The sequence below is a fragment of the Anoplopoma fimbria genome, chromosome 2 (genome assembly GCF_027596085.1).
Source record: "Anoplopoma fimbria isolate UVic2021 breed Golden Eagle Sablefish chromosome 2, Afim_UVic_2022, whole genome shotgun sequence".
Taxonomy (NCBI): Eukaryota; Metazoa; Chordata; class Actinopteri; order Perciformes; family Anoplopomatidae; genus Anoplopoma; species Anoplopoma fimbria.
In genome coordinates this window covers 13,620,395-13,764,573 of record NC_072450.1, presented here as the reverse complement: position 1 = coordinate 13,764,573, position 144,179 = coordinate 13,620,395, and the positions used below count along the sequence as shown (strand labels likewise).

Here is a 144,179-nt window from a genome sequence, read left to right as displayed (position 1 = left end):
ACCAGCTTGTTGAGCTCTTAACCCAAATCTGTGATTAAGTGTAGATAAATTATAGTTAATCCTTAGAAAATTAATGAACATTGATACTTTAGATAATTGCAACAAAATGTGGCACATTACAGCACAGACTCCTGTAAGTATGAGTGTTATTGGTTGTGAATTGTTCCCTGCTTTGAATCACTTATATTCTTGCAGTGAAACAACTAAGACGAAGTGCCGAACTACTGACATATCAAAGTTTGTGTACGTGTCTCCACAAAGGCCTAGTAACATGGTGGTATGTGAAGCTATGTGTGTCCTGAACACACAAGTGCATACATTCAATCCGTGTATGTGTGTGTCCCTCTTTGTGCGTGTTTGAAACTGTATGTGTGTGTGCTAATGAGAGTGGGGGGAGCGGGCCGTCGCAGCAGTGCGTCCTCTGCTCTCCCGGCAGGTCACTAGCGACAGATGTTCTCAGCATATGTGGCGAATTAATTAGCCGCTAGTAAACAGAGGGGGCTGCCGCCATGAGCTGCCGGTCTGCGCCGCCGCCGTGCCGCAACGGGCCGCCTTTTGTCCAAATTTCTCTTTTCTCTCCACCCTCCTCTGGTAGATAGTTACGGGAAACATCATTCTTTTTGATCAGTGGACCCATAATGAGTAGGGGGCCACGTGTGTGTTTGAATTGTGTTGGTATGTGTGTGTGTGCGTGTGAGTGCTTGTGTTTCCACAGGGTCCATGTGTATGCAAACGTGTGTACCTGTATTATGTGGATCAGCATCTCTTTAGTTTGGAGCCAGACAAGGTTCACGGCTGTGTTTGTGTGTGTGCACATATGTGTGTGGGTGTGTGTGTGGGTGTTTGTGCGTCACCACCCCATCACTTGGACATGGCAGTGAGCCTGTTTTTGTGATGAGAGATCCCCTTGATGACCTAATTGGTTGATTGAGGTGCATCTCTGCATGTGTGTGTGTGTGTGTGTGTGTGTGTGTGTGTGTGTGTGTGTGTGTGTGTGTGTGTGTGTGTGCGTGTGCGCCAGGGCCTCGCATTCCCAGAACTGGGAATGTTTTCACAGCCTCAGAACAACTTGGCAGAGACTGGAAACACTTTGAGGGCTGTTGGGATAAACACAAACACACACAAAGGGATACCATGCGGATACACCTGGACAGTTTGTAGCTTCTTATCACCTAGGTATTTCGGTGTATACACACTGAAGGTACCACTAGTGGACATCAAACAGTCCTTGACAAAAAGATGCCACATTCACTGTGAATCACTGCCGACTGTAGGTGGGGTAAACTATGTATATGGGCATTCAAATCAAATGTTTAAATGTAAAATGCTTGTGAGATCATTTCAAAATAAAACTGAAATAAGATATGTCACGTGTAAAACTTTCCGACTGAACGGTATTTGTAAAGTAAAAAGTCTATAGTCAACGATCAACAGGGTTTGCGTAAGGGCATGTTTCGGTGTGTGTGTGTGTGTGTGTGTGTGTGTGTGTGGCTGCAGTAATGAAGTTGTTAGTTAAAGTGGCCCCCGCCCCTAGGGACTGGCTTAAGCTGTGTGTGATTGCTTAGGGATCGGGCAGATACACACACACTTATCATTATCCACACACTCGCATACACACACATACACTCAGAGTCATTACTCCATTACGCACATGGACTATTGATTTTCTGCCATCTTTCCATCAGGTGAGAGCTTGCCAGGGAATATGGGAATGAACGCCTGGCTAGGAAAATCAAACTGTCACTCCTCCTTTCCTCTCTTCCTCCCTTCTCTCCTTCATTACAGACAGATGACAGGTCAAAGCTGCTGCCGTTCACTCCGTTGTTTTTCCTCAATCCGTCATCACTCAATCACTTCTTGCTCTCTCACATCTTCATCCAACAAATCTCTGTGTCCGTTGATGTCTCTCTTCATCTCTCTGTCTACTCTATTTCACTCTATACCTCCAGCTCACTTCCTGTCTCGTTCTTTCCTCTCTTTCCTCTTTTTCTGATCCTCTCTCGCTCTCTTTTCTGTCTTTGCATGCCGATGCCTTCCTCTATGTTCCTCCCTCGAAGTGATGGATTCAGTCCTCTGTTTTTCTTTTCCCTCTCCCCCTCTCCTCATCCCTCTTTCCTCAAGTCACCAACACTCTGCACAATCAATCAGCATGCCCCCTCCTCCCTCCCTCCATCCATCCCTAAACCCCTTAGTCCCCTCTGTAGTCCCTCTTTCTCCTCCCCTACTCCTCTCTACCTTCACATCTCCTTCATTCTCTTCTAATCTGTAGCTTCCTGCACCTCCTCTCTATCATTCAACTCCATCTAATCACTTCCTTTCTTCCCTTTTCTCTTCTTCCTCTATCCTAATTTCTCCATCCCTTTCTTGGTCTTCTTTTCCTCTCATTTCTCTGGTGAAGTTCAACCTTTATCTGCCATAATCCTCTCCATGTACCTCATCTTCCTCTCTTTCCCTACCTGCCAACTCTTCTCTTCCTATTTTAACTCCTCATCATGCGCTTTCCTACTTCTCCTCCACCTCCTACATCCTCACTCTCTTTCCTCTCCCCTTCTTCTCTCCTCCTCCCATGCAATAAACATCCCTCACCCTCTTTTTCTATACCATCCTCGCTCTCTCTCTCTCCACCAGTTCACCTCCTGTCCTCCTACTCTCCCCTCCACACTTTATCTCCCCCCTTCCTTCACCTCCAGTGTCTCCTCCCTTCTCACCTCTCCTCCCTGAGAGGAGGATATGGGATGAGAGGATGTAATTCACTGACAAGGGTATCTATATTTAATATTAATGGGCGCATAGGACCCTTCACTCTTGCACTCACACACTCACATGGACACACACATGCTCAGTGCCAAATAAAGAGCGATCAGAGGCTGTGTAAGGTGCTGCGTTGTTGCCCCCAGGATACAAGCCTTGTGGACACACACGCAACACACACATACACCTACCCGCAGAGCGCTCGGCGCTCCAGGATGGATGTGGCATCATTAGGCAGAGGAGTGTGGCCGTTCTCAGCAGAAACGGCCACGCCGGCGGTACACATCAATCTAGCACCGCACGCTCCCTCCGATACTGTCTCTTTCTCACACGCTCACAAACAGAGAGACGGAGAGAGGGGAAGCAACACACGAGAGCAGGGAGTGTTTTTGTACGAACATATACACACACCTTGGGCCTTGTAATGTATCTGCCGCTATCTCCCTTGCTCTGTGTTCTTCTCTCACACACACAAAGACATACACACTTCCTTTGTCTAATTTATTTACTGTTGGAAAGTGCAACCAAGGAGAAAGGGACAGAGAAGGAGAAAAATAGTCTTCATCTTCTTTTCTGCAGTTGTCTATTCTTTGAAATTCTCTTTTTTTCAAGTGTCATCTTTTCTTCTCTTTTCTCTTTACTCTTCTACTTACTTTGAACTTCTTCTGCTGACTGTTAATAATTGATTGATTTTTTTGTAAAGTACGTGCAAAATTACAGTAAATGTTAAAATCCATATAACAGTTTCTGTACACTCCATGTTTGCTCAGGGCCAGTTAAAAAAGTTCAGTTTAGTACAAACCTTCATTGTGAGACAAGAGAAAACTACTGCAGAAAAACAGCTAAAGAAAAAACAATGAAAAGATACACAATAAAACAATAAGAAAAGTAAAGTAAAATAAAAGCGGTGGTATTATATATATAAATATATTTATATATATTCAAAATATGTTAAAATCACATAGATAAGGATGGCTTAGTGATGATTTGTGAATAGACATAAATCTGCCACTTTTTTGACTTGTTTGAACAATCTGTCAGTAATTTAACTTTGAACTTATTACACATCTTTGCAGGTATAACAGTAAAGCAAATTATTGGTATTTAAAAAAATCTAATTATGTCATTGATACAAACATCCTCTAATGTTACAAAGTCACTTAACGCTTGCCTTCTGCCAGTACCTAGTCCTTACTGACCGCGCTCTTTGAAAGGAGTATTGTACACTGATGTTAATGAGTTATCGTCATCCTTTCACCTTTTAGTAATTTGTTGGTATTTTATTTACATTGGAAATGTTTTTGTGTTGTTGTGAGAAATGCCACTAAAATGTAAGCAACATAATTCACAAGTTTGTGGACAAGGCAATATGTTTACTGCTGAACAACAATCATACAGTATTTGTCTCAGGGGGAACATTGTGGGGGATATTTTATCTTAGTATTTTTCTTTTTATATTTATGTTAAAAATGTACATTATGAGAAATAAATTCAGGTACTTCTTGTCTGTCATTTTATCTATTTTAAAGTGTTCCCTTACATCCAATAATCTCCATATCTGTTGTTTTTAGCTGCACCATATGTGTTCAATGATTTAACAGCAATATATAACAGAGACAAATCACACACATGGCTGCTTTAATATGGTGATTTCCAAAGTAAAAAGTTTTATCTTGTGTATCCGCTTCAGGTGTTTCAACGTATTTTAGTGTTTTCCTTGTGCTAATGATCTCCATATCAGAGTTGTTGAGAATAACAAGCGTCTACTGCAGATACCATCTGCCTGCGGGCTACACACAGTTTGTTGTCGGTGTGTGTGTGTGTGTGTGTGTCTGTGTGTGTGGTGTCTCCTTGGCTTCAATTGATCTGTATCAAGTAATAGAATGCGTTGGGACAGGGGCAATATTTAAATGAAAGGGGATAGTGTGCATATGCATGGACACAAATATCTACCTGTGTTTGTGTGTATGCATGCGCACTTCTGTGTGTGTGTGTGTGTATGCATGTGTGTGTGTTAAAAAATGGAGAGAGATCGTCGTGGGAAGAGTACAGAGCAGAGTTTCTCTCCGTTCCTCCATGCCGACAGACGAATAGACGGCCGTATTGGTAATCAATGGTAAAACTCAAGCCATTGAACAACTGTCCGCCTTTTCAATTGTGTCCCGTTTGAGAAACAATTTGACAATAACGTCAGCTTGAGAAAAAAGACACACAGTCAATATACAGGGAGAGCCGTGTGAAGGACAATTTAGTGAGCGTCGTCATCTATATGTGAGGTTGTGTGTGTATGTCTGTGTGTGTGTTCTTTGTCCCAGTGTTGTTTTGGACAGTACTGACAACAGAGCATTGTATACTCTTCACTGATAAACAGCTTCCAGAGTCATTAAAACAGAGTTAGTGTGTGTGCACACACACACACACACACACACACACACACACACACACACACACACACACACACAGACACACACACAGACTCTCAGACGCTGAGAGGTGAAACTACATGAGACCAAAGACAAATGCTCCAATAGAAATTTAATCGCAGCTTAATGTACGGCTGAAATTCAATTTTCTACATCAAGTTAAAATAAGTGATGGATTTATTCAGATTGTGGAATGATGAAGGAATTAAATGAATATTATTGATTTGCTTTAGATAAATAAATGAATATCAAAAACACAACAGGATCATTTGAGTATTCATGTTGGAAGAAATATGCTCATTGTTTGAGAAATGATGATTGGAAATGTTTTGCTCAACTTCTCCTTAAATATTAAATGCAGCAAGTAGAAAGCTGATGTCATAATATTGTATTAATGCAAACAACATATTGTAAATGGCAACGTTGATGACTGATTTAAACATGAACAAATACAAAATTAGCAGGGGCAACAAAATTAAAGATTTAGAATAATGTCTGACCATAAATAATAAACAAAGTATATTTCTCTTATTTTTCTTATTAATTACAATATTTCTAGCATTAACAAAAAAACCTATGATGCATAGTTTGTAAGATCTGAAACTTTTTGCACACTTTAATGCAAATGTTTTCATTACAATCTTACTGTTCTCTTGTGGCCCTACCTCATCTTCCTCTCTCTCTCTCTCTCGGATCTCAGACTTTCGTTTGCAAGCACGAGTGTGTAAAATTGTACGTTCTATTTCTGTGCATATATGGCTGCCGAAGGTTGTGTGTGTACCGAATGGTTTCATGCATTCTGTGTGTGCAAACCTTTTACATTCAACTGTGTTTGTGGTTTTTAAGAGCACCCACAAGCTTTCATGATCATTATTCAAAGTTTTTGATTCCAGACACACACAGGTAGACACATGCACACCGTACTGTCTTAAGTTGTTAGTGCTCAAATTGTTGAAATGTGTGTAAATACAGTATGGGTGTGTGTGTTTGTGTGTGTGTGTGTGTGTGTGTGTGTGTGTGTGTGTGTGTGTGTGTGTGTGTGTGTGTGTGTGTGTGGTTGATTAAGGCAGGGGTCCCCAGGGCTCTGCCCCCCTCCCATCCATCAGTTTGATAAGTCCCTGAACAGGCAACATATTGCCTGGGACGCAAAGACACAGCCAGGGATATCAATTTTAACTGTCTGCGTGTGCTGTCACACACACACTCACATATCTATATACTGTCAGATATACATAGGCAACCACACAGGGTGTAACACATACTGTAACTGACGGATTTCAGCACACACACTCAAACCCTAAACATCTGAGGGGAGAGCAGAGGTGAAGGGTAAAGGGGAGAGTACAGGTGTGTCTATAGGTGTGTGTGTGGGTGTGGGTGTGTGTGTGTGTGTGTGTGTGTGTGTGTGTGTTTGTGTGTGGGTGTGTTTGTGAGTGAGCAGGTAGGGTGAGCAGAGGAGGGACAGTAAAGACTGATGAAGTTAAATCAGTATAAATGTACCTTTTTTGTTCAGTCATTTTTCATTTTCAGTTATATCATTTTTTTAATATCCTCCTCACTTGTGTCTAGCCTTCGATTCCAGAAGTGTGAATCTCGTTCTTTACAAATAAAATCTTTGAAGCTGTGACCAAAAATGTAATAAATTCAATCTAGGCATTCCCTCGGGTATTGTAAGTTTATTTATAGGCCTCCAAACTGTAACCCATCCAGACCCAGACTGGCCCTGCTTGTCCCATTAGCCACACACTCACACACAGTGGCCAGGCCTCTGTGTGTGTGTGTGTGTGTGTGTGTGTGTGTGTGTGTGTGTGTGTGTGTGTGTGTGTGTGTGTGTGTGTGTGTGTGTGTGTGTGTGTGTGTGTGTGTGTGTGTGTGTGTGTGTGTGTGTGTGTGTGTGTGTGTGTTTGTGCGTGTGCGTGTGTGTGTGTGTGTGTGTGTGTGTGTACATGTGTACATGTGGATCAATAACCATCCTAGAGGTGTGGATAGTAAGGGGCAAGGTGAGGGTCAGGGTTAGCCACCCAGTGTTAGGGAAATAAGTGGATAACCAGATGAGAAAGAGAGCGAGAGAGATTGAAGTAAATGAATTAAAGGGGAGAAATTGAGAGAAAGAGAAACAAGGAGATATTGACTCAAACTTATTTATTGTCATATGAATTATGGGATGGTTACATGTTTTAAAGGTAAAATACTCCCTGAGAAACATATTTGACAATTTATACCTTTTTTTTATTCTTTGTGAATCTTGTACATTCATCAATTTTTTTAATATAACTACATAAATTCAGTTCTATTTTATTCATACTTATACTTTTATAAGTTTCCTGTTTTTGTTTGTGCATGTATTTTTATACAGTTTAAAACAGGTAATAAATCTTTCTCGGTTGTTTCACAAATTCATTTACAGCTTTTTCTCTCCAGCTCAAGAATGCAGAAAAAGGAATTTTTATAATTTTGTAATTTCTAAAAAATAAAATAAAAATAATTATTTAAGTGCTCTAATGACATATTACTGATCATTTAACTTTTGGAAAGGAAAATGAATCGATAAAACAATCCAAAGATTCACAGAAATAAATGTATTTAACACGGAGACATACTGCAGCGTTGATGCAAGGTGGAAAATACCTTTTTTTTTGTAGCAGTTACTTATCTTGCTTCACAGCTGACAAACTTCTTTTTCCAGTGATGGCTTCATCTATCAAACACACACACACACACACACCACACACTTTAGCACATACGGCGACTACTAGGTTTTGCTCTCTACGTAATTGAATCAAATCCTCCACCACCAAAAAAAAAAGGCTGGCGTCAGCATCTCGTTTCTTTTTGCATGGCCACTGATTGTCCTTCCTCCTCCACTCTGTAAACTATAATAGTACAAATTGAATAACTAAACCTTCAGTAATCACAGAGAGAGACGACAGGAAGTTGTTCTCTCTTGTTATCGTGGCGTCCATATCTTTCTTCCTCTCTTTACCTTTCTGCCCCTCTGATCATCGCTCTCATACTTGGATTTTCCACTTGGCATAACCATGTCAGATGGAGTCCACAGTCACACATACACACATACACACATACATACACATGCGTGCGCACACAGTCCTATTGTCATGATAATGGATTCTGTGTTGTTGGCTTTAGGGTCGGGAGGTCAACATAAGCTTCTTAATGGACTGTGAAATAACCCTAACTGCATTAACCTCCCAGATCTCACATCTCACACACACACTTACACACACACACATGCATGCATTCTCATACATATAAGTGTATACATGCAGACACACACACACACACATACACTTAAGTTGCTCCCCCACACATAAACACGCAGAAGCTCAGATGCGATTGGATTGGTCTTTAATTGGTGGGGCGATCACACCTTGAGGATGTAGAGAAAATCCTTCAATCACACGGAGTGATGGAGTGAGGGATGGAGAGGAGGGAGGACGGAAGTAATGGATGGATGAAAAACAAATGAGCGAGCCTAAAAAGATGACAATGTTGTGTCACACAGGACCGCAAAGCTCGTCCTGTGCTTGGACACACACACCGACACACACCCATTCTCAGGCTTGCATTAAGATAATGCGCTGTGCAAATACTGCTTTGCCTTTTAGAGTGTATTAGAAAGTGGATGATGTTCAAGTGCAAGCTCAGTTGGTATATACAGGGCCAATGAGAGGCTGCCTCGAGCTAAGTTTGACCTCAGCCCAGTGTCATTCTCCATATGCTCTCCTCTAATACAATTATTCCTCTGTGTCTTTTCCGTTATCAAATGGGGAGCAGAGTCTGTATGTCTATCTTGCTATCTATACAGATTTTTTTTTTGTTTCAGAACAAAATTTACTTTAAAAGTTTTTTAGGGCTTAGGGTCAAGAACTGCAAGCTCATTTTACTCTCATATCAAATTACATTTTTAACATGTAATATTGACAAACAAGCTCTCAGGACTAAATCAATTTCAAATTTCTCCTCCCCTCTTTTTTTCCTCTTCTCCTGTGCCAAATGGGTGTCTCCCTGAGAGGGGATCACAAAGGATTTTGGGGGGGATTTAGCTCCGTGTCTTAAATCAGTCTTAATTTTTGCTCTCTGCCATTAAAGAGACGCCATTAAGCTCCTCTCTTCTCGCCTCATTTCCCTCTTCCTCTTGTTTCACTTTTTCAATTTGTGTGAGAGGGGGAGTTCACTCCTCATAAAATTTCACTTTGGCCAGCCTATCATTTGCATCTGAGCCAATAAATAGCAATTAGCATTAACAATTAAACCAGCCAGTGGAACCGCGGGCAGCTCCCTGAGATGGCCTGATGGATGGGAAGGTGGATAGGAAGGAAGGGAGGGAAGGTTTAGTGTGTTTCATGTGTGTGTGTGTGTGTGTGTGTTTGTGTGTGGCTACTTACTACAAGAACTCTCACAGGGCGATCCAGTATATCTTGCACTTTCATTTTCTTCCCAAAGCTAATTTATCTACTGTCTCAGTGGCCTAATCACAATACACACACACACACACGCACATACGGACATGCAGTGTGGGCCGAAATAAACTGGCACGTCATTTGCTGCTCAGATATCGCACAAATTTTACTTGTTAATTGCACTCATTAAATAACAACTGTTTTCGGCGCTCCATCTTACTTTATGGTTCTGTTTTTCAGTCATCACAGTTTTTCAGATTCATTCAGAAAGATCTAATGTATTGAGGCCAGCCCTGGTCGGATAATGTCTGTTGTGTCAAATTGTGTCGCTCTTGATGCATCTTTAGTTAAGACAGATAGTATTTTTTTAACACAAGAGGTGTGATGTTCTGCTTATTGAACCGCAAAGGAAAGAGCTGTCATGTTGGTATGTGGTGTAAAAAGCAGCGTTTTCCAAGTCGATGTCTTGCTGCAGCTTGAAAATGATTACAACTCACAAAAATTACAAAAAAACTGACCAAAGCAAGTATAACAGGGTAAAACTACATCGCTCAATTCTGAACTTAAGGCTCACTGAACCAGAGTGAACGGGAAACAAAGTACATTACTTAACACATGTTTTAACACATGTTTAACAAAACAAAACTACTTTAGAATCTCATAATTGTGAAATCCTTAATCTCTATATTACAAGAACCAACATCTTGCACTTCCAAGAAAACTTAAACTAAACCAGATCTTTGCCTTGTCATCTATTTATATCAGTATCTCAGTTATGATATTTTTTCGAAATTAGAAGGTAAGAAAGTCCTATTTATGAGAGAAACTATATTTTTTTCCTTTAACGAATGGAATACACTTTTTTATTTTAGATTGTGTGTCTGATTGTGTCCAAATACAACAAGCATTTATGATTCAGTGCTGATGACACCCGTGTGCAGCCTGTCTTCATGTCCGCTACCCCCTGTGTGCACCTCCACTGTGCCCGCGGTGAGAATATTGTTGGTGGCTGGTGACGATCAGTCCATCTCCATACATTAATCACCACCAATAGAAAGCCCTGACACAGCAACTACAGCAGTGCCACTGCCCTGCCTAACAAAGCATAGAGCAAGGACACACAGCGCCAACAGCGGAAAGACAGAAAAGAGGAAGAGAGGGAACGAGTGTGTGTGTGTGTGTGTGAACGGAGGGTGCGGAGAAAGAAAGAGAGGGGGAGCTAGATGGGGAAATATGGAAATGTAGAAAGAAAACAATCATGCTTTATGTTTCCCCCTCTGTCCTAACCTCTCTCTTTTTGTCTCTCTTTCTCCGTCTCTCTTCTTTCCCTTGTTCTCCTGGTTTTTATTGTTATTACCACGGCAGCGCCATTAGAGAGCTCTACGTTCTTCTCCACTGGAGCAATAAATGAAGAGGGCCTCACTCCTTTTTCCTCCTCATCCTCTCCTCTCTCATCCCTTCTTCAGTACCCCGCTCGACTCCTGTCTCACCTCCGGTCGCCTTCTTCTCAGTTCTCTTTTTTAACTGCTGTTCTCCTTTCCCATTTCCAATCTTATTCTAATTTCTTCTCTTTTCTTTTTCCTTAGTCCTTTTCGCCTTATCTTTTCTTGTTGCTCTCCTCTCTTTCTCTAGTGTTTAATTATCTCCTTTCCATTTTCCTACTATATGTTCTTTTCTCCCTCATCTCCCCTCGTGGCAGACTATCGTGACCCATTCACATTCATAAACCTTATGACTGTATCCTACTTTGTAATTGACACACACGCACACAGAGAATGTAGAGCGCAGTAATACTTGTAAGGGACAGATGTTGCAGCCATGACAAATCACCCTCTGTGATGAAATGCAATGAAGTACAATGAAAACCCGTTGGACCATTAATTAATGGTCCAAATGCACAAACAAGGCAGTGTGAAGACTCCTGTGGTTGCTGTTATCTGATAGTCTATGATAAAAATGACACTACTTCTCACTTGATTTATGGTCTCAATCGCTATCTTCAAGTCTTCTTCAAATCATTATGAGGTTTATTTAGTAAATTATGCTCCGATTTAGAGTAAAATAAAGCACTTATGTCCCTTCTGGTGACAAAAAACAAGTTTGCAATTGTCAAAATGTCGAACTTGAGGCTTCAAAACCGCAAAACCTCTTGATTTTGGTCAATTTTTTTGGTGGGGTATCATCATACCCATGTTCTATCGAATTGAAATATGTTAGGTTATTGAAACAATGTCTACATTATCTGTCTCTGGGATTTAATCCATTTTTATAGTACTACTTAATGGTGCCTGCAGCCAATAGCAGACACGTCTGTAGTCTGTCGTTTGCAGACGAGGGCAAGTCTAAGAAAAGTTAACAGAGAGCATTAAAGAAGGATCCCATTCTAAGGGAGAAAAGGGCTAAAAGACACCAGGGGTCCCAACACTGAAACTGCTTCAATCAAACCTCAGCCAACAACACACAGAGATTCAGATGAGGACTTTGGAGTCAGCTGCCCTATCGAGTACACCACATGGTATGAGACGAGACACAGACACAGCATGCAGACAGAGATTTAAAAAAAGGGAGAAGGACAGAGATGTAAAGTGAGTACAAGACTATATGGAGTTGTAATGGGTGGGAGAAGGTAAGGAGACATGTGGAAGGTGGTTCAGAGAGCAGATGCCAAAACTGTATGACAGTGAGTGTCAAACAAGGAGAGAATGAGGGTGGAGGGAGCAGTGGGTGGCTGCAAGGAGAGGTGAGAGAGAGGAGACTGTGGGAAGTACGTAGTAAATTAAGAAAGAAGGGCATTGTGGTTGGGAAAATGACTTAGACACATGCTTTGTATTCATAATAGTGTAGGTGGTTCTGATATTACAGGATCAGCACAACCGCTGAATTTGCTTTTGTACCAGTCAAAAAAACCAACTTTTGGTTCACCTAATTTGTGTCTAGGTACCATTTCACATCTGTGTTTTTTTAATTTAGCATTTCTGATGAAACATCTGTGTCTCGATTTTTTTGGCCAACTTACATTACATTACATTACATTACATTACAGTCATTTAGCAGACGCTTTTATCCAAAGCGACTTACAATCAACTTCCTTTCAGTATATCACCCTAACTTGTGAGGATTTTCTAAATGCATTACTCCCGCAGGACAAATATTTCTAAATTCATATGTACATTTTATTATTGTGGAAAGCTGAAGTCATATTGTCATGTCCGGACTAGCCTCTGTTCTAGCAGCTTCTGTAGCTAACTGCAATCTCACTTTAATTAAGGGCCATTTATTAAGATGAGTAAATTGGAAAACTTCACAAAACTATCTAGCATTAAAAACAGAAAGACCTTGAATGGAGTTGGAAGGGAGAACGTGATGGCAGGCTGGAAGGGTGAGAAAGAGAAGATTGTGTGGCAATAGGGAGTCCAAAAAAAAAAGTTTTAAAAGTCCCTCCAGTAAAGTAACAGTTTGTGGAGACTGTGGAAGAATGGTCTGTATGTGTTGGCAACTGCCTTATGAAAACACATTAGCCTTCCAGACAAATCTAAATAGCAGATAGCAGTGGAGGGTGGATGGGGGCAGGATTAACAAGTCTATACCTGCTTTTGAAGACAACGACAACGTGTGAACATTTTACTGACACATCGGGCAGACAGAAAGAAGGGAGGGACGGATACCAAGGTCAAGGTCAACAAATCAATGAGAAAAAGTCAGGAAGACCCAACGAACACGTAATATGCATATGAATATATATATAACGTGCCTCTGTATTTACAATATTTTTTACATTCTGACATGGATTTAAATAAGCTCACCTATCTTTCACTCTACAGGTACACAGCCTCTCTGACTGTCTGTCTGTCTTCTCTCTTCCAAACACTCGACCACTTGGTTATTTTGGGTTCTCCATAGGAAGTGCTGCTTCTCACCTGACGTCCCTGAGACATGGATTCATTACTGAGCCCGACGCCATGCAGTGATGATGTGTGTGTGTGTGTGTGTGTGTGTGTGTGTGTGTGTGTGTGTGTGTGTGTGTGTGTGTGTGTGTGTGTGTGTGTGTGTGTGTGTGTGTGTGTGTGTGTGTGTGTGTGTGTGTTTCATGTAACTCATCTCAGGGCAATCAGTTGTTTAGGAAATTGCTGAGAGAGGTGTAATATACTCTCTTGCTCACTGTTCTTTTCCTTCTTTTCTTCTTTCATTTCTCAACTTTTTTGTTTGTATGTTGTATTATGTATTATTTTTATCTTTCACACAAATTGTAAAAAACATCAATCAGTATTATGCAGCTCGTTTTATGCTGAATTAGTTTTGGCTAGAGAGCAGTTTAAGCCTTTTGAATCCTCTGAAAGACGTTTACTGTGAAGGAGCTGCAGAATTGTAAGTAGTGGCCATGGTTAGCCGTGGTGGCTGATGTGTTGCTTCATAACAGACAGTGGACATTATTTATTCAGCAGTAATTAGACGGTGTTGAGTTTGGTGGAAAGTACTGTGCCAAAGAGAAATTATCATAAGCAACTTATGAACACAAACAGAAAAACACAAGCAATTGAAGAAAATTTGCAAGTGTTTTGTCGATTTGCTGCATTTCCCAAATCTTTGTTGCATTTGATTTTACACTGGTGATTTCTACAACATTGTACTGCCAATTTGGTGACATTTTTAAGTCAATTTTGTTGTTTTGTCAAGATGCAATGCAATGAGCTCCCCTTGCAAATGCAGGAATGAACTTCATTACAAAACCTTGACAAAATAAAGGAAACTGGATCATAAAACTGAGCTTTGTTTGAGATGTTTTGAGGCAAAACACGCAACCAAGGATACAACTAGATGTTGCAGTTTGAACTAACCATTTCATCACATTTGATCTGACTCTTCTCCCAGTGTTGCTCCTGGTTGAAACTGTGGCTACACTAAGTTTTCGTATTAACGTTCTTTTAAACCTACATGCGTTTCCCTTCCCAATCCCTACCATCTAACCTTTGTATCTTTCTACTAGCGTCCCTCTCTGTCTCCATTTCTTCCTCCCTCCCTTTACTCAGTCTCCAGCGTGTCCCTCAGTGCCCCCAGTGAGAGCAGCTAAAATTAAGTGGTGCCACTTCTCAATGACACTTTAATGATAGCACCACTGCTCCGCACACAGAGAGACGGGAGAGGTATGAGCATCTGCTAAAGATAGGCCCCTCAGACACAACCGCACAATACCCACACACACACACACTCACACGTCCAACCGAGTGAGCCTCCCTTTGTCTCGCCTGCCACAGGGACCATGGGGGACGGGTGGAGTCTAATTAAGAGCGTCCGTAGGGATACGTTTGTGTATGCTTGTGTGTGTGTGAGTGAGTGTCATTCCAGCTTGGCATCACCATCACCTGCCTGGCACTGCCATTACGGCTGGCATCTTAGAGAGAGAGAGAGAGAGAGACAGAGAGAGAACTGATAGCTGACCAAGACACAGTCTTTCATTTAGTTTGCTTCTACTTTTATCAATGATGTTTAGAACGTCTGATTAGAAGTTTTAAGTGTTATGGTCCAAATCACACCTTTCCTTATTTCAACCCATTTTATTTAGGCAACTTTGCTGTACAGCTAATCGTGGTAAAACCAGATCAAACACAGTTTTGCAATATTTTCATAAAAAAAGAAGAAAGGTTTCCTTAGAAAATACATTGCGAAAGGTATCAAAAAATGTCAGCCTGCCTTAAATATATTTCTGTGCTTATTTCTATGTGCATTTGCACATGCTGCTTGCTTTGTGTGTGTGTGTGTGTGTATGTTTGTGTGTTTGTGTGTGTTGCTGTTCAGAGCCTCCTGATAATGGAGTTCCAACATGTTCTTAATGCTGTCAGCATTAAGCAAGTGGTTAATCAATTAGCCCACTACTACCCTTACACCGTCAATACTCTGACTTTAAACCCTGTGTCAATAATGTAACATTAACCGCCAAAACACTGGTAATCACATAACACTGTCTGTTAACACCAAACTCCTCACTGTACGTTTATAGAGGTAACCCTCATAGACACCTGTCAGTGATATTAGATTAGTATGACAATGTATTTTTAGTCTGCAAGTTATTTACTATTATGTTATTTTATCTGCATTTACTCTGAAAAGGGAAAGCACACTTTATGTGTGTGTGTGTGTGTGTGTGTGTGTGTGTGTGTGTGTGTGTGTGTGTGTGTGTGTGTGTGTGTGTGTGTGTGTGTGTGTGTGTGTGTGTGTGTTGAGGTTACCATCAGGTCAGTGATGCAGCTGCAGGGGAAAGTGCCAAGTGACATTTTAAGACTCCATCCACCCACACTTTACACACACACACACACACACACACACACACACACACACACACACACACACACACACACACACACACACACACACACACATAAACAAACACACCCACTAGGTCTGACTGGAGTAGACAGGTCATCAGTGATGAGTGTGATGAAGGCCCTCACCCTGACTGGAACGCCGCTCACACACACACGCACTGACAAACACATGTCACTTTTGTGGCAAATGAGATCAGAGATGTTCTTTTCAGCAGACGTCACGTACGAAGCTGCATCTGACTACCAACACAAACGGACACACACAAAAACACACATACAAAGCATCACTACTCTTGCCACAATAAGTTGGCCCATTTTTATTATTTATTTGGTACATTTTAGTGGCTTTAGCACACATGCTCTATGGCAAATTACCGATCAAAAATTCTCAGCAGGGAATGATTTGTTCAACATTTGATTTAAAAAGTATTTTTTGTGGATCGAATTTGAAAATACATTTGAAAATAATCTGTAAAATTAAATTGTTGGTGAAAAATGTTTTTAATCTGCGATAGGTTTATTAGTGTAATGTTTCTTTTTATGTGATTGTTATCTTAGACACAGGTGTATTCACTTCTGGTCTCTGATTGGACCTTTTCTCAGGTCTACATTTGTGCAGAAATCTGCTGGTGTGGGTGATCACTTAAACATATTCTACAGAACTGCAGATAGTTGCAGGGATGTTCTGTTAATTCGTGACATTCATTGATTGACTAATTTGATCATGCAAAAATGTTGTTAATCTTTGTGGAAAAATTAAGTTGTGCAAATTTAATCAAACATTTTACTCCTTATAACTGCCAGGCTCTGTACAAGGGGAAAAAATGTTTTAAGAATTGCAAGTTATATTTTGTCTTAAATATCATCAAATATCAACTCCACATTGGTTTCACATTTTTTTAAAACCATGTTCACAGCCCATGAGTAAAAAGGAGCAGGACTTTTTCACAGAAGACGTTTAGACTTGTCATCGTGGGTAAATCACAGGTGTTACTAACATTATTACTAGTTAGCGTTGAATTGCTCTATTCAAGTCTCCCATTAAACCCCATGACATCGTGACAGTGAACCAGCATGCACAACACCAGAACCTGAAACTAAAGCAGCTAATTTATAATGAATAAATGAAATCAGCCATCATCAATTTCATTATTTGCACCTGTGTTTTTATGACTGTGACATGACAACATGTCTCTTGTTAAAAAAGCCCATTTATGAATGAAACCAAACGGATACATTACAGGCATGTGATGCAAAGAGAGAGTAGCAATCAAATCAGTAATGCTGTGATAAAAATGTTGTAATTAAATTGTTAGTTAAACATAATACAGATTAACCACAGGTGGCACTACTGGAAATTGAGCCCTCAGTCCAGCAGTGTTAGCGTCATGCTGCTCTTATTGTGCCATACACCGCCAACGGAAAAGCATCTGCTGCCACAATTCAGAATGAAGGTAGACACGATGTATGCCAGCGGCCACCTGCAGCAGCCAGGTGTGTGTGTGTGTGTGTGTGTGTGTGTGTGTGTGTGTGTGTGTGTGTGTGTGTGTGTGTGTGTGTGTGTGTGTGTGTGTGTGTGGTGACCTCGGGACAAGTAATGAGTGATCTATTCTCAGCGCTGCTTCCCAATGAATTGAGTTCCATTACATCTTCTCTGCTCCAGTCAGGTATACTGTAGGCATGCATGTGTGTGTGTGTGTGTGTGTGTGTGTGTGTGTGTGTGTGTGTGTGTGTGTGTGTGTGTGTGTGTGTGTGTGTGTGTGTGTGTGTGTGTGTGTGTGTGTGTGTGTGTGTGTGTGTGAGAAAGGAAGGCTTCAAGGTTGAAGCACATCAATACCTGAATGAGATGAGACCTTCCTTTTCTACAGACACACACACACACCCACATACACACACACCCACACACGCACACACACTCAGTATATTAAATAAATAATTAATTACACAGCAGACTGAAATATTGGCAGCCTGCTGTAGAGATAGACAGTTGATTTTCAACAGGAGAAAAAAATCTCTTAGGGATGGAGCGCACACAAATACACACACAAATACACACACACACACACACACACACACACACACACACACACACACACACAAACACACACCCACAGAAGCTTACAACGCATGCAACCATGTGGGGTTGATACACGCTCATACAAACAGTAATTACCCCCAACAGCTTAAAAAGACATTTGCGTTGCATTTATAATGCCTGCCAAATTACCAAAAGAATCCATTCAAACACACAAATACATATGCGTGTGTGTCGGCGCTGAAACAGATGTGCACACACATGCAAGTATAAACACACTCATTTAATGTTGTCTGCCCAGTAGAGTGCTATTTATGTCCAGTGTGAATAATTGCAGTTATTGATTTATCCTTTTAAATAATTAGTAGTAGTTGATGCCATTTAAGAAAGTATTTATTCATTGTCCTGTTGAGAACTGACCAGTTGGTCGGTTATCAGATACAAGCACACATGTGCACATACATACATTGATATATAAACAAAAGTAGAATTTACATCGGCAGACAGATAAGCAAATGCTTGCTGTAGTGCAAGATACATCAGCTTTTCTTTCAGATCCTCTACTACTCTCTATTTTAATCTATTTTAACTCTTCTTTTTTACCTCTCTTTACCTCCATTCCTTCTACTCTGCCCCTTCTTACCTCTCCTCACCCCTTCCTCTTCCATTCATTAATCTCAATCTCTCTGTCTTTGCTCCTTGAAGTGAGATGTCAACACAGAGCAAACATGCGCACATACAGAGCGATGTGCCATATCATCAGCTCCACTCGCAGTCAGTGTTGTGCGTTTGTCGTCACACGCCGGCTTGTAGACAGAATCAAATCACATTCATCTGTCCTGTCATATTCTCATCAAAGAGACTGGTGTGACTGTGTGTGTTTGTGTGCAGGCATGTAGTTTGTGCGTACGTGGCTTTGTATTTACAGGATGTGACTGTTTGCAAGCATGTGTCCATGAAACAATTATATTACCATGCAGTCAAGCAGTGCACAGCAGTGAAATGAGATAGGGACATATTACACTGCAGGCTCTTATTAACTCGACACTGATAAAGGGAAGTGGATGGAAAATCTGAATTACTGGCTTGCGAGTGTCAACAAAGAGTTACAGAGAGACAGAATGACAGAGGTGATAAGACTTTTCACTCAATTCTCCCTGTTAGGCTATTTTGTCTAAATTCCAGAGTTGGAAGTCAACCAGCTTAATTTAATTTAATTACATATAACGACAACGCATATTAGAGAACGTTTGAGTTTTAGTCCGTGCAATATTGTTAGTTTACCACAGTGTAAATGTTCCAATAACCCTATTAGAGCTGTTAAGAATGGGTTGAAATAAAGGTTAAGGTTGAAAGGATGGCCTTCCTGAAAGTGTGATTTTTTCACTGTGAAATGAAAATTTCTATTATTTCCAAGCAACATCCTCCAGGTGCTTGCTGAGATGGTTGCTGGTTCCATTTTATTTTTGATCAAAAAATGACGACCAAAGGCTTTTATCAAAGTAATTTATTTTGCTTAAGATGGGAGATTTCTTGGTGAATTTAAACTTTTCTGTAGCGCAGTTGGTTCAAACGACAAAGCAGATATGAAATTATCTGCGCAGACTCAGGACACAACAACAAACCAAATCAAACAAAAGTCATGTCATTCCATCATTCAAACATAATTTGAACTGACAGACAGGGTAGTTGGAGAGAGCACTGTTTGTACTTTCTAATTTATTGTAAAGTTTGTTTATACTGAAGACATGTTGCTCTTCATAGTGTCAGTAAAAGATCCTTGATAGAAAATATGAATAAGGGAAAAATTGTGTGGTGGTCAAGTTGCTTTCTTTCTGACTTTCCTTCTTTCTCTTTTCACTAATTCTTTTTCAATCTCTTTCTTTCTGTTTCTTTCTCTCCTGGCAGTTTCAGTGGAAGCCACATCTTCTCAAGGACAGGTCAAAGTTGTGCACAGACCGACACACACAACCACACACACGCACACACACGGGCACACACATGCACAGGCATTGACACACATGTATAGAGAAGGTAGCACTGTATGTATTGTGGCAGCTATGTGGGAAAAGCCTGTGGGTCTGGCCAGAGAAAAAAGGCAAAAATAGAATAGAGCCATCGAGTTGCTGTGACTCCACTGGGCCAATTCAAATCTCTCTCCCCACACACACACACACACACTCACACACACTCACACACGCACACGCACACACACACACACACACACACACACACACACACACACACACACACACACACACACACACACACACAGTATTCACATTTACTGCATATCTCAGTCTCTAATTTGGTTTTCTTTTCCCCTCATTTTCCCTCTGTTTCACTCTCTTTAACAGTAATCTTTGTTTGAACCAAGGGACATGTGGAAAAAAGTGCAGAATGTCACAGAAAAACCTGGAGGGGGGGGGGGGCATATGGCAGAAATGCACAGAGAAGAAGAAATGGAGTTATCAAACACTCAGCGTCCAATTTACTCCTGTTGTCTTTCATCAGGTCTGCTCTCCACTAACACACTGACAGAGAGATAACCTGTGTGCGTGTGTGTGTGTGTGTGCGTGTGTGTGTTTGTGTGTTTTGTGTGTGTGTGTGCGTGTGTGTTTTTCATAGTGAATGAAAATTAAAGTTTTGCAGGCAGATTTTTACAACTTTAAGCTCGCAAATCCTCAAACGCAGTCAGGCTCTAAACCAAAGCTTTGTGTCTGGAAAGTTGTGACATTGAGAGGTCTGGAACGTTTTACGCCTCCAGTGTTTCCATTTTTTTTCCTTCCTTCAACTACATTTTGATGGTTAAGACCATAAGTCAGAAACAGGATTTTGTTTTTTTGTTTCCTGGAAATTTTTGCTTGTCAGTAAGCTTTCAAGAAGCACTGGAGACGTATGCAGCCTTAAAGCTTTCAGCTGCAAAACTCTTAATACAGGAGTTGAATAGTTATTTGAAATACCTTTGCAACCTTTAAAAGTAAAACAGTGTGAAGGCAGTTCATTAAGGTTTTTCTAACATCACACAGCTTTAGCCAATCCAATACATGCAGGCGCATATTTCTGAATCTATTCTATTGTCTGATAAGCAGCTCTGATGGAATATACTGGTGACCTAAGAGGCCTGCATCACTTAATTTGCATATTAGCTGTACTGTTCCCTGTACATATACGCCCTCACGTTCCTGGAGTTTGGACTGGTTGGACTGTGAGAAAAGTCAGACTAAACCATGGTCATCAAACATTTATTTCATAACTTGTTTTTACTTACCTACTTCATAATATATTTACCTATTTTGAATATTCTTATCCATAGATTTAAGTATCAGTCATGACTTTTCTTTTTCAGTGACTAAGTCTTACTAAGAGAAAAATGTAGGTTGACCCAGCAAGTGTGTGTGTGTGTGTGTGTGTGTGTGTGTGTGTGTGTGTGTGTGTGTGTGTGTGTGTGTGTGTGTGTGTGTGTGTGTGTGTGTGTGTGTGTGTGTGTGTGTGTGCGTGCGCGTGTTTGTGTGTAATAGATACAGAGTGCCACACAAGGCAAGATTTGTGGGAGCAAATCGTGTGTGTGTGTGATATGTGTGTTTATGTGTGCGTGATAGAAGCAGGGGAGTTCATTCTGAAACAGGCCGTCTGTTCTGAAAGCAGAGCGTGTGTGCCTGTTGGTGCTTATGTGTGTGCTGCAGCAATGCGCTCTACTTTCTGAGAGCACAGGGCGGAGGGAGCGAAGCGGAGCGGGGCGTAATTAGGTCACGATTTGAACTCTCTTAGTTCCTCCCTTAGAGGGGGCACAGGTTCATGCCAACTATTATAAATCGAGCTGGGTTGTATATGTGTTCAGGTGAGTCTGTGTGTGTGTAATAATGTGTGTGTGTGAGAAGAGAGAGAGAGGTATCCCAGGCAAAAAGGAGGCAACTTCTGATTGGTTCAAAGTATACTGTTAAATATAGCTTCCTCAGGGCAGCCTGTTGTCCTACTGGTTTAAGGTGCATGACATGCTTGTGATATTCTGCACTCAACTCACAAATGTTGTGTCATGTCACACCACTCTCTCTCCTCAGTTTATTTGAACTGACTGCTGCAAATAAAATACAGTAACAGCAATGCCATGACTCAGAACGGTCCAACGAAATGTTTGTGATGATAAAGATTTATCTTTATACATATTCTTCAGTGGTTCACAAACTTTTTCAGTCTACAGCGAGCCAGCCGACCATCAATCTAACATACATATTTATTCACCAGTATTGTGGTACTTGAGATCTGTCTTGGTCTTGAGACTGGTTTAAAGACCACTTTTTTAAGGTCTTGTTATAATGCAAGACAAAATATCTTGTTATGTAAAATAATGGACTTGTGTCCATTTTTTTCTACTGTACAAAAAAAGAAAAACTACTTTTTGAATTATAATTTCTACTTAACCATCAGTTAGCTTAACTTTGCTAAGAACCATTCGCAAAGTGAAATACATTAGTATTGTTGCTATGGTTACTTGCCATCTATAGGTTAATACTCCCACTGCCTTTGGGCTGATTGGACCAGGCCTCTAACCAAGTAAAAACTGCACTCCTTGGCATTCATAATTAGTTGGTGTGGAAATAAAACTGACACGGTCCTATAAATTACTTTTTTTGTGTCCAACTTGATGATATCCCATTTAGGGGCCAATGATCAATTAAAGTCCCTCTGTAACCTCCCCTGCACCCACACACACAAACACACTAATGCCATTAATGAGTGGACGGCTAATTAAGACTCCAAAAAGCGGGGGAGTCTCTCCTTTTTGATTGATAGTACCTACCGTCTTCTCTTCCTGCTATTTTGCATTTTAATGTTCATTAATAAACTTTTATTGTTTTGTTAATTATAATACCACCCTCCCCCGTTGAGATAATAACTGAACAGAGCGATTTGTCCAGAAAGATTTTCTGCTACATGAAGGAGGACGTCGGATAAAGAGAGAGAAAGAGAAGAAAAGACGGGAAACAAAAGAGACAAAAATAAATGAACTGAGAAAATAGCACTAAGTGGAGGGTGATGGAGGGTTAAAATGGCCTTTTTTAATACTCAAACGAACTAAACAATACAACAGTGTAGAGATTAGTGTTTAGTTTTTATTAGCATGGTCTTTTAAGGAGCCAGTGTCCCAGACTAGCTGATTGAAATCTAGACCACCCCTTAACATTTTTGCCCTCTGCTGATGCAGTTTTTGCATCGGCTACGTGTGCTGTACTGAAAAGTATAAATCCACTGAACTTGTCAAAAACAATCTTGAAACTTTCTCTCAATGTTCTCTCTCATCTTACATAGAACCTAATAAGGTAATGTGAGAGGCCATGTATAGAGTGTTTCTAGTGTTTACTGTGTGTATGTGTGTCTGCAGGTGAGGAAAAAAGTGATTGCTAAAACATCTCATTGGTTTGTCCGGTGTTTTTAATGCTTAAGCACATCTGCTTGTGTAGGTGTGTATTTATGTGCATACAGTATATAAGAGTATGTGTGTGTGTTAGCTCATTTAAATGTGCGTGTGTGCATGTGCTGCGGCCCTAGAGGTCCGGGCCAGGGACGCGCATGATGGATCGTGGAGGCCAGTTGATAGCGCCATTACTCACTGACACGCACACACACACACATTCTCACCCACACCCTCATGCACACCTGCCTGACACCTGTCCCCCATGGGGGTCTGCCTGCCCCTGAGGCCATTGCCCCGGAGACGAGCAAAGCCCAAAATTATTCTGCATGACAGCAAATACAGGTAAAGTTGGAAAGAGGCAAGAACTTCAAAACTTTGTAGGACAAACTCTCTCTCTCCTGCTTCTGCTGCTGCATACCTTTTCCTTTTATATCCGTCTATTACAGTACAAGTTTGTCATTAACTTTGTGTTTTTAAGCTTGTATTCAAGTGGTCAATTCAAGTTTCCACAGCATAAAAAAGTAGTGAAGCATCCTTATGCTATGTTCATACTATCAGTGACAAAAGCGTGGTTAGCTGCTGCTCAACTTTGATTTGTAGCTCTTCATACCGGGTGTCAGTTTGTAGCTTCCATGGAAAATGACTTGTAGCCTCTCAAAACATTGAGCTGAAAGACATTAAAACACTCCAGAGAACTGAAGAGTGTGGCTACCCAAGACACACAGTGGCTACACCAAGCAACTCCTCTCACATTACACACAATCATTTGATCAATTGTTATTGGAATATAGAAAAAACATATTGGAGCTTTGAAGCATAGGCTGAAGTCTGCATGTGTTTAGATTTACCAGAACCTGCAGTACATGATACTTGTGTCTGTGCAACTTTGTATTTAAAGTGTTGAACGAAGGAAAGATCTTCGACTGATGTTATGGGTGAAAATTTAAACTCAAAAGAATAAATAACATGGCACAAATTGAGGTGCATTGGCAAATTTGCGTTAAATGTGGCACTTTATTGGCATAGAGGAAACCCTCATATATCACTTCATCTTCATTAGCAGGAACAACTGATGTGATGTGCTTGTGTGTGTGTACTTCAGAAGGAACAGTAATCATGCAGGTAGTGATAAAAACAATTTACCACCATTAAAGGTGTAATATACAGAATTCAGAAACAAAATATTTAAAGATAGAGTGTCGTAATGATATCGAGAATACGGTCACTCGTAATCTGTGTGTGTTGTAATCTAAGTTTCTCTGTGCTTTGTTGACATAGCCGGGCCGGCCCTCTTTGCTTTTAGTGCATGTGCGTGCATGTGAGCGTGCCCCACTGGCTAGCTCTCTGCCGCCGCTCTAAACTTTGCACGGAAGCGTAGCAGCCACCCTTTGGTTCCCGCTCAGGCGATCACTGTTAGCTCTGTCAGCATTTTTGCCTTATTTTTCCCTGTTAGCGTTGTTTACCTGTGTGAAACCGTGACAGTCCCGGACAAACCAGGATGTCTGGTCACCATAAAACTAGCCACACAGAAAGAAGGTTGAAGAAAAACATTTGTAAAGCTCATAGTTATGCATCTCCAACAGACAGACGGTCCAGAAATATCTGGACAGACAAACACACAGAAACAGGCAGCTAGCCTGGTAGACAGACAGGTAGCTAATGTGATATATAAGGACTCCCAGGGACTGTGCTATAGCACACAGCGGAGCACCTGGGGACACGGCAGCCATATGTTTAAGCTTTGTCTCGTCCTACAAAACTCAGTCTGCCCTTCACGTGATTTGTCAAAGGGCTGCGCACAGTGACAGGTACAGGGTACAGGAGGACCCGAGATACTGAGACACACAGCAACTAAAGGGGAGGTGGACGGAGGGAGAACGGCTGGGGGAGGTGGGGTGTGTTGGAGGGATGAAAAGAAAGCGAGAGGGAGGGTGACATGAAATACAGTAGGGCTTCAAGACGCACAGGAAACAGAAGGAGAAGGAGACCGGCCAGAGACTTGAGAGTTGAGGCGTGTTAGGTGACAAAACAGGCTCAAAAGAGTGTCTGGGGGGTGTTTGATGTAATTTAGGAAGAAAGGAAACGTGTAGGGAAAGAAAAGAAGGAAAGAATGAAAGACACAAACCAAGCAGGTGAAACACAACAGGACCGGAGATAGTTTAGTGATGAAAGGAGGGGGCGAAAGAGGTATAGGTTAAGAAGTAGAGTGCCTCCAGGCTTCTTTTCCTCTCCTCCTCCCAACTCCCTTTCTCCCTCCACCCACTCTTCTCCTGTCCTGTCTTTCAGTCCCCCGTACCTCCCACCAACCCACACCTCCACCACCCCGCTCTCTCTCTGTCCTTCTGTGCAGGGGGTTGAGGCGCTGAACAGATTATGGCGTAATTAAGGCGCTAAAGCAGCACATTATCCACCTGGTGGCTTATCCAGGGTGGCTAGCACCGTGGCTAGGCTAATCAGCCTATGTGTGTGTGTGTGTGTGTGTGTGTGTGTGTGTGTGTGTGTGTGTGTGTGTGTGTGTGTGTGTGTGTGTGTGTGTGTGTGTGCGTATATAGCCAGCAGCATTGGGGCCCATCTCACCTGATTAAGGCCTCTTATAGGGATGTGTTAAAAGCATTAGGTGAGGACAGGATTGTAATTCGTCATGTTTAAAGGCTGGAAATTAAATCAGGGATTAGGAGGCAGCCAAATGAGCACACATGCACATACTCAGCCGACTGGAGGGAAATCATATATCCTCGTCTCTCTCTTTCTGTTTATCTCTCCTTTGTCGTGTTTTCTCTTCATCAGTCCCTCTCCATTTTCTGTTATTCTCCATTTTCCTCTATTTGTTTAATTCCTCTTGTTCCCTCTCTCGTCCCACCTCAATCTCTCCCCGTTTCCTAGTTGACTCCGAGGTTACGTGCATCTAAAAGCAAGGAGAAACCACCTCTAACCCCCCCGACTCTCTCTCTCTCTCTCTCTCTCTCTCTCTCCTCTGTCCTCTAAGTGGTTAAATTGAAAATAATTGTGCAGACAGACACCAGAATGCAATCAAAGTGCGCGACAATGTACTTGGAAAAGAAGCTGGTATTATTAGGTTGGGGAGAGTACTAAGTGTATAGTGAAATACCTCAGAGAGTAATTTTATACCTTCAGACTTTATTAAAGCTAATAGGTTTATATATACCTCCCCGAGGCTGGTCAATTCATTAGTTGTAACCATTAGGAACTATTACGCACACAACAAAGTCAGAGCGTTGGGACAGAAAGGAAGAGAGGAAGAGCGTGTGCGGCTGCACGCCTGTATTCATGTGTTCCTGAGACGTGTCTTAAATATCAAGACCGTTATGTAGAAAATGTAAATTTTATTAATACTGGCAAATTAAGTTCTAAAATACTACTTGAAGCAAAAAAAACTACTCAGAACAGCACAGTTGATACAAATTAATGTATTGTAAAAATGGGATGCAAAAAGTCAAAACATTTAGTGCCATAATTTCAAGGATTATCAAGTGAAATAGTTTATTATCTTATGTATTATGATGTCATATTATGTCTTATTTTCTGTAGCTAATTTAAAATCTTAATCTTGAAACCCTTTGTATTTAACACTGCAATCTATTGTTGTGAATCATCAAGAAAACTTGTTTTTACTATTTGATACACACCCAATAATACCATCTAGACTGTATGTCTACCACTACTAATAATAATAATAATGAAAGTTTTTTGTAATTATGATGATAATGGAATTTGACTGTAAATTGGTGTTTGGAGTTGGAATTGGAGTTAATATTCAAAATATATTGAAAATAAATACAGGTCTTTCAATTTATAAAAAAAAAAGACAAAGAGTGAATTTATACATGTCCACATGTAAGGAAAGCTGGCTATGAACTGCCTCGTAGTTTTGCTAAAGCAGCGTTGAGCCAAGAATCTAATCAGAAAACTTGAAAGAAAAAAGAAAGCGGACTCGCAACACTGGAGAGTCTTTGTCAAGGGCGCTTTCTTTATTTTCATACACTGCTGAGTGGGACATGCTGAATAGTAAAATGGTGAGTGCTAAAGAGCCAATGGTGTGTTTGTGTGTGTGTGCGAGTGTGTGTGTGTGCGTGTGTGTGTGTGTGTGTCTATGTGTGTGTGTGTGTGTGTGTGTGTCTGTGTCTGTGTCTGTGTGCATGCGTCCTTATGAGAGACACCTTGAGGGGGTATGAAGGTGATGATGGTCAAGTCAAAGCCAGTTCTAACTATAAACAAGACGAGGGGAATAAAAAGAGAATGCAAATATGTTTTAGGTTCACATCCACACAAATGAAGTTATTTCAGAGGTGATAAATATGAAATCTAACACTTTTTTATTAAATGACATAAATATCCTTTTGACCGTTTCAATACACAGCAACAAAACTCAGTCTGGCGCAGAAAATCAAGCCGATTTCAGCACTTCAGTACATCTGTTATGGGAAAAAATGAATTTACCACAACATAATTATTAGAGAATTATCGGCATATGCAGCATTGCTTTTCAAAGATTTTGTTGTGTATGGTACAGCATTTTTCACATTTGTGTCACGGCAGTTGGTATTCATGTTTTAAGCAAGCAATTTCCCTGCTGTAGTGTCCTTGAGCAAGAGGCTGGACCCTCACAGGTTCCCATGGGTGCCATTTTATAGTTAACCTTTCCCTCTGACCTCCCTGGAGGCAGCAAATGAAATAAGTTACTCTACAAGAATGAAAGATAAAAAGGCTACATTTTCCGAATACCTTTCAAGAGTGTATGTAGTGGACACAACATGACAGGAATAACAGAAGCTGTGTGTTATATTAGAAATATTAAATAAAGTGTAATGCAAAATATTTTAAAAGTCTGATTCGTTTTTCTATAATTATTTGAAGCAGAATGTGAATATTGCTTTTGTTAGCACCGTATTTTAAATACTTTTAATCATACAATTTGTGAGAACATGGAAGGGAAAATAATACTGTTTCTGTGACTACTCACCTGCTTCTTCTTCTTCTAAACTGGTACAGCACAAAGAATACATCTCAGAAAGGTTCAATTAAATAAGTACAGAAAGGCTGAGTCATTGTCAAGGGCACCTTTTTGATATTCAATGCTGGGTAGGACATATGCAATCATGCATCTGCGGCTAGTATTAAATTATCACTGCACTGTCGGCAATAAGACAGCATATGGTCCAAAGTGTTTTGCAAATTTTAATCAGTGACAAAATTCTTAAAAGACAAAGTATCTAACATCTATAATTTCTGCATATGTATATTTTATTCAAACCAAATGTTGAGGAATTTTAAAAAGCCAGTTTGATTGAGATTCAGCCCAGCATTTGAATGTATTTCCTCACGATCTGCGCATGGATTATCAGCCAGACGTTTAATCATCTGATATAAATTCACTAAAGACAATGTCAGCTGAAAAATAAAAATGTAGTGATTAACTTTATTTATTTTATTATGTAGGCATATTTACACATGGTAAAAAAAAAAATGTGGCTGTGGCAGAAAATGTGTTCTTCTCTATTTCTTTTTTTGTTTTTAATTTTTTATCATTTTCTTTTTTGCATAATTTTGGCTATGCATCCTTGCTTCTGAAACATGCAGGTCGTTGTCAAAATCGCAGCCCCATGCATGTTATTTGGTCACATCTGTAACTCTATTTTTAGACTTGCAATCCAGTCAGATGTATGTCATTGCCACTATAATAAACAGATTTTACTCTGAAAAATCTTCATTCAGAAGCTGGATAAAAATGATATGCCATTTGTGTGACTCAGTGCATCACATAAATAGACAGTGGCAGTCACATTTTTCGAAATGTTTATCCACAATGTGTTAATTATTATGAAGAGGAAATAGCTTGTGATATACCATTTGATGTGTAATTGCTCTTGAGAAATTTAATAATGATTGTCGTGAAATCAAATGCATTATTATGTCATTCAACATGAGTAAGAATTAAATCACTATGGTGATCACATTGCTTTTAGGACGAGTAACCCAGCAATTATTTTTAGCGCTTTCTTTTTCCATATAATTACAGTGTAATTACAATGTAACTATGTGTAACAAAATGTGACACAGCTGCTTGCAACCACCAGGCCAATTACTCACCTGACCTTGACTGGATTTACTAATCACACTGTTAGACGTGGTGGCACCATAAGACAAATACACCACCTGTCCTGTGTTAGTATTTACTGTAGAACAATTCACCATTTTTTTTAATGTTTTACTATTTAATTATTCCATAATTACTGAGAGGAGAAAATGAGAGTGATCAACATAATGGGAATGACATGCTGATAAGGTTCCACTAAAAGTAAGTTATCTGATTATTAGGAACATATCAAACACTATCACTTGCCCACCCTGAGCTTTATTTTTAAAACTTAATCCTAAAAATGTGTTTTTACCTGCAGGACTGTTTCACGTAATTAAAGGTGTTTTATGTTCAGCTTGTTCCATTTTCCTGTACATACTTAAAAGAAGTTTGGGAGCAAAAAAAACCTTTCAAACTCAACCTACAGAAGCTTCCAGACCAAGAATTTGGATGAATTTGTGTATTTTTTGGTAGGTTGTGGTTATCAGAAGGAAAATGTCATCCTGGCTCTGCCTGTCTCAATGATCTAGTGTGCTCTTTTTTGTTTATAACTTCACTTTATGCCTGGTTGTTCTGTAGCTATTCTGGTGCTGAATGTGCTGGATGACTCTGTCTGCCAGCTCAAAGACAAAGAAGGACGGTCATTAGACTATTCTGTAACATCAGGTACTGTATACATCTTTCCCTCTGCCTATTTCTCCCTCTTTCTCTCTTTTGGTCTCTCTCTAACACACACACACACACACACACACACACACACACACACACACACACACACACACACACACACACACACACACACACTCTCCATCTTTCTTGCTCTATTTTCTTATTTCTCCCTCTCGCTCTCTCTCTCTCACACACACACACACACACACATTTATTCTGCGCTACGGTCCGCATTCCATCAAAGTCCAGCGTCATATCCTGGTATAGAGCGCCATCTACAGGTCCTGTGAGGACAACCTCAGCTGAAACTCAAATCTCTTTGCAACTCCAAGTTGCTGGTTTCGAAAGAGACAAACATTTGACAAACTCAAGGAGAAATACACACTTAATAATAAATGTGATGGTTGATTAGTGTCAAATCACATGCACTCAATATAAATAAATATAATTTGATGAATTTAAAAAAGGCCATATTCTCTAAGAAGAATCATAATATAAAACTGGTATGTTAGGGGTAAATTCATGTGACTTTACAGGAATGTGTATCAGTTTGGAGATCATTTCAGGCTTCCTGATTTACATGCCATAAACAGGTTCTTTTTTCAGTATATTAAACTAGGCTGGTATAATTGCAGTAAGGGCAAATCTGGTCTATTTGAAAATTATGCATTTAACACATTTACTTTGAATGTGCTCTTTTAGATAAAAGTTTGCAAAATTTGGAAAGCACTGAACTGGAAGTGAATAAATATTTTGTGCTTATGTTTGTGTATTTCACGTGCACACATAGGTGGCTGAGTGAATGCAGCCATTGGCCTAAGTGCAACTGCTTTAGCTTTTGTCTCCTATTTTGTGAGCTCCAACAATAGTGTGTTATATTTGTTAAAGTGATGAATGAGTTTGTCCATTCCATTCTTCATTTTGTGTGTGTGTGTGTGTGTGTGTGTGTGTGTGTGTGTGTGTGTGTGTGTGTGTGTGTGTGTGTGTGTGTGTGTGTGTGTGTGTGTGTGTGTTCCAGCCCTCTCAAAGTCATTGTTTCCCTAGAGAGGGGTCAGTGTGCTGGTCAAAGCTTTCTGCTGCCATGCTCACCTCCCACCACTGACCAGAAAGGAAGGGGGAGAGGGGGACTCACTCTATTATTCCTGTAATTTAGGGAAATTAAAATAAAATTGTCTTTCAGTGTTTCTGCTGTAACTTTTAATTATATTTGATTTGTACATAATTAAAAGTCATATTTTTTTTGGGGGGGGAAACATGGTAACAAAAGTACAGGTACTTAACACAACACTTAACAGAATCAGAATCTTTTTTTTTTCTTCTGGCTGGCAGCTCTGCAAACTGATTCTGAAGTTAAGCAACATTATTTAATGTTAAAGGATTCCGGAGAAGAGTTTACGTTAAAGTCTGGAATTGTCATGAAACTTGATGATTTCAGAGGCAACATACAAATTTTTATATTTTTTTTAATATCTTGAAATAAGAAGAAATATTCACACCAGGTCTACCAGTTGGGTCATAGGCTCACTCCCCCCCCACCACCCAACCCCCCGCACACACACACAAACACACACACACGCAGTCCACCCATTATTAAACAGTCTGTCATGGGGGTTGAGTGTGTCGCTTCTCCCCCGTTCGCTCACAGCCCCTAGAACAATTTCAATTTTAATAGCTTTTACTATGTATCTGAGGCACTGGAGACACAGAACGAAAGGGCAACACACACACATACACACACACACACACACACACACACACACACACACACACACACACACACACACACACACACACACTCAGAGTGAGGGAGAGAACTAGTCCCCCTTGTTGAAAATAGAGCCATCAAAAATGAAGGCCAGCCCAGCATAGCCGACAGACAGACAGACAGATCCCGGGAGCATCTTGTAATTATCCCTGTGGACGAGTTGCCTCTAGCTGGGCTCAGATACCCCAACCCCCCTTTCTATCATCCCTCCATCCTGCCGCTAACCCCTCCACTGCTAATTTCATCCCAGGGATTAGCCCCCGCTTGCTTGTCTATCTTGTAATATTTCTGGGGGGTGAAATGGTGAAATATCGCCTTCTTCTACTTATAATAGGACTTAGAGAGCCGGGCTGGGGCGCGCTTGTGCCTCCCTCCCTCCATCCCTACTGCAATTCAGAGATGGAGAAGGAGGGTTAAAAAAAAAGGAGATGAGGAGAGAGAGAAAGAACACCCCAGGAAGTGCGGCTGCTGCGACGCAAGCTCTACCGGGAAGTGACCGCAGAGAAGGTGTGAAGGTGAAAGTGAAAGCGGTGCGTGGCGGCACAGCGCTCTGGTAGTACCTGCAGGGCAATGCAAGCTGTTTTCTTTATGCATAAAAGAGACGGAGGGAGGGAGGGAGGGAGGGAGGAAGGGAGGAGGAGACAGAAGTGCCACACGCTGCATATATCCACCACCCAGTCTTTTGTCTAACTATCTGTCTGATGTTCTTTAATGCCTACCTGTCTGTCTCTCTGCCTAACAATCATTTAACGTGTCTGTTGGAAAGTTGTGTCTAGAATACAACATCTTCAGGGGGGATGTTTTGTTCAGTGTTTAAGTGAATTCAAAATGCAGTAAATTAGTGAATTGTTACAAGATTTAAAAAAAAAAAAAAAACAGTTTTAAAACTGGTTTAAAATTTGGGGAAATTATGATAAATATATAATGTAATATATAATAATATATGATAACATATTGTTAAATAAATATTCAACATGTTCACATCTTCCCAGGAATGGGGAGGGGAATTGACAAGGTATCAAGATGTTTGATTATTTCTTACTGTTTATATTCAATTGCACAACGAAAAAAGGAACAAATGTGTGATGTCTGCTGGAAGAAAATATGTGTCACCAGATTGTCCACTGACTTAGACTGAGATGATATGAAGGCCAAATTCTCCACAACTAGTCTAACCACACACTTACATCACAGAGTTCACTATTTGAATCTCAAATTCCCTTTTTTGATTGGATGAGCTCACTTGGTGAAAAAAATCATCCTTATTAGTCTGTATTTAAATGCATCTGTGTCCGTCCATCTTTGTGTGTGTGTGTGTGTGTCCGTCCATCTGTGTGCGTCTGCATGCATGTTTGTCTGTTCATACACTGAATGACCTATGGCCCTCTGTCTCTCACACACTCCTCTCCATCACTCCAGCCTCTCATTACAGCTGCAGAACCCCAGCCTGTCACGTAATTAAAGGCAAAGTTATAAATGACCAGCAGGCCAAAAGCCATATTTCACAGGTGGCCGCATATTTATTTATAATTTTTCACCTTTAAATGTGTTTCTTATGCAAATGAGAGCCAGGACACTTTTCAATTAACTTTGGGGGCCAGTCCCTCTAAGTACCACAGAAGCTTGTTATTGAAAATAGAGTATTTTTGTTATCAGCCATAAATTATTCCTGTGTGTCAAATAAATTGCAAGACGTAATGTATGGGCCTGTATTTGGTTCTATCAGAGGTGGTAGGAGTGCTTCCCCTCCCTTAAGGACTTGCCGATTGCTTTTCTGGAAATACCACTTTTTTCATATTTTTTTTTAAACATGCATATATATGATTTAACCCTTCCCTTTGTGCTTTTCTACCTGGTTCTCCCTCCTTCTGTCACCTCTCATATGCACACAGTCCGACCTGCACCTACACTGGGGGGCAGTTTAACCTATATTATATTAGTAATTGGCAAGCAGGTAGGTAGGTAGGAAGGTATGGTTATTTTATGGTGACAGACTGAGAGTGTCCCCCTCTGCCTCATTTTCTCCTTAATTGACCTGCTGAGGGAAAACAGTGGAGCAGTCCCGCTGTACTATCACCTCAAGGAGAGACACGAAGAGAGAAGGAGATTCAACGGAACCAACTCAACTTGCAGAGTGAGGGAGACAGAAAGTTAAGTAGCAGAGGTATAAAAAGTCAGCTAATGAAAGAGACAAAGCGATTGGTAAAGAACATGTGCTGCTCTCCTGTCCCATCAGTAGCCCCTCACAGTGTGAGTCGTGTAGGATATGCTTTGAGGTGCACGTGCACGCAGTCACAAGTGTGTTACGTTTGTTAAAATGTGTGTGTGCATCACGCATCAAGGTGTGTGTGTGTGTGCAGCTGTGCCCTCTCCCTGGTGCGTAAAAAACGTCCATTAATTGAATTCCCCCTAATTTCCCGTCAGCCTCGCCTTGCAGAGCGAGACGCCTGCCTGCCAGCCGCGCAACGCCACACTTCAGGTATGGTGGATAATGGAGGATGACATTTCTGTCCCACCATGCCTCGGGGCAGCATGTGATACATGGCTTCCTCTATGAAGGTTAAACTCAGCTAACCTGCCTTTGGCGTTTCATTACCCACTTGTTAAATACTCTTTTGGTAATAAAATGATTAAAAATTTTATTGCTTCCCTCAAATGAGGCCTCTTTTCAAAGGGATTTAATGACTTTGGAGATGGATATGTGTGTGTGTTTGGGTGCCTGTGTGTGGGTGCACTCTGTGTGTGAATGTATGCATGTGTGTGTGTGTGTGTCCAGACAAGTGCATCTCCAGTTATGCACGACCAGTGTGTAAAAACCTAATGAGAGTGATATGCTTTACAGTGAAACCGCCATTATTCTCAGCCAACGACCTGGGCCGTCATTATGTGTAAAGTAGCAATACCTTTTCCCTCTGCCGGGGCACATTCAAATAGACATGTTTTACATACAGCTCAGTCTGTGTCTTGAAGCGAAGTGAAGTATTTATACTAAAATGAATGGGCCTGACTATTTTTACATCGCAAGTTAAGCACCGTGGCTATAGCAACGGGACATAAAATATTATATTCAACCCATTAACAGGAACTACAAGCATGCCTAGGCCAATATGGCTCCACAGCGACTGAGCAAATCATCATATCCAGTGTCATATTGGCTGTAAAATTAGCAGTAAAGGGACTTAAGAAACGTATCACAAAAAACCAATAAAACAGTTTCTTAAGGTCTGAGTCAGGAAACAGTAGTTGGTCATGGCACCTGTTTTAAGGCCACCCGGAATTTAGGAAATGTATGTTTTCATAAAAATAAAAAAAACTAACATCTGCAGCGAAAAGCAGTGTTTTATTCAATTAACTTAAGGTTGACAGTGAATAGAGGTTGTCTATATGACGTGTGCTTTGTTTATGCAGTGCAGACAGATAAGATGTATTCTTTAATTAATATAAATTGGCCTAAGCAAAGATTTTGCAGTCAACTTGACATCTCAATAAATCATATACTGGTACATTCTGTCAAACCAATATGTCCTTTGTGGGTTGTAAAATTTTGAATTGCTTCAAGTTAAAACTATACAGTTTTTGCTCAGGGATTTCCCAGATTAGCCCCCCTCCCTGTTGGGTCTTTGAGTCCCAGTCAGTTTTGTTTGGGGCTCATTGTTGTACTGCTGCTGCCCTCACAGAACCTCTGTGCACGTACACACACACACACACACACACACCACACACTTAATAAATGGTTGGGTCCCCCTCCCTCGGCCCAGAGGAGACGGTGCTGGCCAGTTCATCTGATATATCATGGCAGCCCGCTCGGCTCTGCTCCACTGGACCCTGTCCAACACCTGTTCTCCCATCAGGGGATGTTGTGTTGGCGTGGCATGGCTATGCCACTGTACAGATTGGCACTGCCCAGTTGGGGCAGCGGAAAGGATGAAGTATGAGATTCCCAGTGACAAAATGTAAGCTGTAATTAGGAGGGAGGACCACAGTGGAAAATGGCTATGCCTTTTATAGCTATCCTCTGCATTTTATGATTTAGATATAAGTTTGGAATAAAAGTCGTAAGAGGTCTTAGCAAGCAATCAGTTAATACATTTGTTATCAATTCAATGACATGATTGTGCAATATGGATGAACCATTTCAGCTGCTGTTTGATTTGATTTGCACAGTATTCTCAGTAGAGAAAACATTCTGATACTGAGTATAATCTTAATTACTGTAAATAAATCAGTCACATGTGTAAAGCAAGTCTTTAATGAAGCTTGACTGGACGACTGGATACATTTCAAAGAGAGCAGAGGATCTGTTGAATTGCAGAAGCTCCTGATGACAACTGCTGGGAATCCACTGACTATGGTGTTAACCAAGTAAGTAAACAATTTACAAAAAAATTGTAAAATAAATAATTGTAATACCAGTTATACAAAGGAAATCACAAAAACCTGAGATCGGAGCAGCAGCCTTCATCAAGCAAAAAAGTGTTTATCAAATAAAGCTTCTGCAGTTGTGTTAATTTGTGTCTTTCCTTATTGAACCTTTGTTATTTATTTAGATATCTGTTATCTTATGTTTACTATTTACCTGATAGCTGACAGAAAAGATAGACAAAACAAATAAAATGAGACCCTGTTGTAAAAAGACTGCCGCCTCAAAGGACAGAGTTTCAAGGATTGAATTAATATTTAGTAAAACTCCACTGAACCCTTTATGTGACCTTAAAACAAAATGACTCTCACAAGATGATTCTACAGAAAATAAATCCAGAGTCACAGTTTCTAAATCACTGATTGGTGACCAGTAATTGTAATGTTCTCATTAGATTTTGGTTGTTAGCACCAAGACTTCATGTGGCCTATGGGATGCCATTATTGGAATAATAGGAAGTATATATTTTGCCATCTTTCCAGCTCCCCCATATCAAACACTTTGTTCTAAATACACTGTAGTCTTTAAGGAGAAGATAAAATTATCATGCAATTCTATGACGTGGGAAACGTAGGTATTAAGGCTATAATGCCCCTTACCTATTCACCTGTCTGTCTGTCGGTCTGTTGTGGCCACAGGCACATTAAGCACAGGGGGGTTCTCTATCTGGTCCCAGCAGTATGACAGATTGCCTGGAAGAGAGGGGAGGTGCTGAATTAAAAAAAGAAAAGAACATTTGTGCCGGTGCGTAGGTGGGATCCCTCCACTGAGGCTGTGACGTACTCTTGTCATATTCATAATTCTGCCAATGATGTTGAAAGATGAACTCTCATCACAAAAGTTAGGTCAAGTGTTTCATCATGACAACTACATACAAGAAGAGATGATGAACGTGGTGGCAGTGAAGTGATGCTAAACAAAGCTACTGTTGAATGAGTTTGTTATCCCTCTCCTGTTGGTCCACTTGTTGTCCAGTAGAGGGCGACAAAAGTCCAGAAATTACCATAAAGATTCTAATTTACTTGAAACTCATTTTTTTTTATGGTGAGATCACTTTGTCTACTGGCCTGACTAATCAACTAGTAAGACAAATAGGAGGAGGACTTTATTTCTACCACGTGCTCATTTAGTGTTCTCCATTTGATCCAGTTAATTAAATAATGATTCGTACCACGAGGAAGAGAGACTTGTTCAAAGTAAGCTATGCTCAGCACAAACACCTCAGAACATGTTATTATCCGTTTAGTTTGCATCTATATTTTTTCCCATATACTTTTCCTGTCTTTTTTTCCACTGCTTTAACTTAAACATTGAAACCTGTACATTTAAATTATTATTCATTGTTGCCTGATTATTATTATTATTATTATTATTATTATTATTATTATTATTATTATTATTATAATTATAACGATACAAAAGTTGTGACATAACTCACGACGTGACATTACCTTTAAAGCAACAACAAAAAAATGACTTAAAGAGGCAAGAAGTGGCAAAGAAGAGGAAAAACCACCACTCGGACCATACCATTTTTGGGGAGAAAGAGGGGAGGTACCTTTCCTCGTCGAGGATCAGAGGTGATGACACTCAGTCCCGCAGTAGGTCTTGAGCCGGAGACATGTTGACAGACAGCACGCTGGATCAACTTTCAGGCTTCCCATGAGGAACAGTTAGTGCGCTTCTCCTGCTGGGTTGTAGAGGTGAGTCCTTTCTGCAGTGGTCTTTGCCTTTTTTTCCATTGTGCTTTACCGGAGTATTCTCTGCAGGTAGTGCACGTTACCGTCTCTCTCCTCTTGATGATGAGAAGCAGATCGTCCCAGTCTAGTCAGTTGTTGCTGATGCTGTTATGAAATAATACAATGTTGCAGAAGGAGCCCGAACTTTGTATCTTAGTTGTAAATGTGGCTGTTTTGCTGGAAAACACTTAGCTCATATTTATCTCCATCGTTGCGTTTTAAACGACACACGTAAAGCGGAGTTCTTCTTTCAACTAACGCATATTTATACATTTTCTCAAGCTTCTTTTTGACTTATTGTAAACGGGTCAATTGGCTGCAATGTGAATGACTTTTCCATGAACAAAATATAATTCCCTCATGTCATAATGTTACTGTAAGGTCTAGTCTGTAATGTTGAAGGCCTAATGTATTTAGAGGCTTTAACTCCTGTTCCAAATGCAGCTCTTGAATTAACTTTTGGTAAAATAATTTTGGCTGCCACAAAAAAGTTTATCAGAAAATGTGAGTTTTTTTTGGTGTAAATTGCCCTTATATAGCCAGCTCTGCAATATGTAGCCTGCCATAATAGGTGAGGGCTTAAAGATACATTTATACCTTTTATAGTTTTTTTTTTTTCTAAAGAGCTGTTTCAGATAAACTGGTGCCCAAAAAGGAAGAAAGGAGCAAGGCACTCTTTTGGTAAAAAGTTAAAAAGCCATTAATCAGATGGCTATTTCATGGTGAACTTCTAAAAAAAACATGGACAATGCTTTAAATTATAGCATAGTGGCACAAACTGCATCTTGGAAATTTGATATACGATATGTGTCAGACATTTCTCTAATAGATCCCTTATTATTGTTTTCTTAACATGTTGTACGGGCTGTTAGATAAACAAGTGGGGTTTTTTTCAGCCAACATACAAAGAGAAAGTTTTTGTTTTAATGGTGTGTGCATGACACCCAATTCTGCTCATAACATTTGATGCTGAGTTGGATATAAGAACATTCCACGTCTTGATCCAGTTTAAATTTGCAATACCTCTTGCAGTTATAATGTTTAAAACCATACTAAGGTACACCTCCAGGCAAATTTGCATGCCTGTAGACAATACAAGTTCTGGAGTTATGCAAGATTGAGAGAGCAGAAGAAAAAGAACTGCTCAAGGACGTGGAGCAAGATAGGGGGAAAAAAACAGGCAGGGCAGGCACTAAATATTCAGGAAGTTGGAGCGTTTTGGTGAATTCCAGCTATTTATTTGCACTAACTCAAGCAGAGCGGATCCTGTCTAATATGTGACACACACTGTCAGTGTCCTGCAGAAGACATACAGCATATGTCACAGCAGTGTTTTCAATGTGCTGTAACAATATGCTGGATAAATTGACATTGTAAATATGGCATGTTTATATAAGCATGTATAGGAAAAAAATATTGTTGTAAATTCTTAATTAGTAGGAGGGTGCCAATAGGACAGGGATCGGAAATTCAGTGTTTTGGCAGAGTTGACAGGTTAGCTGAGTGGCTGACCAGTTCAGTGTGTGTGTGGTTTTGTAGTTGAATGGCTGGCTGAACAGTTGGCCAGTTGGCCATCGATCCAGTGTCTGTTGAGCAAACTGAATGAGAGCATTTGATGTGGGTCACTGGTCAGTGATGGGCCCATCTGATGGTCCACTTGTATGTGTGTATGTGTGTACAACCTCTTTGCATATGTGTTTGTCTGTGGGTCAGTGATCACAGAGCATCTGCAGAGCTGGAAGTTTTTCTCTTTTAATTCTACTGTTCAGGGCTGAAAGAGAAGCTACACTGACCAGCTGACACTGACCAGCTGACACTGCTCAACGTTCCTTTGCCTTGCTTTTTCTCTCTCTCTCTCTCTCTCTCTCTCTCTCTCTCTCTCTCACACACACACACACACACACACACACACACACACACACACACACACACACATTACCACTCAAGAACAGTTTCATGCTTGTACATGTGTGTGTGTGTGTGTGTGTGTGTGTGTGTGTGTGTGTGTGTGTGTGTGTGTGTGTGTGTGTGTGTGTGTGTGTGTGTGTGTGTGTGTGTTGTGTGTGTGACTGTAATATGATCAACTATTAAAGGTGCAAGAGTTGAGCTTGTTGACCACAACCCTGCTTGTCAGACTGAACAGAAAGAAAGAATAGCAGGGATGCTGCATTTGTTTGTGTGTGTGTATACGACTGGTATGTGGGTCTGGCCCACAGAAAAAGAGCCTGGGGTTCTTATCTGACCTCTCACAGGATGACCTTTCACCCCTCAAGACAAGCCCTTTGTGTCCACTGAGCCTGAGCCCATGGGAGGGTGTGTGTGTGTGTGTGTGTGTGTGTGTGTGTGTGTGTGTGTGTGTGTGTGTGTGTGTGTGTGTGTGTGTGTGTGTGTGTGTGTGTGTGTGTGTGTGTGTGTGTGTGTATCCGCATATATTTGTGTGTGTGTGTGTGTGTGTGTGTGTGTGTGTGTGTGTGTGTGTGTGTGTGTGTGTGTGTAATAGCAGTATAGGCCACATCAAAGTCTTACTTAAACATTGTTATTTGGATTCACCTTTGACCTTGCGGTCATGAGACATCCCTCAAACTAATACATTCATGCCCTCAAAGCAGAGAGCTTATGCTAGTTTGCATGTGTTAGCATGGAGCTGAGCAGGACATCATCAGCATTAACAGGTACATCAAATCTCTCCCGATCACTTTCCTCTATACAAAATATCTTTGATAGCAAACATGCTAAGATGCTAACAAATTAATTTACTTCTTTATGTCCAGAATTATTCTGATTCATAGAAGGTTAAGAAAAATAGATGTCTTTCTTCTTAGTAGGTTTTTGTAGACCAGCAAATCAGTAATATCATGAAAAAATATTCTTGTAAGAACTCCTTAAAAGGGCTGAATTACTTGGAAAAGCTTATCATCTGTGGATTGCATGGGACTCAGAGTTAAAAGGGATCCTAACTACAGGTTTGTATGTGTGAGGTTGTGTGTTTGAGGTTGCTGGTAGTGGTGGGAAGGGGGTCCAACGGGGTCGTAAAACACCACAATAGTGTCTCTCTCCCTGGGGTGAAAGAAAGACAGGCAGAGAAGAAGAGGAGGGGGGAGATGAAAGGATCTCCCACTTCCATGTCAGGGAGAGAGGGAGGAGGGGGAGATGGGAGGAGAAAAGATCAACAAAGCTTCATTTAATGTTTTTCATTCAGCTTATTTCTGTCATCTCTGCTACATGTCTTCTATTATGTGCCACAGGTCTTGTGGGTTTTGTTAGGAACAGATATTTATTGATAAATAAATTCTGGATGTGATAAACACTGGAACAGTACATGTGCAGCCAGAGTTTAAAGCTGACAATTTGGCTGAACAATTCAAATGCACAGCACTAGGTTCCTTTGTGTCCTTCATCACAGCCCTTTGATGTTAAAGCACACTGTTTAACATTAGTATATATCTATCAATACTTGTAGAAAAATTCTCTCTTTGATGCTGAACAATATTGATCCAAATTAATTTTTGGCACAGAAGCTGTTTATTTACAAATATCTACAAGACACCATAATACAGCTGTATTGAATTGCTTACCTAATTAATGTAGAGCAATATTAACCATGCAATAGAAACTTATGGAAGGGCTTCAGATTTATACTCGCAGTTTTTGGTTATTTGAGTGTAACAGGAGTTTGGTCAAGATTCAGTGAAAGGTGGAATACACCTCTCTGCTTTCATCTCCTCCCTGTTTCCCTCCCTGTCTCCTCTTCCTCTGGTTGTAAAAAGATCAGTCTGCTCTTTGGTAGAAGGTGTGATTACTTCCTCTCAGTGCCGGCTGTGTTATGACAGGGCTTTTTGTCTTCCGTCCTCTGTCTCATTCTACAAAGTGGTGCAAGGCATTAAAAGTCTGCACTGCTTCTTTACATATGAAAGTGTGGAAGCACGAGGTGGCTGGTAAGATGTGTGTGTGAGTGTGCGTGTTGTGGGAGGGAGAGAGAGAGAAAGAGAGAGAGAGAGAGAGAGTGTGTGTGTGTGTGTGTGTGTGTGTGTGTGTGTGTGTGTGTGTGTGTGTGTGTGTGTGTGTGTGTGTGTGTGTGTGTGTGTGTGTGTGTGTGTGTGTGTGTGTCCATCTCCAACAGGAATCTCAGGAGGACAATATAAAGCACAGAACTTGGATCATCATCATGTCGATTGTTGTTCGATAAATTGCAGATGTCAGTGTTGCTGGGTAGCATCTTTAGCTGATGCTGCACTAATACTTTTTTGGAAGAAATCAATGCAAAAGAAAATGTACTTTAATAAATACATTACCAAACCACTTTCTCTCATCTGAGCAAGTTAAATAGGGAAATATTCAGTTTATTATTTGGTTAAACAGAATGGATATTTGAAAAATAACCAGCACTTCATTCAGGAATTTGTTTTCCGACAAAGGTTGGTGGGTTTTCAGATGCAATGTCCTCTGCTTATAGTGTCTCTTTCTACAGAGGATGGCCATGGTGATTTTCTAGCCTACATCTCTCATAATGTGTAACTTATTTTCATGAACAGATTGGTTGATTATAATTGAAAAACAAAATTAAGCTTAATTTCTTTAATAAAAGAAAATGTGTTTTTTTACAATGTATATATATATTTTTTTATTTTTTTTTATTTCTATTTTGTTTGCTTAATGTTTTTAGATGCCTCATGCTGAGGGATGGTGTTCCAGACTTAAATTAAACAGTATAAATGTTTTTGCTGCAGTGTATTGTTTTGTAAACCAATGCATCACTTCGGAGACAGAAAGAACTTTGTTTTCTAATTCATCTATGTGCCTTTATATTTAAAGGTCTAACCTGACTTGTGGTTTTAAAAGAGACAAAATCCTGCGTCTGACGGTAAGCTGAAGTCGTACTTACCTGTAGTTTAGGACACAAACAGCTTTAAGTCTGTAATCTGACAGGCTAGTCTTTTCATTAAGATGACCGGCAGGTTGCTGACTCGTCAGTGAGTCTCATGCTACAAGGTATATCTGTCAGTCATGTGTGTGTGTGTGTGTGTGTGTGTGTGTGTGTGTGTGTGTGTGTGTGTGTGTGTGTGTGTGTGTGTGTGTGTGTGTGTGTGTGTGTGTGTGTGTGTGTGTGTGTGTGTGTGTTTGTGTCCGTCTGCCCGCCCGCAGCAGCCAACATATGGGCAGTCAAAGCTTTGGAGAAGAGGGATTCCAGCCTAGTTATTTCCCTCCTCACTGACCCAGTTTGTTTACATTCAACACATCTTTGGCTTACTCAATGTTTATTACAAGTTTCTTCAGCATTTTATTTACATACTAGTAATCATTCTAATTTTAAAAATCACACACATTATCAAAATCTCATGTGTCGTGTGTGAGGTGTCTTGCATGACACAATGACAAACAAATGACAAAGCACTTCTTTTAAGTGCATTGTTCAAAAATGTTTCTCACAATTTCTATTATTCTTGAACCTGTTTAAAGAACAATTAGAATGTGGAAATTTTTCATGTATTCATGGTGATATGCTAGACTTAAACAGCTAAAACAACAGTATTTGAGGCATATTTTCAGACAATTCATGCAAAGAACTGCTTTTTTGTGGTTGTTTTTAATCTGTTGCAGAGCAAATGAGAGAGGCAAAGCAGAGAGAAAAGCAGAGAGCGAGAGATGCAGGGAGAGAGAGAAAGTAGAAAAATAGTGCAGCGTCTAGGTCAGGGTGTCCTGACTCTGTCAGTGCAGCTGATTTTATGGCCTGCTATCTGGACAGATGCCATCCACTGTTTATGTGTGTGTGGGCCTGTGTGTGTCATTCTGTTTGAGTGGATGTGCTTTCAGTGGATTTCAGTGTTTGTGTCTATTCATTGGTGCATAATTTGGATGTGTCTATGAATGTGTGTGTGTGTGTGGTTTGACATTATTAAGCAGTACATTTATTCTCATTGCCAGAGGGGTTTAACTTAGAATGTATTCTGTCTTGTATGACATACAGAGTCCTTTTTATTGTCATAGTTCATTCTTACTCTTTATTTCTCTAAAGGACCTTGTTGGTTAAATATCCCGGGGATGAATTCTGTTTTTCTTGTTTCCTTCTAAAGCTGAAACTTCTTTAAAGCTAAATCATACAGTGTAATGGAATGACTGAAAGTAGCAAAAATGTACTTTCTGTGCAGTAAAAGTTGAACTGAACACAAAGTACATTGGGGTTTTGGTAAATAGTTAACGCACACAATAAAAAAAATAGTGTCAGCTTACAAATATCTCTTGAGTGTCCAACACAAAGTCACTGTTTTTTTGCAGGACACCAATGGGGAACTCCTATGCAGGCCAGCTGCGGACCACGCGCTTTGAGGAGGTCCTCCATAACTCCATTGAGGCATCGCTGAGGTCAAACACTGTAGTGCCTCGACCTGTCTTCTCACAGCTATACCTTGAGACGGAGCAGCCATCGGCACATGATGGTGGGTTGCATGGATGCAAAGGAGAAGATGTGATAACTATTTAGCAACTTTGTCACTCTTGTTCAACATTAAAATTGTATGTTTTTTGTGTGCGTGTGTGTCCAACAGGCCGCACAGAGAATGATGATGAAGATGATGAAGTTGGCTCAGAGTCTAACAGCCCCCCAATACCCTATCAGATGAAGCCCCCACCTGAAGGATGCTGCACCACAGATGGTTTGTGCATGTAAACATATATATACAAAAAAATTGTATATATTCTTCAAAGAAATACCTTGACCTGGAATTGCAGTTTCCCTTTTAATATAGAATATGTCACATCTTGCATTTAATCAGTGTTCACCTTATTTATGCCGGAAACATGTAAATGTTCAAAGGGAGATATGATAAGTGTGGCTGGTTGTGCATTCTGCTATATATGGTCACACACTGTAAAAGGGTCAGTTTGGTGAGTGTGGTTGGTCGTGGTATGGTTAGAAAGAGAAAATACAATTTGACTGTACTGGAAATCTCAATTGACAGTAGATAAACGATTAATAAACAGCAGAAATTGACCAGGCCAGCTATTTGCGTAGTGTTTATCATTGCTCTTCTTCATTTTGCAACATTAAAGGAAAGTAATTTAAAAGTCAAAGAAGAGTTTCCTGATTTTGTGAAATAACTCCTATCCTGTCTTTTCCTCCCTACAGGCTTTTGTCAGGCAGGCAGAGACCTGCGTCTGTCCTCGCTGGCATCAGATCCCCTGGATCTGCCCCCTGGGTTCATGATGGTTGGGGTGAAGTCCCCCTCCCTCCCTGAGAGCCTGCTGGTGTGTGCCGTGGACCGCCGCTTCCTGCCAGACGAACGGGGTCACAATGCACTGCTGGGTGAGCTGGAGACTCACACAGAAACAGGAAAATATATTTTTTTTAGGGAAAAGTTCACCATTTTGGGAAAAATCTTTGTTTGCTTTCTTTCCAATATTGATATGAGGAAAATTCATCTGACAGAGGAGATGGGACATGTTCAGCCTAGCTAAAAATCAAGACTAGAAACAAAGGGAAACAGCATCACAGTCTCTCTCCAAATTAAAAACAATATTATCACCCCTTAAACTAATGTTGAACTATTCCTTTTAAGTTGATGACAATGCATTTGCGACATGATTGAAATGGTAACATGTGTGACTGTGGGAACATAAAGAGCAGCCTGTAGTAAAGGTACATTTTCTGAATGTGTGCTCCCTCTAGGCTTCTTAGGGAACTGTATGGGCTGTGGAGAGAAAGGCTTTCGCTATTTCACAGAGTTCTCTAACCACATTAACCTGAAGCTCAGCACCCAGCCCAAGAAACAGAAGCACTTGAAGTACCATCTGTATCGAAACAACCAGGGCGTGCTGATCAAAGGAGCGCCCATCTGCTGGAGGGGACACGGTAAGAGAAGGATCGTTTTGGGAGTTTTCCTTGAATGTTTACATTTAAATCGGTGAGCCATCAGTATGTCCCTTCTGTGACACACTGGTGGTTCAGCAGTGGAGGGGTTCATTATAGAAGTGAAGCAATTGAAGCAAAGCATTAATACAAGGGTTTAGATTAGATGTATAAGCACAATTCATGCATTAGGGTTAGAGACCTTTATCTTCAATTTAGGACTTTAATTGTCATAGAAAACTCCAAAATTCTGAATTGTATTAATCTAGGGACAATGAGTGCACAAGTCTGACCAGATGGACAGGTAGTTGATCCTTAAGGACAGGTGAAAGGTGAAACTACAGAGTGTACACAGAGGCGACATGTTGGAGCTAACCCATCAAACTAAGAGAAGTATCCCTGTAGATATTGTGTTTCCTTCTAACCTTATCCTGTTGCTTTTGCTTGGTTCCTAATTTACTCCTGGTGTTTTGGAAGGAAAGAGTGATGCTTAAGAGTTTAAACGTCTTCGTCTTAGAAAGTTTTGGGTATTTCTAAGGTTACAATAAAAACAATTATGCTACCAGAGATCATCATTTTCAAAGCTGGAAAAGTTCTGATATTGAGTCTGGATTATGCAACACGCTCACTGATTAAGCCCTTTCCCTGGAAAAAAGTGTGTTGCTATAAAGCAATGGTGAAATGTTTTGGATACCAAAGCTGAGCAGCGACAGACTTTAGTAGAATCCAGTGCAGATTCACCATCAGTAGCATAGGTTGGAAAACTGAATTTGACTCATTCCTCACAAAAAGAAAACATACTCTTCTCCTGGACCATTGAGAAACAGTGTACATCTATCACATGCAATCATTCTTGAAATACCCCTCAATCATCCAGTTTATTCTCCTCTGCTGCAGGGCTATCAGATTAACTTCAATACAGAGTTCTCTAGATAACTTTGTCTTTTTGCATCAGATCATGGTTCTAAATCTGTGGGTTCCTGGCTTTACTCAGAAAAGTTATATTGTTAGTCAACTTTTCATGGAACGGCCTCTGTTATATGCCCACAAATACAGGCCTAACGAATAAAGTTATCGCAGTGACCTAGCTACTGAAATGTTTCTGTCTCCCTGGATATCAAATTACTCAGTTTTGTGTGTCTGTGTGTGTTTCAGATGGCAGGATGAGAAAGATGGGGTCCGGCCTCTCAGAAGGCCATGTGACATCAGACGAACCGCCACCAAACATGGCACTGACACACCCAACACACACACCTGGCAGCTACACAGGTAACACATACAAATGCAAACACACAGAATCACAGAAATCTTTTTCATGAAAATGTACAGTTATTAATGTTATTGCTCATTCTTGTCTATCTGTAAACAGCAGGATCAAATGTGGACCCCATCGGTCTGCCACAAACAGCTGACGTCCCACACTCGCTGACAAATGGCAACCAGGCTGTTCCCTCCATCACCCAGCCACCTTTAAATCAGTCAGGGCCTGGAAGACCCTCAGCTACAGGTACAGACTGTGCCGACTGGTGACCTTAGCTCTATAATCCAAATCATATCCAGAAAGATGTGTATCTATGACATGAATTTAGAAAATTAGACACTTGGTTGTGACCTTCAAGTTATTCCTAATTACAATAAAAACGTCTTTGGCGACATCATCATAGGTGTTTATTGCCAATTTACTAATTTATAAAAATTTAGTTATCCACTTTGAATTTTGTCCTGAATGTTTGTATGGGGTTTTAGGTTAAATATTTTAGTAAATTAGGAATCCTTCAGTGCATTTCAGTGCATCTGCAGTGAGATTATTCCTGGCTTTGTGGACCATCTTGATTGCCGCAGAAGTCCTTCTCAGACACGCACTTGCATAATGAAGTTTTTAAAAGCATCCTGTGTGGATTGTTCCAGCAATTTTACGCCAGTGAGAGATATTAACCTTCACAACATTCTCAAGACAGCACTGTTAAAAAAAACAATCAAATGATAATGTCAGTATCACAATATTTGTGAAATATACCAAAATTTATATAGTTATTGAATAAATCTGATAACTCACGAACTAACTTCATGTAAACTGGGATTTTAAGTTATCAGAGGATTGTAGCGCATCAAATATCAAACATATTTATCTGATTTCTCACCATTATCTAGCTTCTTGTGTGCATGTAAATGTGGTCAGTTTGTGTCTGTTGTCATTAAACCCTGAGTTTCTTCACACCTCTGAAAGGGAGCGCTCCTACATCCAGCAGCCCAAACTGTGTGTGTCTGTGTGTGTTATAACACCCCTGCTATACAGAAGCAAGGCAGCTGCATTGTGTGTTGGGGGTCCTTTGTCTTTCTGTCTCTCTACCTCTGTCTGTCACCTCTATTAACCAGGGTTATAAAATTCCCTCTCTGTCTCTTCTTTTTTCCTGCTTACCCGCTGAATGAAAAACTTCCTTCCTGTCAATGTTTTTTTTTTCATGGCCCTTTTAACAAGTGGACCTTTTATGTGTCTCCCTATTACTGCATCTCAACAGAGGTTGAGAGGAAGAGAAAGAGACAGGTTAATGTATGACTAAAATACAACTGTTTTCCATTACTGTATTAACAGAAGTCCATCCTAAAACATAATATGGAATGTTCTGTTGATTTATGACTCAATAAAATTACAAAAATGACTCCTCTGCTATACAGGAAGTCATTCCTGAAGCAGACTGAATTGTAGAAAAATGTAAAACTGAACAAAACGGAAAAAATGTAACTTAAAAATATGAAAGCAGAAGCAGCAACTCCCTTAGTTGGGTACAAAGCAGAAAATACAATATCTATGTACTTATGACAACATATTTGAAATGTATTTAAATTTGTCTAAATTAAGATTTTAAATATGAAAAATGTTTAGTTACTAAGCATTAAAAGTATAAACTATAAGCTTATAAGTTAATATACTTTGTGATCATATTCTTTATCCTGCAGGCTCCCATGCAAATGCAGGACCTCCAAAAAAGAGGCACAAGGGCTGGTCGCCTGAGACATCTGCCAACAGTCTGCCAGAGAGCGCTGTGAAGACACCACCATCTTCATCAGCCTTATCAACATTATCAGTGTCCTCTGTCATCACCAATGTAGCCAGATCAGGTAAAACAGGGAGAAGAGACATGGGACAATTATGTGGTTATAATTAATGCCATATTTATATATATATACAGCTATATACAAATTATACAGTTGTGTGTTTCTTGCAGTATTTATATGTGTCTATGTGTACATTTGATTCATATTTCTGTGCTTTCTTCAGAGACTGCAGCCCCGCTGAGTTCATTGCAGGGGTCCTCCTTAACCCCACTTTCTCCACCAGAGTTGTCTGTAACAATCCCTGATCAGCTGCTACGCACCTGCAGACTGCAACCTGTCATCTTTAAAGGTTAGATGGCCAATTATATCAGTGATTTATGGCAATAGAAGGCAGTTTTTGTTTCCGTATTAGATTATTTGTACCTGTGAGAGTGTTGACTAGCCAATCAGTCAAAGTCCTTACTGACTACTTGGTTGGTGATCATTGTCCACCCAGCTGTCAGTACTGGACTTTCTCAAGCAGGTGAAAAGGTGAGGTTTCAGAAACCACCCGACAGATGGCAGGTTTAGCTCGCCTCTCCTCACAGGTTAAAGGTCAACCAACTCCTCAGGCTGTTTCTCAGCCTATCCCCCCTCCCCTTCCAACCTTTTCACCCTTTTGTATCACCTGCCAACTCATCCACCTCCACCATCCTTTATGCCCTCAACCGCTTCCTATATCTGGTGTGTGTACTTTCATTCTCTTATTTCTTTTCTGTTTTAACTTCATATTCATCACCTATCTGCCCTTCACCTCACCAACCAGCATTTCCTTTCATTTTCTTCACTTTAGCTGCTCTTTGTGCCCTCCATCATATATTCCTATCCCTACTATTGTCCCTCTCTCTGTTGGGGGTAAATTGCAGTTTGCCACCACTTAATCCTGAACTGGTCTTTATATGGTCTTTTTATAGTAACTAAGTGAAACACAAACAAAAATCTAACATAGGCCCTGATGTAATGCGTACATACTTTTGTTGTCATTTAAACAGCAGGTGACAGCCTTAGTACTGAGATAAAGTTATTTGCAATTGTGTTTCTTGTACTGACATGTCTAATCATTGTAATTGTCACAAAATATCATGTCACGTTTAACCATTTTCCAGCCAACTATCAGTCGAACCCTTGGGATTTTCCATCCATGTATTACATTGCATTCATTTGACAGATTCTTTTGTCCAAAGGAACTTCCCATCCATGTACATTCGAAGCAATTGTGGGTTTTATATATTGCCCATGGAGGAGGCAATCGGCAGGATGACCAACCCTTCGTTTAATGGCCAAATTCACACCCAGCGACACAGCCCAAGTCCAAGTTTTTCTCAGCCTCCTCACTGGGATTACCTGTTTAATATGTGTACTTCTCATTGATACAGGTCATGGCACACTCCCTCAGCTGACTGGAAATGCCAGTGAAGTGCTCCTCAGTTCTCTGCTTCAGAGTTGTTATCTGAGCTCTCAGACACTGCCCAGAGTCTACCAGCACTATGGACCATCACCCATTCAGCCATTGTCAACTGAGATGCAGATTCTACTCACAGTCTACTACCTTGTTCAGCTAGGTCAGTGTAAAACCTTCTTCACAAATAAAGTATTTAATCATACACAGTTCAGTCAGACTGAGAGGAGAAGTGATTAACCTTTCATGAAATCATAGCTGTGTCCCATAATGCCCACTAGGAGGCAGACAGTTATAACTGAATCAAGCTGAAGTCTTCTGACTCTGGCTTTTGTTATTTCCCCAACTAAAAACAAATAACTACTCTAAGGTATTTTGAATTATTCTTCACCATTCTTACTTTTTTTTTGTCTCTCACCTTTGTTCATCCAAGGCCCTGACCAGGTGCCCCTAATAGAAGACTTGGAGCAGATATTCATGAGATCATGGAGGGAGTCTCACCTCAGCGAGATCAGACAATACCAGCAGCCTCAAACACCAGCCACCCAAGGGAGGCACTATGGCATAGAGGTGAGATGTTAGAGAAGTGTCCTTTTGTAAAATGTTAAGTTTGAGAAATAAGAACTAAAGACATAAAAATGTTAAATTCCAACACATTTACAAAAAAAAATTAGGGTTCAGGCTTTTAGGAGACTTGACTCATGTAAGGCTGAACACATTCCCAGATTTCCTCCTTTTCATACCCCAAAAATCGTACTCTGTCGCCCTTTACGTCAAGATTAACATGTGTCCTCATCATGCAGCATATTGCAGAAACAAATACTGATGACAAGGCCCAGTAAGACTGAATAATTGAACAAATTGCTCTTCCTTTTTTCTACCCTGTCTCCAGACCACATCCTTGCTGCCTGGGCTTCCCCAACATCTCTCCTTACCTCCCCAGAGCCAACAACCCCTGACCCCCAGCCAGCTCCCTTGGCTCGCTCAGCTGGCTGCATCGTCCTGTGGAGAGGGAGTGGTGGTGTTTGGGGAAAAGATCGGATCTTTGGCTCAAGGCCTCCAGCAAATGTTCAGCAGATTAATGGATGGACGGCTTGAAAACACCAACTACGTGGTCATTATTGTCACAACACAGGGACAGGAAACACAGTCCTGTGTGGTAGTCACAGGTGGGAATTGGGGGTTTATATGTATTTTGTGCTGTGAAATAAACAGAAAAAATAAAGCAGATTTTAATTCAGTGTATTTATGTGTATGTGTGTGTTTGTGTGTGTGTGGTTTGCAGGTAAACACCAGTGTCGTGCCTTGGCAGAGAGTATGTACTCCCCCAAAGAGGGTCTGAAAGAAATCAACAACCAGCTCTCCACTGGTGTTGCCCAGGAACTCATCCATTACTGCAATTCCCTGGGACAAGGTGTGTTTGCCTTTTTTCACATGCACATTTGTGTGTCCAGTGCAGGCATATAAATGTGTCTTTTAGTCATAATTCACCAACATGAACGTATACCGTTTGGTTTCTCAGATGGTGATTTAGATTCCCTGCTGGATGGTGCCAATGTGGACAGCAGTGAGACGTCTCCATTATCCAGTAGTCAAGAATCAGCTGAGGAGAGGAGTCTTAAAACCACACACAGTCCCAAAGACACAAACAGTCCAAAGGATTCCCACACACAGTGTTCAAAAGACACACCCAGCCCTAAAGAAAGAGCCTCAAGTCCCAAAGACACTTGTTCAGGTGAGACACGGAGAGGTTGAAGTGTACGCTGTCTGTGGAAGGCAATGCCTTGCCTCACCACAGTGTGAAACCGTCCTTTGAAATGTTTTTGGATGAGAAGATTAACTGTTCACTTCAGGCAGATGTCATAAACGGGTTATGCATTTGATTCACTGTAAAACATGAAAGAACAGTCAGAGATGACATTAAATGTCCATTTCCTCCTTGAGTGAGTTGATATGAATTTGTGCTTTTGTGTGTGCAGAATACTCCGTAGAGTGGCGTGAGGTTCGTCCCATTCAGTTGGCAGTGGCCAGAAAGCTGCTGTCCCATGTTTGTGCCATAGCAGACTCCAGCACACAGAACCTGGATCTTGGCTCCTTCGACAGGGTCAGCTTCCTGATCCTGGTCCCGCCCTCAGAGGTCACATTTCAGCAGACTGTTCTTCACCTCTGGAAATCTGGTTTGAAAATTATATGACTCTCTTTTTTATTAGCATTTGTTTTTATTCATTCAGTCTTTAAAAAGGAGAGACAAGCTGAATCTTTTTAATGTGTGTCTGTGACATGATGTGTTTTTATGTTGACCGTCTTTCTCTTTGGCTGCGTCTCTCAGGTGTCCTTCAGGAGCTTGGGGGTTTAGACCAGGAGTGTTTGTCTCAACGGGAGGCTGAGCGTTACGTGGTCAAGATGGATCAGAGCGCTCAGGCACGAATTGACAGCATCATCCAGGAAGCACAAAGCAACTCCTACACACTCTACATCCTGGTCCATGACCATGCCCACTGGGACATTAACAGGTGTGTGTTTGGTGTGTGTGTGACAGAAATGACAAAGAGATCAGAAGTGATTCAGAATGAAGTGTATTTTCTCTTTCTGTGAAACTTTGTCTCTATGTCCTATTCAGTGCATCCCACAGTAGCTCAGACAGTAGTCTGGGTCTGGTGGACCAGCTGTTAAACTCCCGTCAGGTCCAAGATGCTCCAAACATCCTAATTCTTCACGTCACCTCCTTCCCCTTCGCCCTGCAGACACAGTATACCCGCATCAGCCCCTACAATGAGATCCACTGGCCTTCTGCATTCAGTAATGTAAGATGGAAGTCTGTGTTTGATACACACTTATTCCCGTCACTTGCCACTTTCAAAACTGCACAACGTATCTATTTAAATCTGCTTTCAACCTGTGATGCTAGTTATATTTGTCTTTTTTCTTGTTGTTGTTTTGTTTATTTCTGTTATAATGTCATCTCTCTACCTTGTTTACAATATTATTTATTTTATTTTTATATGTCTGTCTTAACAATGTAAAATGCCTTTGAGTACCTTTTAAAGCGCTATACAAATAAAATGTATTATTATTATTATTATTATTATTTAACATACACTAGTGGCATATATCTAAAGGTTGATTGGGAGTTTACACCCAAACCATTGTGTGTTTGTTCCTGTAGGATGTGGACCTGTATCATGAGAAGACACGCTACTTTGGTGTGTCAGAGCTTTTAGAGTCGACACGTTCAGGGAGCAGCCTGCCTCTGATGCGTTATGACTCCTCCTTTGAAAGCATGGTATCTGCCCTGGAAGAAAGGTAGCACAAACACACAAACATGCTTAATCCACACAAATACTCTACTCCTCACAAGCATCTTTGAATTACATGCAGGCCTTCACAAAAACAGAGCAAGAACCCCTTACAATCTTTCTCACTCCCAGGTTCCCTAAACTGCACAGTGCTGTGATCCGGACTACAGTTTTGATTCAACACTACTGCATAGCTCTGATGGCTGCATCTGGCAGAATCGGCAGCTCCCACAATCTCCACAAACACACCTCTGTAGAGACCCAAGAGATTGTACAATCACTGCTAACTGCTGCCCAGCAATGTCCCGCCCACCATGGTCACATGGTCTTGCTGCGTATCCCCTCTCTGGCTCTGGCAGCATGGGCCCATCGACGGCTGTCCAGAGTTAGGAGGCAGCTCGGTCTGGAGGAGAGTTTTGAAATCATACTGGGGAATCCAAACCAAACTCTGAATATAGGACGGAGCTTCACTGATCAGATCAAGGTGGGGTAGCAGGTCATAATATTATCAAATACAAGATAAATAATTTTATGGATAGATGATCTTACAAGTAGAGGGATAAAAATACACTGACTGACTGTACTTTTGTGTGTCCTTCAGACATGGCTGAAGATCCAGGATGCTGACTGGGTTCCTCAGACCTACCTGGAGCTGGAGGCCCTGCCCTGCATCCTGATCCTGTCAGGAGCTGAGCCACTGGGAGAATCACTGCCAAGGTACACATACAGAGATTTTTGATCAAAACTCCCTAAACCTTTGTCTTAATCCATAGTTTCTGCATTTAAATCTGCTTTAGTAAAAGCTATGTTGAATACTGAGTTTAAACAGTGAATTAATTCTGCCCACAGGTCGTTGAAGTATTGTGATCTTAGAGTGATAAGCTGCTCCTACCTTCAGCGAACCACACTCGAACAAGAGCTAGGACTGGCTGCTTATCTCGTGAGAGCAGAGTCACGACCCCCCCACAACCCCGGACCAGGAAGTGACCTGCTGGAGAGTGACGCAGAGAAACTCAGCAGTACTGACAATGAGGAGGAGGAGGGACAGGAGAACGGTGAGAAGAGATGCACATGACCTGTTCTTTGAGATTTAAAATGTCGGAAATGCTCACTTGCTGATTAAAGGGTTATCTCAACTAATTTTTGTTTTGTTCTTACTCTTTTCTTTTCCATTTGTTTCCAGGGGACTCCCCTCTGTCATGCAGCCAGCCGCTCAAGTCATGTCCAGACAGCGGAGCTTTAGATCCCTTACCTGCCCAAAGCACCACCTCTCCGAACGTCTCCCAAAAAGGGACCATGGACGCCATACAACCTCCCTCTCAATCCCAAAATCAACTTCAACCCCAGCCCCCGTCTTTTCCGTATCCTCAACCTACAATACACCAACCTCAAGTGCAGAGTTATTCGCAGGCCCAACCGATCACCCAGCTTCAGCCAGGACCCCAAATTCAGAGTCCAAATCAGCCATTATCTCAAACAAATTCCCAACCTTACACTCAAACGCTTCCCCAGCACCAGCCCCCCTCTCAGATGCAAACACCCCACCCTCAACCTCAACCACCTCCCCCTGCCCAGTCTCGTCGCCAACACTCCAAATCCACCTCCTCTGGCTCCTTGTCTCCGCGAGCCTCCTCTCCTCATCTGAGCTGCTCTTGGGCGCGGGGAAAGGGTCGTCCTCCTTCTGTGCTCCTCCCTCGTGCCCTCTACGATATTATCACAGCCAGTGACAGCAGCGGGCTTCCACGATGTACTTCATTCCTGCCACACATGTCTGTGGCATGGGCAAGCAGCTTCAGGTAAAACCAGCACTTTTTTTGTTTTTGTTTTACACACCACTACACTCAATATTTTACAATATTCGAGATGTACAAGCTGACTTACCGTTTATCCGCCACTATTCTACCCATAGGACACTTACACTATTTAGAAGTTTCATTGTCTACTAATGCAATGTTACCATTATTTTAACGATGCAAGGGTTTAGCAATCTTAAAATTGTTGATTTGCTTTAATTTAGGCACACCACCAATTGGCTAATCTAACTGTTAAGGATGTAGGGCATTTCCTCAGTGGCTCAGTGTGTATATTGTTTAGAACTGAAAAGTTTTAAACAATATACAATATAGTTTGTATCATATAAATCAAAATCTGTAGGCTTTTGGTGACTTTGCTGAATTGGTTAATCCTGTCTTATTCCACTATAACCAGAATTGACATACACAAATGTGAACAATTCACAGTTTTGTTCTTCCAGACCTTTCACTCAGTGTGTCCTAGAAATATATCGGAAGCTCACTACAAGGTAATTAATTATTAAATTTGCCTTTTGTGTTCAGGCCCTTGCTGAGTAAGATGATGACATGTACAGAACAGTCACTGTACTATCGTCAGTGGACCGTCCCCCGCTCATACCACATGGACAGCAACAATCGCACTGAAGGACGAAGTGACAACTTTCACCCTCGCAGGCTGCTGCTCAGTGGACCCCCACAGGTAATTTCCTCTCTTCATTTTTTTCTGTTATTCAAGTCAAGCTCACGCTATGCTGTATACCTACAACTAATTTGACGATTTTCTTTCCATGTTCAGGTGGGTAAGACAGGAGCATACCTGCACTTCCTGGGTATTTTGTCTCGGATGCTGATCAGGCTGATGGAGGTGGATATCTACGATGAAGAAGACATCAACTACAGTCAGTATATTTGCAGCAGTAGCCACCATGTATCAACTATATTATGTAAATAATGGAGACGAGGCTTTCTACATAAGAAAAATTATCTATTTTCGACTGTTTCAATGTTTTGCTAGTATTGCTGCTAAGATCATATGATCACATTCGATTTTGTAGAATGTGTACAGAATAGCTCCTAATCTTCAATATTCTTTGTGTTGTAATCTTTTGTGTAATGCAAACACTTTGAAATGTGTTTATTTAGGTGCACAGGCGGAGTTGTACCACCCGCCTAATGCTTCCTGGCCCAACCCAGACATTATGAGGACGATGCCCTTTGACTACACCATCCATGACCCCAAATATGATGACATCAGCTCTGTCTATTGCCCTGGATTTAAACCCATTTTTGAGGGTAGGCACAGTCAGAAAACACACACACAAGTCAATAAATTAACACACAAACATTAATTTTCTCTAGTGTTTGTTGCTTGTAATCACAAATCCAAAGAAATTATCTCTTCTATTGTCCTAATCTGTCTTTGCCCCTTTTAAATTTACAAGGAAACCCTGTGCGCCAGGAAGATGTGTACCTACGTAGGCGGACATCTAGGATCAAGCTGTCTAAATATGCGGCGTACAACACGTACCACCACTGTGAACAGTGTCATCAGTACTTGGGCTTCAATCCCAGATACCAGGTCAGCAGAACACAAAAAAACCACACAATCTGATAGCTGAAACTCAGACACTGTTTTTGAGACGTCACAGCTGATGATGTATGTCCTCTCTAATCTTACAATCAGATGTATGAGTCAACACTGCATGCCTTCACATTCACCCATCTACTGCTCGGGGAAGAGATCCAGCTCTACTTCATCATCCCAAAGTCTAAGGAGCACTACTTCAGCTTCAGCCAACAAGGTGGCCAGCTGGAAAGCATGCGGCTGCCACTCACCTCTGATTGGGTGAGTCCTTCCTCAGTAAAACCGGAGCGACCAAATCTCAAATACTTGCATTTCCTTTTGCTAGCTGCAGATGTACAGAGTAAATAAAAATAAAGCAACAGAATAAGGCCTGTAGTTGTTTGACCATCTAACAAACACTTCTGATAGAGTCTAGTAGCGTCTTAAGCTGAAGATAACAACTATTAGTGAGGATATCAGTAGTTTGGGAGGGTCAGAGTCACCCTGACCGTAAATCTTCTGTTACTGCTAATTGAGTTAGTGTGGGGCGCACTTGGATGGACTAATTATGATGCAGACCTAATGTTTTGACAATGGAATCTTTTTCATGGTGGACAGTAAACAAATCGGCTATCACAAAAGCAATGGTATTTACACAAAAGGGTTTACAGAGTGGACAGATATGGACGAAAGGAAAGTTTACGGTACTTCTAAGACACTATTTCCAAGACATTAATAATAATTATGAATAACTTACAGAAACATAACCTTCCACCTTCTTTTCGCTTCTCTCTCTCTACACACACAGCAAGCAAAGCAGCACTCTTTGTCCCTGTAATTGTCTCAGTCCAAAAGTCAAAATTCATTGAAAACTCAATAAATAAGAAAAATCTCTTCCTCCAAAGGGGGGAATGACAGAAAAGGTTTGAGAACCACTCTGCTTATCTCACAATATAGAGAAAATTTAAACACATTTACTGTTAAGTGGTGACTTGCAGGGTTGAGTACAGTGCAACACCCTTGAGCTCCACTAGGTGGTGGTACAGGCTAAACTATGACTACAATTGTCCTTATGGGAAAATGGATTACTCAATGGTTCCTATTTTTTCCCATGTGCAAAATATGTGCACATGGGTTTTCTCTTTAAGAGGATTTTGTAGATTAATTGACACACGTAAAAATAATTTCTTCTCCCCCAGAGCCCAGACTGCATCAAGAGTCCAATCTTCACCCCAACCACTGGTCGTCATGAGCATGGTCTGTTTAACCTGTACCATGCTATGGATGGAGCTTCACATCTACATATCCTGGTGGTCAAAGAGTACGAGATGGCTGTGTATAAGAAGTACTGGCCCAACCACATAATGCTGGTACTGCCCACTGTCTTCAATGGAGCTGGAATAGGTATGTTATCGCTACTACTGTTAGATATGAAGGGACTTCTTAATTTCATAGATTTTTTTAATGCAAGCATCCTAAGCAGTAACACTGACACATACAGTACGGAAAAGTCATGTAAACTGTTTTTGTGTAGTCCACAACCTTAATTAAGGATTTCTGTTCTTCTGCAGGTGCTGCTCACTTCCTGATTAAAGAGCTCTCCTATCACAACTTGGAGCTGGAGCGCAGTCGGCGTTTGGAGGGAGGAGGGCCAACAGTTGACGTCTGGCCCTTTATCATTCTCGCCGATGACTCCTGTGTTATGTGGAACACAGTGGACCTCGACTCGCGCAAGTATATACAAGCACATTATTTATACGAATAAGTGTGTGTGTGTGTGTGTGTGTGTGTGTGTGTGTCTGGACAAAATAGCTGTTGATTGTATTGGAAGTAAGAATATGTTTGTTCATGTTATGAGTCAGTTTTAACATAGTTACTGTTTTCTCTATGTTGTTGTCAGTGGTTCAGTGGAGCACGCTGTGTCACTGAAGCAGATCTTACAACACATGGAGGCCTGTCCAGACCTGGCCCACTACGGACTGTGCGGGATCAGGAAGTGGAGCAGCCGTGGACTCCCAGGTCAGGGTTCATGATGTTTCCTTTTTAAAGGAAATATTTTTTTAGTATCAATAACGTATCATGATAGAACAAACTACACCCTCGAAAAGTGTAATCACAAACACACACACACACTAAAAGTTTAACGTCATAAGCTTCACTAACTAACTATTGCAAATATTTTGTATTGGCCTGCACAGGCCACTTCAAAATAATAAACCACTACAATGCGGGTTCATAAGAATGCCTTGAAACATTCAGGGGAATTTCTACGGGCTGTACATGCCTCAGATCTAGTCTGCAGATACAGATTGTTGTGTCTCCCTCTCTTCAGGGTTAACTTATTTACCTGAAAGATTTTACAGATAGTATTTTAAAGCATCATTACATTTCTGTAGGTCTGGCTCTAAGCTGTATCTCTGATCTCTGTATCTTTAAACAAACCCCCATTAGCCAGTGTGCTTCCTCAAATAACCTGCCACAAAGAGCCTCAAAATGTAAAGCTTTGGCTGACAGTTTTGTCTTTTTAAATCCTACATTTGAATGTATTAGCTACTTTATGAATCACAATAAACTAATAAAGTGGAATGCACAACAAAATGTTCTGCTTAATGACTGAAATAAATTTGAAGTTGCATTTATTCTGTTTCCTCCAGGTAATAAACAGAGGGAGCCCTTCTCCAGAGGTCTCCTTCATGACTTCCTCCTCCTCAATGTCGACCGGAGCCAGAATGTCCAGTACGACCAGAACCGCTTCACCTGTCACGATGTGGACTTCACCCTGAGGCTGCACAGCGCAGGACTGCTTGTCTGCCGGTTTAACAGCTTCAGCGTCATGAAGAAGCAGATTGCCATAGGAGGATACAGGACGTTTATTATCAAGACCAAGGTAGATGCTGAAGACACATGACAACAAACCACATATCACTAACAGAGCAGAGGAAAGAGACAGATTCATAGAATACTAAATAATTATTTCTTTGTATAGTAAGTTACACATATAATGCCACATTTGCAGCTAATAGTCTTTCCCAGAAAAACAAAGTTAAATTAAAAATGTTTAATTCCACCCTCATTAATCTTAACACATAAATAACTGCATCAAAGGTTATTAAACAAAAGTTTGTAATGTCTCCAGACGACAGATGTCCCCACCTCCGTGGGGCCCTCGCAGTACATCTGTGCCCCAGACAGCAAGCACCTCTTTCTGGCTACACCGGCTCAGCTGCTCCTGGAAAAATATCTTCAACACACCAGACAGAAGCTGTTTCCACTCAGCACCAAGAACCACACACACCCTGTACTGTCTGTGGACTGTTATCTCAACCTGGGACCTGAGGTAAAGACACGCAACCTCTTTGTTTTGTGGTAACTTATTAACCTCTGAAAAGGAGTATAAATTCCAACACACATTGTATGAAAGTCACACTCTTCTTGCGTCCTGCAGGTGACGGTGTGTTTTGTGAGCTCCAGACCTCACGCCGTCAACATCAGCACCACAGGGTTGCTGTTCAGTGGACTTCTCCTCTGTTTCGCTGACTCCTTTGTGACGCCTGGGTTCCTCAAGAAGTTCACCTTCCTCAAAGGTACAATTACAGACCAAATACACACAATGATAAAAAATATACTGGTATGTGTGTTATAGATGGCAGATTTGCATAATTTCTTTTAGTATAGTACAGAGCAATCTATACATGAAATCTTGGATCTCATTCTAAATACCTAAATGTGCTATATGTAGCATTTTAGTTACAAAGAAAAAACACATGGGACATCCAAACCATATTACCGGTTCAATCCCAGCCAAGGCCCTCTGTTAGATATCATAACCCTCTACTGTACACTAAATAAAGCCAGAAAATGTGACTATTCCTGTCATATTTAAAGTTTAATCCAATCTATTCTGCGTGCTTCCCTATAGGTGCGACTCTGTGTGTCATCAGCGCAGATCGTAGCTCTTTGAGGCAGACGGTTGGCAGGCTGGAGCTGGAGGAGGAGTGGAGGTTCAGGCTCAGCGATGAATTCCAGACTGCCAACGCCAAGGAGGACCGACCGCTCTTCTTCCTGACTGGAAAACATATATGACTGAAACACATCTGTCAGGATCTGAATCACTTCAATTGCTAAAGGGGAGGAATCTACTAGCGTGTTTTTATAGCATGACAGTTTGCGCTAACATAGGCTCTGAATGGACAATAACGTGTTATGGCCATGAAACAAGAGGAAATCGTTTTGCAAAATATGTCTTTTATGTGGCCTTTATTGAATCATGGTTATCCTGTGAGTTAGTAAGAGATTGTACAGAAAACATCAAGAATTTTTCAGAAACATTTTTTCTGGTAAGGTTGTTGTTTGCATTTAGTGTGGTTTATGCACCACTTCATAAATCACGGTTAGAGTAATCTTTTTGATCAAAGATAAAAAAAAATCCCATATTAAAAAAACATCTTTGTCTGAATAAAGCAAAACGTGTAGAGATTAAGTGGTGCTAAAAAGGTTAAAGGATTAATCTTAGAAAACTTTGATAGATTTACACAGTATCTTCATTGTATTTTTGAAGAAGGAAGATGTTAATCAATCATGTGTTCGCTCATAAGAAACTCACCAGACTCAGAAATTGCAGTATCTGCTTTTTTATTTCTTTATATATGTTTGCAGGTTTAGCTGCACTGAAGTTTGTATTGCAATATCACAGTTTTCTTCACACTTTCTTGCAGGTGCCCACCGTACGAGAAGCTTTATAGAAGGGTAGACACAATCATTTGTGTGCAATGGTAGCCGATTTTTGGCAACAAACTTTTTTATAAGCCGATTTTTGTAGGTTTGTTTTGCATGTCTGTTTTGGATAAATATTTAGAATATATTTTGTCAGATTTGTATTATGTAAAAGAAGTACTTATCCACTGTGTGTACAAGATATAGTTTTGTGTTTGGATGTAGAACATTTGTTATGCGTTATGCTCCATAGAATGTACGAGGATTTAATTTGTTACTGAAGAGACACAAATCCACTGTGTGTTGGAAGCATTTAACAATGTACAGTTTTTTATGGCTTTAATTGTATAAATGTACAGACTTTTGAAATGTCTTTTGTGTGAGATTGTTCGTCCCTTGTACACATAATTGAACCTTGACAAATCACTCTGAATTTCATGATACACAGATAAAGATCAACCATACTACTAATAATAGAAAAATACCACTGTAATACATTGAACTTGAAGGTTTGCAGCCTAAAGGCCAGTGGAGTTTGCAAACTTGCTTTTAATGTCTTTTATGAGCTATCTGCTAAGAATAGTTTGCCATAACTGCTTTAATCTACACAATAAAAAGGCTGACTGAAACAGTCTAAAGTGCACAAAAAGGATGCAAAGGACAATGATGCAGCTGAATGTCTCCTCATTATCTTCACTACAACTGTGACTGTAAATTTGATGAAAATACACCATTTATGATACAATTTATTTAAAATATACTCAGGCATCCTCCATGTTTTGGCAATGTTTACTGTTTACATAATGACTGTTTACTTGGAGTTTCATTCCAAAACACTTAATTTCCATATAGCCATGTTACAAATAACATGTCTTTGGGTATCTCCAAAGTTTTCATATTCAAGTAGACTATTTCTCAGCGCCCTTTATCTCTGTTTTGTGTTTTACTTGACCAGCACAGGTTACATCAACAATGAGCAAAATCAGTTTCCATGGCCATTTCTGAAGTCATTTTAGTTTACTTAAATGTTTTTTTATACTTCAGTGGAAGTCAGTCAAACTTGACTAAGATGGCAGACTCATTTCGCCTTCACGTCAGACTACGAGAGTCACTCAAATCAACCGATGGTGGTGTAAGTAACATATGCCTTACTGAAATATTTGGCAGGCACATACATACATTCATCATCATCATTATTGTGAATGTCAGATGAGAGGTGTGACTGCCTCGTATCGCCTTTAACAACGTGTATAGTCAAGGTGCGTTTCGGTGCTTTAGAAAGCTCGGAATTTCTAGTTTCCAGGGATATTTAACATGTTGAAAGACTGACGAGAAAAGTATCCCAGATGTTTTGAATATAAGTTGCTCGTATATTTTAAGAGGTTTTACTTTTTTCGAGTTTATTATTGAATTAAATCGTAATAAGACATAGTTTGGACAACATACAGTTAGGTTTATGGAATCTGAAAGCTGAAGACCTCGTGTTTTCAGAACAGTAGGCTATACCATGAATTATCTTCGACCATCCTCCAGACTGTATATAAAAGGGTGTACCAGGTGTTATGTCTAAGTCTGTTCCCTCACCCATTAGTATTTCCCTCTTATTAAGATGATAGCGCCCCCTTCGGTGGTAGGGTTAGGGATAAGGGTTGGTTCAGGTTCAGGTTTATGTAACGAATATCAACGGGGAAACAGCACAACACCTGCAGAGTTTATAGATTTTATTTTACAAAAAGAAAAGGACGATTGGTTTATACATATATAATGATTACATGCAAATCTAGTATTTTGAAATTCAAAAAACCACTAGAAAAACATAATGTATTATAATTTATAAGATAAGATAAAATAATCCTTTATTAGTCCGGCAGTGGGGAAATTTACAGGATTACAGCAGCATAGGTTATAGTGCAAACAAGAGACATAGTAAAAGGAAAACAAGATAATAATATATACAGACAGAAAACTATTATAACTATAATTGCAGTGTATTTGTATTGCGTAATTCAGAATGCTGCAGTCATATGTTATTTGGCACACATCCACACGTGGGGGTCCAGTGGCGTCAGAAGGGCACCTAAAGCAGCAGTAGTCCAGCAGCTCTGGACCCTCTCAGATTTCCTCCAAGTACTCCATTCCCAGAACACGCTTACTGATAAATTTAGTCTTAAAGGATCACAGTATGTCGCACAAGCATCGACTACTCACATTTAAGAGTCAAAGGACTCGTCCAGAACCACCCAGAGGAGCTTTTGCACCATCATGAAGAGATTAAATCAGAATTAAGAGAGTAGGAACTTTAAACGGCAGCACTTTGCATCCATCAAGACATGGAGCCATGGCCCATTAAAGAGCAAGAGCTGGACTTCCACAGCCACGGAGAGGATGGCAGCCCCTGCAACAGCTGGTCCTTGGTAACAAAACAAAATATGTGCTGTATATCTCCAATTTATTTTTATTCAAATCATGAAGGGCTCAATTTGTTATTTTAACAATACATTTCTTGAAAGACTGCATTAATGCTAGATGAGGATCTCAAAGCAAGGTGCAGGTGGAAAATCTTGAGCTTAGTTGAGAAAGGTGGAAACATTTCAAATGGAAATTATGGATTGGCCTTCCTATGGAGAGGAGAATAGTTCCAAAAAGTGCACTGTAACACAAACTTCTTACTAAGAATAATCTGTAATAGTAATAATTTTGACCTGAAGGCCTGAATGAAGACAGAGAAAGGCATGTGGGGGGAATGGATGTGAGGAGGCACTACCTGACTGATCAGATGGGCTTCAGTTGCTTTCCTAGAAAACTAGGCCGTGTCCTTGAAGTGGAAACCATTACATTTTCAGTCCTGATTTAGAATTTTGATTTGAGTAAAAACAATGGAATTGTGCTTAGAGTTTAGCAGTATAGAGTATTTGGCTGCCTCCACATGCAATACCAAAATGATCATTTGTGTGAATCGTTTGCATATTTGTTTGTGTATATAATGGAGTAAAACTGTAATGCAGCATTTTTGCTGGGAATGTCGCCACATACATTCAGTTCTTAATACTGCAAATCAGCAGTAGGCCAGTTTTGCTACCTCCTTTGGTGATAGATAGTGACTTGACATACATTTGTTAAAATGAAAATCTTAAAGATTACCATTTTTTAAACACTGTGATCTAATAACACGCTCATTCTGTGCGCATGTGTTTTTCAGGAGAAAGTGTGTCTTTGTGTCCTTCTGCTGATGCAGAGAGTATGTGAGCTTTTGTTTGTTTTTGTGCAGTATAAACCATGTGCTAGATCAACAGCAAATATCTCCCTGCATGACCTCAAGCCCACATTGGTACATATCTTTACACCACAGCCAGCCGAGCTATTACACAACAGTCCCACCATGCGGAGGCCTGTGAGTGGCTCCGTGGGCTCAGGCAGCACCTCCACATTTCCTCCATCTCCTTTAGATTATATCTGCCTGAAGTTCATCCTCAACTGAAGTCAATTGTTGATGTTAGTCTATATCTTCATTGATATATATGATAAATAATCATTTGTAATCTCATATGTTTAAAGATTTTTTTGGAAGTGGAAGAAAGGAAAGACTTTTGTGTCATGTTTACCTTAGATTCCTCATGCCCGTTTGGCTTATTTTTAATGATCCACACAAACATAAACAGATCTTGTGAAACCTCAAACTACATGTTAAAACATGTTTTTTGGCCCTTTGTGATGTCAGGCAGTGCATCACACAATGTGCTTCATGCAATTAAAATGATGAATGTGCATGCCATAGGCTGTTTACAGAACATGTCATTTGGAAACCTTTATTGTTCACAGTTTCTCGTGTGTCTACTGTTGTAAACTGCTTAAGTCAAGATAACACAGTATAAAATGAGGAGTTAATATGATGCTTTGTTGGAATCTAACAAATACTCCACAATATATAAGAGGATTGTTTCCTCAGTTCACCATCCAGTGTCCACACGGACAGCATGCACCTTTCTCTCTATTGCTGAAGAGCTGGGAAGAAATGTCCTTTTTTGGGGTCATTTCAACCCTGTTGCTATTTTACTATTATCTCATAAGGCAGATGTTTGTTCCAGCATTATTTATTAAGGTCACAACACGATTGGTGACGGGGGTCAATAAAAGCTTTAAGCAGCCATGTCTGGCCCAGGAAACACAACTAAATAGGTTTTTCTAAAGCCCTGAAGCATGCCTGTTAGGACTTTACATTAGGGGCGGGTTCATTAGTTTAGTTGTGATGTATGGCTCATACAGCCTTCTCATAGGCACATGCAGCCCATCCCCCTGAAAGACACCCCCGTCACTGTGGCAATGAAAAGAATGCATTATTGACCCTAGAGAGAGTTCCTGGGAGAGATCAGACAACCCCTGTCTCAGCGAACCGGCTTTCTCCTTCCTCTCCCTCCACTCACGTGTCTGGCATGAGCGGACACTGCAGGGCGGTACCTGGAGCGCTCTAGAGGACACATCACTCAGAACACACAAAAACACATGTACATACTATAAACAGACAGACCCGCTAACATGCACACACAGACGCATACAGTTCATGCATATACCCACATAAACAAAATAAGCACATGAGCCGTTATCAATGAAATTGATCAATGACTTGTGTGAGCCACTAAAAAGTTTTAAGGGGTCCAAAAATCAATCTATTTCTCAAAATGTTGAGCAAATTTAAGAAGGGATAAAAGTGAAAAAAGTAAAACAAGGAACAAATTAATAAAATAGCCAATAAATGAATTTGATATAAAATATTATTTTGTTAATCCATGTATAAATCCACTTGCTGTGTTATCCAACTTTGACTTCAACTTTAAAAATTACTATTTTTACTTAAACTGAAAAACATAATTTGTGCTCCAAAGCCTCACCTTCGCAATGGAGTAAATAAACCAGTTTTTCTTCTCTGTCACACCTCTACAACTTTGTCTGTATGTCCCACATCCACACAAACATTAACATTCTGCAAATTCTCTCTCTCGCCTTCTGTCCTATCTCCATATTCTCTCTGTCCAACAATCCCCCTCTCCCCTCCCCTAGTTGGCTACTTGTTGCTCCCTGTTGAATGACTCAGTTCTTAGAAAACCCAACACGTGAGTCCTTGTTCCCACTCTGGCAGCCTGCTGCTGATTGTGTGTGTGTGTGTGTGTGTGTGTGTGTGTGTGTGTGTGTGTGTGTGTGTGTGTGTGTGTGTGCGTGTGTGCGTGCGTGCGTGCATGTGTGTGTGTGTGTGTGTGTGTGTGTGTGTGTGTGTGTGTGTGTCCATTAGCAACTCTGACAAACTGAATAGTCACATGTTCAACAGTTATGCAGTGCACGTTAGTGCAAATATTGATTGACAGCAGAAATGAGTCCAAAGAGTCATGAACTGTATTACATGTGACTAGACACACGACAAAACCCATTCCCTCACATTCCTTGAAAGAAGTTTCAAGTACTTCCCTTTTAGTGGTCACATGTCGAGAAAGTTACAGTGTGCGGTATGTGTGAAAGTGTTTTACTATGTTGTGAGTGTAAGGTTTCGGGGGGGGGATTCTCAGAATCATTGAGCAAAAACAAAACACCATGAGACCCAGCCAGGCAAGCTTTTGTGTTTATTTCTCTAAAGTGGGAACTCTGTGTTCAGACTCGACTCTGAGGTCTGTCAGGGAATAGCACCTTACATAATCGTCCTATAATCTGATTACAGTCAGAAGTCAGCAACATATATTATCAGTTAAAAAGAACACTGAAACCTTTTATAATTTAAAATCATGTTCTGTCATTGTCCGGTGGAGCTGAATCGGTCGTGTCTGTTTGTGCAGCAACAATCTTTCGAACTTTAACTTTATTGTTTTCCTGCACAGATTATTCTCAGCAGCATTATGCCAGGATCTCTACTCAACAAAGAGTAAACTGCCAAGTCTCCCCCACGTCCAGAGGACCGTCCAATGTCAGTATCCACAGCGGATGTGAGGAAAACCCTTATGACAGTGAATATGAGTAAAGATTCTGGGCCTGAAAACATCCCTGGTCGTGTAATAAGAACATGTGCCAACGAGCTAACTGATGTCATCACTGACATTTTCAACATACCACTGTCACAGGAGAGTGTTCCCACGTGCTTTAAGACAGCCACCTTCGTTTCTGTACCCTTGGAGTAGTTGCAGTGTCCAGTCTAAATGACGATCGCCCTGTGGCACTAACCCCCAGTCTGATGAATGGCTAGCAGAAACACATTCTCCCCCCATGAAACTGATTGGGAAATTTAGCACTCTGGGCTTGAGTACCTCACTCTGCAACTGGTTATTAGAGCAGACCCTAGGCAGTTCGGATTGGCAGACAAACCTCCTCGACTCTAACGTTAAACACCGGAGCACCCAAGGGTTGTGTACTCAGCCCCCCCGTTCACGCTGTACCCACACAACTGCTACCCCAAACATGAAGAGAACTCTGTTGTGAAGTTTGCAGATGACACTACCGTCATCGGCCGGGTTACAAACAACAATGAGACTTCATATAGAGAGGACAGGAGGGCTCTAGAGCGGATGATTAAAACAGCCCAGAACCATTGGCACCCATCTACTGAGCATCAGTGATATTGGTGAGAAGAGGAGCCTGCAAAGAGCTAAGGGGATATTAAAAGACAAAGTCCACCCAAGACCCATAACCTGTTCACCCCGCTGTCGTCTAGAAAGAGATACAGAAGTATCAGTTGCCGAACCACCAGACTTCAAAACAGCTTCTTTCCACTGGCTGCGAAACGCCTTAACTCATGCTCCACCCTCCATTTATAGTATCGTTTTTTTGTTTATTATCTTTCCTATGTAGCAAATTGGGACCACAATCAAAATGTTGTCGTGCAACCCTGTCGTAAAATTACAAAAAAAACCTTGTTACCTTGTTTCAGTAGTTGTTAATATGTATCAAATCACAATGATAATTTCCTCGCTTAGGAATAGCTTGATAGTTTGAGCTTTCTGAAGACAAAAATCTTGAACTATTCCTTTCAATTGGGGCAAAACTGGAGCTTCCTGAAATACCACTGTTTTCCACAAAGATAGGGTACAATTTTGCAGTTGCAGAGTTGTAGTAAATGGGATTTCTACGTCAGAAAAAATAAAATAAAACAAGAGAAAAAAAAACAGTAGAAAAAACAACAACTATTTTAACTATTTTAACTATTTTTAACTTTCTAACCATTATTGCACGTTTAATGACTTGCTACATTTAGTTAAAAAACAGCTCAAGCTTAACATCCTTAATTTGCTAAAGTGAAGTCTGCTGTTCGGGAATCAAAACATACTAAGAATAATGAACAATGTTTTGGTCTGGCCTCAATCTGTCTGGACAGCTGGATAGATTTACATTTTGAAAACTGAGACACAGTCGGTACGTTGCACATTGCAGATGCCTACAAGTCTTCTGAATGTCAATGCTATTCTTGTCTTCTCAGTTCACATACTAAACATCTATTGCTTAATAAGAACACAATATTGTTTACTGTTACTCTTCTCTGTTATACATTTAGGAATATGCCCAAACATTTACTGCTCTACATGTGATTTTTTTAGATTTAACCAACTCTGTGGAATCTAAGATTGCTTTATATTTTTTATAAATGTGTTGGTACATCGTCTAGTTTTAGAATCTTGGTTTTCACATGTTGTTTACTCTTCTCCTCATAGCTAAATAAGGGTAATAATAAAAGGATGTAATTTCAAAGCGGTCAAATTAAGAGGAATGTAAGGATTTTATCAAACTAAAGCATCACAGCAGTAAACTTGTCATTCCTGTGGAAGATTTTATTGATTCCATTTAAACTTGTGCCTTTAAGAAGCAGAACAATTGGAATGACACCTTTTTTATTATCCACCTTCAATAACACAGTTAATGAAACAGAGATGATAAATCCAAATGTCATAGAAACACGTGAAAAACTGCTAAAATATAACATGCAGCTTTGAAGCATCTTACCTGCTCAAAACCATTGCATCACCATGCATAAGCGAAAAATAAAATAAATAAGGTGCCACTTTCTAATAACATCCCTTATAAAGGGTTAACAAGTTGTAACAAGTGTTTGTCAAATGTGTCATTATGAATGATAACACATCATTAATAAGGGGGTCTTAATGGTCTAGGTCTGCAGGTTTAAATGTCAGTATGTTGTTGATACATAAAGGTCAGAGGTCAAATAGTCCACGTGATGGGTCTTCCTCATTAGTTAAAGCTTAAACAACAAATCAGGTTTCATGCTGGTTGAGGAATGAGCACAGCCAGAACATGGCAACCCAACAGTAGTTCTTTAAAATGGGTTACATGGAATCCAAAACATATCAATAAATTATTTATTATCTATTAATAAAGCCATTAATTACAACCTGTTAATCCTTTTATTAAACCTTATAAGACAGTAGTAGACTCAGATAAGTTAAAATAATAGCAGCCATGGATGAGGAAACACAGATATAGTATAACATCACATACAATTACAGTAAAGCCTGATAAATAAATACATATATAAATAGAATTGATTTTAAGAGGGAAATTTTCAAGCAACATTGTGTGACGTCAGTGCCGCCTCAGCCAACCAGATCGCTCTGTACTTGTAGTCCGGTGGTGGTGGGAGGAATATGTTAGCAGTGGTTTAAATAGCGAGGCAGCCTCGAGCGGGGATGTCAAGATCAGATGTCAGCAAAGCGTCGCGGGTCATGTGCGATCTGAAGACGGACACTGAACGGACTAACACCGGAGAGGACGCTTTGGCGGATTAATTGAATGGCGGAAAGATTTCGGAGCGAAGGGCGAAATCAATAACAAATGTAAGTAGGATTGCTGGCTTGTACAGTAACCTGTCATTGGTTGAATATCAAACATCGTAATAGCCTATATATATATATATTCGGTATTAGGTATTAGGTATTAGGTTTTCCTTAATACTATGCTCGGCTGTTTGAATGAAGCTGCGGTGCAGACTGCAGAGCCTCACCCCGTGTGCAGATGTTTACATGTCGCCTCACAGGCCACACTTGATACTACAATCACAACCTCGTGTTTTTCAGCTTCAACATAGGCGTTTTCATGTATGTATGTATTTATGTTGCCTATTTATAGAGGATAAGGTCAGACATAGTTAGAAATAAAAAAGAATCTTCAAATCCCCTTGCAGCCATTTGGTTGTGTCAGTAATCCCAAAGTGTAAAACTGCTGCTCCAGTCACATTTAATAGATGTAATGTTCATATAATCTGTCTGTAAATATCTTCATCCTCTCTGTTTATGTGTATCAATGCCTGTGCTGTAGTGAGAGTTACATTAACTTAATTTTAATAAACAAGCCTCTGTGGGGTTTGAGTGTTGTTGCTCACTCGCCTCAGGAATAACAGCAGCTACAAGGTTCCTTTACTGTTGTAGTACAACACTGAAAGGGCATTGCATTACATTGAATGGCCCTATGTGCGTTGTCTCGTGATTGGCTATTACATAATGGAGAAGCATTGTGATTGGCTGGACGACTGGGCAAGGCTTCGGCTGTGTGTGTGTGTGTGTGTGTGTGTGTGTGTGTGTGTGTGTGTGTGTGTGTGTGTGTGTGTGTGTGTGTGTGTGTGTGTGTGTGTGTGTGCATATCGATGGCCCCATCTGTTTGCACGTGGTCGATGTTGACAGTGATATCAGGTCTGGGTCATGTCCAGGAGTGAGTGCATGTGTGTTTTTTGTGAGACAAAGAAAAAAAAAAGAACAAGGGGTCAAATAATTATGCAATCATTGTCAAAATATAGAGTTATAGAGATTAAAGGGTCAATGCAACCAAATGGCAAAACAGCAACATTTACATATTTTCATTGCTGCGGTATCTAGCTATACAGGTACTTTTTCATTCATAGCATTGAAAAACATTTTATATTCCAAAAACAGTGTCTTGGTTAAGGTGGATAATCCACAGACCTCAGTGTAAACAGTTTAATTGGAGCTACTTTCTACTGTAGTAAAAAATAAATATAGGAAAAGCAAAGCTCATTGCACAGCTAGATATCACTTACGTAAGAGAAATGTTTTTTTTTTTTGTTATTTGGATTGACTCACCTGTCCAAGTCCAACATATTAAGGAGGCACAACTGTTTATTTTTTAAGTACATGTGATTGATTGTCATTTTTGTTTACAGTAAATACACCTTCAAATATAATTAGATTTAATGTAAGCAGGCGTACCATGAAGCTCAGTCTGGACCAGGTGTATTCATTGGTTTAATAACAGTGTAGTAGTGAGTTCTGTAAGTATGGTGAGCAGGTCTGAACAAGTCTGATGTTAAGATTAAGTGTGGCTCAGATGTACAACAGAATAATGCTGGGTCATGAGAGCAGGAGAGTCCCAATCTGAGATTACCAGTAATTGATGGGTGTTAACAAATCATCCTCTTCTTACTAATGTTCTCACATGGTTTGCCAAAAACTAAGGCCATCTGTCCTCTAGGCACGCTGTGATAATGTGTGTGTGTGTGTGTGTGTGTGTGTGTGTGTGTGTGTGTGTGTGTGTGTGTGTGTGTGTGTGTGTGTGTGTGTGTGTGTGTGTGTGTGTGTGTGTGTGTGTGTGTGTGTGTGTGCGTGTGTGTGTGTGTATGTTGTATCTGAGACCAGTATCTGAGTCAGCACAAACAGGTGGCAGGTGGAGATTTGAAGGGACAGTTTGTTATGGAGATAAAACAGTGATGTCATACTTTGTGCCTGTGTGTGTGTGTGTTTATACATTTGTCCTTTTTCCAATGCTCTTCTTAGTGTTTTGTTCCCTTTTCCTTTGAATGACACCCGTCCAACTCATTTAGCAAATTCTGATGTTTCACATTAGCAATGGTTTCACCCTTGCTTGAAGCCTAAGTAAACACTATGGCTGTCAGTTTGCTAAATAAATAATTTATTATATTGCATTGCACAACAGTTGAAAGTGGATTTAGATGTTTTGCAATGTAAACAAAATAATCTAAAATATGTGTTTACCACATACTTTCACTGATGCCATACCTGCAGATGCTACTATAGGACAGTTCGCTGGTGTTAAATGTAGTCCAACATGTACATTGTAAATAATTAAATAGATTTCTTATGTTTAAGTATTTTCATGAAAGAATGAAATATCTACTTATCTATTAATAAGTATAACTGTACTATTGATTTTTTCCTGGACGCTAAATGTATTTTCTTACTGTTCTCTCTCTCTAAACACCAAATCAACAACCACCCATCTCACAGCCCAGTGAATGCATTTTCCTGTCTGTGTCTCTCTCCAGGGCCATGTTTGGCATTCTAGACAGAGGGCATTAGAGGCTGTGGATCCGAGAGACTGGCACAGCACCACATGATTACTCTTGTCCCAGATGGAGTGTGTTTGCATTACATAAATATACAAACCATCTTCTTTTTTTATTTTTAGGAAAAGCTGAATGTTTTCACATCCATGCACCCACATACCAATCACAAACCTTGTGCCTTAGCAATGCCACAGGAATACTTGAATTGTTTATGGTTTCAAACAAAGATGGCAAGGTTGGCTGCGTGTGTAGGCAGTAATTGGACTCAGTGGATCAATAATGTATTTTAATGTGGCAGGAAGGCCTTACATAAAACATCTCATCTGTCAAGAGTTTGATCCCCAATAGTCAATAGGTCCATTGAAGGTGATTTGCCCTGCCTGAGTGCATGGCTGTGCAAATGTAGATAAAACCTAATTTAATGGACAAAAAAGAGAAAAAAGTTGTCTCTGTAAAGTAATCAACCAAAACTCTCTCTCCCTCTTTCCTTCTCTGTCTGTCTCCAGTTACAGACCATGAACTATGTGGGTCAGTTGGCGGGCCAGGTATTTGTGCAGGTCAAGGAGCTTTACAGGGGACTCAACCCTGCAACACTGTCTGGATGTATAGATGTCATCGTGGTCCGGCAGCCCGATGGCTCCATGCAGTGCTCCCCCTTCCACGTACGCTTCGGAAAGATGGGCGTCCTGCGGTCTCGTGAGAAAGTGGTGAGATTATAGGGTGCTGCCTCCCTCACACTTTCACTCTTCTTTTCGTTTTCTTTTTTGTACTCCAACACTGTTTCTCACACTTGTATTCTGACAGCAGCATAAAAGCAAAGGCAAATTAAAAAATAAAAACTTTTACAAGTTAAAGTTTGACATTCAAATTTGTAGATACTTTCATGACAAATTCACACATTGCAGCAAAATCCGGACGATATTTTATGTTTAATTTATTTAATGTATTTCAGCAGGCCAGAAACTATATTATACTGTCTGAGAATCAAACAGTAATGCATTACAACTCTGCATTACAGTACAGTTAAAAGTTGAGCACACAAAATACAGTAATTGCTATTTGTAATACATACTTACAGAACTAACAGTTTCTGATTATGGTGACTCAAAATCCCAAATTGGTTTAAATATGTTAATTTTTAAAGATTATTGTTCTCTCCTGCAGGTGGACATAGAAATTAATGGAGAGCCAGTGAGTTTGCACATGAAGCTGGGAGAGAATGGAGAGGCCTTCTTCGTCGAAGAGACTGAGAACACTTTGGTGAGTAATAACTGACAGAGTAATTAGTCAGTTAACACGAACAAATATAGGAAGGAACATAACTCACTGACATCATAAAGGCTGAGCTAAAATAAAACAAAAAGTCTTGTTATATGATGCATATATTATGCATTGCCAATAGTAGCTCAGTAGCCATCATAGTTATTTTTTCCAATGTTTTATTCAGGTGCACTGCTGTTATCAGCCACAGAGTTCAGGGTTCAGTCCCGCACAAAAATAAAAAATATATGCACTTACAGAACTATATGGAATGGTATGCGATGAACTATGCACCCAGAAAACACATCACTCATTCATCCCTTCATTCTAGAGTCCAATGACAACGTGACAATGTAATCTACAATGTGAACGGTATCTTGGTTGTGTATGAACAGATAGGATAAAGAAAAAGTACTTGACAAACATCCAATCCATTTTATAGTCTTTGGTCACTGTTTTGCTCCAATCTTCAAAATACTCAGTTAAACTAGAATCATACAGTATTTGCACAATAAAAAAGCCCCAGCTAAATAGTTTTCTATGCAACAGTAATATATCATATTACATGGAAGTATCTGCCGCACAAATAGAAATACATCAGAAAAAAATCTGTCCTGGGAACCTTTCCTTTTGAGTTGACAACTGACTCTGTAAAATGAAAGGCAAGGGTTCATGGGAAGTTTGAGAGTCAGGGGCATGAGGGGGAGCACTGTTGTGAAGGAAGCAAGGATCAGTGGGGAGCATGATTAGAGTTGGCTATGTTTCCCAGCTAGGAATTAAGAGGAATATTTAGTACTCTGGAAGATCTAATTCCTAATCTGCGGAATTACATTGCTGTAATTCTGCTTTCATTACTTACTGTCTCCGTCAGCGATTGGGAGTATTTCTCCAACAGTCGTCCCATTGGTGCTGTTTGGAGTGTGTCCTGCAAGAATATTGTAATGCCTCAGTCCTCAATGGATGGGGAAATAAAGTATGTTAATTGAATGCCTTAGACACTTTTTCAAATTCAAACAAACACTGAGAATTATTTGCAAATTCTCTTTGGCCATGTATCTCTTACTGTTTGACCCCTCCGTCAAAATCCTTGACCTTACTTTTCTCCGCAGAGTGGAAAACTACCAGAGGGTTATTTATAACTTTGCAAATTTCACCTTCCCTATAGTCGGTTGCACATGGACTGCACAGCCCATTTAGGCAGACAACACTTGCAATAGATACTTTACTGTACAGTACTAAAGCACAGATAAACATGTAACAAATGAAACACTGTCAGATATGGCAGCTTGATGATTGCCACAGTATGGTCTGTTTCTGTATCAAATGATTTATCTTCCATCAGTGTTTTTGCTCCGTCTGTCTCTAACAGTTATTGTCTCACCGTTTTGAATGAAAAAAGATCAACAACATTTTTAAGGAACTATTTGGCAGCAAGCCAAATCTTCTTTCCCTTTTCTACCACACATCATCTGCTCTCTCCATCTTTGTTGCTCAGGGGGTAAAGTTTAATCTGAGGATATGTTGCAGCTTGTGTAGTCGATCCTGCACAGGAGACATTAAGTAAATGTTTCAGCAGAAATTAATCTTCAGGCTAGAACCTCAGGAATCTCTGAATGTTTGGTAATAAATCCACATGCTGTAATTCATTTCAATGTGGTTACATTGAAAGCCTCTCTCTAATAATCTAAGTTATTACAGTATGTCATCTATTCTTGCAGTGTAAACGGAAGTATTAACAAATGCTGTATTGCTGCTCTGCTTTGGGGGTGACGTGGATTTGTCTTAAAAAATAGAATTCATAAATGTCACATTATTCCCTTGATGCTGGTAGATTATGTTTTTTGCAGAAAACCATAATAATAGAAATAACATGTTAAGTTTTGAAATGAAGAGTTATGTTAATAGATTAGTTAGAAGATTGAGACTGAAGCATCCAAAAACATTTAAATGAAAGCTCTGAACAGATGAGATGTGACCTGGCATAGTGCCCATCTTGAGCTCTGTCCCTTTTTCTCTTCCGCCAAAATGAATTGATCTGTTGGATTGTGTCACAACACGTGCACTGCGATGCATGTGTCAGTCTGCAGTCTTTGGATCATCTCTATATCTTTTCCTCTGTCTCTTTCTGTCATATTGTAGTGAGACTGTGAATCTGTGTGATTTCACTAATCTGAGCTCAAACCCAAATTCCAAACAGATTATGTTGATATTTTATACACATATGCATATCATATTTTTTAGCCAAGCTTTTGGCTCCAAGGATGCTGATATCTATTTTAGCAATGTTGATATTACACGGACTGCATTGCAATTTTGTTCAGACACTCATCATTCTCATACTTTCCCCCCAGCAGCACCAGCATGTTTACATTTGTTGTAGTAGCTATTGATTTGAAGTTAGTATTTAGTTATTTTATTAATATTTAGTGTTGTTTAATTATTCTAGATGTTTAATTATTTAGGTTATATTATTTGATATATGTAGATAACTGATAATGATTCGTTTAGTATAATTGTTTTTTCTTGTTGTGTAGCAAACTTAGTGTTTGGTTTGTTTATGAACTGGGTAACACTGTGGGCACCTGCATTATAATATAGGAGTAGGCAGGTACATGATGGGCCTGTGTTTTTTTTACCAGAGCAGCAGAGGCAGCGACAGGATTTTCTTTGTTCATCTGTTTGCTTGCATGTTTTGTTTTGTTAAATAAATCATCAGAAACACAGAATCCAGTACGGAAAATGCATTTATTTGCCTGCGTAAACCACAAACCCATGGTGCATCAGTGGCCCCTTGATTTGTTTTTGATTTTTCCGACAAATGGCCACTACATTTGTGGTTAAAGTTTAATGTCTCAACAACTATTCAACAGAAATAAGGTCTGCACATGCATGTCCCCCTCAGGATGGATTGTAATCACTTTGATGATCCTGTGACTTTTCTTTTAGCACAATCGTCAGGTTAAAATGTAAAAAATACCTGCTAAACTGATTACATTCCAATCAGCCTCAGCTTTATTTTGTTTTTAGTGTTCATTAGCAAATATTATCATGTTAACAAACTGAACTTGATGGAAATCATGGTATAAACTTTATACCTGCTTAGAATCATCAGTATGTAAGCATGTTGACATATGGGCATTAAGCTTATAGCACCACTGTGCCTAAGTACAGCCTTACAGTGCATGGCCGAAGACTCTTTGTCTTGTTCAGCCATTCTAGCAGCATTTCTCAACAACTACTTAATGGATGGGCCTGACATTTAATAGAGACATTCATGGTCCCAAGAGGCCCCTTTCACAGCAGCCGTTTTGACATGGCATTGCAGGGTAAACACAGGTGTTATTGATAAAGTGAATTATGATCCCATTCTATTCAGTGCGTCACAGCCATTCCAGTGAGCCAGCATGCAGAGAGGGCCCTGGCCCACCTACATAAATGGAGCGGGGAATTTAAGTTTACTAATTACATCTAGTATATACCCTGCAATGACATGTAAAAATGTCTGCTGTGAAAAGGGCCGAGTGGATGAAGCCAAATGGTTTTGGTGATCCCCTGACTTTTCATCTATCACCATTTTGTTCCCCAATTTTTATTTTCAGTCAAGGTTGTACTGTAATGGTCCTTTCGTTTTGTGGTCTAATGGCAAATGCTTACACGCAAAACATTTTTGCCGGCTAAACATCTGTAAGCATTATCATTGTGAGGATGTTGCCACGCTAGTATTAGCATTTAGCTCAAAGCACTACTGTGCCTAGATACAGCAGCTTTACACACACTTTTATTTTCTTCTCCACTTTGTCTTTGCAATCTTTCCCAAATGATTTAATTCCAAATTTCAATTATTTTACATAAAATACGGTTAATTTCAGTTTGATATGCAAGTTAATCATCATTTTTGACGATATCAACAACCTTATATGATAATGTCCCGTTTCTATTTTGACAGGAAAAACTTCCATCCTACCTAGCAACGTCACCCATCATGTCAACTGGGGCAGAGTTAATGGAGTCTCAGTTAGGCAGGGGCTGTTCTCGTCACCATGGTAGGCCCTGTTGAAAAAAAAGATTTGTGATTATGTTTGTGTGTGCTTTAATAACAGTTTTCATGCCACTCTATCACATCACATAGATACCATCCCCTGCAGCTCACTTCCTGTCCTGAGCCTAGGACTGCAGCAAATCGATGGCGGCATGATCAAGAAGAGGAGGAAGAAGAGGAGGAAGACACGGCTAGAGACAGGCGGTGGAGGAGGAGGAGGGAGGAGAGAGGAGAGCGGAGAAGAGTTCTCAGAGGACCAAGATATGTTTACTATTGACTTGAGTTCGGACGAGGAGAGAGAGAGTGACAACAGGTGTGTATGTTAGTGTACAAGTGACGGATAGTTTGATTGTTTGTTTCATTTTGAACATTTTAGGCTTTCACGATTGACAGTATAACTCGTATGTTTGAGCCAACAGTTGCTGTCTGATGTAAATCTTTACAATTAGGAGTTTGAAAAGGCTTTCCCTTTAAGTCATTTTGTTGTTATGTTGTTGTTGGTGTGTGTGTGTGTGGGTGTGTGCCTGTGTGAGAAAGAAAGAGAGAGAGAGTGAGTGATGGAGACAGACGTTGACAGAGATTATTAAATGTCAGTAACATTCTTTCATTTCTGTGGTGAACAACTTTTATCAGCAGTCAATTCTGTTTGTGAAGCAGATGAGCTGCTGCCCAGTTTGTCAGTGGATGTTCCAGCCATCTAAAAACGGCATTAGTATTTGTACCGCATGAATCAGAAGAACAGGAGTTAAAAAAATGCCTGAGGACATTCTGTTAACACTCAAATTGGAATTTGTCCATTTATAGCGACGTGGCTCTGTGGGTTGGGAATGGAGACCACTCAAGGCCGTACTGAAATATCTCAACAGTTCTTGTATCTATGCCATGAAATTTGTACAAACAATCATGCCCCCTTTAAGATTAGTTATAAAGACTTTGGTCTTACCCTCACTTATTATCTAGCGCCAACATCAGGTCCAATAAAATGTTAATGACATGAATATTGGCACCTTTAAAATGAATGTTCCATCTATTTTTTGTAATGCCCCCTCTGTCTAAATTCAGTAAAATCATTGCGATGGCTGAGATAAAATTCTTAGGAACAATTAAGATAGATGAGAATTACTTGATGGTTGAGTCTACATGTGTGTGCATGTTTGTGTTTACGTATGTATCCCTTTGATAACCCGCTCCAGGGATTCGTTCCCACAGTGTTTTCTGTCTCTTTAAAATAATGGCTCCTTTTTTAGGAAGTTAACCACATGTTAGGGTGGGAAAATTGCCAAAACTTTTAAAGACATAAAATAATGTGTGTCTACCTCATGTCATAGTTACTACTGTACTATGTGTGGTTACAGTCAAACAGACTGACATTTTCCAAAGTAAGGACGAGATAAACTCTTCTTGGGGACATTTTTATGATTATAAATAAAACCTCTTGTTTGACCTTATTTGGACTTGCTGAGACACCATGTATTTATATAGTATGGTGGGTGCACAGGCTGTGAAGTAATGTGTGTATGTATATAAGTGACATCTCCCTTCATGACTGTGTTTTTGTTCAGGCTTGTGTATGGTGATCAGGGGTCCACAGCCAACACGCACACACACCCCAGCACTGATTGGATCCGTCCACAGAGGTATTACTTTGACACAAATCACATTGAGATACACACTTTATGATGAACTTGTTCTTGTCTTTTTAAACTCTTCCTATCCTCCATTCAGTTCTTTTTTTTACTCTATTCATATTGTAAAAAGCATTTTTAATACATTTTGACCAGATAGTTATCATGATTCACTGTCTCTCACTCTCTCTTTCCGTCTCCTCCTCTTCTTTTTCTGTTTTGGTGTTTCTTTCTTTGTCTTCTTATCTTCCTGTAGTCACATGAGTAAGGATACTCTCTCAATCCCTCCACCCTGTGGTCTGTCTATGTCGTGTCCTCAGAAGATTTCTCACTTCTCCAGCCCTGTTAGGTATCATCTTCAATTGCCCCCTCTCTAAATGCTTGAAATGAAATAATGCATTAATGAAAGAAAAGCTCACAGTTTGCTGGAAACAGATACAATATTTGGAAATCATTAATTGTATATTAGAATTTCTGCTATATTTTATTAAAGTATTTAGAATTTTATTATGATTGTTGAAGTTACTTTATCTGTTAGAATATGGAGTGCAAATGGATATAACCAAGTGTCTTTCTCTTTCCCAGCAGCCCCGACAATTCTAGGTCATCAACGCCGAAGAGCGACTCAGAGCTAACCAATCAGAACAAAGACAACCCTGAGATGATGTGGACCTGGGGGGAGCTGCCACAAGCTGCCCAGGTATTTACACACACACACACACACACACACACACACACACACACACACACACACACACACACACACACACAAACATACCTACAGCAGAAATCACCTCAGCATGCTTACATATTTTATTCAGATTGTCTAAATCATATGCATTTTGTATTGGTTGTACATACTAATGAAAAATTTCACTGCCATAAAAGGAACATTTTAAAATTTCAGGGGATATGAAGCCACTGCCAGCAGCCTGTTAGCTTAGCTTAACATAAAGACTGAAAACTACCAACACCTCAAAAGCTGATTGTTTAACATTAATAATATAATAAGCAGTAACCGGGCAACCAGAGGAGATTTACAGAAAGTTACTTGACCAAGAAATAGTCAGGCACATTGCAAACCATAAAATGAAAAAAAAAATGTACACCATTGTTTTTGCACAAATTAAACAAATGAGATATGATGTGTTTTATTAGTGAGCTTTAGAGTCGCTGTTAGGTGGACAGTCGAGCTGTTTCTCTGTTCTCCTTTTTCTTTATGCTAAGCTAAGCTAACAGGCAACATATTTACCATGGGTGGTATCAGTCTTCTCATCTAAAAGAAGCAAATAAGCATATTTACCAGAATGGAAAAATAAATGGAAATAAGAAAAAGTAAGGGTAGAAACATACTTGAACACACAAAACAAAAATATTGTGTAACAAGTTTGATCTCTCTCTCTCTCTCTCTCTCTCTCTCTCTCTCTCTCTCTTTCATAGCCATCCTTCTTGAGTTCCCTCCAGAAGCAAGACCCTGCCACAGCAGTCTCCATCCCAGTGTCTGCCAGCACTCACTTCAGAGCCATCAGTGACACTGGACCCCCCTCCTTAACCCTCTATGCTCCCCAGTCAGGGGAGACTGCTGCTCATGTTGAGGACAAAGACACTGAAGAAAGCAAAAATAGAGCCGGGGTGGAAATACCCACTCAGATTGGGGACAGGGCTGGAGGTGAGCATGAAAGCTTTATGGGAGAGAAAAATTATGTTAATGTCCAAAGTACTCTCTACAATTTCATAGAATTACATTACAGCCTAAAATATTAAAATATATACAGTACCAGTCAAAAGTTTGGACACACCTTCTCATTCAACTACTTTGAAGAATCTAAAATCTAAAACATATTCTGGTTTGTTGAGCATTTGTTTGTTTACCACATAATTCCATATGTGTTCCTTCATAGTTTGGATGTCTTCAATATTAATCTACAATGTAGAAAAAAAGAAAGAAAGAAAGAAAGAAAAACCATTGAATGAGAAGGTGTGTCCAAACTTTTGACTGGTACTGTATGTAATTGTGTTTTTACTCATCACCTTTCATGTATTGGTAACATCTCTCTGTCATACACTTGCACTTTAGTGACCTCCAGTGGTTTGTTTTTCCATGTTTTCCATGTGATTTCCGAGTGAATCGCCTGAGACTTGTTAGCATTTCCATGGATGAATCATAAATGAACAGAACAGACGGATTCGAGTGCATTTTAAAATCCAAATTGAAAGATTCTAACGTTAACCTCACTTATCAATATATCCTGGTGACCCATGAGCTTGTTTTTATGCTTCCCTTTATTCTTTACTCTTGTTTCTTTCTCTAGCCAGAGAGGTGGAAAGTGTTGGGCCATCATGTCCAGAGATGGAGGGTCTCACAGCCTGCTCAGTGTCTCCCAGGATTCTCCTTGATCATCTTGATGAAGGTGGGAATAGAGGAAGTCCCATTAGAAGAACTGATTCACCATCAAAGAGGAAAGGTATAAATGCACTTTCTCAAGCATACATGAACAAAAGTGTGCATAAATTGTGAAATAAATGTTTTACGCAATTTTTGAAAAGAGGCCTGAAGTTTATGAGGAGATCCTGAAGTTGTTTATGCCCTTATTCTGCTAATGTTAAAACACACTATCCCACAGAGGGCTGCAAACATATGGTTTGAGTGAATTAGGGATTTAATATTGGGCCTATGTCATCCATAGTGCCGCAGGAACTGCTTTTATTTTGAAGTGTTGTTTTGACCAAGATGCCATTTGTGTATGGGGCAGTGTCTGAGGTCAAAGCTGCATGTAGTAATGCATACAGTGAGAGGACAACAAAAGATTTTCTTGAACACAAAGTGTCTATATGCTTCATTATCATGCTACTGCTACTGATGATGTTAAATATTGTCTATTATTAGAAAAGAGAAGCCAACACCTCGGTGCTGATGGCATATACCTGGACGACATTACAGAGCTGGAGCCTGAAGTAGCTGCTCTCTACTTCCCTAAAAGGTTCAGTAACAAACATTTACATAAGTAACTTCATATAAGCCTTCATACGAGTACAAAACATATTCCATCCAAATAAAACATTCCTACTGGATAAAGGGCTTTCATGTGGTGTTATTCATCCTCTGGCTGCCACCATAGAATTTTTTTTGGACAATTTTTGTGATATATGGCTATAGCTAACTATCACTGCATTATATTACATTACATTTATTTACTTAACGCCTTTATCCAAAGCGACTTACAATGATTGCATTCAACCACATGGGTACAAGGGAAAAAAAGTGCAAGATTCATAAAAGTACATCAACTCAATCAAATACGCTGATCTACTTCAAGTGCTACATTTACAAACAATAAGAGATACAGACAGAGGTTTTTTGTTAGTTTTTTATGGGTCAAGGTACAGTCTGGACGGATGAATTTTCAGTCTGCAACTTATTGTAAATACTTGCAATAATTTATTATTACAGTTAAATAATTGTGGTGACCTTAGTTAGCTGATGTAAACATAAAATGTGCTGCTCTTCAAAACTGTTAAGGTACTTAAAGGCACTTTAGGCTAGTGTTTATTACACCATCACAACAATATTTTTTCAGAGATGTATGTGTGTTAGAGCATGTGTTACTCTCTTTCCTCAGTGACGGAGGCAGCAGCTCAATGAAAGGGGACTCCGAGATGATGCTAATGATGGGAGTGCGGAGCGCCGATCAGTCCCCACTGTCAGTGGGTAGCAGTGGGATGGACAGCGGCGTAGACAGTTTGTCTGACCAAGTAGGGGACCTGCCTCATGTTGCCATCTCTTTGTGCGGAGGACTCACTGACAACAGCGAGATCACAAGAGGTAGGATAAGTAATGTGCAAGGAGGCAATGACAGAAAGGAAAATAAAAGTTTACAGTTCTGTTCAGTTTGAACGTTTTCCCCCTTCTTCAGGTTTAAACACGTCCGTCAATCTGTGTATGTTCTTGCCTTTGTATGTACTGTGTCTGTGTGTGTTTCATGCCACAGAGCAGTTCCAGGAGAGGGCAATTTCCTACCTGCAGTTCTCTGAAAACCCTTCTATTATCGACGACCCTAACCTGGTGGTCAAGATAGGAAACAAGTATGTACTCATGTACTGTATTCAGCACCTATGTGTGATACACATTAAGACTGGCACCACGCCAAAATTGAGCTTTCAAAGGAAAAGTTAAACGTTTTAGGAAATCAATCATCACAAAGACTAAAAAAGGGATACATATATATATGTGTGTGTGTATATATATGTGTGTACACCTATTATTCCTCAGATAGAAGTCTGAGGTATAAAGAGGCGCTTAAAGCTCCCTCTGTCATCTGTTTTAGGTACTACAACTGGAACACGGCAGCTCCTGTCATGTTGGCCATGCAGGTCTACCAGAAACCACTGCCACAGGTAAGACCACCACAGTAATACATGAATATTTACCTTCATTTGTTTACAGTTGACTATATGTTTTATGTTATGAGTTTATGGATTCAGTGGGTGAGAAGTTCTCATATTTATTTGTCTTAAATTACCCAGTTGTATCACCAAAATGTATTTAGTGTATCATACGTCATAGTAATCATTAGCACAAAATGGACCCTCTCAGATTTATATTTTTATGCAGCATATTACAATACTTTGTTATTATTACTGATGCAATACTGTGTACGCAGCATTTTCATGCAGTAGTACTGTACACAATGTTTGTAATCGTTTTGTATTTAAAATCAGAATCTGCAAAATAAGTAGTCACTACAGCTCTGTGATAAATGCTGTGGACTAAAATAATTCTCTCCAAAATGTAATTAGGTAGCATTTTAAAGTACTGTAGTATGACAGGTTGCAGCAGAAAAGAGTGCACCATCCCCAAGTTACATAGTTATTTGTTAGTGCTGTTCCATGATCATTTGATTATTATTATTAAAATGAAATGCTTGGGGCTACAACAAGTAATATGATTATTATTTGGAATTCCTTAATAACTATATTTTGTTTTTAAATTCTTTAATTTGATTATATTATCATTCATTTGTTGGGTTATGTTTGGTGTCTTAAGTGTTCCACTTGCATCCCCTGCATCACGTTCTCCTGTGCACTCCCAGCATTTTGCATTTATTAACTATTATTAATTCTCCCTAACCTGATGTGTCACTTCAGTGTTGTCATTTACCGGTGTCTAATCTTTGTTTCACAATAAAAAGCAAAGCAAATGCTACCTGATGTGCATTCACATTTGTTTCTGGCTCTCATAATAATAAATAATCAAACTTTTCAGTTATTGTTGTACAATACAAATTATATTTGATTATCTACACGAATTACAGTGGACAAAGCATTGTTATGGATACCAAGATGCGGAAGCTCACATCAAAGCTGCTAGTCTTATACCATAGTGAAATATGGCTTTAAATCTGTTTTCCTAACACTTTAATAATGTCATGTCTTTATCCCCCCTATTTTTTCCCTTTTATTTAAATATTTTCTGGCTCCCAACATCTGTTTAATGTTTGTTTGTACCAAGTGTTGGTGTTTGAGTTATGTGTTTTCTGCGTTTGGCCTCTTCTCATACTGCCTCCCTGGCCTGTTTGGCTCCAGCCCTTCCCAACCCGTATGAGGTTTTCTTGCTTTGCTTCAGTGTTGGTCAGGGCATGTCTTTGTCTGTCTGCTTGTTTTTTTCCATAAATTTTTACCACTAGCAACCACATCTCTTTCTATTCTTCCTTGTGGTGTGTCTTTGTGCATTTCCCCCACTGCTCCAGTCACAATCTTCATTTCAGGTTTTACTTTGCAACCTTTGCTCTTTGTTGTGTGCCATTGAAAATCCACCCGTAGCTGCCTTCATTTTGGTGATTTAGTTCGAGTTGTGTGTGGTTTTCTGCTATGATCTCTGTTTTTGTGCTTTTTTTTTTTCATTTGTTTATTGGTTTACCTATGTTTTGTGCTTCACATCATTTTGAGTTTTTTTCTATCAGTTTTGAGTTACATTTTCAGTCAGTTTTGAGTTGTATGTGAATGGTTGTCTCCAGGCCTCAGTGGAGAACATCATGAAGGAGAAGATGCCAAAGAAAGGAGGACGCTGGTGGTTCTCATGGAGGAGCAGGAACAGCGACTCCAAATCAGTAAGTGCAGAGATGCACACATTATTAATGAGCTTCACGTGAACACATGCAACAATGTTTCAGTTGATTAAACCAGTTGTGACCTTTGACATTTGTGCACTTTAGGAATCAGTGACAGATACAGGAGGGGACAGTGGAGACAGCTCTCTCACTATGCCCTCAGGAAACGGGTAACTTCAGACAATTTGTAGCTCTTTTTTCTTTTGCACTTTTTAAATCACCATATTTCTCTCTCAACATTCCTGTTTGCTTCAGTTTTCATAGTTCCAACAAGTTGGTTGTATTTGATTTTTCAGGATGAAGGATGAGTCATCCTCTAGCGATGAGGACCACAGATTGGCCAATCAGGTGTCAGGATCTTGCCCGTCAGAGCTCCTTGTGAGTTCAAGCAGCGTCTGTTATAAGAAGACTCTTCGGCTCACCTCAGAGCAACTGGTATGTATTACTACTGTTGGTTTTAGTATTATTTATTATTTATCTTATACGTTTTTCACACTATTGAAAAGCAAAAATGTGGACAAAGTACATACATTACTTATATAACAAGCCTGGATATGTTGTCTTCCATTGGACCAGCTTCTCTCAATCACGAAATGGTCACAATGGAAGGAAAACATGTGGCTTTATGGATTATAGTCTCTATCACTGCAAACACTGGAATGAAAGATAGTTGGCAACATTAAGTGTATCTTTCATTTAAAGGTGTTATTCTAAGATTTTGTTTAAGGGAATACACCATACGTTGTTTCTGTTATTGAATTATGTTCCTTGCCCTTACCTTTAGTTTAAAACGAGCCTAACACTGAAACAAACACTTTTTAATTTTCCTTCTTTCAATCTATGTTGTGTGTTTGTTTGTGTGTGTGTGTGTGTGTGTGTGTGTGTGTGTGTGTGTGTGTGTGTGTGTGTGTGTGTGTGTGTGTGTGTGTGTGTGTGTGTGTGTATGTGTGTGTGTGTGTGTGTGTGTGTGTGTGGGGGGGGGGGGTTTACAGGCTAGCCTGCAGCTGAAGGAAGGTCCTAATGAAGTGGTGTTCAGTGTGACCACTCAGTACCAGGGCACCTGTCGTTGCAATGGCACAATCTATCTTTGGAACTGGGATGACAAGATAGTCATCTCTGATATAGATGGTACCATCACCAGGTAAGGGAAAGCAATATATAGAGATGGTCTCCCGTTCACTGTTATTGGCCAATGGGAGATTCACAAGCCAGGCTTTAACAGTAGAACATTCAGTTTCAACTTCTCACCAGTAGATGTTAGCCTTTACACAGATTTGGTGTTGGTGGTTTGTGTCTATAAGTTTATCTGTATTGATTGTGTGGTGTTGCCTCTCTTGTGTCACGCTGTAGGTCAGACACCCTGGGTCACATCCTTCCCACACTGGGTAAAGACTGGACTCACCAGGGTATCGCACGGCTCTACCACAAAGTCAGCCAGTGAGTGCTAATTTAGGGATTTTTTTTTTTAATCAACTAACGTGAATCATAGGCTATCAAACTGCCAATATCTGTGAAAGAGGTCATTTGGCATGCGGATAAGAGGGCACTCAACATCAGAAACCTCCCTTGCACACTTATTGCTCGTGTGTCGTTGGTTAAGTTACTGCATGCCAGTTGTGGGATGCGTTGCTAAGGTTTTCTACCCCTGGTTTAATTCATTGTTTACTTTTTTAAACTGAAATATTTGTAATGGCATCATTCTAACGATTCCTTATTTAAATCTGAGTGCACAGCTAAGTATAAACTCTCTCTTTATGTGTGTCTCTCTGTGTCACAGGAATGGATATAAATTCATGTACTGCTCAGCGAGGGCCATTGGCATGGCTGATATGACACGAGGCTACCTGCACTGGGTCAATGAGAGGGGAACCATGCTGCCAATTGGCCCGGTGCTGCTCAGTCCGAGCAGTCTTTTTTCTGCCTTGCACAGGTAAGATACACACCAAATTAACAAAAATGCTACTCTGGAGTAGTCGGAATTCATATGGCCTTGAAGCCAACTGAAAATATTGAATAAATGTTACTTTAATTTGGTGTTATTATATTGTTATAGCAATAATATATATATGCACAACAATATCAATTAATGCTGATATAGTAAATTCTATTTGCATATATATCTATAATTATTAATATATTATATATGCAAATATATAAATATTAATATATTAAATATCAAAACCTACAATTTTAGGGATTTTCATGCTTTTACTAATCTTAGTCTTTTTCATCTCTTACCGATGAATCCCTTTCAAAACCCAACTGCATGGGAAATTGAAACGTCTTTACAGTGGCGGTGTAACATTTGTGTGATGTCGTGTCATGTTTTGTAGGGAGGTGATTGAGAAGAAACCAGAGAAGTTTAAGATTGAGTGTCTCACAGACATAAAGCAGCTGTTCTACCCCAATACTGAACCTTTCTATGCTGCTTTTGGCAACAGAGCTACGGTGAGACTGCTGCATATGAACAGACACAAGCATGTACTTTCTCTGTAACGTGTTGGTTCTTCTTGCTTTTGGTAGTGATGCTCATTGTTTGTTTATGTGTGATTTCAGGATGTATATTCCTATAAGGAGGTGGGAGTTCCTCTGAACAGGATTTTCACTGTCAATCCCAAGGGAGAGCTGATACAGGAGCATGCCAAAACCCATATCTCCTCGTAAGCTTTATTCTCTGTTTCATTCGATTTCCATCTATGTGATCTGACTCTGGACACATGTGTGTACAGATGTTCGACGTCTGAATTATGCTAAGTCTGTAAACATATCTGTGTCTCCCTCTCAGCTTTGGGCAACTGTGTGAGATGGTTGACCATGACTTCCCGGTCCTAGATCTTGATGAGGAAGCAGGCGTCCCTTGCTCTGACACTTTTAAACAGGGCAGCTGCTGGAGCGAACAACTTCCTGATGGCACCAACCAGGAAGAAGACCCACAGCCACTTAAGACAAGCTGAGAAAAACCCATCAAACTCATCATGTATGATGCTGCATACAAGATTGTGGTCTGTGGTTTAGTGATTCATCGTGTAGTCAGCAGCCCAGATTCAGAGTGAAGGTGTTGGTTATTTTAGAACAAAAAACGTGTCCAAGAACTTTATCTGATAAAAGAATGAACCCCTGGCTCACTCAAGGATCAAAGACTTTACTTAAGATAACTATTGATTCAGAATAAATGAATGTATTTTCAATATCCCACAAAGACAAACCACCTTGCCATCAATGAACAGTGAAAACACAAGCAGAAGTTAGGGTATATTACAAATAAGACTTTTTTTTATATAGGAAAGAACAAAAAAATGCTGTTGAATTTCAACCCTTGTTTGTGAGTGAGGCTAACTCAAAGAGTGCTCAACACAGAGTCAAAGACTCAATTATCACACATTTCAAAGTGCACTGACTCACAGCCACACACACAAACAGATACACAAACACTTAAGTAAAATAATGTAAAGGCGTTCTATACAGAATGCACAACATTGCAATACATTACTAAAATATCCCACTGCATGATTTTGAGCTTCCTCAAAAATGCCTTTGACTGGTTCCGATTCTCTCCATCGTCCCACACCACTCTTCATTTGTGCTGGTTGATAGAAAAACACATATAATTATTAATATTTTGCACTTGTATGGCTTGCATAGACTGTTATCAATATTGGGTCATCCCTTCTCATATCACCTGATAACCAATCTTTTTTAGAAGTCTAGCAGACATTCTCCCAACTGGCTTCCACAATTAATAAAAAATATATAAATTACATGTACAAGTCAGCTTTTCGAAACTCAAACCTGTTGGTGCATCACTCATTTTTGTACCTTGTTTAGGTAAAAATACTTTCTGTTTAACTCATTTTATGCAATATATTCACCAAATAGTAAGAGGAGACTGGACATCTTGGCTTTACCTTTACCAGGTATGTATCTGTAGTAATCTTTTCTGACCTCAACTGCAATGGATACAGCAAAACACTTTGCTCCATAAACACCATGTAACCTTACATAACATTACATTACATTACCTTTCATTACATTAAAGCCATCCAGAACATGCAAAAATAGCACAGATAGTGAATCTAGTCATCTTTCTGTGCCAAACTCCTTTGCAGGTCCAGCTATACGTGTGTGGTCTTCTGACCGTGCTACTGTGAAATATGTGGCTCTGGCACATTTTCTTGTGTTCAGTGACAATACACTAGATAAATGCAGGGCAATGCAAATAACTTAAGTCTGTGTTCTTTCTGTCTGTTTTTATACAGGCAAATAAGTGAACTCCAGTGATATGCTAGAATGTAGTATATAAATCAGTCAGAGTGTATGTTATTACATATAATTATGTATAATGACTAATGCTCATCAATGCAATTACTACAGAAGCCCATACAGGGCTATGGTCATATATTTTAAGTTTTGAAGGGTTGTTACTACTCAGATCAGTATACTTTAATGCACAGCACTAATCTGTCATGTAATTGAGCAGTATAAATGCAGTATATTCAAATACTGTACAATTTTCTCTTCACAAACACATCTATTTTTTTCTCATGTGTACATACTTCTTTATTTGTTATCAAATGTTTATGTTTTTATTCATTGATCAAATAACATCTACTGTACTGCATTTATGTGAGATGGAAGCCTGTGTGTATTTTCTATCACGTCTAACTTAAAATGGGAAAACCACGGTAAATAATGATTAACAGTATTTTTTGGAGACTATATGAAGTGAACTCTAAACAAACAAACTATATATTTTCTAAAATACTTTGTTACTGGTGTTCATTGAAATGCACTTGCAACCATTGTATTCTTTACTGTGAATTTGTTCTTAAACCGGCCACCTCCTGTTGCAGGAATGGCAGTTTCAGCATGAAAAGAATACTGTATTATATATTGCAGTTTTGAATGCCCGACAGCTTCAAGAAAAGGAAAAAGATTATGTTTGTACCTCTCTCAAGATTTTAAATAATCGGAAAACGATTAAGAAAAATGAAAGTATGATCGGAATGCAAGAAAACTGATAACAGAGGAGCCCCCTGACAGTGACTGAGTCTGTTATACTGCTAAATACTTGTGCATAAGATAGATATGTCTGATGCTGTACTGTGATTTACTTTAGCTAAAAGAAAACTAATGAGGAATTAACCTTTTAAACTGTTGATGTTCACAGGCCTTTGGGGAGACCACTGTAAATTGTGTAAAAGCAAACTGTGCAGAGTGCGCATGCTGTTGTAAAGCTACGATGCCTAATTACGTAGATAGTATGATCACTGTCTTGTCACCTGATCTTTGTACGGAAGTGCATTGCTTTAGTATTGTTTTCAGTCTGTCAAAAATGCCAAGACATTTTACCTTGTAATTATTTTAGCCAAAAACCCATTGATCTGTGTGATGTCACTTTTGATACTCAAAAGATACTTCTTCCTTGTAGTCTTGTAATTATAGTATAAAGAACTCCTAATTGTGTGATAAAATATTTTGATTTGTTTGATGATTATCACCTGATTCTTTCTGTGAAAGATCTATAAAAAACTCTTGACCAGTTATGCAGTCTGTCTCTGTGTCTTTGTTTTCTGTCCCATGTAAAGATTATGCCCTCTGCAGCAGCCTACCGAGCAGTGCGTGTTACAAGACATTGTTAACTACATAGTTTCAATAAATCTTTACGATGGACACATTTTTGAAATACACTCAAAGTTGATTGCTACTTTGTTTTACGAAGTAGCAATCACCTTTTAATATATTTTACTTTGATACATTTGAAACTTTGTTGCTAATGCTTTTGTAGTTTTATTAATGTACTATTAAAAAAAGACTTAAAAAAAAAGTCTCTGAATACTTCTATTCCATGGGTTGTAAAAGGAGCACATCTGTATCGGATTACAGGGAACCTTGTCTCTCTCCCTTTTTCCCTCGCCAAAACTATTTCATAACATTCCTTCTACTTCTCCATTTCAGACCTGGCCCCTCATAACCTCATGTGAACAGAGCTACCCCTCCACACACACGGGTGGATAAACAATTCTTCCCTCTTATAGGAGTCGACCATTTTGGACTGGAAAACCAAGAGTCGATCATGTTGATTCTTTGTTTCCATAAAAGAGGCGTTCAGCTGCACACAGTAATTAACAGTGTTTCTTGTCACGTATATTCTGCATATTGTTGGACTGGATGCTATTTACACTTAACAACAACATATGCATTACAAATATTTGGGGGTTAAAAGTGAATGTAAAGTGACAGCTTTGATTGAAAAGTGTTATATTTCAAAGAGCTTGCTCTCCCAAGGAGAGAAGAATCACATATGTTTACGTTTAAGTGACAAAGACCTCTATCCGCTTTGGGAAGTATGACTGTTTGTCTGACAATCTGTTCACTCACTTACGTAAGTACTGATCTGCAAAATGATTCGTAATTTTCAGCTTCAGCCGCTGATAGGAAAGTCATCACTTCACTCCCTTGCAGCAAATCACTTGGCCGGGTTAAACAATTACTAAAAGTCAGATTTGATATGCTTCAATGATGTCCTTTCATTACCGTACAGGTTGATAAAGGAAGTTAATATAGTTAATCTACAAATGAAAGGATGAAATAAAATGTACAAAAATATCAAGCTAGGCCTTTACAGCAAGCACATATACAGAGTACTGGCTTTGTTCAAAATGAACGGATCGTTCCATAATCCCCAATCTTCACTGTGGTCCAGATGTGAACAGGATGTAAGTCTTTACAAGAGCAAACACTGAACTTCAGCACCGACCACAGGACTACACAAGGTCTGGATCGCTTCTTGTTTTTATCTCTTTTGTTTGTAAAAAGTTTGTTTGAGATTTGACACTTAACATTAGGATTAGTATGTTTGAGATATATACATAGATATATATACAGACAGACCGCTAAAGTCCGAAACATTTTCCAGTTAAGATGGCTTGTATGCACTGTCTTTATCTGTAACTCAGTTGGTGTTTTTGACATGCTTAAACTATCTTAATCATAATTTAGTTTTAATTAAAAGTAATTAAAAAGTTTTGTTGCGTTTAATACTTTTAAATGACATTCTTACAGCATACTATACTATGATTTTTATGACATTTTGTTACATCCCAAAATATGACTTTTTAAGGCATTCTATACTTAGACTTTATGATATTTTCATGGTTTATTTTACAATGAATGTTTTGCAACCTTTTTATTATTCTATTTATATATATACTATTCTGTGTTTGTGATCTTCTAGCATACTTGAGCTTGATATTTTAACATTTCTTGTGGCATTAAATACTATGACTTTTTAACATGTTTTATGGTGTACTATTCTATGACATGTTTCATTATTTCACCTTTTTAAGACATATTTTATAACCTACTATACTTTAACTTTTTTGTTATTTTTGACATACTTTCCTCTGACTTTTTCTTAAAACAAAATATTGCATACTATACTATGACTTTTCTTGACATTTTTGGGGGATTTCCACACCATGACTTTTCATGACACTTAATGACGTGTGATTGACAGGAATTTTGGCAGGAGACTTTAACACTAATGATCATTGTTGGTATTTGAACCCACTAATACTTGGTACAAAGGGCGCCTGCTCTATCAGGTAAGCTATAGGCTTGTCTGCTGCTGTTCCTCTTCATGACATAAAGTGACATCTTTTCTAATATACAATACCTTGACCATAATGGGACATAAATTGATGAGATATTGTTTTACTTTTTATGACATTTTCATGACATCCCATACTATGACTTTTCATGAAATGTTAATGGCATTCTACACTATGACTTTTTATGAGATATTTTTACATATGACTTTTTATACCATTTTTTATGGCATACTATACTATGTCTTTTTGGGACATTTTTTTGGTCATAAAATACAGTAATTTTAATTCAATTTAATGGCATACTATAGTCTGATTCCTTTACGTCACATTTTATGACTTATTTTATGACATACCAGATTTTTTTTGTTTTTTAAATACTATACTGTGACTCTAGACATACATTTACATTACTTTTTTCTACATACTTTCCTATGATTTTTGATGACCTTTCATGATCTTTTTTATGGTCTCCTATAAGCTGACTTTTTTGCATAATTTTTATGGCTGACTATGCAAGAAAGGTGGAGACAGAGGTGAACACAGTAAAGGTCTGGTATTTGAAGCCAAGGCAACTGCAGTAGGAACTCAGCCTTGGTACAAGTGTGCCTTCTCTAACAGGTGAGCTACAGGCTTTTCCCCTTCTCTTCCCCTTCATGTCAAACTCTGACATTTTTTTTGACATACAATACCTTGACTCTGATGGGACATTTTCATGGCAGCTGTTTAATAATATGACTTTATAAAGACATACTATACCGTTATTTTTAATGTATTTTGTAAAAAAAAGTTGCATACTATAGTTCGACTTTTATGTACATTTTCATGGCATACTATTCTACGTTTCTTTCATTACATTTTCATGGCATACTTGAGTTTGACATTTTTACAACCCTTTTCGTTGCATATTATATTACGACTTGTGGCATATGACTTTTCATGACCTTTGTGTGACATACTAACCGATAATATTTTTTAAGCATACTATATTATCATATTTTTGTAACATTTTTTTATGGCATTTTGAACAATAACTTCATTTTAACATAATATACTATGACTCTGTTATGGCTTTTTTAAATATATTATCCCATAACTTTTTATGACATTTCTTATGGCAATCCACACCCTGACTTTTTTGCAACATAATGTTTATTTAAGGACGTTTTCAAAGCATACTTTAGTTCAACATTTTCATGGGAAGTTTGACATTTATTTTGATGTTTCAAAGAGTAAAATTTTAGACATGTTTATGGTATACTCTACTATGACTCAGTTTTGACATTTTTGCCACATTTTGTCACAAAAATGCTACAAAATTTGACTTTTTAAAGACATATTTTATAGCATATTATACTTTTAATGATATTTTGGACATAGTTAAATATGACATGTTTTATGGCATACTATACTATGACTTTTCCACACCTAAAAGGAGCATTTCAGAGAGAGGGTGAGAAGAGGTGCTGCAGGACAGCCAGGATGAGAAAAACAAGGCAGATTATGAGCATTAATACATGTAAACATGTTGTAACTGTAACTTGTGATAAAAATATGCACCTGTAAAATAGCATCATAGGGCATGTTTAATGACACAGCATTTAGAAATATTACTTTTAAATAAAAATGTTATGGCATACTTTTTATGACCTTTTTACATCATAGTATATACTATGACATTCTTTTGACATACTATACTATTACTTTTTCTATGGCATATATAAAGTTTAGGCTATATCAGGTTTCTTTAAATAAATTCATTTTTAAAACATTTTCCATATGACTTTTTAAAGACCTATTTTATTGCATACTATATTTTGACTTTTATATCATATTTTTGTGACATACTTAGCCATGACATTTTGTATGGTATATTTATTTATGGCTTATTTACTAGATGAGTTTTTTATGACGACACTTTGACTTTAATTACATTTTTATGACATACTTCACAATGACATTTGTATGTTTTTTTTGTAACATATACACTGTAACTTTATTTTGACATTTTGTGACATAGTATATACTATGACATTTATTCAACATTTTTATGGCATACTATAGTATGACTTCAGCGTTGCCACCTTTTGTGACATACTATACTATTCCATTGCTATGACATTTGTTATTGCATACTATACTTTTACTTTATTTCTGACAATATTTTTATGGCATATTTTAATATGACTTTATAAGGTCTAATAATTTTAGTACATGCAAAACATCTGTATGAAATTTTTGTATTATACTATTCTAGGACATTTTTATAACATTTTGTAAAAAAAAAAAATCCAAATAAACTATAATTTTTACATGGCAAACTGATTAACAAGAACATTTAAAAATTGCTCTTAATATCACAAAGTTGCTGACCCATGCTTAAGTCAAATATACTAATATTTTAAAATCTATTGCTTTTCTGGGACTGTTTGTCTACAAGATGTCTGCTGATCTCTACTGTGCGAGTGACTCAGGTGGAAATAATGCAAATCTTCAAGGCACCACACTGGGGGGCAGCAAACCTTTACACCGCTTCATTAAGGGACAACCCAAGATTATTGGCGTGAGACACACACACACACACACACACACACACACACACACACACCAATGCTCAAATTACTGTTTATCAAATACTTACTGATTATATTATACAATTGTAGTTTACAAGGTTACAGATTTGACAGTCACAACTAATAATTATATTTTTACAGAGGTGAGGAGGACATGCTTAAAGTTCTTTTTGATTTTCTATTAGATCATTGCACTGGTCTTGGGCTCATCTTTTTTCATCCTTTCCATCGCAATCACGCAAGAAGCAAGAGTTCAATTCATATCGACAGCTGTCCCGCCTGGCTTCATGCTTGGAACCCTGGTTGGTAGCACAACAAGAGATTCATCAGTGGATCCCAGAAGTTTATGGATTAATTTATGTAATAAACAGCCAAATTACAGATTCTAGGAAACTAACAATAACCAAATTTGTATAGGATTTGATCATGGGTTTATGGTTATTTGAACCCACTTCAGCAGTTAAGCAACAACACTATATTGTGTCTAGATGGTAAGCCATAATTTGCAAAACTCTCTTGAGATGGTTAAGGTTAGGCATTGACTTTAAATGATTATGGTTAGGCATTGACCTTAAAATGATTAAAGTTACGACAGGTTGTTAGGCAGCAAATCTCTGAAGAGTTTTTGCAATCTATACACGACCCAAATAATTGCTGTTTTTTTTTTGCTAATTACAAGTTAGTGCAGCACTGTGGTATTCTAAAACTTTTAAGTGATTCGTAATACGTCATCTTTTTCCTCATCCTTGTAGTTCATCATATGTGGGATTCTATATATTCTGACAGAGTACAACCCGACCAAGAAAACAGTAAGCTCCATTGCTATTTTTTTTTAAATACTAGCAAGTTTCCCAGAACTATCTATTTAGAAGACCAAGAGAGGAATAAATAAAGAAATGTTAAAGAACCCTTTCCAGACATGTTTCAAGATCAAATATGTAATACAAATAATGCTTGAAATAATATTTTGTGTCTGTTAATGTATCTCTTTTTTCTTAACCGATTGAATTTGTCGATTTTGGGGAGTTTGCATGGCTCTCCATGTTGTCCATGTTTCTGCCTGTTTCTCCTTCATCTCCCTCTGTTTGTGTGTACCTATAGGTAACCATGTCATTGGCTCTGAGTATTGTGACCATACTGGGGGCATGTTGGACTTTAATGCACATCTTGACCCCCATAGCTCACCACCATTCCTACGACCACTTTGAATTGGAAGACAATTTCACTTATAGTCTGAATCGGCATTATGAGGTGATTATTATTTTGAATCATGATTTGTTATTTTTGATGGTGGTGGTGCCCACTATTAAATTGATCACAAATCTAAAACAAGTTTTAGTTGTTACATTTATCTGTTGAATAAAGGTTTTATTGTTTGATATTGAAAACTTACAAACAACACATAGTTTGTGTATCTTGGTATCAAATGAAAACTTCACACTAAAATGCTCAGCTTTTAGAGACTGACAAACATAACACAATACATTTTAAATGTTTGATTTATTGTTGGTTCGTAACACTTATTATACAAAAAAGTACACGTCTCCAACACTAAGCAGTTCAACTTGCTGTTACCCCAATAAACATATCTTCTTATTGCTTAAATAATTTTCTTCCCTTGGTAAAATTTTCGAAAAGGGAAAGATTTTCCCAATTTTCATCACATGTTCTTACGCAGATGCAGTTGTTCAAGCAGTTCTGCCTTGTTTAACAGATAAAGACATTGTGATTAAAAGCTGATTTCTAAATTGTTTTAAATAAGAATTGTTGGAAAAAAGAGGCAGAAAGAAAAAGGTCATAAAAATGAGCTTAATAATGAATGCTCTGGGTCTCTATACATTATGGCCAAAAACGTATTACTATCTTATAGTGTAATACATTTCAATTTGGTCAATGGCATAGATATCATGCGTGTTTCTTTATGTGTTTGTCATGTGTGTATGTGTTTGTCCAGGCCATGGTAATATCTGTGGAACTGATCTTCCTGGTCCACAGTGTTGTCGGGGCAATTTTTTTTATTGTAATGTCATGTCTGGCTGTGGCTGCCCTGCGTTCCACAAAGAGCCAGGTAAAAAAAAAGACATAAAACTACTCACACTCACCATATTTGCTAAGCTTAAACAAAATTGCAACATAAGTAAGTACCAGTTAAGTCAAACATTCAAGTTGTCTTTCTCTTCTCTTTAGGCCATTATAATGATGACTACTATGCCGGCTGAAACACCAGTGGAATAACAGGCACAAAGGAAGGTCTGAAGTGCCATAAATTGAGCATAGAAAAGAAACATGAAGCAAACAAATACAGACTAGTATTTCTCTTTGTGGGAATAACAGGATATGTGATTCCATTTGTAAGTTGTTGCTTGAAATGCAATACAGATAATATGTAAGTATAAATATTGCCTTGTGGTGTTTCTGTGCTCTCTTACTACATCCGCCATCATGTGTGCACACTTTCCCCACTGCGTAGGCAATTTACAGCAACTTACTCGGCAGTGTTGCAATGGCTGACCTGTCAGCACATTATTTTTTGCACTACTACACCACAGGACAAAAGTCCAGGTGAAACCTATGTCTCTATGAGATAGTTGAAGAAAACTGGGCTGTTTTAATTTCTCAAAAACACTCAAATTTGGCCTAAACATGGCCTAAACATGGCCTAAATTGTGATAAGCTTGCGGGTGCTCTTGTTACAGTAAGGTACCACGTTTTGAAAAGGCACCCTGAAGAAAGCAAATTGCAAATCAGTCTGATCGGGAGACTGTTTGACCTCTTACCTTTTGGAAAAGTGTTGCAGACAATCTGGACCAGAATTCACCATAACTGCTAATTATTGTTATAATAATCCATTATTAACAAATACTTATTATCACTTATAAACCAATAAAAGTTACAAACTTGTGCTTATATGAGTGAGAACAATTATATTATATTTTAATTGTATAGTTAATTTGTTTTATAACCGCAGACACGATTACGTTTTAGAAAATGTGTATTTATTGACGATTGGCATCAATGGAACTGCATTATTACCAATGGAAACACGCAGCCATGATACTTTTAAAACATTTTATGATAAGAGAGAGTATATTTTTATTTTAACAACAGAGTGAGAACATCTTAAAATCAAAATGTAATGTCAACAACTCAAACCATTAACTTGTCACCTCTTGTAAACTGTTCTCTACGTTTTCAATAAAAGTGTTCAACACATAATGATGTGATCCTTTCCACCTTCTTGTTCCGTACAAAAGAAGCTTGGCTGCCCTTGACATTTTTTTTTATCATGTCAGCTCATGTTTCAGTAGCAACACCATTAAGTACAAACATTATGACACCAAGTGCACTGTCCTCACTTAAAGAGGACAGCATGTGAGACACAGCACTAAAACATTTTGTGATATGAACAGGGATGATGTTATTCGAATCATGACATGTCTGTACCCGTCCTTTTTAACTGTCACCATAAGTTTGTAAAAAACATATTAGGTTGCATTTGTTTTAGTGAAAACAGGCTTGAACCTAAAATGAGTCTGTATTAAAAGGGTCAGGCTTAGGAACAGTTTTAACAGTCATAACATCAGAAAGTAAAAAATGTCAGATTTTCACTTTGAATACAGAATAACAAAAATCATTTTTCTGTAAAAAGAAAAAAAAAACCCATTATCAGATTTGGATTATTTAAAACTGTTGTGAAAACTGGAAAAACAGCAAAAAAGTGATCTAAAACACAATGCATCACAATTTATCATATACACAAATCAGACAAAATGTTATATGAGCAGCTGTAATTAATCTCTAATTTAAATGTCTTGTAGATTACATATACAATATTACAATATCATGAACAAAGAAAAAAACGACATGCATGGATAAAGGAATGAAAATTCTGTTAAATGTTCATTTGATTTGATTATCACAACATTAAATAACTTATGAAAACAAAGAGTTTGACATCCACATAGAATAAACAGCAAATATGAATCACATTTATGACACATGCGACCACTGTTTAACATGCAATACATTACATTACATTACATTACAGTCATTTAACAGACACAATACAGGAGTTACTGATAGTCTGTAGACTGTCTGCCAAAAAAAAACTTGTGATTAATTACAATGTAATGCCTCCTGAAAAGATCCACTCTTGAGCTCTGAATGAAATGGAAGTAAAATTTTAAATCTGACAAATAATTAGCCTTGAGAAAACATGCAAATGTAGAAAAAAAACAACATTACCTACGATCACCTCCTCTGCTGCAGTAAAAGGATAATAATAAGGAGAAGATAATCAACGATCAGAAATGCACCATTTTTAACAGATGTTTGGTCAGTATAGGCACGCAAAAACAAGCTGTGAATACAACACTCATATATCACCACCTTTATGTTTATAGTCTATGGCCAAATGTTAGCAAACAAATGCCTATTTATACTTTCAGCAGATAAGAATCAACTTCAACTTGCATAAACTGATTTTTTTTGGCCACTTTTTTGGCCACTTTCCCCTTTTACTCATTATTTCGAAGGCCAATTTTCAAAGCACTGCATCATTATCAGTGTTAACTTCTGGAGGTAAAAAATATACATGAATTCTGAAATGAATCTCATAACTTTATCTCATTTGTCTTTCTAATTGTTCTCCGTATATTTGCAAAATATGAATCAAAAATTCTCATAATCCTGAACAAAAACCTTTGAATGATACCTTCATTCAATGACAGGACAATCAAAATCCCTTTTGAGGACTCTCCTTGTCTCAAATTGAAGAAGCAGGGGGCTGTGGAAAGTCACTCCTGAGGACACAGCGCTGGTGAACACGCATGTGCTCTGTGACACGGTACTGACGGGAAAAGGTCATAGGGCAGCGGGGGCAGGAGAAGGGCCGTACGCCAAGGTGGCTCCTCACATGTCTATTCAGAGAGCCCCGCTGGCTGAAGGACCGGTCGCACAGAGAGCACTGGAAAGAGTGTTGAGCAGGGTTTGACAGATGAGCTGATACATTTGTTGGCATACTGGCTGACAGGGAAGAAGGTATGCAAGCAGACAAGGTAGATGACACAGAGGCTTGCACAGAGTCTGGCACACCAGGAGGTGAACAGACTGTCAAGGTACTGGCATGGTTCTCAACATCTATATGGTTGGAAACCTCCTCTACAACCCCAGCTCTATGTATTACTTTAGCTCCTGGCCTGCTTTGGTCTGTACCAACAGATTCCAAATTTGTTTCTCCAACCCAATATTTAGTGTCAACCTCTGCTACAGATGTTGCTTCATTCCATGGCTCTTTTTCAGTATTCCCAAATCCATTTCCAAATGTTTCCTTTTGGCTGAATGCTTTAGCAACTAGCAACTCAGCAGGTTTGGCACTAATGTCCAGCAGTAGAACCTGGTCTGTAGTCCCTGTAGTAAAGTGCTGCCTCAGAGGGCTGTAACCTGGTTTGGCAAACGTACCAATCTCCTCCTCATCACTGGACTGGTCTGAATGATTAAGAGGGCTAGGGTGGGAGTGTTTGCTACCAGAGTATCCGTGTGATGCCTCATGTGGTAGGCAGTGATATTGAAGATGTCCACGGTAGGATGGCCCCACAGCACTACACGTAGAGTCAGACATGTTGTGGTCCAGAGACATTGTAAAAGTTAGGTGTGGCTCTGTGATCTCAATGTCTGGTATCTTTTCAAGTTTCACAGGGGTGGAGACAGGTTTTGTCATAGCTGGGTCTCTGTTGTGTTCATGCTGGCTAAAGGCATCATCTCTTGAGCTTATCTCAGCTCTCTGCAAGTTTGGGTTCCAATCAGTCTTGAGTCTATCTGTTTCAGCTGGACACCTAGAGTAACTGTGTTCTTCCTTTGCTTCTTCCTCTGAACACAAATCTTCACAGTGCGAGTCACTTTCCATGTCTGAGTTCTGTCTAGGAGGTGGAACTACAGCTCTTGGATCTTGTGAGTGACTAAACTGCTCCTCTGCTGCAGTTGCCATCAAGAGATTGAGGCAATCAAAACAATTCAGTCGCCGATGTTTGGAGGAGAAATCATTAAAACTTTGATACGATTTATATTGCAATCCACTGGTGAAATTGTAGCAATCCTTATCCCGCGGCATTGAATCTTCCCTAAAATGTTCTGTGTGATTCTCACTCTGAAATGAATCAAAATGAGCATGGTGATCATTATGATCTGTCATGTGGGATAAAGAATTGCTCAAATGTTTATCATTCTGTCCAATCAAATGATCTTTATTGGATAGTGGATGGTAAGGATGAGGAGTTGTTGACACTTCTGCCGGCTGGAGCATAGCTGCACTACTGCTGTGACGAATGACAGGCACTGCCCCAGAGCACGGATGTGGTGATGAGGAAGAGGATGAGGAGGAGCACTGTGAAGGCGAAACGCTGTCCTTAAAGTGGGAGATCGGGAGATAATGAAGGGGAGTTTTGTCTTCCTCATTTCTGTTAGTTTGCTTCTCTTGCACCTCAGCAGGGCAAATCAAAAACAAGTTCCTACTGTCCTCAACTTTCCTGTCTAGCTCTTCCTCTATGCCAGCTGAATGAAACAGATCGTTTTGCACCTCTTTGTCCACTCCAGACACCCCGTGCACTTCAGCGATGCAAGGGATACTTTGAATCAAAGCCTGAGGTGTCAGATAAGTTACTTGTTTGCAGTTTCCTGTATTTACACTTCTTTTAGATGTACTACAACAGGTGTTAGCATTGCTTAATGAACTTGCACCATTTTTACTGCTAGTTCGATCTTTGTCATCGCATGTGTCCACATAGGCTGAATATTGATGATCTTCTTTCCCCAGTGATAGTGGCAAATACAAACTAAAGTTGTTGACAGTTTCACTATAAGTATTTGTAATGTCTTTATAAGGCTGATTCTCAGCTCCAGATGAACCATTTGTATTATCTGTAACTTTCACCTTAGTCTGTCGCCAAACCCTTAGAGCCTTCTGCAGTTCATCCATCTGTAGGTAGCTGGCGACAGCGAGCAGATTGTAATACTGGTGCTGGTTGCTAGTGTAGGGCAAAGCCCCTGTGTAAATGTAATCCAAAAGAAGTGCCAGTACAGCATCAGACATGCATGGAACCTGCAGTTCCACCAGGGCACCAGTAGAGGACAAGATAGATGCCAACACCGGACTAGAAGCTGCCAGGACACACCTGGGGGAGGAAAGAGCAACTTGATATTAAATGTTGCATAGTAACCTAAATACAACTCCTAATATACAAAACTAATTTAATATTATGCCAAAATGTACTGGTAGGTGTTTATGTTGTTCACCTATGTGCAGGGTGGAGTTGGCCAGGATTCTGTCTCTGTCTGACCACGCAGTCACAGAACTGAGCTTGTTCTCTTTGAAAGTTCAGACTTGCCAACAGCGACATTGCATGGCTACTAGCTTCCTGGGAGCAGGGATCCACCTAGGGAGTACAGAGCTCCTCATTAGTGGTTATTGCTGCTTAGATGACAAGATCGAACAAAAGAATGGAACAGAAAAAGGTCAAATAAACTCCATTCTGATCCAGTCTTTTCTGTGCTGTATGGTTGAGCAGAGTCTAGTGCTTTCTCTGATTGCTTTACGGTCTGTTTCAACCCAAACTTGCCACTCAAAGCTTAAACAGGTTGATAGACTTTGGAAGGCAATGTATACTATACCTGAATAAAACGTCATGACCTTATTATTAGAGACATTGATTTTCAAGGTTTATCAGTTTTTTTAAAACTACTTTGTAGTTTAGGCAAGATAATAAATGTATACTTTCAATATGCATAATTGATAATAAATGTTTGCAATCAGCCTAAATAACTTATTACAATAACGACTACAAAAAAAGTCCCCTATGATGAGCAAACTGTTGATAATTTTAACCAAAGTGAAAGTCAGAGTTAACAGTAACACAGACTGCATGAACATGTATATCAGGTATAAATGAATATTCTCTTACCTCCATGTTATATAGGGAGAGGAAAAACAAACTCCAACTATCCTGTGGTGAGCAGCGTAAAGCTCCCTGTGTGCAGTGTAGTAGCAGGTCTTGCTTTCAGTTGTATGAAGTAAAAGAACCTGGAGGCTATATAGTCCCAGTCTACTATTTACCCACACTGTCTCATTCGGAAAACAATCACACGCTCACATTGGGAGCTTGGCATGACGCAGAGTGACAGGTGCTTATAAGGAACATCACAATCTCCATGGCCCGTTATGGAGGGGGACTGGGACCAGCCCACAGAGAGCCATTCAGGAGACCACAGATCTGTAGCAAACAGAGACGGTATTTCTATTCGAATCACAAGAAGATGGTACCAGGGAGGACATTTTCTTAAGTTTCTAAATACGCAGTAATTTAAGAGTTGTCATTATGACAGAAATGATTACAGGACAGTGCCTGTCATTTATACTTATGAAAAATGACTTAACTCTCTTAGGGAGCTACCTTTTTTGTCTGTCTCCTGTAGGGGGGTCAGAGGTCATGGTCAGATACAAAGTTGTCTGCAGTATGTGGAAAGCTTGAACTGTGGAGTGTAAGGATGAACCTCTGAACCCAGTGTTGACAAAGCATTATGTGTCAAACTGGATCTGTTATCAAGGCTTTAATTGACTATATTTGTCAACTTTTGAGTCTCCACTAAATTCTGCCATGGCATTGCTAGAGTTACACACATTGCTGATGCACTGAAGAATAAACCTGTGATGTGTTTAAACCGTTCTATGTGTTTTAATTCTACAAGGGGAAACTTCTCCAGTGCCAGGATAGTGAGCCTCCCCTCCAACTGACGCTTTGTTGACAACTCCATACTAAGCCATTTCTCCACCCTTCCACACCATGTGCTTGTCACGCCTCTTAATCTCTGCACTCTAATGTTACCACCACGCCTCTAGCTGTCCGCTGGTCAGTAGTACATTTTCCTTGGCAACTGCGCAATGGAAATGCTACACAGCCCATCACATAGTGAACCATTTTAAACGGGTCGTGTGGCACTAACTGCAAGTTAATAATAACTCATTACACTAAGCTAACCTTCGAGCGAAAATAAATATATGTATGAAATATGTATACCACAAGTATGTTCATAATTTAAGCACAATGTGTACTTCACAAAATTTAGCAGATTACTTAAAAAAATGTTTTAAAGCTGAAATAAAGTAGAAATGAAAACCAGCTTTATACTGACCTTAGTTGTAGATGCTTAATGTAGTGCTTTCAGTATTTGAATGGGTAGAGAGGAAGCAAGGTGACAATGTAATATTGGTAAAACCTAGTAGGTTAAGGTGCAAACCATTTTTGTTGACATATTTATGCTTGTTGAACAGATGTATTGATAAAGTATTGTGTTTTCACTCCCTAATGTTTTATTGCCCCATATTGCATTGAACAGTATAAAACGTAGTTGTCGTAGTTATATTTAATTCACCTGGTTCACGCCACAGTCTCCACTTTGGCATCTCTGATCTTTTCGTTGACTTAGCTTTGGGTGCTTGTGTGTGTGTAACGTTAGCTAGAGGACACAGAGAGAGAGATAGAGATGTGCTTCAGCGTGGTAATAATTTTGGCTATACCAAAACATTAAAATTACCGATAAAGGACCCATCTACTACTACTAATAATAATAATAACACTACTCTAGTCATGAACTTTCTCACCTCGCAGGTTTCCATGAATCGTGGTTATATCTGGACCTGTAGTCGTGCTTCCTGCTGTGGCCCTTCTGACACCCACTGCTACTACCATTATTATTATTAGTCGCATTACTATTATTATTCCCTATATCATTTTTATAATTCTATGTTCATTGCTGCTGTTATTATAAGTAGTCTACATTTTTTCCTTCGTTACTCTGCTTACTACTCTCATTATATGAATAATTTATATAATATACATTGAATGTGTTGTATCTCTGTTATGCTGTTCATTCTGTACACATGACATCTGTTGCATTCTGTCCATCCTGGGAGAAGGATCCCTCCTCTGTCACTCTCCCAGAGGTTTCTTCCTTTTTTCTCCCTGTTAAAGGGTTTTTTAGGGGAGTTTTTCCCAGTGCCGATGTGAGGGTCCCGGGACAGAGGATGTCGCATGTGTACAGATTGTAAAGCCCTCTGAGGCAAATTTGTAATTTGTGATTTTGGGCTATACAAAATAAATTTCATTTCATTGATAACTTTTAAAAATTGTAGTTTTGAATAATTACATTCACTGGCAGCTTGGTGACATAGCTCACGTTCTGAACTAGCTGTGTACTACTCTCCCTTGGGCCCACACACAGCTGCAACTTTTGTAAACACAGGACTGTGTCTATAAAATCTTGTAAAGGCTAAAGGCAACATTGTGTCAATCACATTTTAAACAACTATATTTTTAGTAGGAGTACAGCAGGTCTTACAGCATTTTCCTTCAACAATGATGAAGGAAATTTATAACAAATTTTTGTGGCTTTGGAATCTCAGGAAAATCTTTACCCAACATAGCAAACCTTTGGTCAGAAGAGGGAGACAGACTACAGAAACTTATTCAAAAGAAGCTTCTATGGTCTGGATGCAAAGTATCCTGTTCTCAGTGAGGACTACAGAATATATATCTTTTTCTTTTTGTATAGTCTTGCCTGTTTTTCTCAATGCCTATATTAAGACCTATATATGGGTACCCATCGTACATGTATGATACATAAAACAATATTTTTTTATTCTTTGTAATCTAATTTTATAAATGTGTTTCACCTGTAATGTTATTATTCAGTTCATGTGATTGCCTCTCACTCTGGCTGTTGCTAGTAGATGAGGCCACACCATGTTGTTTGTTCGTTATTATCACTGATGAAGACCTACAGTTGTCAGAAAATGATTTATTAATTTTGTAGCCACTACAAGCTTTTTTAAGTTATAGTTGAAAATAAGCCCAAGTTGTCAAGAAAAAAACAAACTGAAAATGTGTATACTCTGACAATCTGCCTTGAAATAAGGGCAAACAAAAAGTACATCTTCAGAATCTGTATCTGTCTGCATCTTCCTTAAGCGCAACCCTTAGGCCAGATTTTACATTCACATCTTATAAAATCATAATGGGCACTTGGTACATACAGTACATTGAATTGCAAAGCACATGAACAGACACTTGGGGTTATATTTACTATCACTCAAGGTTATATTAACTATTTTTATTATTGAAGCAACTGAGCCAAAATTCTCTGGCACACAAACCTCTGTGTCTGGAGCTGCTGAGTACAAATCTGTACTACCTTCCTGCACAAGGTACAGCACAGGGTCTTGTTCTTGGACTCAACGTGTGTCTGCCAGCATCAAATAAATGGGTAGCTGTTACTTCCACATAGACACACACACCACGCCATACCCAGCAGACTACACACCAACCCTGCTTCTGCAACACATACAATACAAATCTCCAGCTTTGAACTTCTTGTTCCATTTTTACACGTAACATCATCTTCATCTCACACTCTCACACATCCAGAACATTGTAGATATGATATTTGGTGACGGCTATTCTTAGCTCCCTGGCATGACACTGTACACATCAGCTCATCGCTACATTAACACCCTCTCAAAAACAAACACAGTAGCAGCAGATCAGCATTCAAGGGTGACAGTGCTTCTTGTTGGCCTTGGGGTGCATACCGTATATTGAACGTTGAAAAGATCCTGGTTCAATTCCAGCTGGGGATTCTTGTTGTAGTATGTTCCCAGTATTTCTTGTCCGTCTATACTTTTTATTAATACCGACCAAAACACTAGAATAAATGTCAGTGTCAAGATTTTTTTATTTTAAATCCAATGGTTCTTGGATGTGGCAGCAGCAGTTCATTTATCAGATAACCACCGAATCATACACGTCATCCTTTTACTTCGCTTTTAATAGCATTCATGGTTGTAGAACCAATGGAGAACAGACTGGGTTATGACTTTAATGAAGCAATCACGACGATGCAGCAGCAGAAAGTCTTAAGAACACAGTCAACCATCTGCAGGGACACATCCTACATTTTATGGTCCAAATACCTCAAACATAGGTAATAATACGACACTCCTGAATGTTCAAGAGTTGATCTGATGTGAAGCTTTTAGTTACCAAGACCAATAAAAGCCTTTGATTAGTTTAAAGTGCATAACAATCTTCCTTTCAAAATAAATCCCTAAAATAATGTGGACATCCAAACATTAAATCCATATGTGATTCATTTTTTAACTCATTACAAAACCACTCTTCCTGGGAGGCTTTCCACAAGATTTAGTAACTTGCTGCAGGGATTGGATTAAATTCAGCTACAGGATCAACTGCTGAAGTTTGGTGCTGAGATCTTTAGTATCACCCATTTTACTGCACATTTGTCAATGTAAATTACATGGCAATGGGTATGACTGAGGCTGCTGATCCCTCAAATGATTACATTTTCAAAAATAAAGTGCAAATAGCAGAAGTGGTCCAAGTGAGGATTCACATGTAGTGCCTTACAACGGCCTCTCTGCTATGTTTAGTATTTGATATATGTGATCTATTCTTAGATCCTTCTGCATAGACAGGAGTACTAGCTCAAATACATAAAAAAAAAAAAAGTTTATATAACGTGTCAAGGCCATCTGCAACAGAACCTCTCAGATCGAGTCAGAGAATAGATCTCTAGACCAATCACATGCCTCGTTCTCATCATCAAGGAAGTTACAATGAGATCCATCCAGACTCCCCTCTTCAACCGTCTTACTGTCACAATTTTCTGTTCGTGCCACACCTCTCTGTGATGATGTGAGAGTTCGATCCAACAGAGTTCTTTTACAATAAACTCCATCTCCCTGCTGCCCTTCCCTAGAATAACCTAAATTACTGCTGCTGTTTCCACTCTGCATTGTTCTTCTGAGCTTCACACTCAGTCGTGTTTCAGCAGCAGGAGTCGGAGGAATATCGACTTCATTGTCCTCATAATCGTAGACAGTCACATCACAATTACTTGAGTTACAGCGGCGGCTGATCCTTCCAGTTGACCCTGTTTTTGGAGCCCCTCTCTGGACCCTTGGGTGCTGCTGAGCCAGCTGACGTTTTTTATGCTCGTCTGGTTTCCAGAACCTCCTTTCAGGGGTAAATCTGTGGCTTTCTCTGGTGGAAGTCTTACTGACACAGCTTAGTTTACAAAGAGAAGAGGTGCTGCTTGCTGTCCTTTTACTGTCAAATTCAGGCAGATTTCCGTAAACGGCACATGAATCTTGACAGTCAGGTGGCGATCTGATTTTAGCCAATGTCAAGTTTCTGTATGAGGAGGCAGGTGAGCCTCTCACATCAGCTGCTTTAACAATGGGGGTGGACTGAGAGGGAGGGATAAAATCAAGATCCTGTGTGCCTGTTGGAATTAAACCGTCTCTGTTAATGCATTTTTTATTTTTCCGTTTCCGTTTGTCTGGTGTTGAATGTGTTTCCTTTTCACCCCTAAGGCGTTGTTTGTTAGGTGTGGGGAGCAGTGGGCGAGCCTCTGTGGTTGTCCTGACAGTTTCGGCATGTGTGTTTAGTTTGTTTGTGCTCACATCGATAATGAGTGAGCTACTGAATAGGTCTGCTGAACAATTGTAGGTATCAACTTCAAGCTGCTCTTCTTCATTTTCAGAAGACAGAGAAAGAGCTTTCTCATCCTCCTTATTACACTCATGGGAACAAATGTTTCTGGCTTGACTCCTGAATGCACATCCAACCGGGGTCTTATATATCCGGTCAGTTAAACCATGTCTGTCACCTCCATTCGGAACAGGTGTATTGGTGATATCCTGTAATATCTGAGATTGGCTGTCTGTTATCTGTGTGTTACTTTGACAAACAGAAGTTGATTTATGTGAGAAGTTCTTGTCTTGTGACGTGATTTCCAGGTTGCTTCTCGTTTCTTTCCTATTTTGCACATTTAGATGTGGCTCTGTTTCACCAACACTGTCAAAATGTTTGTTATCCTCACACAAAAACTCTGAGAGACTCTCAGAGAAAGGCAAATCTTCCCAAGCCAAGGAGCTTGACAAAAATGTTTGGGTGAGTTTTCTGGTAGAAAAATCCTTCTCCTTGGAGATGTTGTGGCCAGGTGGGGGGGGACTGGAACCAGCGTTTAGGATGTATGCGTTTCCAACAGCTTTCTCAGTGGATGAGCATGGGTATTTGGCAAATGATGGACTACTGGAAGTACTGCACTCTAAAGCAAGAAGAGGTGACAGCGCCTTTTCCTCTGTAACTTTATGATTCTCCAGGCAGCCTCTCTGTGGATGATGTGGTGTTTTTTTGTTTTCTGTCGGCTTGCTGTTCTCATCTCCACTGTACAAGATACTGCAGCCTTCCTCCTGCTCCGCCGATGAAGTAATGAGTCCAAGTGATTGTTCCCATGGAGGGGTGGGAGTAAGGGTGCCATCTTGGTACTGTGACCTAGGACGAAAACAAAAGCAATTCAAAAAACTGAAAGGCACATGTGAAGTATTAAGATAAGTAATAAGAAGTATGAAGATAAGAATCATGTAAAACTAGCCTTACTTTACAGAAAATAGAGAGAAGCAAGAGCAGATTTAAATAAGTGAGCATCCATCCATAGTGAGCTAACCTTATCTCCCATCTTTTTGATATAACTCAGAAAATAAAGACCTTCAGAATTATTCTATGCAATTTCAGTGTGTTGATTGATTTTTTTTCTTACATTTAAAAGAAAACCCTTTCAAGTGAGGGAAAAACTTTTATAGCCACAACTGCAATTCTAAGGAGCTCACAAGCCTAAACTGAGCTCAGATTTAGATTCTGTATAACATATAAATAGGTCAACAAAATAAAATCAGATGCCCAGGCCTTAGCAATGCTACCGCTCTCCATTTCATATTTAACCCCGTTCCCCGTGGAGCAGGAATCAATTTGGCTATCAGCCATACTTGTTGCTGCACGTAATTGTTTGTCATTATGTTAACCAGTCAAAATATTGCCATTATAAAGGATATTATTTTAATTTTCATCATAAAAATTTAAAATTACAATTTTGACCACTATTGTCGTGAACGATATGATACACCCCTAACATACATACATGTATGCATGCATACATACATATAACTGTCATTACGTGGTATGCAAATCAATAGAGGAACAATTCCTAATCCCTTGCAGAACAAGAGGATCAGGAATTGTTTAGCAAACTAAAGCTGCTTTTGGTTACTTGCATCCCAGTTAAGAGTAGTGAGGAGTCAGCAATGACTGTACAAAACATTCACTAAATTATATTTTGCAAAGAAGTGAATCACCACAGAGAGAGAGGCCCTTGAGCATAGTCATAATGGAGCACCAAAAAAAATTGGCGTTTGGGTCCAGTAATATACAAGATTAGCCCTGGACAGACACCGAACACTCAGGCTACGCTTGGAAGAGATAATTATCAGATAGAAAGCAATACTTATCAATAGCTTCTTAATGTCATTACCTTTGTGGTGACTGGGAGAGAAGACCTGAGGCGGATAGTGTGGAATTATTGAAGCTGCTGGCTGGAAAATGGTGAGGAATCAGCAGCAGGGTTGCTGGGGGTCTGAAGGTTTTGCTGGGATCGGTGGATCCCAGCTCGTATTCTGCAGCTTTCTGAAGAAGGGTCTGATAATAACTGACCACTGTGCAGCCTCCCAGGCCCATAGCTTTGGGGAGGATCATCTGACTGGCAATAAAGTGGACTGCTTCTTTACTGCTGGAGCCATTTGCAACAGGTACTCCTAACCAAGGCCGACTTTCTGTTTCAGTTACCTAAAAGGACAAAGACAAGACCAGGGATGGTTAAGAGAAAGCAGCCTGAATACAAAACAAATTCACTTAAGCACAAATTTTGGACATGTTCTTCAAATACACATTATGGTCGGCCCATCACTTTGGTCCAGACTGAAATATTTAAATAGTAGTTTATAAAAGTATAAAAGGAAAAGTACTCTTTGTGCGACCAAATGAGCTCTTTAGTTGATCAATTATTATACATTTTATTATATTACTATAAGCCTATTAATGCAGTAACACATAAGATGCAGTTTAGTGTTGAAGCTGACAGCAATAAAGCAAATCTCATTCAATTGTTGTATTGTTGGAGGGTTTAATTAACTTTATAACAATGTATATTATTTCATAAAGCCTGCACATATCAATGTTGTCAAATAAAAAGTACAATATTTCCTTCTAAAAGTTAGGAGTGGAGTAGAAAGTAGTATCAAAAGTGAAATCTAGTAAATTTACTTAGTTACTTCCCGTCACTGATTAATGCCATGCTGTACCAGAAAGAAAAAGGGTGCGACCAGTGAGAAAGTCGGTATTACTGGAAAAGTTGTCTGGAGCCCTGTACAGGCATTCATGGTTTCCAGAGGATGAATGCTTAAAATGTCTTTGACAACCGTTGTGAAATTTGGTACAGACGTCCACATTCCCCTAAGAATGAATTGTAATCTCTTTATTCATCCCTTTACATTCCTTTAGCACCATCATCAGATGAAAATATATTTTTTCCAATACCAGCAAAACTAATGACATTCGCATCAGCCTCAGCTTGGTGTTATGCGCTATGTTTGAGTGCTAACTTAGCCGTTAACATTGCTGTAGACTCTAATTTTGAACAAGATACATACTAAACAGGTTGTTATCAGTTGAAAAAAATAACTTGCCAGAGCTCTCTGGTGGGCAAACCATGAAATGGTTACACTGTTTCTAAATTACCACAAAAAAACCTAGGCAGTTCTGTATTAAGATTTTTGTTACTTATTGGCCAACATATACACATTAACCTAGAAACATATATATATATATATATACACACACATATATATACACATATATATATATATATATATATATATGTAATAAGCTAATATCAGCTAAGTATAGCAATACATAATCGCAATTGTACCTTTATACCAAAGATGAAATGTCTGCCAATGAAACAATCCTCCACAGCCTTCATCAGCAAAGTGGATCTGGTTGATGCTCCATCCAAGTTCTCCACCATCCTACAACATTACAGAAACAACAGAAATCCACAACTTTTTACTTAACTGGCAAAGAGAGAAGACACTGATAACAAGATAAGCTTTTTAAATGTGCCAACACTGGTAAAATAAACGTGTGTGTTCCATCTGACCAACATAGGGTTCACCACAGTGTTTTATACCAGAGTTACGTCAACTTACCTGACACAAAAACGTCCACTAACATCATAATAGGTTGATACATTTTCAAAAATTAAAACATTAACCTCCAGGTAAAAAACAGCAGTGGCACTGTTTCACACTGCAAATGCCAGATATTTAATGCTAATAATAGTGTTGTATAGGGCACAGTCTTGAGTGAAGAGATCGTAAAACTGAAACTTTAAAAGATCTATGTGGCAATATTCCCCCGCTCAACCTTTTCCATGTGAACCACTGTAACGGACAGTATACTATCACCCAAAAGCAATGCTGCATGTGGCCCAGGAGGTTTCAAGTGAACAAACCACAGAGACACTCATGTTGCTTATTATTATGCTTCAACTTTGTGTCAAATTGAAATCTTACCCGAATAACAGATGTTCATTTCTAATATGAATACAAGACTGATGGAAGTTGACAGAGTAATAAGTGCAAACATTTTGAGTTGCTTGAAAGATCATTCCCCGTGCTCACCTCTGTAAACCCCTGGCATGAATGCCAAAGAATGGGTTCAAACAGGCTCCAAACACTGTGACTCCAAATATGCAGCTGTCCCGGGCCACCCTCAGTGAGAGGCGATATCTGTAATCCACCTGTTCCCTCAGACAGCTGTAACCACACTTGGAGCATCTGAATCTGTGGTGGACGGACAGAAAAGTACAGGGGGAAATTGTGACGATGTGGGAGTGTGTTTTATAGAGTCATGGGTATATTTGCAATACAATACAGGTCCTTCCTTCCAGCTGCTGTCAGGTTGCCAACTCTGCTCCCAGCAGACCACATGACACACGACACGTGCAATACAATACACTGTGCAATTATAGTTATAATAGTTTTTCTGTCTGTACATATAATATTTCAGTTATTGTGGATTCTTTACTGTTTTTTTATTGCTTATTTATAATACTTGTTTTTTTATTTTATTTGATCTTTTTCTTCTTTTACTAAGTCTCTTGTTTGCACTATAACCTATGTTGCTGTAATCCTGTAAATTTCCCCGCTGGGGGACTAATAAAGGATTATCTTATTTTATCTTATATTTTCTGTTTTAAGCTCATTCAGATACAGCCTTTATATAGTTAAACTAACAAAATAAAGTGCTGGTATTTATTTCAGTTACCTCGGAAAACGTTTAAGACTAATTAGTTACAGTAAGGTTGTGTTTATACAATCATTAGACCCACTGGTTCCACATTCACGCCTGAAATAACTCTTCTTCGTTGGTTGTTGGTGTTTTTACCTCGTCGTGTCCTGCTGCTCAGCATCAATCCTCGAGAAGCAGTCTCTGCAGCACGGATAAAACACGCAGGCATCCTGCAGAGACAACACAACACAATGCACCAGAGCCCGTCTGACAGGCATTCAGCCAACCTCAACGGAGAGTGACGTGGAGTCACTCCGAGGCATGGACACTCGGCTAAAGCTAGCAGGCTAACCTCAGGCTAACTAAAGCTTCTCACACAACGACGCCTGAGGGTGTGTTAACTTAATGACACCTGTAACCACGGCAACGTTTACATGAAGATAAAACCAAATGTGGATCGGAGCTAAAAACACACATACAAGAACAAACTAGAACTGTTCACCCTTCACGTCTCTAGCATAGACTGTCTCTGCTCTACGGACTTCTTCTGCTTGTTTTGATTTCCCGGCGGTTGGAGAGACAGTTTGGAGGCGCATTGTCGCCCCCTACTGGATGTGACGTGAAACACACGATTCGCAGTAAAAAAAATGATAATATAAAAATAACATTTTTTACTGATATGTTTCTTGATACAGAACCAGTCTAAAGTTTGGACACACCTTCTCTTTCAACTACTTTGAAGAATCTGAAATATAAAACATATTCTGGTTTGTTGAGCATTTGTTTGTTTACCACATAATTCCCTATGTGTTCCTTCATAGTTTGGATGTCTTCAATATTAATCTACAATGTAGAAAAACCATTGAATGAGAAGGTGTGTCCAAACTTTTGACTGGTACTTTATATTTTACTTACTTATAGAAAGAGAAGAACAATTATCCAAGGGAAACAAGATAAGAGCCTAGCAATGTATTCTATCCATTTTACTGTATTTTTGTGTCTGAATTGTACATTACGCTTCCCTAGAATACCAATGTAACAGAAGAATATTTGATTATTTGGTCACATTAAACATACTAAAAGCATTAATGTTACATTTCTCTAATAGAAAAAAATGGCCTGTCTTTGATACCAAACGTAATTTCAAAATGCAACTTTATTTTGTCTTGTGAAGTCTGGCAAAGAATGATGCAAACATTCAGTTTTATGAGTGGCTGTACCATCTGATCCCGTAGATATCCAAGATAATAAAGTTATAATTGATGAAGCATGGACTTTATATTACAATACTATAGTATTTGAGGTTGTGTGGTTCTGAATACTGCAGCCGTTCATTAAAAGAAAAGACAATCTTACTTTTTCTCCTTTATTTCCTTGATTTCATGTTACACACAACATAAGGTTAAATCATAGGTTACATTCAGACATTTGGTAAAAACCATAAGTTTGCTACCATATTAATTCTAGTAATGCACGGCACAAAAGTGTTACAAATATGTTGATCCTCGATTATACCAAAGCTACCACATTTCTCACTACATTTCCTGGCAGAAAAAAATATATAGAAAAGATTTTGGTTTTATATACCATAAATAGCAGTAATCTACTGAATATACTTTGTGTGTATATGGGGCTATAAAAACAAGTGGAAAAAAACAGATCATTCACCCTTACATGGTGATGTGATATATTCTGCAGTGAATGATGAGCGTAACCATAGTCCAATTTATGGTTGTTGTTTTCTAAAACAGCCAGAAATGTGGGTGTTTGTTACCACAGAGGTGCTCTGGTCAGCACCCCCTTCCAGCTACGAGAATCCGCCACCTTAAACAAAACAAGGAAGTGTGTGAAAACATGGAACTGAAAAATAATGACATGCCGTAAGAAACACTTTCGGCATGTCTGCAGAAACAATGAAGAAACTAACATAATACATGAAAACTATTCTAGAGAGTGCTTCTGAGACTGCTGCAGCTAAATATTTAACTATAACTTCTGGAAAATTGCAATTTCCGATGTTTAAACGTTAATTGGATAAGTTACTAAAAACTATTTGATCAGAATGACTCAAGAGAGAAAAACTCCAGCAACACCTTCAACACCTTGATCAGAATGACTCACCTGCATTCTTTTATGAAGAAATCTCAACTTCTGGCTGAGACATTCAATCTCCTGCAACAAGACAGACACAAAAGTGTTACACAGTCAGGTGGATGTGGAGATACACTATCAAGTTGATATTGTCACATTTTCACAAACAAAATCAGTCAAATAACATTTCCCATGAGTAGGTTGTCAGGGGTGTCCACTGGATACGGTGGAGGTGGTGGGAGACAGGAGGATGATGGCCAAGCTATCATCCCTGATGAACAACACCTCTCACCCCATGCAGGACACCCTGGCAGCTCTGTGCAGCTCCTTCAGCCACCGGCTGCTTCACCCCCGGTGTGTGAAGGAGAGGTATTGCAGGTCCTTCCTTCCTGCTGCTGTCAGGTTGCACAACCAACTCTGCTCCCAGCAGACCACATGACACACGACACGTGCAATACAATACACTGTGCAATTATAGCTTTAATAGTTTTTCTGTCTGTACATATAATATTTCAGTTATTGTGGATATTTTACTGTTTTTTTATTGCTTATTTATAATACTTGTTTTTATTTCATTTTATTTTTATCTTTATCTTGTCTTTCTTTTACTATGTCTCTTGTGTGCACTATACCCTATGCTGCTGTAATCCTGCAAATTTCCCCACTGCGGGACTAATAAAGGATTATCTTATCTTATCTTATCTTATCTTATCTTATCTTATCTTATCTTATCTTATCTTATATGCATCAATATGTGATGTTTTTTTGTTGTTTTCACTGCTGTAGATGGCCCAGAGAAAAGTTCAGATACCTGGCTTAGTTTTTCGTTGCGTCTGAGTTTGATCTGAGGCAGAAGTTCCTCAAGTCTCTGAATCTGAAATAAACATGGAATCTTAAGTCAGGATCTGGCAAGTAATAAAGCTTTACAATCAAGACAGAATTAAAATGCCATGAACAAATAGTTAGTTCTAAAAATGTATGTATTTACAATAGAAGAGGCAAACTTCAGCTTGCCCTAGTCACAAAAAGTCTTAAGATGTTCTATTTGTGTCGCATCATTTTTTTTGTATCTACTCAAAATTCAAAATGCTGAGCTAAAAAACTTAACCAAACAATTATTAACACTATTACTTTTTTGTTTGTAATTTGTCTGAAGAGAAAGGACTTCCCCCTTACAAGAGAAGATGTATTTTTGTATCGGCAGTGTTTTTTTTAATTAAATAATCTCCTCATTGACACTTTTAAAAGATACTGAATGGTTATTTCAAAGGAGTGCTGGTTGAACAAAGATTGAGGTAATTTAATGTTGGAGCAGCACTGCTGAATGAATCTGGATGAATAACGTTTATTTTTACAATCAACACTTGAAATGATGAAGCCACTTGCAAATGAGAAGGTAGTACCAAAGGTTAAACCATAAACCTACCCTCCTGTCAATATTTTGTAGCCTGGTCTTCATGCTCTTGTTGATCACAGTCATGGGAATGGTTCTGGGCTTGGGACTCACTGGGAACAAAAACATCACAACTGTTACAGATATAAAGAAAACTTGCCTTTCCTTAAGACAGAATTTGTGTTTCACTTAAAGGAGTACTATCACATTTCTGCAGCAACTACCATGTGTTCTAAAGCACAAAGGAGAATACAATATACAGTACCAACAAATCCAGATGCTTATAAAACCTTTTTAGCTGTGGACAGATGTGTATATAGAACTATGATTAGCGATACTGTGTTGCCTTTTTGCCTCCTTTGTGACTCAAAATGTATTTAAAACCCTTTTTAGTTAAACATGTACTTCATGTAACCAGGATTTAATTCATAATCCAAAGTGATATTTATACAGACAATTATTTCATCTGCTTTAACAAAATAGTATTTACGCACTATAATGTAGTTGTATGCAGCCATGGGGACCATAAAGTGTTTATTAATGTACAGTATTTGTCAATAACTTCTGTTGTGATGATTTATTTGCATATTATTACAGCTGTGTTTTGTTATATTGACATTTATTATCTGATCATATGGATGCCCAGAGTCAGTTATCTTAGCTTAGCACCCAGACTGGATACAGAGGGAAACAGCTTATTAAATCTGCCCACCAGCATTTTATAAAGATAACATATTACGTCATATCTCGATTTTTAATCTGAACAAAAATCTTAATGGAAAATTATTAATTAATGGATGAAACAAACAGTATATAATATATTAGTAACAAGTTTTCAAAGGAGCTTTTTACATGTTGCTATTCTATGAACGCGATGGGTTATGTAGGAGCCCTGATGACAGACCCCACTCAGGATCTGGACCCACAGTTTAAGAAAACACTGTCAAAGATAAAAAAAGCGACTCTACTCTTACCATGCTGAAAGATCTTGGCTACCTCCAGCACATGAGGCCTGTGGTGAGAAAACACACGTCACCAGTTGATATAAATAAGTAATTTATAAGAGTATGCGCTGATTAGATGTATAGACTTAACTGTGCACAGTGAAAGACTCCTTACATGTGCTTGCTGTTTGCAGGGATCGAGCTGTTCAGAGGAATCAGACAGCCGCGGTGGTTCCTTATCTGCGAACAAACCAAAGCACAGGTGATCATTTGACAATTTCAGCTACAACCAAAAACAGATTTCTTTCTTTCTGTTTGACATATTCTGCAGACACATGCATTTCAGTATTAGTAGTAGGCTGTATCTCTAAGATTAGGACCAAAGAGTCATAGTACCTTGAATATGACATGGGAGGAGTTCAGCCCAAAGGTAGTGGCGATAATCTGAAAAAAGATTTAATATGAAAATATACTACATCAAGGAAAACACAAATCTTTAGTTATTTCTTCATCTTTTATTAATTATCTTTAATATTTATTATATGATCTATTTTAAAAGTAAACAAAAACATACTATGTAGGTACAATAATAAAAACAACAGGTGGAGTTCACTTGCGCACCTGTGTGATCATGGTGACATCAGCTGCAGGAGGAATGGACACTTCTCGAAGAGCCACCACTCTGTCATCTGCAACGGACACACACATGAGATGCTACCCCTTTCTAATATGACAACCTTTAAAAAAAGTGTTATCTTTATTAATGACACCAGACAATCTGGCAGAACCAAAACATCTCAAAACAAAAAGTAAAACTATTTCAAATATTGGAACGAAACCATTGTGACCGATAGAAAAAGTTGACAATGTACAGAGTGAACACTGATCACTTTGGCATTAAAGAGGGCGGACACAGAATCTCACCTCTTACTGTACTGTGAGAAATAACTATTTAAGACAAGTTTTCTTTGAAAAATATATATTTTATAAATCCATCTCCCAGGTCCTCAGAGACTGACATATTTATGTGAGGAGAAATATCAATGTGTAATATCAGCTGCAAATATGGTGACTGTTGCCATACAGTTAGAGGTGATAGAAGCTTTATAGTAAATGTTTCTAAATGATTACATCTGTAAAAGAGTTTGTGCATTGAAACGGTATTTGCTATATAGGTATTATCTATTTCATTTTCTTGTTTAAAGCTCAATAATGTGTTATTTAGCTTTGGCAATAATGTAACTGCAACAATCATGCCAATACAGCTAATTTGAATTTAAAAGCCACTAATGACAACAATCTTTAAACCACTGCAATGAACAATTACACTTTTGACCTCATGGAAAACCTATTTCTTAGAGTATCCCTTCCGGTCAAACGTGTGTTTTACTTAATGCGTCTTTCTTTCGCTGTAGCATATAATATATGTTTGATATTTGAAAGTTATTTTCACATTAATCTGCTGAAAGAGTAAAGTATCTCTCTAATCTCTCTTTTTCAGATGGGAACATACAAATATAATTTTGTGACATCACAGCTACTGGAAGCCAATCACGCTCCAGTAAGCCATTTAGGCTACATCCAACACCAGTGTGATGTGGAAACATTAAACCTTCAGTACACATAAAATAATGGACTTTAGAGAAAAGTAGGAGACAATTTGTGTCCAGTATTTAAACTTTTGACATATAGAAAATATTTGCATCTTCATATACTATTTTTTTTTTAAGATGGAACAGGAGTAGATTTCCTTTAAAGATGTTTTAGTTTTGTGGAAAAACAGATAATAAATACCAGTCATAGGGCTGGCTGTAATCATTTCGTCAAGCAGTAATCCCATATTCAGATTAAATAGGTGTTTCATTCCCTCTTTCAATGACTAAACCTGAGATGTGGGCACTCAACAGTCAAATACAGCTGTTACTCTCCTCTTTGACCATTTATGGATATTATGTTCACTATCTGCTCCTGAGCAGTTACTGAAGTAAAAAGAAAGAACAACATGAATGCATGAATAATGTGAGGATGCTGGATTTAAACCACGTCCATGACAAGAATATGAGCGCTTGTTGCCACGGACACAGACGCAGACGGACACAAACAGAGAGCAGTGAATAAAAAAAAATAATCAATCTACGCTTTTAAAGTCATAAAACGAACCGTTTTTGTCAAGTCGTCTCAGAGCGAGCCAAGCCTTTGATTCACGTGGAGATCTGTCAAAACTGACGTTAGACATTTTAATCATCAGAACAGCAGCAGGAGACACGAGAGAAGCCTACTTGTGACTTCCTGTTGGGGACTTTCAACATAAATCTTTATAAATCTACTCTGCACTCCTATATGTTAATTATGAAGTGCCTAAACCACGCAGTTTAGTCAGAAATAGGCTGCAAACTGCAACAAAAAAAAAATGAAATTTGGTAACCCAAGACAGGTCAGTTTGTTAGACAAATGTTACGTTAATTATTTTAGTCTGTTTTAATTATATCCCACATGCAAAACACTGATTCTCCAATAGATGGAGGGATTACGCCTTACGTATCCTCGTTGGTGTAGTGGACAGTCACCACCAGTCACGGCGGGGGAGAACGGGGAGTTTCTAATGTCATTATAACATTACAGTCATTTAGCAGACGATTTTATCCAAAGCGACTTACAGGAAGTGTATTCAACATAGGTGTTCAAGAGAACTACTTGTCACCAGAAGTCATAAGTGCATCTCCTTTCTTAAACAAGCATCTTAAAGCATAAACCAGAGCAAAAGTACAGTGCAGAAACAAACTAATACGAATACAATAAGTGCTTAGATTGTTAAGGTAAAAACAAACAAATGTCTCACCATTTGTTGTGTTGTGGAGCAGAAAACCAAATTAACATTCATAAAATATACACACGGTGTTTGCGATTGTGAGATAGATTTGCCACATTAGGGTTTCCCATTGCTCTTCAATTTAAAGCTTCCCTTGAGCATCTAATGTTACAAAGCTATTAAGGAAAATGTGGAAACTTGAAACCTAGAATTTATACCTTTGACGTAAACAAAAATATTTGTTTCAATTTAAGCCCTTGGTTATCTAATTATACATGGCTATCAAGCTACATCTAGTAGGCTAAATGTTATTTGTTTAGGTGGAGCAATCTGTCTATTTGACAAATCTCATAGCATCATTGGGAATTGTTCGCTAAAATCTAGAATAAACAAGACATTGATTTACAATAAGCAATAGATATTCTCTTAAAATGTAATATGTGTAGTATGAATGTTCAAACAGTGTGACTACACTGCTACCCGTTTAATTGTGTTGAGTATGCAGTTCAGTTGTAGTTCATTGTATTGCAGTGTTGTATATAGTGTAGTTGAATTATCCAACAAAACTGAGCAATATTTGTACATTACTTCATGTCAGTAGAACAACCTAACCTAAGAACTGTATTGAGAAATAAACCTCTTCTGTTTCTAAAAAATGTAAACTGTGAACATTGTTCACAGTAGACACTGAAGTTTATGAAGATGCTGTTCAATACATAAATTAACTATCTCCATGTAAACTCCAGAAATAAAAGCAACATGCAACATGTGAAGCAAGTTGTCAATGCCTATGCTTCACTCACAATATGAAACGTACACTTATTTGCAATTTACATAAACAACATGAGCATTTTAGGTAAATTCATCTTTATAATCGTGATGCTGCTAGTTTGTAAATAATTTCTATATGACTGAAGTAACAATAAAATTACATTATACACATGTTGCACTTTATAAAAAAGGTCAGAGCAGACTGTATCTGCTGAGGAGACTGAGGTCCTTTGGAGTGCAGGGAGCACTCCTGAAGACCTTTTTCGACTCTGTGGTGGCATCAGCCATTTTTTATGCAGTGGTCTGCTGTTTTTCACGGTACCGGTACCGATAGCTAGAGGAGGTTGAGCCGTCTGGGAGCTAGAGGAGGCGTCCCGGTAGAATCCCGGTGACCGGGAAATAGGTTCCGGCGATCACCGCGCATTGCATGCCGGGTAGATTTTATTTATTTATTTATTTTTTTAAATTCAATAACTTTATTGAGACATTTGTTCATATATATAAAACACAATATATGTATATATATATATATATATATATATATATATATATATATATATATGTATATATTTACATCTTTGTTTAATGTTTTATTATCTTTATTTAATGTTTCGCGTTTGTCACAGTCGCGGTGCAGTGACGTCACGTCATGATGTTTTCACGGATGTTTATCTGGACGGCTCATCCTCCTGTATACCGGTGTGCCGGATTACCGGTGTTTTTCACGGTACCGGTACCGGTGGACCGGCCGGCTCAACCTCCAGCCGGTCTTTTAGCACACTAAAACGGCGTAAAATGACCTCCAGCAGCCCAGGGAGGAAAAAATAGCAGGCGCTTTCCGGAGGATTTTAGTGCTGAAATCCGGCTTAATCTGTCTTTTAAGGCAGTGAAACGGCGTAAAATGACCGGCATCACAGCGTCAAAACACCCGCAGCAGAGTGCTCCAAGTCAGGGTAAACTCTGGGAGTGACAGCGGGTCTTTTAGCACACTAAAACGGCGTAAAATGAACCGAAACAACCATGCTGCTCCATCCGCCTAAAAATGACCGCGACCGCCGGCTGAAAACGTCCGTAAAAGAGAGCATGAAGTGGCTAAACAGTGGTGCCATCAGCCTGTCTCTCCATGCTGCTGAATCCGCGTGAAAATGACCGCGACCGCGGGCTGAAAACGGAAGGATAGCATAGCTAGAGGAGGTTGAGCCGTCCGGGAGCTAGAGGAGCCGTCCCGGTAGAATCCCGGTGACCGGGAAATAGGTTCCGGCGATCACCGCGCATTGCATGCCGGGTAGTTTTTATTTTATTTTATTTTTTTAAATTCAATAACTTTCTTGAGACATTTGTTCATACATATAAACGAAAGATCATTATCTTTATTTAATGTTTTATTATCTTTATTTAATGTTTCGCGTTTGTCACAGTCACGGTGCAGTGACGTCACGTCATGATGTTTTCACGGATGTTTATCTGGACGGCTCATCCTCCTGTATACCGGTGTGCCGGATTACCGGTGTTTTTCACGGTACCGGTACCGGTGGACCGGCCGGCTCAACCTCCTATAGCTAGCATAGCTAGAGGAGGTTGAGCCGTCTGGGAGCTAGAGGAGGCGTCCCGGTAGAATCCCGGTGACCGGGAAATAGGTTCCGGCGATCACCGCGCATTGCATGCCGGGTAGATTTTATTTATTTATTTATTTTTTAATTTTAATTTTTAATTTTTTTTTTAATTTTAATTTTTTTTTTTTTTTTTTAATTCAATAACTTTATTGAGACATTTGTTCATACATATAAAACACAATATATTTATATATATATATATATATATATATATATATATATATTTACATTTTCAAGTTCTTATTTTTAAGATCTTAAGTTGATGCCACGAAGGCTGAAACATCATCTATTATCTTTATTTAATGTTTTATTCTATTTATTTAATGTTTCATTATCTTTATTAAATGTTATATTCTCTTTATTTAATGTTTCATTCTCTTTATTTAATGTTTTATTATCTTCATTTAATGTTTTATTCTCTTTGTTTAATGTTTTAATATCTTTATTTAATGTTTTATTCTATTTATTTAATGTTTCATTCTCTTTATTTAATGTTTTAATATCTTTATTTAATGTTTTAATATCTTTGTTTAATGTTTTATTATCTTTATTTAATGTTTCGCGTTTGTCACAGTCGCGGTGCAGTGACGTCACGTCATGATGTTTTCACGGATGTTTATCTGGACGGCTCATCCTCCTGTATACCGGTGTGCCGGATTACCGGTGTTTTTCACGGTACCGGTACCGGTGGACCGGCCGGCTCAACCTCCAGCCGGTCTTTTAGCACACTAAAACGGCGTAAAATGACCTCCAGCAGCCCAGGGAGGAAAAAATAGCAGGCGCTTTCCGGAGGATTTTAGTGCTGAAATCCGGCTTAATCTGTCTTTTAAGGCAGTGAAACGGCGTAAAATGACCGGCATCACAGCGTCAAAACACCCGCAGCAGAGTGCTCCAAGTCAGGGTAAACTCTGGGAGTGACAGCGGGTCTTTTAGCACACTAAAACGGCGTAAAATGAACCGAAACAACCATGCTGCTCCATCCGCCTAAAAATGACCGCGACCGCCGGCTGAAAACGTCCGTAAAAGAGAGCATGAAGTGGCTAAACAGTGGTGCCATCAGCCTGTCTCTCCATGCTGCTGAATCCGCGTGAAAATGACCGCGACCGCGGGCTGAAAACGGAAGGATAGCATAGCTAGAGGAGGTTGAGCCGTCCGGGAGCTAGAGGAGCCGTCCCGGTAGAATCCCGGTGACCGGGAAATAGGTTCCGGCGATCACCGCGCATTGCATGCCGGGTAGTTTTTATTTTATTTTATTTTTTTAAATTCAATAACTTTCTTGAGACATTTGTTCATACATATAAACGAAAGATCATTATCTTTATTTAATGTTTTATTATCTTTATTTAATGTTTCGCGTTTGTCACAGTCGCGGTGCAGTGACGTCACGTCATGATGTTTTCACGGATGTTTATCTGGACGGCTCATCCTCCTGTATACCGGTGTGCCGGATTACCGGTGTTTTTCACGGTACCGGTACCGGTGGACCTCCAGCAGCGGCTCAACCTCCTATAGCTAGCATAGCTAGAGGAGGTTGAGCCGTCTGGGAGCTAGAGGAGGCGTCCCGGTAGAATCCCGGTGACCGGGAAATAGGTTCCGGCGATCACCGCGCATTGCATGCCGGGTAGATTTTATTTATTTATTTATTTTTTAATTTTAATTTTTAATTTTTTTTTTTTTTTTTAATTTTTAATTTTTTTTTAATTCAATAACTTTATTGAGACATTTGTTCATACATATAAAACACAATATATTTATATATATATATATATATATATATATATATATATATATATATATATATATATATATATGTATATATTTACATTTTCAAGTTCTTATTTTTAAGATCTTAAGTTGATGCCACGAAGGCTGAAACATCATCTATTATCTTTATTTAATGTTTTATTCTATTTATTTAATGTTTCATTATCTTTATTAAATGTTATATTCTCTTTATTTAATGTTTCATTCTCTTTATTTAATGTTTTATTATCTTCATTTAATGTTTTATTCTCTTTGTTTAATGTTTTAATATCTTTATTTAATGTTTTATTCTATTTATTTAATGTTTCATTCTCTTTATTTAATGTTTTAATATCTTTATTTAATGTTTTAATATCTTTGTTTAATGTTTTATTATCTTTATTTAATGTTTCGCGTTTGTCACAGTCGCGGTGCAGTGACGTCACGTCATGATGTTTTCACGGATGTTTATCTGGACGGCTCATCCTCCTGTATACCGGTGTGCCGGATTACCGGTGTTTTTCACGGTACCGGTACCGGTGGACCGGCCGGCTCAACCTCCAGCCGGTCTTTTAGCACACTAAAACGGCGTAAAATGACCTCCAGCAGCCCAGGGAGGAAAAAATAGCAGGCGCTTTCCGGAGGATTTTAGTGCTGAAATCCGGCTTAATCTGTCTTTTAAGGCAGTGAAACGGCGTAAAATGACCGGCATCACAGCGTCAAAACACCCGCAGCAGAGTGCTCCAAGTCAGGGTAAACTCTGGGAGTGACAGCGGGTCTTTTAGCACACTAAAACGGCGTAAAATGAACCGAAACAACCATGCTGCTCCATCCGCCTAAAAATGACCGCGACCGCCGGCTGAAAACGTCCGTAAAAGAGAGCATGAAGTGGCTAAACAGTGGTGCCATCAGCCTGTCTCTCCATGCTGCTGAATCCGCGTGAAAATGACCGCGACCGCGGGCTGAAAACGGAAGGATAGCATAGCTAGAGGAGGTTGAGCCGTCCGGGAGCTAGAGGAGCCGTCCCGTAGAATCCCGGTGACCGGGAAATAGGTTCCGGCGATCACCGCGCATTGCATGCCGGGTAGTTTTTATTTTATTTTATTTTTTTAAATTCAATAACTTTCTTGAGACATTTGTTCATACATATAAACGAAAGATCATTATCTTTATTTAATGTTTTATTATCTTTATTTAATGTTTCGCGTTTGTCACAGTCGCGGTGCAGTGACGTCACGTCATGATGTTTTCACGGATGTTTATCTGGACGGCTCATCCTCCTGTATACCGGTGTGCCGGATTACCGGTGTTTTTCACGGTACCGGTACCGTGGACCGGCCGGCTCAACCTCCTATAGCTAGCATAGCTAGAGGAGGTTGAGCCGTCTGGGAGCTAGAGGAGGCGTCCCCGGTAGAATCCCGGTGACCGGGAAATAGGTTCCGGCGATCACCGCGCATTGCATGCCGGGTAGATTTTATTTATTTATTTATTTTTTAATTTTAATTTTTAATTTTTTTTTTTAATTTTAATTTTTAATTTTTTTTTTTTTAATTCAATAACTTTATTGAGACATTTGTTCATACATATAAAACACAATATATTTATATATATATATATATATATATATGTATATATTTATATTTTTTTCAAGTTCTTATTTTTAAGATCTTAAGTTGATGCCACGAAGGCTGAAACATCATCTATTATCTTTATTTAATGTTTTATTCTATTTATTTAATGTTTCATTATCTTTATTAAATGTTATATTCTCTTTATTTAATGTTTCATTCTCTTTATTTAATGTTTTATTATCTTCATTTAATGTTTTATTCTCTTTGTTTAATGTTTTAATATCTTTATTTAATGTTTTATTCTATTTATTTAATGTTTCATTCTCTTTATTTAATGTTTTAATATCTTTATTTAATGTTTTAATATCTTTGTTTAATGTTTTATTATCTTTATTTAATGTTTCGCTTTGTCACAGTCGCGGTGCAGTGACGTCACGTCATGATGTTTTCACGGATGTTTATCTGGACGGCTCATCCTCCTGTATACCGGTGTGCCGGATTACCGGTGTTTTTCACGGTACCGGTACCGGTGGACCGGCCGGCTCAACCTCCAGCCGGTCTTTTAGCACACTAAAACGGCGTAAAATGACCTCCAGCAGCCCAGGGAGGAAAAAATAGCAGGCGCTTTCCGGAGGATTTTAGTGCTGAAATCCGGCTTAATCTGTCTTTTAAGGCAGTGAAACGGCGTAAAATGACCGGCATCACAGCGTCAAAACACCCGCAGCAGAGTGCTCCAAGTCAGGGTAAACTCTGGGAGTGACAGCGGGTCTTTTAGCACACTAAAACGGCGTAAAATGAACCGAAACAACCATGCTGCTCCATCCGCCTAAAAATGACCGCGACCGCCGGCTGAAAACGTCCGTAAAAGAGAGCATGAAGTGGCTAAACAGTGGTGCCATCAGCCTGTCTCTCCATGCTGCTGAATCCGCGTGAAAATGACTGCGACCGCGGGCTGAAAACGGAAGGATAGCATAGCTAGAGGAGGTTGAGCCGTCCGGGAGCTAGAGGAGCCGTCCCGGTAGAATCCCGGTGACCGGGAAATAGGTTCCGGCGATCACCGCGCATTGCATGCCGGGTAGTTTTTATTTTATTTTAATTTTTTTTTTTTTTTTTAAATTCAATAACTTTCTTGAGACATTTGTTCATACATATAAAACAAAGATCATTATCTTTATTTAATGTTTTATATCTTTATTTAATGTTTCGTATTGTCACAGTCGCGGTGCAGTGACGTCACGTCATGATGTTTTCACGGATGTTTATCTGGACGGCTCATCCTCCTGTATACCGGTGTGCCGGATTATTTTTTCACGGTACCGGTATCTTAAGTTCCTATAGCTAGCATAGCTATGAGCCGTCTGGGAGCTAGAGGAGGCTGAAACACCGGGAAATCATCACCGCGCATTGCATGCTTTTTATTTATTTATTTTTTATTTTATTTTTATTTTTTTTTTAATTTTAATTTTTTTTTTTTTTTTTTTTTTAATTCAATAACTTTATTGAGACATTTGTTCATACATTTATTAAATGTTATATTATTTACATTTTCAAGTTCTTATTTTTAAGATCTTAAGTTGATGCCACGAAGGCTGAAACATCATCTATTATCTTTATTTAATGTTTTATTCTATTTATTTAATGTTTCATTATCTTTATTAAATGTTATATTCTCTTTATTTAATGTTTCATTCTCTTTATTTAATGTTTTATTATCTTCATTTAATGTTTTATTCTCTTTGTTTAATGTTTTAATATCTTTATTTAATGTTTTATTCTATTTATTTAATGTTTCATTCTCTTTATTTAATGTTTTAATATCTTTATTTAATGTTTTAATATCTTTGTTTAATGTTTTATTATCTTTATTTAATGTTTCGCGTTTGTCACAGTCGCGGTGCAGTGACGTCACGTCATGATGTTTTCACGGATGTTTATCTGGACGGCTCATCCTCCTGTATACCGGTGTGCCGGATTACCGGTGTTTTTCACGGTACCGGTACCGGTGGACCGGCCGGCTCAACCTCCAGCCGGTCTTTTAGCACACTAAAACGGCGTAAAATGACCTCCAGCAGCCCAGGGAGGAAAAAATAGCAGGCGCTTTCCGGAGGATTTTAGTGCTGAAATCCGGCTTAATCTGTCTTTTAAGGCAGTGAAACGGCGTAAAATGACCGGCATCACAGCGTCAAAACACCCGCAGCAGAGAGTGCTCCAAGTCAGGGTAAACTCTGGGAGTGACAGCGGGTCTTTTAGCACACTAAAACGGCGTAAAATGAACCGAAACAACCATGCTGCTCCATCCGCCTAAAAATGACCGCGACCGCCGGCTGAAAACGTCCGTAAAAGAGAGCATGAAGTGGCTAAACAGTGGTGCCATCAGCCTGTCTCTCCATGCTGCTGAATCCGCGTGAAAATGACCGCGCGACCGCGGGCTGAAAACGGAAGGATAGCATAGCTAGAGGAGGTTGAGCCGTCCGGGAGCTAGAGGAGCCGTCCCGGTAGAATCCCGGTGACCGGGAAATAGGTTCCGGCGATCACCGCGCATTGCATGCCGGGTAGTTTTTATTTTATTTTATTTTTTTAATTCAATAACTTTTTGAGACATTTGTTCATACATTTAAATTTTTTTTTTTTAATTTTTATTATCTTTATTTATTTTTGTTTGTCAACATTTGTTCAACATAATGATCTTTCTTGAGACATTTGTTCATGCACCGGATTACAGTTCTTATTTTTAAGATCTTATAATGCCACGAAGATCATTATCTTTATTTAATGTTTTATTATCTTTATTTAATGTTTCATTCTCTTTATTTAATTTGTCACATATAAACGCCGGGTGTTTTAATGCAGTTTTATTTAAATTTAATGACGTTAATGTTTTAATACATATTTAATGTTTTATTATCTTTATTTAATGTTTATCTTTATTTAATGTTTCGACAGTCGCAGTGACGTCATGATGTTTTCACGGATGTTTATCTGGACGGCTCATCCTCCTGTATACCGTGTGCCGGATTACCGGTGTTTTTCACGGTACCGGTACCGGTGGATGACCGCCGGCTCAACCTCCTATAGCTAGCATAGCTAGAGGAGGTTGAGCCGTCTGGGAGCTAGAGGAGGCGTCCCGGGTAGAATCCCGGTGACCGGGAAATAGGTTCCGGCGATCACCGCGCATTGCATGCCGGGTAGATTTTATTTATTTATTTATTTTTTAATTTTAATTTTTAATTTTTTTTTTTAATTTTAATTTTTAATTTTTTTTTTTAATTCAATAACTTTATTGAGACATTTGTTCATACATATAAAACACAATATATTTATATATATATATATATATATATATGTATATATTTACATTTTCAAGTTCTTATTTTTAAGATCTTAAGTTGATGCCACGAAGGCTGAAACATCATCTATTATCTTTATTTAATGTTTTATTCTATTTATTTAATGTTTCATTATCTTTATTAAATGTTATATTCTCTTTATTTAATGTTTCATTCTCTTTATTTAATGTTTTATTATCTTCATTTAATGTTTTATTCTCTTTGTTTAATGTTTTAATATCTTTATTTAATGTTTTATTCTATTTATTATTTAATGTTACATTCTCTTTATTTAATGTTTTAATATCTTTATTTAATGTTTTAATATCTTTGTTTAATGTTTTATTATCTTTATTTAATGTTTCGCGTTTGTCACAGTCGCGGTGCAGTGACGTCACGTCATGATGTTTTCACGGATGTTTATCTGGACGGCTCATCCTCCTGTATACCGGTGTGCCGGATTACCGGTGTTTTTCACGGTACCGGTACCGTGGACCGGCCGGCTCAACCTCCAGCCGGTCTTTTAGCACACTAAAACGGCGTAAAATGACCTCCAGCAGCCCAGGGAGGAAAAAATAGCAGGCGCTTTCCGGAGGATTTTAGTGCTGAAATCCGGCTTAATCTGTCTTTTAAGGCAGTGAAACGGCGTAAAATGACCGGCATCACAGCGTCAAAACACCCGCAGCAGAGTGCTCCAAGTCAGGGTAAACTCTGGGAGTGACAGCGGGTCTTTTAGCACACTAAAACGGCGTAAAATGAACCGAAACAACCATGCTGCTCCATCCGCCTAAAAATGACCGCGACCGCCGGCTGAAAACGTCCGTAAAAGAGAGCATGAAGTGGCTAAACAGTGGTGCCATCAGCCTGTCTCTCCATGCTGCTGAATCCGCGTGAAAATGACCGCGACCGCGGGCTGAAAACGGAAGGATAGCATAGCTAGAGGAGGTTGAGCCGTCCGGGAGCTAGAGGAGCCGTCCCGGTAGAATCCCGGTGACCGGGAAATAGGTTCCGGCGATCACCGCGCATTGCATGCCGGGTAGTTTTTATTTTATTTTATTTTTTTAAATTCAATAACTTTCTTGAGACATTTGTTCATACATATAAACGAAAGATCATTATCTTTATTTAATGTTTTATTATCTTTATTTAATGTTTCGCTTTGTCACAGTCGCGGTGCAGTGACGTCACGTCATGATGTTTTCACGGATGTTTATCTGGACGGCTCATCCTCCTGTATACCGGTGTGCCGGATTACCGGTGTTTTTCACGGTACCGGTACCGGTGGACCGGCGGCTCAACCTCCTCCTAGCTAGCATAGCTAGAGGAGGTTGAGCCGTCTGGGAGCTAGAGGAGGCGTCCCGGTAGAATCCCGGTGACCGGGAAATAGGTTCCCGCGATCACCGCGCATTGCATGCCGGGTAGATTTTATTTATTTATTTATTTTTTAATTTTAATTTTTAATTTTTTTTTTTTAATTTTAATTTTTAATTTTTTTTTAATTCAATAACTTTATTGAGACATTTGTTCATACATATAAAACACAATATATTTATATATATATATATATATATATATATATATATATATATATATATATATGTATATATTTACATTTTCAAGTTCTTATTTTTAAGATCTTAAGTTGATGCCACGAAGGCTGAAACATCATCTATTATCTTTATTTAATGTTTTATTCTATTTATTTAATGTTTCATTATCTTTATTAAATGTTATATTCTCTTTATTTAATGTTTCATTTATTTAATGTTTTATTATCTAATCATTATAAATGTTTTATTCTCTTTGTTTAATGTTTTAATATCTTTATTTAATGTTTTATTCTATTTATTTAATGTTTCATTCTCTTTATTTAATGTTTTAATATCTTTATTTAATGTTTTAATATCTTTGTTTAATGTTTTATTATCTTTATTTAATGTTTCGCGTTTGTCACAGTCGCGGTGCAGTGACGTCACGTCATGATGTTTTCACGGATGTTTATCTGGACGGCTCATCCTCCTGTATACCGGTGTGCCGGATTACCGGTGTTTTTCACGGTACCGGTACCGTGGACCGGCCGGCTCAACCTCCAGCCGGTCTTTTAGCACACTAAAACGGCGTAAAATGACCTCCAGCAGCCCAGGGAGGAAAAAATAGCAGGCGCTTTCCGGAGGATTTTAGTGCTGAAATCCGGCTTAATCTGTCTTTTAAGGCAGTGAAACGGCGTAAAATGACCGGCATCACAGCGTCAAAACACCCGCAGCAGAGTGCTCCAAGTCAGGGTAAACTCTGGGAGACAGCGGGTCTTTTAGCACACTAAAACGGCGTAAAATGAACCGAAACAACCATGCTGCTCCATCCGCCTAAAAATGACCGCGACCGCCGGCTGAAAACGTCCGTAAAAGAGAGCATGAAGTGGCTAAACAGTGGTGCCATCAGCCTGTCTCTCCATGCTGCTGAATCCGCGTGAAAATGACCGCGACCGCGGGCTGAAAACGGAAGGATAGCATAGCTAGAGGAGGTTGAGCCGTCCGGGAGCTAGAGGAGCCGTCCCGGTAGAATCCCGGTGACCGGGAAATAGGTTCCGGCGATCACCGCGCATTGCATGCCGGGTAGTTTTTATTTTATTTTATTTTTTTTTAAATTCAATAACTTTCTTGAGACATTTGTTCATACATATAAACGAAAGATCATTATCTTTATTTAATGTTTTATTATCTTTATTTAATGTTTCGCGTTTGTCACAGTCGCGGTGCAGTGACGTCACGTCATGATGTTTTCACGGATGTTTATCTGGACGGCTCATCCTCCTGTATACCGGTGTGCCGGATTACCGGTGTTTTTCACGGTACCGGTACCGGTGGATTGGCCGGCTCAACCTCCTATAGCTAGCATAGCTAGAGGAGGTGAGCCGTCTGGGAGCTAGAGGAGGCGTCCCGGAGGAATTAATGTGACCGGGAAATAGGTTCCGGCGATCACCGCGCATTGCATGCCGGGTAGATTTTATTTATTTATTTATTTTTTAATTTTAATTTTTAATTTTTTTTTTTAATTTTAATTTTTTAAGTTTTTTTTTTTCAATAACTTTATTGAGACATTTGTTCATACATATAAAACACAATATATTTATATATATATATATATATATATATGTATATATTTACATTTTCAAGTTCTTATTTTTAAGATCTTAAGTTGATGCCACGAAGGCTGAAACATCATCTATTATCTTTATTTAATGTTTTATTCTATTTATTTAATGTTTCATTATCTTTATTAAATGTTATATTCTCTTTATTTAATGTTTCATTCTCTTTATTTAATGTTTTATTATCTTCATTTAATGTTTTATTCTCTTTGTTTAATGTTTTAATATCTTTATTTAATGTTTTATTCTATTTATTTAATGTTTCATTCTCTTTATTTAATGTTTTAATATCTTTATTTAATGTTTTAATATCTTTGTTTAATGTTTTATTATCTTTATTTAATGTTTCGCGTTTGTCACAGTCGCGGTGCAGTGACGTCACGTCATGATGTTTTCACGGATGTTTATCTGGACGGCTCATCCTCCTGTATACCGGTGTGCCGGATTACCGGTGTTTTTCACGGTACCGGTACCGTGGACCGGCCGGCCTGTCCTCCAGCCGGTCTTTTAGCACACTAAAACGGCGTAAAATGACCTCCAGCAGCCCAGGGAGGAAAAAATAGCAGGCGCTTTCCGGAGGATTTTAGTGCTGAAATCCGGCTTAATCTGTCTTTTAAGGCAGTGAAACGGCGTAAAATGACCGGCATCACAGCGTCAAAACACCCGCAGCAGAGTGCTCCAAGTCAGGGTAAACTCTGGGAGTGACAGCGGGTCTTTTTAGCACACTAAAACGGCGTAAAATGAACCGAAACAACCATGCTGCTCCATCCGCCTAAAAATGACCGCGACCGCCGGCTGAAAACGTCCGTAAAAGAGAGCATGAAGTGGCTAAACAGTGGTGCCATCAGCCTGTCTCTCCATGCTGCTGAATCCGCGTGAAAATGACCGCGACCGCGGGCTGAAAACGGAAGGATAGCATAGCTAGAGGAGGTTGAGCCGTCCGGGAGCTAGAGGAGCCGTCCCGGTAGTAGAATCCCGGTGACCGGGAAATAGGTTTGTTCATACATATAAACGCGATCACCGCGCATTGCATGCCGGGTAGATTTTATTTATTTATTTATTTAATTTTAATTTTTAATTTTTTTTTTAATTTTAATTTTTTAAATTTTTTTTTAATTCAATAACTTTATTGAGACATTTGTTCATACATATAAAACACAATATATATATAATATATTGAGACATTTGTATATATATATTATATATATATATATATATATGTATATATTTACATTTTCAAGTTCTTATTTTTAAGATCTTAAGTTGATGCCACCGAAGGCTGAAACATCATCTATTATCTTTATTTAATGTTTTATTCTATTTATTTAATGTTTCATTATCTTTATTAAATGTTATATTCTCTTTATTTAATGTTTCATTCTCTTTATTTAATGTTTTATTATCTTCATTTAATGTTTTATTTAATGTTTTATTCTCTTTGTTTAATGTTTTAATATCTTTATTTAATGTTTTATTCTATTTATTTAATGTTTCATTCTCTTTATTTAATGTTTTAATATCTTTATTTAATGTTTTAATATCTTTGTTTAATGTTTTATTATCTTTATTTAATGTTTCGTTTGTCACAGTCGCGGTGCAGTGACGTCACGTCATGATGTTTTCACGGATGTTTATCTGGACGGCTCATCCTCCTGTATACCGTGTGCCGGATTACCGGTGTTTTTCACGGTACCGTACCGTGGACCGGCCGGCTCAACCTCCAGCCGGTCTTTTAGCACACTAAAACGGCGTAAAATGACCTCCAGCAGCCCAGGGAGGAAAAAATAGCAGGCGCTAGATGATTTTAGTGCTGAAATCCGGGAATCTGTCTTTTAAGGCAGTGAAACGGCGTAAAATGACCGGCATCACAGCGTTAAAACACCCGCAGCAGAGTGCTCCAAGTCAGGGTAAATTTTGGGAGTTTCAGCGGGTCTTTTTAGCACACTAAAACGGCGTAAAATGAACCGAAACAACCATGCTGCTCCATCCGCTTTAAAATGACCGCGTCACGTCCGGCAGTGAAAACGTCCGTAAAAGATGTTTTCATGAAGTGGCTAAACTGGGTGCCATCAGCCTGTATCTCCATGCTGCTGAATTACCGGTGTTTTTCACGACCGGTACCGCGGGCTGAAAACGGAAGGATAGCATAGCTAGAGGAGGTTGAGCCGTCTGGGAGCTAGAGGAGCCGTCCCGGTAGAATCCCGGTGACCGGGAAATAGGTTCCGGCGATCACCGCGCATTGCATGCCGGGTAGATTTTATTTATTTATTTATTTTTTAATTTTAATTTTTAATTTTTTTTTTTTTTTAATTTTAATTTTTAACCGGTTTTTTTTTAATTCAATAACTTTATTGAGACATTTGTTCATACATATAAAACACAATATATTTATATATATATATATATATATATATATATATATATATTTACATTTTCAAGTTCTTATTTTTAAGATCTTAAGTTGATGCCACGAAGGCTGAAACATCATCTATTATCTTTATTTAATGTTTTATTCTATTTATTTAATGTTTCATTATCTTTATTAAATGTTATATTCTCTTTATTTAATGTTTCATTCTCTTTATTTAATGTTTTATTATCTTCATTTAATGTTTTATTCTCTTTGTTTAATGTTTTAATATCTTTATTTAATGTTTTATTCTATTTATTTAATGTTTCATTCTCTTTATTTAATGTTTTAATATCTTTATTTAATGTTTTAATATCTTTGTTTAATGTTTTATTATCAAAACGTCCGTAAAAGAGAGCATAAAGTGGCTAAACAGTGGTGCCATCAGCCTGTCTCTCCATGCTGCTGAATCCGCGTGAAAATGACCGCAACCGCGGGCTGAAAACGGAAGGATAGCATAGCTAGAGGAGGTTGAGCCGTCCGGGAGCTAGAGGAGCCGTCCCGTAGAATCCCGGTGACCGGGAAATAGGTTCCGGCGATCACCGCGCATTGCATGCCGGGTAGTTTTTATTTTATTTTATTTTTTTAAATTCAATAACTTTCTTGAGACATTTGTTCATACATATAAACGAAAGATCATTATCTTTATTTAATGTTTTATTATCTTTATTTAATGTTTCGCGTTTGTCACAGTCGCGGTGCAGTGACGTCACGTCATGATGTTTTCACGGATGTTTATCTGGACGGCTCATCCTCCTGTATACCGGTGTGCCGGATTACCGGTGTTTTTCACGGTACCGGTACCGGTGGACCGGGGCTCAACCTCCTAGCCGCTAGCATAGCTAGAGGAGGTTGAGCCGTCTGGGAGCTAGAGGAGGCGTCCCGGTAGAATCCCGGTGACCGGGAAATAGGTTCCGGGATCACCGGAGCATTGCATGCCGGGTAGATTTTATTTATTTATTTATTTTTTAATTTTAATTTTTAATTTTTTTTTAATTTTAATTTTTAATTTTTTTTTAATTCAATAACTTTATTGAGACATTTGTTCATACATATAAAACACAATATATTTATATATATATATATATATATATATATGTATATATTTACATTTTCAAGTTCTTATTTTTAAGATCTTAAGTTGATGCCACGAAGGCTGAAACATCATCTATTATCTTTATTTAATGTTTTATTCTATTTATTTAATGTTTCATTATCTTTATTAAATGTTATATTCTCTTTATTTAATGTTTCATTCTCTTTATTTAATGTTTTATTATCTTCATTTAATGTTTTATTCTCTTTGTTTAATGTTTTAATATCTTTATTTAATGTTTTATTCTATTTATTTAATGTTTCATTCTCTTTATTTAATGTTTTAATATCTTTATTTAATGTTTTAATATCTTTGTTTAATGTTTTATTATCTTTATTTAATGTTTCGTTTGTCACAGTCGCGGTGCAGTGACGTCACGTCATGATGTTTTCACGGATGTTTATCTGGACGGCTCATCCTCCTGTATACCGGTGTGCCGGATTACCGGTGTTTTTCACGGTACCGGGTACCGTGGACCGGCCGGCTCAACCTCCAGCCGGTCTTTTAGCACACTAAAACGGCGTAAAATGACCTCCAGCAGCCCAGGGAGGAAAAAAATAGCAGGCGCTTTCCGGAGGATTTTAGTGCTGAAATCCGCTTAATCTGTCTTTTAAGGCAGTGAAACGGCGTAAAATGACCGGCATCACAGCGTCAAAACACCCGCAGCAGAGTGCTCCAAGTCAGGGTAAACTCTGGGAGTGACAGCGGGTCTTTTAGCACACTAAAACGGCGTAAAATGAACCGAAACAACCATGCTGCTCCATCCGCCTAAAAATGACCGCGACCGCCGGCTGAAAACGTCCGTAAAAGAGAGCATGAAGTGGCTAAACAGTGGTGCCATCAGCCTGTCTCTCCATGCTGCTGAATCCGCGTGAAAATGACTGCGACCGCGGGCTGAAAACGGAAGGATAGCATAGCTAGAGGAGGTTGAGCCGTCCGGGAGCTAGAGGAGCCGTCCCGGTAGAATCCCGGTGACCGGGAAATAGGTTCCGGCGATCACCGCGCATTGCATGCCGGGTAGTTTTTATTTTATTTTATTTTTTTAAATTCAATAACTTTCTTGAGACATTTGTTCATACATATAAACGAAAGATCATTATCTTTATTTAATGTTTTATTATCTTTATTTAATGTTTCGCGTTTGTCACAGTCACGGTGCAGTGACGTCACGTCATGATGTTTTCACGGATGTTTATCTGGACGGCTCATCCTCCTGTATACCGGTGTGCCGGATTACCGGTGTTTTTCACGGTACCGTACCGGTGGATTGCCGGCTCAACCCTCCTATAGCTAGCATAGCTAGAGGAGGTTGAGCCGCCTGGGAGCTAGAGGAGGCGTCCCGGTAGAATCCCGGTGACCGGGAAATAGGTTCCGGGATCACCGCGCATTGCATGCCGGGTAGATTTTATTTATTTATTTATTTTTTAATTTTAATTTTTAATTTTTTTTTTTAATTTTAATTTTTTTTTTTTTTTTTTAATTCAATAACTTTATTGAGACATTTGTTCATACATATAAAACACAATATATTTATATATATATATATATATATTATATATTTATATTTACATTTTCAAGTTCTTATTTTTAAGATCTTAAGTTGATGCCACGAAGGCTGAAACATCATCTATTATCTTTATTTAATGTTTTATTCTATTTATTTAATGTTTCATTATCTTTATTAAATGTTATATTCTCTTTATTTAATGTTTCATTCTCTTTATTTAATGTTTTATTATCTTAAAAGAGAGCATTTAATGTTTTATTCTCTTTGTTTAATGTTTTAATATCTTTATTTAATGTTTTATTCTATTTATTTAATGTTTCATTCTCTTTATTTAATGTTTTAATATCTTTATTTAATGTTTTAATATCTTTGTTTAATGTTTTATTATCTTTATTTAATGTTTCGCGTTTGTCACAGTCGCGGTGCAGTGACGTCACGTCATGATGTTTTCACGGATGTTTATCTGGACGGCTCATCCTCCTGTATACCGGTGTGCCGGATTACCGGTGTTTTTCACGGTACCGGTACCGTGGACCGGCCGGCTCAACCTCCAGCCGGTCTTTTAGCACACTAAAACGGCGTAAAATGACCTCCAGCAGCCCAGGGAGGAAAAATAGCAGGCGCTTTCCGGAGGATTTTAGTGCTGAAACCGGCTTAATCTGTCTTTTTAAGGCAGTGAAACGGCGTAAAATGACCGGCATCACAGCGTCAAAACACCCGCAGCAGAGTGCTCCAAGTCAGGGTAAACTCTGGGAGTGACAGCGGGTCTTTTAGCACACTAAAACGGCGTAAAATGAACCGAAACAACCATGCTGCTCCATCCGCCTAAAAATGACCGCGACCGCCGGCTGAAAACGTCCGTAAAAGAGAGCATGAAGTGGCTAAACAGTGGTGCCATCAGCCTGTCTCTCCATGCTGCTGAATCCGCGTGAAATGACCGCGACCGCGGGCTGAAAACGGAAGGATAGCATAGCTAGAGGAGGTTGAGCCGTCCGGGAGCTAGAGGAGCCGTCCCGGGTAGAATCCCGGTGACCGGGAAATAGGTTCCGGCGATCACCGCGCATTGCATGCCGGGTAGTTTTTATTTTATTTTATTTTTTAAATTCAATAACTTTCTTGAGACATTTGTTCATACATATAAACGAAAGATCATTATCTTTATTTAATGTTTTATTATCTTTATTTAATGTTTCGCGTTTGTCACAGTCGCGGTGCAGTGACGTCACGTCATGATGTTTTCACGGATGTTTATCTGGACGGCTCATCCTCCTGTATACCGGTGTGCCGGATTACCGGTGTTTTTCACGGTACCGGTACCGGTGGATTGGGCCGGCTCAACCTCCTATAGCTAGCATAGCTAGAGGAGGTTGAGCCGTCTGGGAGCTAGAGGAGGCGTCCCGGTAGAATCCCGGTGACCGGGAAATAGGTTCCGCGATCACCGCGCATTGCATGCCGGGTAGATTTTATTTATTTATTTATTTTTTAATTTTAATTTTTAATTTTTTTTTTTATTTTAATTTTTAATTTTTTTTTAATTCAATAACTTTATTGAGACATTTGTTCATACATATAAAACACAATATATTTATATATATATATATATATATATATATATATATATATGTATATATTTACATTTTCAAGTTCTTATTTTTAAGATCTTAAGTTGATGCCACGAAGGCTGAAACATCATCTATTATCTTTATTTAATGTTTTATTCTATTTATTTAATGTTTCATTATCTTTATTAAATGTTATATTCTCTTTATTTAATGTTTCATTCTCTTTATTTAATGTTTTATTATCTTCATTTAATGTTTTATTCTCTTTGTTTAATGTTTTAATATCTTTATTTAATGTTTTATTCTATTTATTTAATGTTTCATTCTCTTTATTTAATGTTTTAATATCTTTATTTAATGTTTTAATATCTTTGTTTAATGTTTTATTATCTTTATTTAATGTTTCGCGTTTGTCACAGTCGCGGTGCAGTGACGTCACGTCATGATGTTTTCACGGATGTTTATCTGGACGGCTCATCCTCCTGTATACCGGTGTGCCGGATTACCGGTGTTTTTCACGGTACCGGTACCGGTGGACCGGCCGGCTCAACCTCCAGCCGGTCTTTTTAGCACACTAAAACGGCGTAAAATGACCTCCAGCAGCCCAGGGAGGAAAAATAGCAGGCGCTTTCCGGAGGATTTTAGTGCTGAAATCCGGCTGAATCTGTCTTTTAAGGCAGTGAAACGGCGTAAAATGACCGGCATCACAGCGTCAAAACACCCGCAGCAGAGTGCTCCAAGTCAGGGTAAACTCTGGGAGTGACAGCGGGTCTTTTAGCACACTAAAACGGCGTAAAATGAACCGAAACAACCATGCTGCTCCATCCGCCTAAAAATGACCGCGACCGCCAGCTGAAAACGTCCGTAAAAGAGAGCATGAAGTGGCTAAACAGTGGTGCCATCAGCCTGTCTCTCCATGCTGCTGAATCCGCGTGAAAATGACTGCGACCGCGGGCTGAAAACGGAAGGATAGCATAGCTAGAGGAGGTTGAGCCGTCCGGGAGCTAGAGGAGCCGTCCCGGTAGAATCCCGGTGACCGGGAAATAGGTTCCGGCGATCACCGCGGATTGCATGCCGGGTAGTTTTTATTTTATTTTATTTTTTTAAATTCAATAACTTTCTTGAGACATTTGTTCATACATATAAACGAAAGATCATTATCTTTATTTAATGTTTTATTATCTTTATTTAATGTTTCGCGTTTGTCACAGTCGCGTGCAGTGACGCCACGTCATGATGTTTTCACGGATGTTTATCTGGACGGCTCATCCTCCTGTATACCGGTGTGCCGGATTACCGGTGTTTTTCACGGTACCGTACCGGTGGATCAAAATGGCTCAACCTCCTATAGCTAGCATAGCTAGAGGAGGTTGAGCCGTCTGGGAGCTAGAGGAGGCGTCCCGGTAGAATCCCGGTGACCGGGAAATAGGTTCCGCGATCACCGCGCATTGCATGCCGGGTAGATTTTATTTATTTATTTATTTTTTAATTTTAATTTTTAATTTTTTTTTTTAATTTCAATTTTTTTTTTTTTTTAATTCAATAACTTTATTGAGACATTTGTTCATACATATAAAACACAATATATTTATATATATATATATATATATATATATATGTATATATTTACATTTTCAAGTTCTTATTTTTAAGATCTTAAGTTGATGCCACGAAGGCTGAAACATCATCTATTATCTTTATTTAATGTTTTATTCTATTTATTTAATGTTTCATTATCTTTATTAAATGTTATATTCTCTTTATTTAATGTTTCATTCTCTTTATTTAATGTTTTATTATCTTCATTTAATGTTTTATTCTCTTTGTTTAATGTTTTAATATCTTTATTTAATGTTTTATTCTATTTATTTAATGTTTTAATATCTTTATTTAATGTTTTAATATCTTTGTTTAATGTTTTATTATCTTTATTTTAATGTTTCGCGTTTGTCACAGTCGCGTGCAGTGACGCCACGTCATGATGTTTTCACGGATGTTTATCTGGACGGCTCATCCTCCTGTATACCGGTGTGCCGGATTACCGGTGTTTTTCACGGTACCGGTACCGTGGACCGGCCGGCTCAACCTCCAGCCGGTCTTTTAGCACACTAAAACGGCGTAAAATGACCTCCAGCAGCCCAGGGAGGAAAAAATAGCAGGCGCTTTCCGGAGGATTTTAGTGCTGAAATCCGGCTTAATCTGTCTTTTAAGGCAGTGAAACGGCGTAAAATGACCGGCATCACAGCGTCAAAACACCCGCAGCAGAGTGCTCCAAGTCAGGGTAAACTCTGGGAGTGACAGCGGGTCTTTTTAGCACACTAAAACGGCGTAAATGAACCAAAACAACCATGCTGCTCCATCCGCCTAAAAAATGACCGCGACCGCCGGCTGAAAACGTCCGTAAAAGAGAGCATGAAGTGGCTAAACAGTGGTGCCATCAGCCTGTCTCTCCATGCTGCTGAATCCGCGTGAAAAAATGATGGGCCGCGGGCTGAAAAACGGAAGGATAGCATAGCTAGAGGAGGTTGAGCCGTCCGGAGCTAGAGGAGGAGCCCCGTCCCGTGAATCCCGTGACCGGGAAATAGGTTCCGGCGATCACCGCGCATTGCATGCCGGGTAGTTTTTATTTTATTTTTTTTTTTAAATTCAATAACTTTCTGAGACATTTGTTCATACATATAAAACGAAAGATCATTTATCTTTATTTAATGTTTTATTATCTTTATTTAATGTTTCCCGCGTTTGTCACAGTCGCGGTGCAGTGACGTCATGATGTTTTCACGGATGTTTATCTGGACGGCTCATCCTCCTGTATACCGGTGTGCCGGATTACCGGTGTTTTTCACGGTACCGGTACCGTGCTGGACCCGACTGCTCAACCTCCTCTAGCTAGCATAGCTAGAGGAGGTTGAGCCGTCTGGGAGCTAGAGGAGGCGTCCCGGTAGAATCCCGGTGACCGGGAAATAGGTTCCGCGATCACCGCGCGCATTGCATGCCGGGTAGATTTTATTTATTTATTTATTTTTTAATTTTTAATTTTTTTAATTTTTTTTTAATTCAATAACTTTATTGAGACATTTGTTCATACATATAAAACACAATATATTTATATATATATATATATATATATATGTATATATTTACATTTTCAAGTTCTTATTTTTAAGATCTTAAGTTGATGCCACAAGGCTGAAACATCATCTATTATCTTTATTTAATGTTTTATTCTATTTATTTAATGTTTCATTATCTTTATTAAATGTTATATTCTCTTTATTTAATGTTTCATTCTCTTTATTTAATGTTTTATTATCTTCATTTAATGTTTTATTCTCTTTGTTTAATGTTTTAATATCTTTATTTAATGTTTTATTCTATTTATTTAATGTTTCAATATCTTTATTTAATGTTTTAATATCTTTATTTAATGTTTTATTATCTTTATTTAATGTTTCGCGTTTGTCACAGTCGCGGTGCAGTGACGTCACGTCATGATGTTTTCACGGATGTTTATCTGGACGGCTCATCCTCCTGTATACCGGTGTGCCGGATTACCGGTGTTTTTCACGGTACCGGTACCGGTGGACCGGCCGGCTCAACCTCCAGCCGGTCTTTTTTAGCACACTAAAACGGCAAAATGACCTCCAGCAGCCCAGGGAGGAAAAAAATAG

At 39.0% G+C, this 144,179-nt stretch overlaps 5 protein-coding genes across 9 annotated transcripts; 3 read left to right on the top strand and 2 right to left on the bottom strand.

Annotated features, from left to right (window-relative positions):
- Nucleotides 1–44,336: 44,336 nt before the first annotated feature.
- Nucleotides 44,337–61,221, top strand: greb1 (growth regulating estrogen receptor binding 1). The gene is made up of 33 exons (XM_054615633.1): nucleotides 44,337–44,490; nucleotides 44,599–44,706; nucleotides 45,180–45,356; nucleotides 45,720–45,902; nucleotides 47,055–47,168; nucleotides 47,269–47,406; nucleotides 48,858–49,019; nucleotides 49,180–49,305; nucleotides 50,372–50,557; nucleotides 50,828–50,964; nucleotides 51,287–51,563; nucleotides 51,680–51,808; nucleotides 51,917–52,129; nucleotides 52,374–52,571; nucleotides 52,724–52,907; nucleotides 53,015–53,198; nucleotides 53,561–53,697; nucleotides 53,823–54,174; nucleotides 54,292–54,407; nucleotides 54,540–54,745; nucleotides 54,874–55,486; nucleotides 56,027–56,183; nucleotides 56,280–56,382; nucleotides 56,627–56,776; nucleotides 56,926–57,062; nucleotides 57,168–57,329; nucleotides 58,247–58,451; nucleotides 58,619–58,781; nucleotides 58,948–59,066; nucleotides 59,702–59,934; nucleotides 60,184–60,384; nucleotides 60,493–60,631; nucleotides 60,967–61,221. Exons 1-33 carry the CDS (start codon nucleotides 44,337–44,339, stop codon nucleotides 61,128–61,130), a joined length of 6,027 nt encoding a protein of 2,008 aa, XP_054471608.1. The 3' UTR covers nucleotides 61,131–61,221.
- A 9,225-nt stretch (nucleotides 61,222–70,446) lies between these two features.
- lpin1a (lipin 1a) lies at nucleotides 70,447–91,625 on the top strand. 3 transcript variants are annotated; one of them, XM_054612915.1, is made up of 23 exons: nucleotides 70,447–70,579; nucleotides 73,566–73,766; nucleotides 74,224–74,319; nucleotides 78,266–78,362; nucleotides 78,449–78,671; nucleotides 79,921–79,995; nucleotides 80,240–80,332; nucleotides 80,572–80,683; nucleotides 81,424–81,652; nucleotides 82,296–82,448; nucleotides 82,871–82,964; nucleotides 83,604–83,806; nucleotides 83,973–84,066; nucleotides 84,309–84,378; nucleotides 85,998–86,090; nucleotides 86,196–86,260; nucleotides 86,387–86,525; nucleotides 87,083–87,231; nucleotides 87,441–87,527; nucleotides 87,868–88,020; nucleotides 88,424–88,538; nucleotides 88,647–88,750; nucleotides 88,876–91,625. In XM_054612915.1, exons 2-23 carry the CDS (start codon nucleotides 73,575–73,577, stop codon nucleotides 89,042–89,044), a joined length of 2,805 nt encoding a protein of 934 aa, XP_054468890.1. In that variant the 5' UTR covers nucleotides 70,447–70,579; nucleotides 73,566–73,574; the 3' UTR covers nucleotides 89,045–91,625. The 3 variants fall into 3 exon arrangements, with proteins under 3 accessions (XP_054468890.1, XP_054468883.1, XP_054468898.1); XM_054612908.1 differs by having other exon boundaries at nucleotides 80,569–80,683; XM_054612923.1 differs by lacking the exon at nucleotides 80,240–80,332 and having other exon boundaries at nucleotides 80,569–80,683.
- Nucleotides 91,626–92,794: 1,169 nt separating this feature from the next.
- LOC129104627 (uncharacterized) lies at nucleotides 92,795–99,474 on the top strand. Of its 3 annotated transcripts, none has more exons than XM_054615416.1 (8): nucleotides 92,796–92,863; nucleotides 94,218–94,318; nucleotides 96,138–96,260; nucleotides 96,456–96,572; nucleotides 97,023–97,079; nucleotides 97,372–97,521; nucleotides 98,225–98,338; nucleotides 98,458–99,474. In XM_054615416.1, exons 3-8 carry the CDS (start codon nucleotides 96,138–96,140, stop codon nucleotides 98,503–98,505), a joined length of 609 nt encoding a protein of 202 aa, XP_054471391.1. In that variant the 5' UTR covers nucleotides 92,796–92,863; nucleotides 94,218–94,318; the 3' UTR covers nucleotides 98,506–99,474. The 3 variants fall into 3 exon arrangements, with proteins under 3 accessions (XP_054471400.1, XP_054471391.1, XP_054471383.1); XM_054615408.1 differs by having other exon boundaries at nucleotides 92,828–92,863; nucleotides 94,222–94,318; XM_054615425.1 differs by lacking the exon at nucleotides 94,218–94,318 and having other exon boundaries at nucleotides 92,795–92,863.
- Nucleotides 99,475–107,113: 7,639 nt separating this feature from the next.
- On the bottom strand, nucleotides 107,114–114,963 carry ddias (DNA damage-induced apoptosis suppressor). Its single transcript, XM_054615090.1, has 5 exons — nucleotides 114,681–114,963; nucleotides 113,915–114,076; nucleotides 113,161–113,260; nucleotides 111,709–112,019; nucleotides 107,114–110,675 (listed from the first exon to the last, which is right to left on the bottom strand). The coding sequence occupies exons 1-5, from the start codon at nucleotides 114,800–114,802 to the stop codon at nucleotides 108,884–108,886; spliced, it is 2,487 nt and encodes an 828-aa protein (XP_054471065.1). The 5' UTR covers nucleotides 114,803–114,963; the 3' UTR covers nucleotides 107,114–108,883.
- Nucleotides 114,964–115,902: 939 nt separating this feature from the next.
- si:zfos-1056e6.1 (uncharacterized protein LOC107988029 homolog) lies at nucleotides 115,903–121,205 on the bottom strand. Its single transcript, XM_054620422.1, has 9 exons — nucleotides 121,113–121,205; nucleotides 119,574–119,641; nucleotides 119,349–119,396; nucleotides 119,128–119,192; nucleotides 118,983–119,020; nucleotides 118,042–118,121; nucleotides 117,427–117,489; nucleotides 116,646–116,696; nucleotides 115,903–116,348 (listed from the first exon to the last, which is right to left on the bottom strand). The coding sequence occupies exons 1-9, from the start codon at nucleotides 121,195–121,197 to the stop codon at nucleotides 116,295–116,297; spliced, it is 552 nt and encodes a 183-aa protein (XP_054476397.1). The 5' UTR covers nucleotides 121,198–121,205; the 3' UTR covers nucleotides 115,903–116,294.
- Between the last annotated feature and the right edge of the window lie 22,974 nt (nucleotides 121,206–144,179).

Bases quoted from the DNA above. Each gene is read 5' to 3' on its own strand.
- ddias (XM_054615090.1), bottom strand. From the start codon at position 114,802: ATGCCTGTCAGACGGGCTCTGGTGCATTGTGTTGTGTTGTCTCTGCAG. The intron at 113,261-113,914 runs GTGAGCACGGGG...GTAATGTTGTAG, and splicing joins CATGCCAGGGGTTTACAGAG to GATGGTGGAGAACTTGGATG. The intron at 112,020-113,160 runs GTACAATTGCGA...TTGTCCTTTTAG, and splicing joins ATTTCATCTTTGGTATAAAG to GTAACTGAAACAGAAAGTCG.
- LOC129104627 (XM_054615425.1), top strand. From the start codon at position 96,138: ATGTCTGCTGATCTCTACTGTGCGAGTGACTCAGGTGGAAATAATGCA. The intron at 96,261-96,455 runs GTGAGACACACA...ATTTTCTATTAG, and splicing joins GACAACCCAAGATTATTGGC to ATCATTGCACTGGTCTTGGG. The intron at 98,339-98,457 runs GTAAAAAAAAAG...TCTTCTCTTTAG, and splicing joins TGCGTTCCACAAAGAGCCAG to GCCATTATAATGATGACTAC.
- lpin1a (XM_054612908.1), top strand. From the start codon at position 73,575: ATGAACTATGTGGGTCAGTTGGCGGGCCAGGTATTTGTGCAGGTCAAG. The intron at 78,672-79,920 runs GTGTGTATGTTA...GTTTTTGTTCAG, and splicing joins GAGAGAGAGAGTGACAACAG to GCTTGTGTATGGTGATCAGG. The intron at 86,261-86,386 runs GTAACTTCAGAC...TTGATTTTTCAG, and splicing joins ACTATGCCCTCAGGAAACGG to GATGAAGGATGAGTCATCCT.
- si:zfos-1056e6.1 (XM_054620422.1), bottom strand. From the start codon at position 121,197: ATGATTAAAATGTCTAACGTCAGTTTTGACAGATCTCCACGTGAATCA. The intron at 119,397-119,573 runs GTGCGCAAGTGA...ATCTTTTTTCAG, and splicing joins ATGTCACCATGATCACACAG to ATTATCGCCACTACCTTTGG. The intron at 118,122-118,982 runs GTAAGAGTAGAG...TTTTGTTCCCAG, and splicing joins AGCCAAGATCTTTCAGCATG to TGAGTCCCAAGCCCAGAACC.
- greb1 (XM_054615633.1), top strand. From the start codon at position 44,337: ATGGGGAACTCCTATGCAGGCCAGCTGCGGACCACGCGCTTTGAGGAG. The intron at 52,908-53,014 runs GTGTGTGTTTGG...TGTCCTATTCAG, and splicing joins GCCCACTGGGACATTAACAG to TGCATCCCACAGTAGCTCAG. The intron at 55,487-56,026 runs GTAAAACCAGCA...TTTTGTGTTCAG, and splicing joins GCATGGGCAAGCAGCTTCAG to GCCCTTGCTGAGTAAGATGA.